At 43.5% G+C, this 144,179-nt stretch overlaps 3 protein-coding genes and 3 long non-coding RNA genes across 22 annotated transcripts; 2 read left to right on the top strand and 4 right to left on the bottom strand.

The window, feature by feature from the left end:
• Positions 1–3,973: 3,973 nt before the first annotated feature.
• PUM2 (pumilio RNA binding family member 2) lies at positions 3,974–66,706 on the bottom strand. 17 transcript variants are annotated; one of them, XM_081856805.1, is made up of 23 exons: positions 66,478–66,607; positions 56,721–57,083; positions 51,198–51,266; positions 49,229–49,334; positions 48,848–49,035; positions 47,140–47,315; positions 45,100–45,373; positions 44,536–44,629; positions 43,929–44,051; positions 41,188–41,330; positions 37,981–38,119; positions 33,625–33,702; positions 31,969–32,112; positions 29,529–29,813; positions 26,882–27,118; positions 17,463–17,730; positions 15,621–15,750; positions 15,234–15,368; positions 14,872–15,009; positions 12,418–12,543; positions 11,981–12,102; positions 11,186–11,378; positions 3,974–6,779 (listed from the first exon to the last, which is right to left on the bottom strand). In XM_081856805.1, exons 2-23 carry the CDS (start codon positions 57,042–57,044, stop codon positions 6,648–6,650), a joined length of 3,624 nt encoding a protein of 1,207 aa, XP_081712931.1. In that variant the 5' UTR covers positions 57,045–57,083; positions 66,478–66,607; the 3' UTR covers positions 3,974–6,647. The 17 variants fall into 17 exon arrangements, with proteins under 17 accessions (XP_081712931.1, XP_081712935.1, XP_081712936.1 ...); XM_081856809.1 differs by lacking the exons at positions 56,721–57,083; positions 66,478–66,607 and adding an exon at positions 66,688–66,706; XM_081856810.1 differs by lacking the exon at positions 56,721–57,083 and having other exon boundaries at positions 66,478–66,635.
• On the bottom strand, positions 38,126–41,181 carry LOC309339452. Its single transcript, XR_014155366.1, has 3 exons — positions 40,405–41,181; positions 39,732–40,100; positions 38,126–39,591 (listed from the first exon to the last, which is right to left on the bottom strand). It is a non-coding gene; the product is annotated as an uncharacterized lncRNA (long non-coding RNA).
• A 7,917-nt stretch (positions 66,707–74,623) lies between the features above and the next one.
• LOC309339515 lies at positions 74,624–75,537 on the bottom strand. Its single transcript, XR_014155433.1, has 2 exons — positions 75,422–75,537; positions 74,624–74,834 (listed from the first exon to the last, which is right to left on the bottom strand). It is a non-coding gene; the product is annotated as an uncharacterized lncRNA (long non-coding RNA).
• Positions 74,866–85,639, top strand: LOC309339176 (b(0,+)-type amino acid transporter 1-like). The gene is made up of 6 exons (XM_081857204.1): positions 74,866–75,824; positions 79,862–79,995; positions 82,314–82,443; positions 84,237–84,361; positions 84,994–85,081; positions 85,256–85,639. Exons 1-6 carry the CDS (start codon positions 75,081–75,083, stop codon positions 85,487–85,489), a joined length of 1,455 nt encoding a protein of 484 aa, XP_081713330.1. The 5' UTR covers positions 74,866–75,080; the 3' UTR covers positions 85,490–85,639.
• Positions 85,640–86,368: 729 nt separating this feature from the next.
• Positions 86,369–89,863, bottom strand: LOC309339393. The gene is made up of 2 exons (XR_014155292.1): positions 88,430–89,863; positions 86,369–88,399 (listed from the first exon to the last, which is right to left on the bottom strand). It is a non-coding gene; the product is annotated as an uncharacterized lncRNA (long non-coding RNA).
• Positions 89,864–95,012: 5,149 nt separating this feature from the next.
• On the top strand, positions 95,013–96,737 carry RHOB (ras homolog family member B). Its single transcript, XM_081857486.1, has one exon. It carries the CDS (start codon positions 95,521–95,523, stop codon positions 96,109–96,111), a length of 591 nt encoding a protein of 196 aa, XP_081713612.1. The 5' UTR covers positions 95,013–95,520; the 3' UTR covers positions 96,112–96,737.
• Positions 96,738–144,179: the final 47,442 nt, after the last annotated feature.

The raw sequence follows: 144,179 nt of genomic DNA on the forward strand, positions 1-144,179 counted from the left end.
TAAATACTTTTATCCAAGAGAGGATTCTGCATCTTTAAATAAGATATTCAAGAAAGTGCTTTGGCAGCAGTAGTGACTGGACCATATCACATTCTGGCATGAGAGGTAACTGTTCTTAGAAGAGTTTGGATTTGATATCCCGCTTTATCACTACCCAAAGGAATCTCAAAGCGGCTAATGTTCTTCTTTCCCTTCCTCCCCCACAACAAACACTCTGTGAGGTGAGTGGGGCTGAGACTTCAAAGAAGTGTGACTGGCCCAAGGTCACCCAGCAGCTGCATGTGAAGGAGCGGAGACGCGAACCCGGTTCCCCAGATTACGAGTCTACCACGCTTAACCACTACACCACACTGGCTCTCCCCACTTCTGAGCAGAAGATGTTCTGGAGTCAGTTGTACTGAGTCTAGTGTCATTTGGATGTACTGGAGACTTCTAGTGTATTTGCAGGCTTTGATCTATGTACAAATATACCCACAAAGTGCACACTGGAAGCAAATATACACTGCTTCATAAGGCAGCCAATTTTGGGAGAGCAACACACATCTGTTGTGCTTATATATATCTGAATGAGTGTTCTACCTCCATCATTCTACCCGGACACTGAGATCCAGCACCGAGGGCCTTCTGGCGGTTCCCTCACTGCGAGAAGCCAAGTTACAGGGAACCAGGCAGAGGGCCTTCTTGGTAGTGACACCTGCCCTGTGGAACGCCCTCCCACCAGATGTCATAGAGAAAAACAACTACCAGACTTTTAGAAGACATCTGAAGGCAGCCTTCAGGGAAGATTTTAATGTTTGATGCATCATTGTATTTTAATATTTTGTTGGAAGCCGCCCAGAGTGGCTGGGGAAGCCCAGCCAGATGGGTGGGGTATAAATATCATCATCATCATCTTCTTCTTCATCATCATCATCTCCCTCTACTGTAAATTCATTGAAAGGGAATTTTGTTCCCATTGTTGTATCTTCTGCTCCTCCACTCAGCTGGAGGTGTGTCATCTCTGATAGGAATCCTATTCCAAAATATGAAGGGAAATAACAACAGCAGCAACAAAAATTGTATACTGCTCTTCATCTGAAAATCTCAGGGCGGTTCACAGCATACAAATACAAGATACATAATATAAACAACAAAACAGTAACACCCTTCACCCCTTCCTACAAACACATTTAAAAGTACAGTATATATAGGATCCTCAAAAAGCACCTGCCGCAATAGCTCCAGCACTGATGAAACATCAGCAAATTGCCACGGGGTATCAGGCAGCTGAATGAAGGAATGAGCAGCCACAGCGCAAAATTCACAATTTAAGCAAAGCAATCAAGCAGGGGCATTTACCACTCAATCCTACCCACATTCAGAAATCGGTCCCACTGACTTCAGTTGGTCTTTTCCCACAGATGACATGCTTTGGATTGCATCTTTAAGCATTTGTTTCATTTAATCCATCTTTCTAACTGATGAGTCTGGTATTCTGCATCTGTATCACCCCACTCCCACCTTCAAAACTATCTGGTTAGAGCTCCCCTCCCTACAAAATATATCTTCCGGTACAGATCAGATTTAGAGCACCTGCTGCCTGCTGGCATCCCCAGGTAAGGCTATTAGGACGCATTTGCCAGTTCACCTTGCGTTCAGTTCTCAAGATGTACTTTCGAATTTTAAAAAATTACAGCAGACACTACAACACATTCCATTGTTCAGCCGCCACAAATCTTAAGCAACGTAGCCACTCTGCTGGAATCTGAACAGCAGAAATCATCACTGAATTATGAAGAAGAGTTTGGATTTGATATCCCGCTTTATCACTACCCTAAGGAGTCTCAAAGCTTCTTGTCCTGTCTGTTAACAATCTCCTTTCCCTTCCTCCCCCACAACAAACACTCTGTGAGGTAAGTGGGGCTGAGAGACTTCAGAGAAGTGTGACTAGCCCAAGGTCACCCAGCAGCTGCATGTGGAGGAGCGGGGAAGCGAACCCAGTTCACCAGATTACGAGTCCACTGCTCTTAACCACTACACCACACTATGACTATGCATGAAGAGTCCACAGTCTTAATAGAAACCACAGAGCCAGCATAAAATCACTAGCAAAGTCTCTGGGAAAAGGGATGGCCCATGGGATAGCTGTAGGATGTTTGGCTATGAAAAACCTTGTTCATTAGGTTTCCCTGTTCCCTTGCAGGAGCGGTAATGGAAAGAAACAAGAGTGTTCTGAATAAATGCAGAGACCTTAAAAGAAAACAAAATAGGTGTGGCTCTGGAGGTGTAACCTGTGACTCAACATTGCAGTCCAGAAAAAGGTGGAAAGCCTTGCAGCAAAATGCAAGCAAGAAACTTGCCAGCACACTGTATATGGTCATAAGGAAGTGTGTTGGTGGTTTTCCCATTACTGAGTTAAAGCAACTACTATAAGGTCACAGTTAGGAAATCAGAAGGTGGACCTGCTTATCTTATGTCTGCTAAAACTCTGAGCTCCACTACACTTTGCTGAAGAGAGAGAATAGTGTCATCTAAATAAACAAGTCAGCCAACCAACCCACCAGCCTGGGATGCAGTATGACCACCTAGGCCTGGATCCAAAGGACTAGTTCCACAGGGAGCCCATTTCTCAATCTGCAGCCATCTGGTGAACTTTGTTTCAATAGCAGCTTGATGCAAAATCGGGCCAATGCTTCTCAAATGGGAAAACTCCACTGGGGGTCATCAAGTTGATGTATGTTTAACAGTCTGGCTGAAGATTCTGCTTCTATAAAGGCTGGCTGACCAGTAGCCTCCTACAACTTGCTTAAGTACCGTTCCCATACGTTTGGCCATTAGCTATTCTAGTTGAGTCCAACAGCAACTGCAGTTCAACGTTTTGAGGTCCACAGGTTAGTTGCCCGATTCTTATATATTACTGTAACATATTTGACCATTTCTGCCAAGTCTTATGTGATAGGGTAGCGACCTAGGGATGTATCTCTGCTCTGGCTTGCAACTAAGGCTCCATTGCTAGTTACTGTTTGACACTACCAAGATAAAATACCTGAAACATCGGAGTCTCTGGAAATGCTGTGGTGTGGATTTAATGGTGAAAATGCTGACAGACACTTCAGGGAAGGGGAACCTGTAGCCCTTGAGATGTGGTTGGCCTCCAACTCCCATTAGAGCCAGCCAGGTAGTTGGAATATGGGTCACAGGTTCATTGGTATTTATCTAGAGCAGCCTTACATAACATGGTGCCTCTCTGGTGTCTGGGACTAAAATCCCAGCAACTCTAACCATTAGCCACACTGGGTGAGGCTGATGGGATTCTAACCATGTCTGAAGGGCCAAAGGCTGAGAAGACCCAGAAGTTCCTGTGAGCAGGACTGCACACATGCAACGCTCTCACTGAAAAGCGGGCTGGGGAAGACAGTATTTTTTGGCACTTACCACCTTGCTCCTCTGCTGAAAAGCTGCTCTGGGATTTCAAAGGTGGTAGTACTGAGCATTATAGGAGAAAGGGGAAATTGACAAAAAATCACTTTCCGCACTCTTCCTCTCAGGGGTGCCAACTTGAAGAAAATATTGGAGGGACCCAGATAATCCCTGCCCCACATAATCAATCACATGACACGGCATACACACACCATTGGAATGGCAATGCCCATCAACTTTGGGGGCCCCCAGCCCCCTCAAATCTAGATGAAGCCTCTAATGGACACACAAAGGCCCACTTTTACTGTGACTTCTACAAAGATTTGCTCAGTTTCACCAAGTTATTAGGGTCCAAAGTCAGACAGTTAAAATACTGTTAAGTGGCTCTTCTAGCAAATGGAAAACTGTAGAGGTGATTAAAAATTCCACAATTTTAACTGATTAAACCCAGGAAGAAAATACTGATAGAAACTTCCTTTGGAGATCTGCTAAACCCAGAAATGAAAGTAGCAATTTTAGTCGAGTGTTTAACCCAAGGCTTTTTGATAAGAATCAAAACATAAGACCAAGCATATTGCATAAAGTTATTCACACATTTTCATTTTGTTGTTTTCTTTACAGCATATTACAAGTGAACATTACATTATTCAATATGAACTAAGAGCAGCCTAGAGGCAGAACAGACCTAAACAGACTAGGAAAAAATGTTCCATAACCAAATCTACATTGGGAAGAGACTGTAGGGGGAAGAACATCCTCAAACCAAGAAAGCTTATTATGTGGCAAAGTATGCTTGGTTTCCTACACTACTTCTACAGAAATATACAACTGATTAGAGAAAGTATTGGTCAGATTAACAGAAGATAAAATATTATTAGAGTATAACTATGCCACTTAGGCCAGCCAACAGGTTACAGAACAGACTTGAAATGTACCAAAGAATACTGAATTATTGTTTGAAGACTGTTTAAGACAAATGGAAGAAATTTTAACTTGGTAGACTAGAGGTATTACACACTTCCCCTCTCATGAACCACCATATCCAACGGCAAACTCCCTGGAAAGATTAGTAGTTTCCTGTATCTACTGGGAAAATGTGCTATAACTGTCATTAAACTTAACTTCAAAAGTTAAATATAGGGAAAGGAGGAAACTACTATATAAATTCAAATTGTGAAAGATACTTGAGTTATTTTAAGGTGTAAGTAACTGTTGAGCAGTTGTGTTAAATTATCAACATACTAAATTTTGTTGTAAGCAAATGTCTGTATGCTGTGATTGTATTTTTAATAAAAATGAGCGTTTTGTAAATGAGATGACATGTTGCTCTCCTATCTTCTCTCTAGGCCTCTCCACAAAAGGTTTCAATGCAATCTATAGTCAAATCACTACTTCCAGCAGCTTTGAGACAAAGCACCTATGTTATGACATCAAAATGAAGTGTTTACACAAAATACTGACTTGAACAAAATACAAAGCACTTTATCTTTCCGAAACTGAATATACAAAGTAAGCTTCTTTCCAAAATATTTTCATAGGCAAAGGATTAAAAAGGATTTTAATTATACACATATGGTCACAATTCTGCCTTAAAAAGGAAACTGGGAAATGTACATAAGGCCGCTTGTAAATGTACAGCTTTTATCTTACTGTTACAGTGTCTTGTTCAGAGAAAAATTGACAGTATCATACATATTTGCTTTAGGATGAAGTAAGCTGTCCAAAAATACAGTACTCTTCTGTACAAAAACAAATCGTGCCACATTTAAGATGGAAGAAGCACTGGTTTGTGTGGTCAGTATTTCAGTCCATTAATTTGCCTTTATTCTCATTAATGTTTAAACTGATTAAGTTCCCCAAATATCCATATTAACAGAACAACTATGTTAAACAAAAACATTTCCTCATAATAGATAAAAGAAAGCTGGTTCGTAGTTCTGAAACCATATAAAGATAGAATCTTTTTAAAAATCAGTCTTGATTTGCTGAAATAAATTTACATTATACAACACTATGTCAGGGCAAAAAAGGGACAGGGGTATGAATATACACTAAAATGCAAATTTTCTTCCCAAAAGGGGTAAAACAAATTACATTTACAGCATGGAGGTTTACAAATGTACATCTGTACAACCAAAGTAAGCGTCACTACTCAATTAGCAAGGCTTGTAAAACATTGAAAACAAGAAATCTGCTTACAAACGGTAAACTTACATCTATTAACTATACTTATATAATGCTTATATTTATAAGGAAGCAAAAAGTTATTTGAATATTTAATCATGCTTTAGATGTTGAGCTATCAAAGTCTCAGTAGGCCTTTCCTCCACCATTAACTGCCTACTGTTTGCAGCTACCTGTGAGAACACAAAGCCTATCAACACTTTCAAATCCTGTATATGCAAAACAAAGCACACACCTTATGCCCACTGACTGCCTATTATTTTAATGTAGGTTTACTCTTTTCCCAGACAGTACGTTGCTGGACCAAAGTACCACCTTGATTTTTATTCCCCTATCTTGCACATCAATTAAATATCTAAGTATATACATGGCTTTTATACACTGCTAGAGAAAAGGGCACATTACATTAAAAGAAAAAGAAAAAATGTTTCCAAAGTAAAAAGGTAGAAACTATTCCTCAATGTTCACATTTTATCATTCCTTACTGGTATTCTTCAGTGCCCTGATTGCTATTTGGATTATAAAATTGTGAACCACCAAAATACAGAACTTAACTTTCTGTAATATGTTAAATAATAATTATGCAATCATCTATTTTCATCTGTTATAAAAAAAGGATTCCGCACAAAGGGGTGGGGGGAGAAATTAAACTAATTTCTATATACAACTATATAAACATGTGCTGTGATGTTGGGGAGACCTACCAGATTGTGAGCCAGTATATTAAAAGAATACTGTACTTTTTTCCCTTTAAAAACTATTTTATTCAATGACTTTACAAGGTAAAAATTTACAAAATGTGAGAGCTATTCGGATAGTTACATCATTTACAGGCATTCTGTGCTTTGTGAGCCACACAATCTGATGGGTCTCTGATAAGAAATGGCAATATGTTGCAATTCATTCCCCAAAAATATACACATGAATAAAATTTTTTACAAATGCATGAAGAGTCAATAAATAGGGTTTTTTTTTATATAAAAAAAATCACAACGTTTTGAGTTAAGTTGTATGTTTTGATAATTCACAATAAAATTCATCTTCAAGATTTTCTGAATGTGTCCTTAAAGCATTCCATTAGGTGGCCCTCCAACTGGGCCCAGGTCAGCACTGTTCTTCAGGTAATACTTTTCCAGCTTGGCAAGGATATGTTTGCCGTAGGTGTATTTGCGCAGGGTGGTAATATGGGGGCGAATCTGCAATAAAAAAATCCAGGTTTTAGTCAAAACATTCCTACCGCGAAGAGAGCAGATGATAAACTGAAGCAGAATATTCAAGACATCTTTATTAGTTTTACGTTAATGTCTGTGAACTCCGAGATCAATGATAAAATGTTCAGAGACAAATAATATTTAAGATGAACCCAACTGACGACCAGGCGTAAGAAAAATTATAGTGGTACCTTGGTTACCAAACGGCTTATTTGTCAAACAAATCGGCTCCTGAATGCCGCAAACCCAGAAGTAAGTGTTCCGGTTTGCGAATGTTTTTCAGAAGCCAAACGTCTGCTGCAGGAAGCTCCTGCAGACAATCGGAAGCCGCGCCTTGGTTGTCGAATGGACTCCCAGAATGGATTAAGTTTGAGAACCAAGGTACCACTGTACCGCATTTTGATCCACTGCTTCCTAGCAAGGAACTCTTCTACTGGGGCAGATATGTCTTCCTTTAAGCCTTCCCTTCACAAGAGTTCACAGACAATGATGTTCACATCCAAGCTAGTGGTTTGTTTCTCCGAAGAAACAAGAGGTAAGCCAAGAACAAAATTTGGCTTCTGAACATGGCTTGTTTAGAGAGGAGGAATGAACCCAGGTTCAGGCATCACAACAAGCCACATTGTGGAATGTTTCTGGGCAGTGCAAGAGCAGCACCTTGGAGACCAGGATTCAAATCCCCACTCAGCACTGAAGCTCAATGGTTTGGGTCAGCCACTCACTCTCTGCCTAACCGACCTCACTGTGAGGCTAAAATGGGAGAATCATGTATTACATATACCGTATTTTTCGCTTTATGGGGCGCACCAGACCATAGGGCGCATCTAGGGGTTTTTTTTTGGGGGGGGAATTATTCCCCCCCCCCACCGGCCCCAAAGAGCGAAGAAGCCAAGATCCATCCCGATGGCTGTCTTGGCTTCCCTCTTTAGCCACGCACAACCTCTCCAGCCGGGAGAGGCTGCGCGTGGCTTTGGCAGAAGCCAAGACAGCTAGCGGGATGTATCCCGCTAGCTGTCTTGGCTTCCTTTTTAGCCGTGGGGCTGGGGCGGAGGAAGCCCAAGCTTCCCCCGACCCCAGCCCCCAGAACGGGTCCGGGAGCGAAGGCGAGGTTGCGTGCAACCTTGCTTTCGCTGCCAAGACCTTGCTGCTATCTGCAAGCCTTCTGGGCCTGGCGGGAACTCCTGCTGGGCTCCGAAGGGTTGCGGATAGCTGCCCGAAGCTCGGGGTGCGCAACGCTGCGCTCCCCAGGTTTCGGGCTGCAGGCTGCTATCCGCAAGCCTTGGGAGCCCGGCGGGAACTCTTGCTGGGCTCCGAAGGCTTGTGGATAGCTTCCTGAAGCCTGGAGAGTGAGAGGGGTCGGTGCTCACGGACCCCTCTTGCTCTCCTTTTTTTTTTTTTTTTTTTAAAAAATAATTTTTATTGGGTTTTTACATTTTTATAACAACAGACACACACACAAAGACAAAGACAAACAAACACACCAATACAATTACATACCCTAAATTTCTTTACCCACTTTCATTGACTTCCCCCCACCCCCTCCTCTTACATCCCAATTCCAAAATTAATTCAGCAAGTTCTTACCTAACCTCTTAAAGATATTCACATTGCTTTTAAAAATTAAATTCTTTTGTTTATCTATATTCAACTATCCAATTCTCTTATAATCATTAATTTCTTTTTTTTTTAAGGTCGATCTAACTTCCCCTTCACAAATTTTCCCTTTATTATATTAATTATAGGTCACATTGACCAAGTAAAACAAAACATATCATTTTATAGTTCTATTCTCTCCCCCCCCTGCCCCGGTTTCTGTCCCTTCCTAGACAAATGTCCAGAAAACAAACAAAAAATAGTTCTAGCCCGGATTCCTCACGTCCGAGGCGTCTGATTCTCTGTCAGTCCCTCTCTGCCAACTATATTGGTAGTCCTCTTTGATGGTCCTAAGACCCCGAAGGAGTTCAGTCAGAGTCACATCATATTTTCTTTCGTCCAGAATGTTGAAGAGTGTTTGCTGCGAAAGACCATCTAGTTTTCCATACTCAAGAGAAAAGTCCCAATCATGTTGCTTTGTTCTTTCTAGTTTTAATATTCCAAGTACTCCAGGGGCTTCTCTCTTCTTCTTTCTCATCTTTCGCAGGTCTGTAATCCAGAGGTCTTCTTGCTCATACTCTAACACTGCAGATTCCTGGTTGATATTTTCCACTTGTAGTGTCTGAACTCCTTCTTTTTTCTCTGTCAATTCCAAAGGCATCTCTTCCTGCTCAGCTGCAGAATTTTTATCATGCGTCTCCTTTGTGCATTCAGCAGAGTTGTTTGTTTCAGGATTCAAGGTCATAAAAACTTTACTCAGAGCCATACTCTGCTCCTGCAGGATTCCCACGAGAAAAAACATTTTTTCTATCTCCGCCAGTAATTTTCCCTCTGCAGCCATTGTAATGTCACTAATTCCCCCTAGGGGGCTTTCAGTTATTTAGTAGTCCTTTTCCAATAATCTGTTACTTTGTTATTATCAATACTTTGTTTCCAATCGCCTCAGTCCAAATGTATCAGCTTTAATTCCAAGAGTTGTTAAATAGCAAAATTCTTTACTTTGTCCGCCCGTTTGACAGCTTCTTTGACAGCTGTCAAACTCCTTTCACTTCTTCCTCCGGCACCCAAATAGGACACTCCCGGGTTTTTTTGGGGGGGATACACACAAAATTCCAAATTCCCTTTCTCTCCAGCACAAAAATCTTGTTCTATCAAATTTGTGAGAAACTTTTAAATCATCAAAACAGTATTCATTCCGCCTTAATTCTCCGTTCCTTGCTTTGAAACGTCTATAAGTAGAGGGGGTGCGGACTTCCCTTTAACACATCCCCCGATCGTGCCGAATTCACAGGATAAAATTTTTAAAGTCCAAATTCCACTACTCACGGGTCCTTTGTTATCCAGTCCAAATTTTGGGAAGAAAGTCAGCGCTCTCTGGCCATGGCTTGCGGCTTCGCTCTACTGAGGTAGCGGTCTACTCTCAGCACCACGCCACTCTCCGTACCCTCTCCGCAGCCTTTAAAAAGGCTCTTCGTGGGTCGGGGAGGGCGCTTAAGGTGCCCACCGAGTCACCAAGTCCGCAGGCTTCCGCGCCTGCGGTTTCTGAGGGTCCCCGTGTCGCCGGCACGGCAAGACCCGTCCTCAGTAGAGCCGATTCCCTCCGGAGCTCGGAGGGAATCCGCCATTAGCCGTTCGCGCTAACCCGGAAGTCCCCCTCTTGCTCTCCAGGCTTCAGCGAAAGCCTGCATTCGCTCCATAGGACGCACACACATTTCCCCTTCATTTTTGGAGGAGGAAAAGTGCGTCCTATAGAGCGAAAAATACGGTAACCAGTGGTTTATTTCTTTAAAAAATGTTTAGGGGTACTCTCATTTTCCTACTCATATTGAAATAATGCCCCTCAATGAGGCCAAACTTAAGATTCACAAAAAAAAGCACTGCATATAAGTAATAAATAAAGCATGGAAAGAGTGAAGCAGGCATTACACACAAGCATGCTGCTTGTTCACATTTAGCTATCGTTTATTTTTAACTATAGTTCAACATTATTTGCAACCAGGTGTGTATCTACAGTCTAGTAAAAAAGCATGGTTATGGTTGAATCATAAGAGATGGATGAACGCCTGAGGATCTTCTAGTCCCTGCAATGAAGGAATATGCAGCTGCCCCATATGGGGATCAAACCTGCAATCTTGGTATTATCAGCACCACGTTCCAACCAACAGAGCTATCCAGGTGGATAAATTATCATTTCCATCCATATGTATATGAACCTGAGCCTCTTCGGCTTGCTGATCAGAAGGGTGGTGGTTCGAAACCGCATGACGGGGAGAGCTCCCGCTGCCCTGTCCCAGCTCCTGCCAGCCTAGCAGTTCAAAATCATACCAGTGCGAATAGATAAATAGGTACTGCTGTAGCAGGAAGGTAAACAGCATTTCCGTGCACTCTGGTTTCCATCATGGCATCCCGTCGCACCAGAAGTGGTTTAGTCCTGCTGGCCACATGACCCGGAAAGCTGTCCGCAAACAAATGCTGACTGTCTCAGCCTGAAGTGAGATGATAGTTATGTTTGACTGGATTTAACCATCCAGGGGTCCTTAACCTTTACCTTTTTCATATGAACAACACAGAATTTTTAAAATAACCTATTTGAAATCAGTATCATTAACTTTCATCCTATTTTCAATTATGCTACTTACAAAATGATGAATTAAAACATGGAGTTACTAGGTTGTGGGGGAGAGAGAGAAACTGTCAGACACAAAAGCATGCAAGAGTCATCCAAAGTTTGCAAAAGCTGGGAAATGATTTTTAAATTAAGAGTTCTTTCAAAGTCTGGAGCAGATAGGCACAATTACCTTGTGCATTATAATCTTTCGCTGAGCAGGTTCAGCCATGTCAATCATCTTCTGAACAACGTAGTTTGCATATTGGTCCTTCATCATGGTGTATAAGGCACTGTGAGGACCGTCATTCTGGCAACACACCTCATCAATAAGTAAAGCTCTTTCCGCACGAGATGCGTGAGTGACACATTTTTCTACCACATTGCTGAAAAAGATTACAGAATACAGGAAAGATTACTGAATGGAATGGAATAAAGAATAGATAAAGAGACAAATTAGATCCAGCTAAATACATTACTAAGCAGATTAAATGCAACACATTGAAATGAAATACATGGCACTTAAAACTATGAGACAACACAACATTACTGTATCGTGCTAATCTATCCCTGTGGCCTCTCCTGTACATTAACCTCTGAGGTGCAGATTCTGCTGAAATGACTCCTTCTTGTGTCAGAAGAAGTAACATCACATGCTCATATCCATCAGAGAGAAGTACAACCGCTCCCCATGGCAGCGTTGCCCACTTCTTAGGAAAGGCAATGCTTGCAAAGGGAGGAAGCCCAGCTTGGGTTCCTATCACGTGGCCCAAGTTTTTTGAGTTATCCCGTGGAGCGCTTAGGAGTAGCAATGGCTAAACTCACCCTATTATATTTCAGGTTTGGGTTTGGTCGGTGCCTTAAAGGGGTGACTGCCTTGGGTTCCAAGATGAAAGAAAGGCAGATATAAAGGCACAGAAAGGAATAATAAAGCAGTCATTCACTGCCCAATATTAAACAGCAATTAGTAATTTACTGTTAACTATACCTGGCAAATTTATGCTGACTCAGAGTTAGAACCTTCCCTCTGATTTCAGACACAATTTTACTCTTGTCTTCAGGACGTCCATGTTCCAGCACATGTTGAATAACATAGTTCCCATATTGATCCTGAAAGTAACACACTTAAGTTGTCTCAAGCATATACATTACTTTAGCATTTTTTAAAGCACCCAAAAAACCTAAGTTGAAGAGGAGACCACTGTTACGTATGCATGTTTTGGAATTGTAGCATTTAAAGTTATATAGGGAAACTGATAATGCCCAACAGATACTACACCAAAAATCTAATAAATGAAAAGGTTGACATGATTTTTTTTAAAGAATTTACTTCCAATATACCCAAACTCTGATTAATATCTGCTAATAAAAACACAGCTACACAATATATTTTGTGCTCCCCAGAATATTTCAGTGTACACCAACCTGCACAAGCTGTTCTGTGTGCTGATGCAGTTCTTCTAAAATGGGAAGTGTCTGTTCAGCGGTGCAGTGCTCCAGAATACGTTGAATTACTCTGCAGCCATAAGGATGAGTTGAAAGCACAAACACCTTAAAACGACAGGATTATAATTATTAACACATACTGCATTAAATTTGCTCTATTCCAGATGAAGATGCCTCAGGTGTTCAAAAGGAGATTTTCCCATCTTTAATTACACCACATTATTGAAAAACATTCGATGTAAACATGGTTTTTGGAAGGAGGGAAAACAAGTGACTTTTACTTTTTAATATATTGTGTAACACTGAACACAGATATTTGTGCATTTTCCCTTTGGCAAGAAATTACACCGCACCTATAGGAAAATTCTGATCCCCTGTTGCACAAGACAGGAACTTTTTCTTCACGTCCCATTACAGAGTTTAATATGTCAAGGGGTCTGTATTCTGAAGACCACTGCAGTGGGGAACCAATGTGCCCTTTGGTTTCAGGTAGTACAAGGGTAGACGAGTCTAAAAAGCCAGGGACACAAATTTTCATGGCCCTCTAGCAGCTATGGTGGCTCATTTACCAGAAGTAATGTATTTAGTGTTAACTCTGGAAGTGTAATAGTAGGAGGAGGAGGAGGAGGAGGAGTAGGAGTAGTAGTAGTAATAAAAATTAGTAGTAGTATTCATTCATTCATTCATTCATTCATTCATTCATTCCCCAGCCACTCTGGGCAGCTCCCAACAGATAATAATAATAATAATAATAATAATAATAATAATAATAATAATAAATGTGTACACTCAGTTCTGACCAAACTAAGCCTCCTGGTGTATGTTGTGCTCTAGGAGGCTTAGTTTGGTTAGAATCGAGTGTACACTTCCCGAGTTAATGCCAAATACATTACTTCTGTATTTAGGCTAGGCTAAATACTTCTGTATTTAGGCTAGAGGGTTGTGTCCCAGGCTTTTTATACTTCTCTACCCATGTACCATCGGAAACCAAAGGGGTGCATTGGTTGCCAAATATATTGGCATTATTTAAAGCTCTCCGACCCCACTACTGAAAAATAACCAAGAGTCTTCATGAAGCAAAGCCACTTATCTAAACTGAGATTCTGTATGACAGGGAAGCTCTTCCCTGTTCAGAACCAACCTGGCAGGGCAGAGCAATGCATGCAGACTCCAAAGCACATGCCACTCTCATCATACATAGGTAAGCAAACTTTTCTTTCTTTGGTGACTTGCTACAGAGGAAAAAAAGGGGGGAGGCGACTAGCAAGCTTTTCTTATGGAGAACAGTATACTGCAATCCCAAGAAGCAGCATACACCCCAGGCTGTGTGTACCTCCTGATGGCAGTAACAGCCAGACCCAAAAGCAGCAAGGGACATAGTGAGCTTCTCGCCCTCATCTGCCTGCCACCCTGCTCATTTGCACTGCCGTGGTAAGCACAGAGCCTGCCAGTGGATGCATGCAACCATATCCCTGTAGCTGATGAAGTTGGTGACCAACCAGAACTTCTGGATATAGGTGGGCCATGCTCCCTCTGAGCAGAGAGGCCTGTGCAGGGCTGGCCCACCAATGAGGCCAGGTAAAGCAACTGCCTCAGGCAGCACGATCCACAGGGCAACAGATCACAATATAGATCTTTATCCCCCCTTTATTCCTGACATCAATCTTCACTCCCCGTCTCTTCCCTGTCAGAGAGGGGGAAGCCATTTTGCGGTTCACCTCAGGAGGAAAAATGTCTTGGCTTGGCCCTGTGTGGCAAATTAAGGGTTGTATCCGACCCGGTGTGCACACAGTTCTGCTCACACGGTGGAGCTTCCCTTCCTTGGCCTGCTGCAGAGGGTCTTCCAACCCCCTGGATCAGATTTTGAGGGTTCGGGGGGGGGGGGTTCAGGGGAAATAATGTTCCATTGCACCAGCAGAACAACAGCACTGGATAGGACCCTAAACAAATGAGACACACTTAGGAAGACTATATTTGCAACAGTGTGCTAACCAATATTATCTGAAAAGTTGTGATTATGGATAGCAAGGGTAAAGGGACCCCTGACCATTAGGTCCAGTCGTGACCGACTCTGGGGTTGCGGCGCTCATCTCGCTTTATTGGCCGAGGGAGCCGGCGCACAGCTTCCAGGTCATGTGGCCAGCATGACTAAGCCGCTTCTGGCGAACCAGAGCAGCGCACAGAAACGCCGCTTACCTTCCTGCCGGAGTGGTACCTATTTATCTACTTGCACTTTGACATGCTTTCGAACTGCTAGGTTGGCAGGAGCAGGGACCGAGCAACGGGAGTTCACCCCATCACGGGGATTCGAACCTTCGACCTTCTGATCAGCAAGACCCAGGCTCTGTGGTTTAACCCATAGCGCCACCCACATCCCGACTATGGATAGTAACCACTCAGTTAAAGAAAGTAAATATTAAAAAACCTAATTACCTGTCCTTTGAAAGCATCAATAATAAATTGGAGTGACTGGGGCTGGACACATTCTATACATTTTTGTACCACGTGGTTTCCATTTTGATCCTTCACGCATTTCAGGACATGCCCATCGAGCTCCTTCACCATTTCATTCTACAGAGGAATAATTTGGCATTACCAGGTTACACAGGTCCGTAACAGGTTACTTTCCCCGCAAGTGTGCATTTCCCAATTATGATTCAACAAGAACAGTGCCTCCTATAAAGAATCAGACTACTATATTGTTACAAGCACGTTTCCCAGCAAAGCAAAACAGGAAACATTTTACATTTGTGGGTTTTTTTGTAATGGAATACAAAAATATTGTTCTAACTTACAATTACCTGCTGGTCTGGTGAGATAGACTCGAGGGCTTTCTGAATTACACGGCAACCGTACATCTGCAGAGCTAATGGGAGAACATGCCCACGAATGCGCGTAGCAAGGGCTAACTTCTGGTCTATGCTTCCAAACTACGAGAGAAGGGAAGGCACTGTTAACAAAAACCAAGCACACCTCTCTGTGTGTTACTATGAAAGTCATCTCACGCCACTATAAGAAATTTAAATCGCCTATCAGTAGATTACCTGTGAAAAGCTGGAAAGAAAAGCATTTGAGCAGCCTTCAACACCACAAACATGGAAGTTGTAATATAGTCTAGGTTTCCCCCATCAGAACAAACTCAGAGGTTAAAAACCTTTGAACAGCTTCCTTTACGCACTTACCTCAAAGAATTTCTGTATGACATAGTTGCCAAACACATCCGTCATCAGCTGATATGCTGCTTGCAGAATCTCACTAAATACCATTTGACGTTCAGCTGGAGTGGCTCTTTCTAATTTCTGCTGTATAAATCTGTAAGCACCAGAATTGTACATAAATAAAAACCTCAAGTTGAATAGAAGTCGAATAACTAGAGCAAAGTAGTTAAAAAAAAAAAAGCTGAAAATAACGTAAGAATTGGGCAGCTCCCAATCGAGTGTTAAAAACAATACAGCATTAAATATTAAAAACTTCCCTAAACAGGGCTGCCTTCAGATGTCTTTTAAAAATAGGATAGCTGCTTATTTCCTTGACATCTGATGGGAGGGCGTTCCACAGGGCGGGCGCCGCTACCGAGAAGGGTTCTGTCTGGTTCCCTGTAACCTCACTTCTCGCAATGAGGGAACCGCCAGAAGGCCCTCGGCGTTGGATCTCAGTGTCCGGGCTGAATGATGGGGGTGGAAAAGCTCCTTCAGGTATACAGGACAGAGGCCATTTAGGGCTTTAAAGGTCAGCACCAACACTTTGAATTGTGCTCGGAAACATACTGGGAGCCAGTGTAGATCTCTCAGGACCGGTGTTATATGGTACCGGCAGCCACCTCCAGTCACCAGTCTAGCTGCTGCATTCTGGATTAATCGCAGTTTCCGGGTCACCTTCAAAGGTAGCCCCATGTAGAGCACATTGCAGTATTCCAAGTGGGAGATAACTAGAGCATGCACCACTCTGGCGAAACAGTCTGTGGGCTAGTAGGGTCTCAGCCTGCATACCAGATGGAGCTGGTAGACAGCCGCCCTGGACACAGAATTAACCTTCATCTCCATGGACAGCTGTGAGTACAAAATGACTCTCAGGCTGCGCATCTGGCCTTTCAGGAGCACAGTTACCCCATTCAGGACTAGCATTCACCGCTTTCACTGGTTCTGATTTAAAAGAGAGGTAGAGCTGGATGTCATCTGCATACTGATGAACACCCAGCCCAAACCCCCTGATGATCTCTCCCAGCGGCTTCATATAGATATTAAAAAGCATGGGGGAGAGGATGGAACCCTGAAGGACCACACAAGTGAGAGCCCAGGGGTCTGAAAACTCATCCCCCAACACCACTTTCTGGACACGGCCCAGGAGAAAGGAGTGGAACCACTGTATAGCAGTGCCCCCAGCTCCCAGTGCCTCTAGACGTCCCAGAAGGATGTTATGGTCAATGGTGTCAAAGGCCACTGAGAGATCTAGCAGAACTAGGAAACGGCTCTCACCTTTGTCCCTAGCCCGCCAGAGATCATCAACCAGCGCAACCAAGGCAGTTTCAAGGCCATGGCGAGGACTGAATACTGATTGGAACGGATCCAAATGGTCCGCATCTTCCAGGATATTTGGTTTCTTTACAAGTTTATGAAATTTTAGTTAAATAGTAACTGGTAAGCTACTCTGGCATAGTCCTAGAAGAGATTACTGTAAATTAATATCTCCATTATTTATTATGACTACACTAGGATGAAATCATCAACTTCAGTGGAATGAAATCCATGTAAATTGCTTGTGATTCGTTACTGAGAATGAAGATTTCTCTCATGTTAGCCTTTTTTAAGAAGACGGGCTTGAAAGCCAGATGGCCACGCCTGCTTACTCCTAAAGTAACAATGCACTGTCTGAACAGGCCCATTAAGAAGGAAGCTCCAGCTCTTTTCACGTTGAGAATTAAAATGACAAAAATTCCATGTGTTTCCCCGCAAGACCCAATTAAAGGGAATGTTTATCATTGTAAATGTTCTCCAAACTCATCAGCATAAGTTACAAATACTAACCTAGAGCCATGCTGGTCCCGTGAAAACTCAACTATGTGTCCAACTAGGTCTCTTAGTTGAAGATTAGGGAAGCGATTGTTTCGGAAATCTTCCAGTAACCTACTACGTCCAGAAGGCATAATGTCAGACCGACTGTAACGGAGGCGTGAAGGAGGAAACAACTGGCTGCTGGAGCTAAAAAGACTGGAGGTGTTTGCTGCACTGCGATACTTTGCTTCTGCTCCAGGGGCTGCAGAGATATAGCGACCACTACCGTTGGTCAGTCCTCCTACAATGAAGCAGCCGTGTTAGTAAGAAGTCTTAATTATGCCGTAAATACTAAGAATATAAATTGTACAAGAAATCAGGAAGACTAGAATAATGAGTGTCTTCTTGCACTTCATTTTCATTAAATTTCGAGTAAAGTAGTTTCTACCACTAGAAAGAACGAGCAAATCTTTTTTAAAAAAGAAATATAGTAATAATAATAAAGGTGAAGCAGCAATAAAATTGAGACAGCTCCAACATAAAACAAGAACCCCACAACTAGCTTTCGGACACCAGTGCACTTTGCACAAAAGAAAACTTGAACTTTCAACAATGGGCAACTAGTATACACGCTATGCCAACCACAGGAACTAAAGCGAATCATCAGCTACTCTTTCCGGACTCTCACACTTGGCACGCTAAGTTGTATCAATTGAAATCATACTGATTTAAATCATACACTGATTGAAATGAGTATGACTAATCTAACTTCAGTAATTTCAGTGGGTCTGTTCTATGATATAAATCGAAGCAACCCGCTATGTAAATAGTGGAAGACCTTCACACTTCCTCTCTTAAGGAATTAACGTGAAAGTTCAGTAGGCCAGCTTCTTAATATGCCATCAATATTTGTATAGAAAAAGAATCTAGAAGTCTGGTTTTCAGAGGTTTGTTATCGCTTCTCCCAAAACAGCCACATCGCTCCCGCCTCTACAAAGCACAAGATCAACTGCTACTAAGACAACACCAAAATTGGAAGCTTTTGCAAAGACATCTTAAGCCACATTGATTAGCCAGCACTCACCATGCCAATTTGGTTCATGTTATTTAAGCACTAGTCTAGAGACTTACAGATAGTCTACAGCAAACATTTGCTGATGGTACTAGCATGGAACCAGGCCTGTGAGGTAACAGAGGGGAGGCCAATCCAGCATTCACTGTGTGGGATGTGAAAGTAAAGTATGGCAACTTGTCATCCACACGTAAATTATATTGGTTTAGAATCTTTGATACAAATATGGGGAAATGGGGGGGTGAGTAATTAATTTAAATAAAATACGGATCATATTAAACATACAAGTCTAACCAGCACAGCTTAATTTGGCTGATCACTTAGGAAAGGTGATAGAACATTTCCAAGCTGACACTGGGATAGAGCCACAGTCTGTATATGAGTTGAAGACCACTCATGCAACTGGTATTTCCTCTTAGCCTGTGTCTCCACAAAGTCTCTCTGGAGGGCTGGGAGTCCTCCTGAACAGCATGAGCTGCGGCTACAATAAAAAGATTGGTTGCATGAGCTGTCTTCTGCTTGTGCAACCTTTGGATTCAATCAACTGCTTTTTTAAAAAAACCAAACCTATAGCTACATTATCAATACATCAAACTTACTGCACGCTTACTAGACCCAAGTAATGGCAGTGATTTAGCAAAAGACCCCCCCCCAATTGATCAGTTTAAGAAATTAGCTCATGCTGATTTATTTCCCCCCAGGAATAGGAGTCAGGAACCTGGATGCGGTCTCCCAGACCTCTACTTGACACTCAGAACTTTCTTCAGACCATTTTTCGTCAATGGCCCCTGATTCACACCCTCCTTGGGAGTTTTTGCCTGTCCGGAACGTGCCCTGGACAACACCTCTGGCTTGCCCAGGTGGAGGTCAATGGTTGGTGCTAGGGCTGGGCGATATATATCAATATATCATCCAAAACTGGTTTAAAGTCCATAGCATGATATCGGTTTTTAGCAAATCTGAAGAAAGCCAGTGAGATAGTGATACACACAACAGCTTAGAATGTACATATTGAACAAGTACTGCTCACCGCGAAAGGCCAGCACTAAGATTTAGTAGCTTGACTACTATGTTAGTTACAAGATGGGGGTAGGGTCCAGAGAGCCCATTGTGGAAAGAGATTGCCCCTTTTTGCTACGTCCCATGTTACTGCAGAGGGGCCAGCAAATTCCCTGGCACAGTTCATAGGAAGAAACACAGGCTGCAGTAGCAAAGAGGCAGTGGGGGAAAGTCTCTTCTGTAAGCAACAGTTTCTTGGATCCCACTCATTGGACTTCACTTATATGAGCTACTCAAATGACCAGATCTCTTTAACCATTGCTTTTATAGAGATTTTACAAACAGCCCCTGTTTTCAGAGATATAGTGACAGGTAAGTTATGCACAGGTAAAACACAGACACATCAGTTTTGCATTTCTTAAACATCCACAGAAGAGGAAAGGACAGAATAGTAGTGAAGCAGCTTGATGTGTTAAGAATAGAACCTGACGTTTCCTTCTGCCCTCTTTTCTGAAGGTACAGAGAAATAAAAATGACCAGTCCTTGTCCTGGAAGTCAGCCTGCATGAAGAGGAAACTTACTTTGCAGTGTTATTAATATGGACACCTGAAGACTAAATGTTGATTTAAATCTGGGAATACAGGCACTAGGTTCAATGCAGTAACAAGGTGAAAGCCACCAGGTGGCAGCAAAGTTAGCTTAATAATCAAGTGAAAAGAATTAGGTACCATTTCCTGTAATTTAAGTGCACAGACTCCAAAGTCTGTATTATTGATCTGCATAAAAATTCTTATTCATAAGAAGAATTTAGTTTGCACCCACTTTGTGGTGTTATTAGCGCACACAATCAAGGCATAACAAATGAGGAATATCTTGCACACAATTCGTTTTTGTTTGTTTTTTAAACAAAAGCCCATGAATTTAAATCATAACATTTTTCCATTTTAATTTACTTGATAGCCAAAGTTACTAAATATAAATGTGTGATCAGATTTGCATTTAGCATGTGATCCTTCAGGCTATGAACAAGTTGACTTACTAATCTTATTTGGAAAATAGTCCCTGGAAACAATTTTTTCTTTTAGTTATTTAGCAGGTAGTGGCAAATACAAAAGGGGAATAATCTTGTTTTGTTCTCCATTTTCTACAGAAAATCTTGCCCCAGTCATTTTATAAAATGTGACATGAAATAATCTGTTGATGTTTTTACCACCAACGCTGTAAGAAATCAAACTAGCTAGATCAAGACTTCTGTATATATTCAGGTATGTGGAAGGAAAACAGTGACAGAACGATGGCAGAAATAATAAACACAGCAGAGGTGAAAACAGCATCTCTATATCATGGTGAAGATGAGGGCAGGTAAAGTAAAGAAATAGAGCAAACACACTGGGAAAAACAATTCATAAAAAGGGGTCGAGAAAGGAGCAATGCACAAAAGATAAAATGAGATTTCTATTCTGAGAGAAACTATTCTCACTAGTTTGGGCCTCTGAATTTTCTCTAAGACAGAAAATAATACAATATAAACAGGCTAAGAAATCCTTTTTGTGATATTGAAAAAAGGAGATACCCAATGTTCCACCATCTTAAGAGACTTCTGCTTGTAGAACAGAACTTTTCCTTTCTATCGCCTTTCCTGAAGCCATCCTTTAAAATCAGATCCACAGATCCCACCCCAGCAGATTTTTGAGGCATTCAGGGGAGAGGAAGGGAAAGCCTTGTTGCATGAGTGGAGTTCTGCTCACAAAGCACTGAGTACAACCCAGACACATTCTGATATTCTTCTTTGTAGAGCTAACAAAGAACTAGAGAGGTGACAGTCCTGATCCATAAGCAATTCAAATCTGAATTTTTTTATGTTTGAATGTCTGAAAGCTGGAATAATAAGTACAAATACAGATTCTCATGCAGCATAAATTTTGCAAAGATGAAATAATGAAGCCTATTCTCTCTCTCTCTCTCTCTCTGACTAACCCATTTCTGTACAACTCCAAAAGCTAGCACTTATTCTCGAGAGAGAAACTCTCCATAAATCTTGATGGTGTATACCATTTTAGGTGCTGAGAATTTTGGGGTGAGAAACCCTCATCTACTTTAACTGCAGGTTTGGCTTTTAATCTGAAGCGTGACATTACAGCCTCTATTAGTGGGATGCAATCCCTAAGCCTGCATCTTTTATCTGTATAACTGTGCTTTTAGATGTTTACAGGACATTTTCAATTGCTTTTATTATAGCTATCTTCAAATATCTTAAGGGCTGTCACATCAAAGAGGGAAGTAGCTTGTTCTTTCCTGCTTTCCTCCTCCGGATGGTAGGACTCGGAACCAATGGCTTCAAGTTACAAGAAAGGAGATTCCTACTAAACATTCGAAAAAACTTTCTGACCGGACCGTCAGAGCTGTTCGGCAGTGGAACAGACTCTCACGAGAGGTGGTGGACTCCTCTTCCTTGGAGGTTTTTAAACAGAGATTGGATGGCCAACTGTCATGGATGCTTTCGCTGAGATTCCTGCATTTGCAAGGGGTTGGACTAGATGAATTCTTGGGTCCCTTCCAACTCTACAACTCTATGATTCTATTGTAAGTTACTTTGAGCCACTATGGGAAAAGTGACTCATATACTGTATATAACAAAGAAAGAAAACAATCTGCAGATAATTCAACACATTAGTAGAACTACCAGCTACTTTTTCATCCATTTGCAAGGAATTCTCAGTTTGAAACCTTATTAGCCCAATATGATAACAGGGCATATTAATTCTACACCTCCTGTCAGTGTGCAGAGGTTCCCTAACCAAAGCATTTTTTGTCTATCCGGATACTATGGATGAAATTCAACACTATGGGTTATTTCCGTTCATAAAACAGGGCATCCCCTTTCTCTCCTCTGCTTTGCAATCCCAAATCTGCTCCGTGGGGTGTCCCGCAATCTCCCCCTCCCACAGCAAATTGAGGGGGTACATGTCAGGAAAAAGAGGAAGAGGAAGTTCTGCTGCATGAGCAGGTGTCTGTTCTGCAAAGGTATGAACAGCCCTGGGTACAAGGCACTATTCTGCATCAAAAACCTGTAAAAATTGTTTAACTATTTAGAAGCAAAATGTGCACGCTTCAATTTGTCACTGAAATTCTGCGCAAAGTTATGCTTTAGGAAATTCTCACATCATCATCTGAAAAGCTAACATTTTAATTTCCTAGATGTTTTAAAATTTAATTTTTAATGTAAAAAGCGTCCACACAAAAGCATCCTTCAGAGCTCATGGCTAGACAGTCATAAAAGCATATTAAGAGGTTTTTGTTACTGTACAAAAGGACACAGTGTAATTTGGAAGTTGAAATTATTATAATTAAAAAGGCAGCAGCTTTTACAGCCTGCTTAGATTGAGGGCCTCTATATTAGATTGCCTCCATTTTGAGTCTTTTTGTGTCTGTGCTTTATGTAGCCCACACTGTACCATCAATGCACAAGATGGAAGTCTCGGCAGGCTTGAGACTAACCTCAAGGTGTACAAAAGCATTAAAAAATCCAACGGAAAACTCTCCTTAAAACCTCAATACAGCACTATAACTCCTCAGTGGAACTGACAAGTGGGTGGGAGGGGGGAATTGACTGAACATGAGAACAGAGAAACAGACGTCTCTAGTATTTTTGGGAAAGCTGTTTGTTTGCCACACATTTGAACACCTTTTAAGAGATAACCAAATTTTGAATGATCATTACATGTTTTTAGGTGCCAGGCAAGAACATTCCTCTTTACCCAGGCCTTTCACAATTAAATAATATATGGCTTGTTAAAACTTTGAGGCGGGGAGGGAGAGACACTATGATTATTTTATTATCCTGCCTTTTATCGTTTTATTTTTTTATGCTCCATAAAATGTGTTCTTAATGTTGTACACCAACCTGAGATCTTTTGATAAAGGGTGGTATATAGTTCCCATTATTATTATTATTATTATTATTATTATTATTATTATTATTATTTCCTGAGAAGAAGCAGGTTGCTTTCTATGTTTGGATATACAGTGGTACCTCTGGTTACGTACTTAATACGTTCCGGAGGTCCGTTCTTAACCTGAAACTGTTCTTAACCTGAAGCACCACTTTAGCTAATGGGGCCTCCTGCTGCCGCTGCGCTGCCACGGCACGATTTCTGTTCTCATCCTGAAGCAACGTTCTCAACCCAAGGTACTATTTCTGGGTTAGCAGAGTCTGTAACCTGAAGCATATGTAACCCAAGGTACCACTGTAACTGGCTGTTGTTTGGAATCCAGATGGCGGATTGGACCTTTCAAAACTACTGATTTTAGCCACTGATGTCAAACTTCATTACAGCGAGGTATGAAGTTGCAGGTATATGTAAAAAGGGTAGAAAGAGCCTTCTTACTGGCTGGATAGATCACTTACTGGTTCACACTGAGAAGCTATTTCTCAATATCCTCAAAGGCTGGAAGACAGAGCTGCCCATAGACAACAATGGAGAAAATAATAATTTAACATATCTGGGATTGGACATGAGCATCCAGATGACTCCATCTCTTCCCTCCCCACTACATATATCTATATCTATCTATCTATCTATCTATCTATCTATCTATCTATCTATCTATCTATGGAGGGGAAACTCCAAGAAGCAGCCCACCAAGGGCTTTGTAGGCTCAGTGAGCATGGAATGCTGCCTACCTGGATGAGGTTGGATATGGACCTTCAGGACAGGGAGGAATGGCATTGAACATCTAATCCTAAACAACAGTACTCCACACTGTGACATTTGGGTACAGGTTTGAACAAGTGGTCATGTTCATAGCACAGTGTGTGCCTGCTTTATTTCTGATCAAGCAGAAAAAGCCACAGAAGATGTACTGGGTGCAGATTTCAAAGTGGTATGAATCTCACCTTTCATTTTTATACATTTCAGAATTAAATGAAGTGTCTAATGTATGGTAAAATATCAAAAGCCTGTGTAGTTGCTAAGTTCCAGGCTTCCAGCAGGCAGGGCTTAATAATAATAATAATAATAATAATAATAATAATAATAATAATAAATGGATACATCTTTTGTCTCTTCCATGAATATTCAGAAGCAGAATAAAACAATGCAGCACAAACTATGCAAATTAAGAACCACTTAATTCATAACTTGCACAGCTTTAGGACAGCTTTTGTTGTAGAATTTGGGATTATCCCAATGCAGAATTTTAAAGTTTTTGCCAGAGTACAGCCGGCCTAATCATATGTCATTTACAGGAGAGTAATGTCAAACCAAGAAGCGCCTCAGGTCACTTTTGCTCTCGACTACAGAGAACAAATAAGGTCTGATTCTGGATGGAATCTAAAGAGCGGTGTGCTATTAAGGCAAGTGCTTCTTTTGAAAAAAAAAAAAATACCACACTGAATTCCACTCAGGAATACAGTCGTACCTTGGTTTTCGAACAGCTTAGTTTTCAAATGTTTTGGTTCCGGATGCCGCAAACCCATAACTGTCCCGGTCGGCGAACTATTTTTGGAAGCCGAACGTCCGGCGGGGCTTCCGATTGGCTGCAGGATCTTCCTGCAGCCAATCAGAAGCCGCACTTTGGTTTCCAAACGTTTGGAAGTTGAACAGACTTCCGGAATGGATTCTATTCGACTTCCGAGGTATGACTGTGTATTTAGTTACAGCTTTTCTGGGTGTGCCAAGCATTTTGGTAGGAAATGGGCTTGGAAAAGCCTGGGTATATGCACATAAGTCTCTTGTCAACCACTGTGCTTACAGGAAGCTGGTGTTTTTCCTTGCATTGTGACGGAAAACCTCAGTTCTTCCTGGGGACAGATCAAGAGGCAAGATGCAAACCTTACTCAAATGCAGAGGTGCAAGAGAACCTGAAACACATTCCAAGTAAAAATGTCTCCAAGTAGAGACAATATTCCAGTACTAGGCTAGACAACCTTATGACTTACACTTGAAACCATCTTAAAACTTAGTTTTACATCTGGTAGTATTTGTTTCAATGCAGTTAGAACCAACTTAACTTCATGAGAATGGGTTAAGTGCTACCTTCATCTTCCAGCTAACTTATTTTAGGAAAAAATAAACAAGGAAAAAAAATAGTTTGGATAATAGAATCTATCTTTTTATTTGGGGCCTATTAGTCCAGCCTCCTGTGCTCACAATGGCTGCCTACTGTAAGCTTACAATCAGGACCTGCTTTATAATATAATTTATTATAAATATTTTAGACCGAAGCCTCATTTTAATAAGGATACTTTGCACTTTATAATCTACACTTCTAACATAGGTTTGTTTAGTACTACTTCTAAATGCAGCACTTTTTTAGTACTTTATTCTCTAAATACAGTTAGGCACTCAATATAAAACAGGGCCATTAAATATATGCCCAAACTACCTGTTTTTACAAGTCAATGGGAAAGAGCATTTATTTAGGTACTGTGCCATTATAGCACAAGTAGATTTATAATATGTATGACATTTTAAAACATGTCTGGTAGTCATGTTTTTGGATCTGTGTGGTGGAGAAACCCTTCTCTAGCAAAATTCCCAGTGCCTCTACAGTTCACAAGCGTAAAGCATACCACCTTAAATTACACAGCTTATACTAACCTGAAGATACGTGGCTCACAGCATTACTAACAGGAAAGTACAGAATTGCAAATTGCACAAAAAGCCCCCCCCAAATGTATGTAATTCAATCTTTTAAAAATAAGCCTAATACCATGCTAAAGAAAACATTTATCAGCATAAACAAAATTTGATGAAAATATTACTAATGCAGTAGGTGTGATGGAGAGGATGTATTATAGACTACATATCACTGCTGTTCCCCCTCCAGCTGTTTTGAAGGCAAGTTTCTAAAAGACTTCCTGCAAAATCATTCTAACCTGTTGGTTCAAAAAGCAGGATTTTTCAGTACTGCAAACTTAGCATGTGCTTTTCTTTAACAAAGATATAATAATTCATGTCACTACCACGCACCAAACATTAGCCTAAAGCCGACTCCATAAATAGCAGACATATGTTTAACACAGAAACAAGAGGAATATATATACACCTTTTCCTGTCGTACAACAACAACAACAAAACAACCCAATCTTGGTTTGTTTTTTCTCTCTAGAAATCGGGCTTTCGTTTTGATGCGGCAAGGGTGGTTATGGAAAAACATGTTGCTCCAGGGGGCTGATTTAACTTTCGGTAACTGCTTCCATTAAAAGATTTGACTGTGCTGAGCAACACACTGGGACCCGGCCCGTTATGCAACATTTGTTTCCTTTACTGAAGAGGCAAATTGACATTTAACCCAACATAAAAATATTTAATATACATAGAAAAATACATATACACACATACATACACAAACAAAAAAGGGCTTTTGTTTTTTTTACCTAAATGCAAACTGGATGAGGATCCATGTGATGAAAGTGAAGGCGGAGGCGTAAGTGAATGTCCAGGAGTTTGGCTTGGCAGAGGCATGCCTATTGGGCTTGGAGAGGAGGAAAATCCCAGACTATTGTAAAATGGCTGCCCTATGGGTGCTAGGCTGCTACTAGATCTTTTGTACAAGTCAGAGCTAGTAGATAGAGACTCTCTCCTTGTGGCACTACTACTTGCAGAACTGCCAACTGAAGGAAGAAATAAAAAGACCCTATTACATACAGCGTCAACCAAGGAAAACCTAGCCCCAACCTACAGCTGGGTCATAACAGATGTGATCACAATCATTATAACAATCAAAATTATTCCAAAGACAAATTAACTGTGATAACCACACATGATTTAATATAAATCACAAAATGAGCACAAGCATCATCCCTCAAATCAGGAAGGATTTTTATGCAATCGCCAAGTCTTGACACACTCAAGACTTAGTAACATTTCTGAGGTTATTTTGATACACTGGAGTCGGGCTTTGGGACCAATAGTCAGGTATGTCGTACTGTGTTAAAATGAACCAATGAAGCGGAGTATTAATTTGAAATAATTTCCGTAAATGGTGTCCCCTCCCCCCTCCAGCTGAATTACTATATTGACAGGAGCTCCCCCCGCAACAACCCCCAGCTCAGTAGTGCTACGGGATTTGGTTCTACAGGAGAATCCCTAAGAGACATTTTGTTCCATGCTACTTCACAATTGCTACTATTTTTTTTCCCCTGAGATTCCACACTTCTCAGAAGCATTCAAATTGATCACACTCTCTAAGTAAGCACTCTTTTAAAAAAGAAAAAGTCCAATGACATTTTGAAGGCAGATCATAAAAGGGATTTGAACTGCAATAGCCAAATATATGTGGTCACGTTTAAACAAGGAACTGGGATATGTACTTAAAAAGTATGGACTAATAGTTCAATGACGTACTTGAATTTTGTAGGATAAATGTCATACCATTTTAAAAAATCTTAATCTGTAACTTTATGTGAAAGTAAAGGCAATGGGCAGATGTTGAGATTACCTAAACATATTTGAAGACACTAGGTAAAACTTTGCTTTCCTGTTTAGCAAATGCGAGCAAATATATTGAACTGCTTCACCTGTTTGTTAAGAAGCAGTCAAAATTATTCTGCTTTTAATTCAGAAATGCAGTGTATGTCCAGATTAACTGCCACTCATCATTATGTCAAATTAAATACAGAAGCAGACTGGTGTCTATCAATCATCTAGGACTCAAGCAACATATAACATTTGCCTGAGAGGATTAATATACTACCCACCCACAACCTGGAGATGTGTGACACACATTTTTGCTATATCCCTACTCTGCTTTGTAGAACCTGATTTTAGCACACTACAAAGGACTAGTCAAGTAACAATAAATAAGTTGCAGCTAATATTTTAATTCTAATTTAGGATAGCATTATTAACAAAAATAACTGGGGAAACGATTTATCAATATGAAGAGCTCTTTTAAAAATAGTATATGCATAGCACTTTCAAACGTAATTAGGGACTTGAATGGACTTATGTATTTATAATCAAACCAAGATTACAGGATTAAACTTGGAAATGACAAATGGCTGCAATTAACTAGTTACAAGGTACAAGGAGCACAAGACTACAATAAGGTTGTTTTTATAAATGGGCACATCTGTATCATACTCAGCTAAGGGAGTGAAAAACAAAACAAAACAAAACTTTGGAAGTCTTAAGGGTACTCTATGTAAAAATCACATGGACATAATTCTCCATTTTGCCATTCATAGCTTTCTGATGAAAGCATTTTAAGATTTGTACAAAGGGCACATTTTTTTTACACTATATTATATCTCCTCATTTAAAAAATGGAATTTACTGGCTAAGATAAAAACAATCCTACAAGACTAAAAAGGGAAACTGCTTATAACGGTCAAAACTGAAGAGTTTTATTAAATTCTCCAATACATTAAAAAAATTGTTTCACATGGGACATTTTCCACTGTCAGGGTGTGCAAGCGCACTTCTATTTTGTAACGTGCGCAGAATTGTGTGTGCTTCACACATACCTTCTTCTATGCAATGCAAACAACAAACTACTCATGTGTGCTTCACCATACATTCAACACTTCCTTCAATAATAAACCAATTTCCACAATCTTAACAGCCTAACAAATTCTAGAAAGGTGTTGAAGTACTTGTGTTACCAAAGCTGTGAATAAAACAGTAAAGATCATTGTCCAATGAAAATAAAAAATGGCTATTCCTAAACATTTATAAACTAAAGCAGGTCCAATAGGAATGGGAGGGCGGGAATTTCGCTTGCCCACTGCTCAGCCATAGTTGCATTTAAGGGACATAAACTTTGAAAAGCACAAGACAAATCAACCACAATAGAGAATTGGTTTGAAAAGCTCCAAATGTGAGCTATCTGTTAAAGGCATCAACACGCTCAACCCTGTTTCTCATGTACAAGACCTAGCAGGCTAAACTGCCTTCCGTTGAAACTCCAGATGTACCATTTTTGATGCATGTAGGAAATAAATATGCAAAAACAGTATTTTCTTTCATCCACAGCAATTCATACAACCTGTTCAGTTTTCCTTCTTTAAAAATGTAACTTACTAGATGCGCCAAATCCACCGAGTGCAGAGCCAATGGCAGCTCCTAAGGAGCTGCTGCTTCCAAAGCCAAGGGATGTGCTTCCTGGTTGGCCAGGACCATGCGAAAAGAGTGAACTGCTCTGGGAGTTAGTGGTCAAAGTACTGTTGCCATAAAATGAATTGGACTGTAGGCTACTGTTTGTTTGCTGCTGCGGCTGCGGCTGCGGCTGGGCACCGAGGGGCCGGAAAAGCCCGTTTGTGGCTGCTGTGAGGTTGTTTGCTGTTCCTCCAGCTGAAGCTGCTGCTGCTGCTGTAAAGAGACATGGTTTTCAGTCATCAGATTCTAGAACATTACGACTTTAGAAAAAATGAGACTACTATTTTCATTACTCTCTCCCATAAAGGCAAATCATCAGTGAACAAAAGAAATCTCCAACATAAAAACGATCCCAGTTGCATAAGGTGTTAAGTAGATGAAATGAATTTTCAATGAAAATACAGTGGTGCCTCGCAAGACGAAATTAATTCATTCCGCGAGTTGCTTCATCTTGCGATTTTTTTGTCTTGCGGAGCGTGGATTGCCCGGGTATTAACGGTTTTACGAAAAAGGAAGCAAATCCGCAAGACGTTTTCGTCTTGAGAAGCAAGCCCATAGGGAAATTCGTCTTGCGAAGCACCTCGAAAAACGGAAAACCCTTTCGTCTAGCGAGTTTTTCGTCTTGCGAGGCATTCGTCTTGCGGGGCACCACTGTACAAGAGAAAATTGTTGGGAAAACGAAAAGGGGTCTACAAATTCAACAGCCCTTCCCACTGTGGAAAGCTGTCCTGCCTTGGATGCTATCTTCACAAACTGTAAAGAGCTTGGAGGAGCGGCATCTCCCACTTGTATGCTGGTCTTTCACAGAAAGCTGAAGGATTAAGAGTAGCTATTGCTTTCTGCAAAAGACAAGCAGCAATTAAAAGACAAGCAGGAATTTAAAAGACCTTTCCTCCTTTCCAAGTCTTCCACTGCACATGCAGCAAAGGGGTCTTCTCTCTTTGCCTCAGGTGCTGTCATCTTTCTCACTGCTTTCACCCTTTCAATGTTTGCTGTTAGGGTGAATCTGATGGGCCGTCACTTCACTTCCCTGCTCACTGTTGAGGGAAGGTCATATCTGAAACCCAGGCAATATCATATACTCTTTTCCCAGTATGGCTATTCAATTTCCCCCACTTACAAAAAGAATCAAATCATCAAGCCACTCATTTTAGCTCCTTTCTTATTTTTCACTCTATAGGTACACCAAGCTTACCTGCAAGGCTTTGAAGCAACCCCCACATTTAGGAGAGCAGAACAAAGCAAAACGCTCCTTTAACATTCAGCGATTACCCTTCCTCTCCCCATACTGCTTCCTATAACATAGGGCATGGCTTCCTATGTTATGGTAAAATGTCTGTATTAGACTGAGCATAGAATCGTATCAAGGTGGAAGGGACCACAAGGGTCATCTAGTCCAACCCCCTGCAATGCAGGAATCTTTTTTGCCTAACGTGGGTGTATCTACAACATAGCAATGGCAGGAGGTCCCTTCTGTAATTGCAGCATGCTGCCATCACAGAAATTACTACCAACGTGTATAGCAGCTGGGGTGGGGGGTGGTAATAAAAACATGCTAGGTTGCCTTATACAGAGCCAAACTATTGCTACATCTAGCTCATTACTATTCACACAGATAGAAAGCAGTTCCTCAGGGTTTTAAATCAGAAGGCCTTCGCATCCCTACCTAGAGATGCCAGGGAATGAGCCTTGGAACTTATGCATGCAAAGCATGCAAGTTACAGCACTGAAGTATGGGCAGATTTACTTTTGAGGTTTCTACTTGGGTTTTTAAATACAGCCAAGGAAAAAACCAAGGTACCTCTGAGCACATTCTGAGCCTCAGAATTTAATTCCCGTATCAGAATTGAACAGGGCTAAGCTCCCAGACCATTCACGCAATGGCTTTCTTTATTTCAGCAGCTTAATTTAAGGTGAGAAAGTCATTTTGTGGTTGATATTTTTTTAAGAACTGAGATTCAAAAACCATTGCAGGTCTACTGCAGATCTCCCAGAGCATTATCAGATGATCTCAATCTACTTCTGTTCACCTGTGTACAACCTGGTTCATACAATCATTTCTCCACATGTCCAATATCTAAAGAGGGCTGCATCTGGTGGTGGGGATAAAAGGGAATTTCTGGAACAATCCAGGAAATAGTCCTTCAGTAATTTAGCTTTTTATGCTTGGGAAGGGACAGGAGATGCAAATCTTGAAAGAAACAACCCGAACACAAACTTTCTTGCATATATGTGGGAGCTACGAGCAAATAATGCTAGCTATAAAGCAACACTATTTGAAAGAATGCAAGCAGGGGGAGAGATCTGATTACTGTTAGAATGTTTCCCCATTAAATTGTGAAAGTGCTGTGAAAAATCTACCTACCTGCTTGTGCAGCTGCAGAACTGATGATGACAGGTGTTGAAGCCACCAATCTGACAGGACCTCCAAGTCCAGTTCTGGCCCCAGGACCCACTACCAATGCACCAGTCTGATCGTAATAGGCAGTAGGGGCTAAGACTTGATAGCCTAATCAATACAAAACAAACACTAGTAAATTTTATTTATTTTGGGATAAGCGTTTTATTTTGCATCTATATGACGGATCGCTTTTTAAACAATGAGCAAACTGACAGCTTTTTATCTCCTAGAAAAGATGAACCAATTCTATTCCGAATCTAGTGGCAAAGGTTTGGCTCGGAGGTACAGTTTGCCACGCACCTGCTTGTCTAAAGACTAGACAGAGCAACTGTCTCTGAGCCACTCCCCCATCTGCCTTCATCTATTTGCTCTCCTAACTGTCTGCCCCAACCTTTCCAAGCAAGGAAAAGAAATGCAAAAAAACTGCTTTTCTGAGACAGTGGGAATGGATGTAACAAATGCTGCACGAGCCGCCTAACATGACCTGAAAGAGTGCTGCTTGTATACAGCCAAGGCAGAGGCATCTGTTTTTAGAGAACTGGTGACACACCCCCACCCCAAGCAGCAACACTACAGAACCACCGTGGAGGACACTTCAGCATAACAGGTTTTTTTTAAATTAAAAAAGCTATTAAAAAGCACTTTTTTGGAAGGGGGAACAAAAAACAACAACAAGTTAGGGGAGTGGGGCTGATTCATCCTGCAAATCTGTCACATCTACAGACATGTAAAAGCCAATGCACTGCTGTATATTTGTCACAACGTGTGTGGAAACCCAGGGCCAATCAAGGAGATGGGGGAAAAGGTCAATGGTTTCTTCTGAAGTCCCCCTTCCATGCATGGAAGGGCTGCATGCAAGTGGCAGATTATGCCCAGGAGGCTCTGTGTTTCGTTTTGTTGTAAATGCAAGCAAATAGTGCACATTAAATGGGGAGAAAGGGATACTGGAGATCACATGCATGTTCATAGGCATGTGACACTATACCATTTGAAATCAACAAAGAACTATATATAGTTACAGGGATACTGAAACCTTCTGAGGAACAGGAGAATTGTAGTTTCATATTACAAATGCATATTCAGAACTAGACTGTGCTGTTCTTTTCTACTACCTTCACTACCATTTTCACATGCTAGCAAATGGGTCAGGCTTTCACTGCACTCTGCTTTACTGCTCCTCTGTAAAGAATGCAGAATAGGCCGTTAGAGAATAAATGTTACAAGTAATATAACAAAAACTCTTTCACAGATAAAAACTGTTCTTTATCAAACAGATGGCCCTTCTCTAGAACAAACAGAGCCAAGAACTGGTTTATTTTTTGTTTTGTTTTTTGCATAAAGAACACTCCTCGGGAAATGTACCTGCTTTTTGAGGTCAAGCATATCACACAATAGTGCAATATATCACTATAAATATGCATGATACTGGAGGCTCAAATTTTTAAATGTATGAGTGCCTATATAAAGGTTGAGAGCAATGTAGGTGTGGTGCAAGTTCCTTTGTACGGTACAAAATAGAATTTGCATTTTGTTTTGTGAAATTTTAATTACTGTACTGCAGCCTGCCAAAAACATAGGTCATTTTGCCTAGTGAAATACTTATTGAAAATACAGTGGTACCTCGGTTTTCGAACGCAATCCGTTCTGGAAGATCGTTCGGCTTCCGAAATGTTCTAAAACTGAGGCGCAAAGGGCAACCTGCAATTTCAATGGAGAAAATTTTTTTGGGGGGGGGAGACTCAGCGGAAGCCGTTCAACTTCCGAGGTACGTTCGAAATCGGAAGCATTTACTTCCAGGTTTTTGGCGTTCAGCTTCCAAGACACTCAAAAACCGAGGTACCACTATAGTTAAAAGATTTAACTTAGGTAATAGAGAAGCTACTAAACTCGAACAGTGTTGGGCTTGAACAGTCTTGGGCTCCCATCTGTTTTCGGACTCCAACTCCCATCATTCCCAGCCAGTTAGACACTGATCTGGGATCCTATGAGTTGTAGTCTTGCAACATCCAAGGACCCAAGTTTGAAGGCGGCCACTCTAGAAGACCCCAGGAGTTTTATAGAACACTGTGTATGATCATACAGCAGCCTACCCTCCTCACAGCAACTACAATAGATGCTTTAACACCTGTGCTCTGTGCCCTCTCTGATGATGGATGTATTGGTTTTCTCCATGTTTCTTGTAAACTGCGATTCTGATCAAAGCAGCAACCAATTACAGCATACAGCCAATAAAAGCTATGATGTGTGGGTCGAGAGGGAAGTGGCTACTCCCAGATAATGGGTGTGCAGAAGTGCAATCCTGATTCCTCTAATTGCTGCCATTTTAAAAAAAGAAAAAGAAAGTGTACTGACAGAGTCAAGAAGGGAATTCTTGACTTCAGAGAATTATTTGTTTAGTCAACTGACTGGCTTTCCGGCCCTAACAAAAAGGTGACCTAATAATCATTTACATCATTATAGTACGACTTTAATACCAATCATTGCTACATTAATGACAGCAAATTCAAAGGCACACTTGTGCTATGGGTTAAAAATGTTACTTTGTTTAAAAACTTTATAAATCATGACAGCAGAACAGGCACTGTAGTGATCTTGCACAAAACAGAAATGTTATTTTCATTGATCTGATCTATCACCTCCAATCTTCTGAGCTAAAGGACCTTGATCCTTTACCTTTCCATGTGTCAGAGGTTCTCAAACTCTGGTCTGCAGAAAGCTGGTGGTATGTAAGTTTCATTCAAGAAAGGTTACGGAACTATCAAGACTATCTGGCCTTGATTTTCTTCTTCTTCTGACAAATAAGAGGCCATTTTAACCCAACCCAGAATTAACAAACAGGCTAATGAGGCCCTGACCTAGGGCCTGTGATTTTCATGCTATGGCACTTGTGTAGCCTAATTTATTTTAAACATCTACCAGTTAGTTGAAGGTCCCTAGCTGGCCAGGGCTCTGTGATTTTCATATCACAGCACTGATTTTTGACAAAGCTGGTACTGAAGGAAATAGAAGTTTATTGTGGTCCACCAAGACCTCCAGTAATGTTTAAGTGGAAATTTCCTTGGAAAAAAGGTGTGAGAATTGCTGCTTTATATGAAACAGAGAAGTTGTTACTATTTCTGTACCATTTATTCTTTTAAGGTATTTACAAACTGCCCTTCCAGAAACTTTCCAAGGCAGCCTTTGAATCCGTCTTAAATAATTTGGTATATTTTGCTAATATTAATTCATTAGTTAATTACTGTGTCAGTGTTCATTTCATTTACCAAGGGAGTAATTCAACAAAGCGCAATGGCAACTGTTCCATCAGCACAAATATTTCAGCTTACCAGACAAGATAATCCCCCTTCCCAACCGCTACGTGCTATTTAGGGGGTTCTCCCGATCCCCCGAACCAATTTTGGGGGACACAAAAGTGGAAAGCCCCAGTGTGCCAGCAGAGGTCCTTATGTGGGCTTCTGGTAGCGGGACTCATAAGCTGACTCCTGCCCCATATCCTGAGTTAGGTACAACACACTTATACAGTAAATACTAAGCTAGTTTCTGTGATCCTTTCCTACAGCATTGTCATTCGTTGTATTGGTTTCTGCTTTTCCCTAGTACAAAACCTAAGCATTGCCTCCCTAAGACAAATCAGCAACCTCACACCAATCAATTTTATTAGTCTGGCCTCAGAAGATACATTGATTCTTGTCCCTGCCCACCATGTTGAGCGGAAATCTGTTCCACTTCTGCAGGAACACCATTGAACAGAACCCTACACAAATTAGATGTTACATATGTAGATAACAAATGGAACAAAAAACAAACCACCTCTACTCTCCAGCTACAGGTGTTTAGTGATTAAGGCTGCAGTCCTATACCCAAATACACAGAAGTAAGTCCCATTGAGAACAGTAGGACATAGAACTGTGCTAAGCCGGAGCTTTCCCAACTGTGTGTCACGATATGTTAGTGTGTCAGCTGCACTGTGCAGGTGTGTCACACAAACGCTCCCTGCACTCCTCCTGGGGCTACAAAGGGTTAGTTTAACCTCAGGTTTGCTAGTAAAATTGAATTACTGTCTCAAAATGCAAAACTGAGTTACTGTGTTGTGAAACGATGCATGTCCTAAGAGTGTGTCACCAACACGAAAAGCTTGGAAAGCTCTGTGCTAAGCAGTGCAATCCTATTCCTCTTTACTTGAATTGTCCAATGGGGGCTACTCCCAAACTACCTTCATGTATGCCAAAAAATGAAGTTGACAACAGAACCAGAGTGTTCCCATCTTTGAATGCCAATCAGTTCTTTAGATGTTCAATAATTATATAGAATACAGTGGTGCCCCGCAAGACGAATGCCTCGCAAGACGAAAAATTCGCTAGACGAAAGAGTTTTCCGTCTTTTGAGGTGCTTCGCAAGACGAATTTCCCTATGGGCTTGCTTCGCAAGACGAAACGTCTTCCGAGTTTTTTCCCTTTCCCCCCCTTTTTCTAAGCCGCTAATAGCCGCTAAACCACTAATAGCACTAATAGCCGTGCTTCGCAAGACGAAAAAACCGCAAGACGAAGAGACTCGCGGAACAGATTAATTTTGTCTTGCGAGGCACCACTGTAGAGTCAAAGAAACACTCCAGAGCAAATGATACCAAAACTGTGTTATAATTACACAGTGGCTTAAGTTCAAAGGACTTCCCAGCAAACTTATGCCAGAAAAAAAATAGTTAAGCCTGATACTTCAATCCAACTTGTAGTGGCCACTTTTTTTCTTCGGTCTTTGAAAGATCATCTACCACATTCACTACCAGCACAAGGTGCCATTTTCACATGACACTAAACCCATAAGAAGGTAAGTAAGGTGAAACAAATATCCAAGTTACAGCTTCAACTGGACTAATTCAGATGACCCATTGACCAGAGAGCCAAAATGTTTAGAAGATGCTTTGTATACATAGTCAAAGCAGCAGCAGCAAAGCTCTAGAAGCATCTGTATATACTTAGCCCTTCTGAGCTGTCTTATAAATATTATTGTTGTGCTATTAACCAATCTATAAGTATTAGATATTCTGGACTGCTTGATGACCAATGACACTTTGTAGCTTGCATAAAAGCAGACAATAGAGAAAAATCAGTGTAGCTATCCTTAAATGTCATGCATGCAAGTCTAAGCTCTTAATGTAAAAATGCACGTGACAAATTTAAGACATCCATTCGCCAAAGGTGAAGCTCTTCAAAGTGCATATTCTAATGTGGAAATATATTATGCACCAATGTTAGGAATGTGGTTTAAAATCTGTTTTTCTGAAATTCAAACTTTCCAGAATCAACACCGAAAAGCTGCTGACAAAGGACTAAGCTGTGTGTTGCATGTTGTCACAAATAGTAAATATTACATAGTAAGATACACACAAACATTACAGTGCTTTGGATCCAAACAGCTCATTGCACAAAAGGAAAGCATTTCTGTTTGTACAAGGAGATTTTCTCTAACAGCTGGCTTTCCTTCCCAGCTGCAGCTCCCTCACCTCAGCAGATCCCATCCCATAACTCTCTCATAACTCTCAGCAGTAAATTTTTGGCAGCTGTAAGGGGCTGAAGAACGAAGGAGGGATGGGAAAGTGCCACTGCACAACTGGAATGCCACTCATGTTTCTTAAAATACAAGTCATTATTACTCCTGATAATCTGAAGGTGTGATAATTAAGAGATTAACACTGGGCAGTTGATTTAATTCTCCCATGGAGAGGGCACAGACAGACCACTTCATCATGTTAAGGGGGCTGGAAGCAGCCTACATTATTCTCCCCCATCTTGTACACACATTTCTTCTGCCAGCCATAAACATGGTTAATGAAAGTCACATTTCAAATTTTTACCGAAGCTTTAAAAAACACGTTACAAAGAAATTGCATCTCATCAGTCTACTACTGTGAACCCAGCAGGATTTTTAGGATATTTAGCTTGAACTCATTCTTAGTTTCCTTAACTCATCATTAGATACCTGGCATGCCTGTGGCAAGACCCTGACCAAAAGCCAAAGTTGGATTTGCTGCCGCAGCTGCTGCAAGTGACTCTGCCTGCTGCCCTTGCTGACCCTGATTGGGAGTTAGAGGACGTTGATTTCCTCCAGTACGAAGAACCTACAAAAGACCAATGGCGACACTAATTGCTTAAAATGTGAAGTATAAAAAGGTAATATAGTATAAAAATGCTGGAACATGTTGTGCGTACTTTGGGGTTGTGATTTTTTAAAAAAACAACACACACACCCAACAACAGTGTATAAATAAGGTAAAGTAAGCAGGCAGAGACTACTTCAATGGAAGCATTATGACACAAGAAAACACAAGTTTAAGGTGCTAGGCCTTCTGTAATTCAGTAACACTGAAAAGTAGTTTAAAAATAGCAAGGAACCCAAAGTGGAGACATTTAGTAGGTTAAGCGTGGTGAGCAGGTTATAGTTTTAACAGTCTTTCTACCCCTTTCAACCTGCAAATTTTAAATACTGAACATTTTAAAATGCAATTACTGTTAAACTGTAATTATGGAGTTTAGTGATATATTTAGAATCCAAACCTTTGCAGACAGCACTTGCCGGCCCTAAAATGTATTTAAGGGATTGTTAGCCGACCGTGCAATGACACACTCCATTCACCAGTGCCTCTCCGCTTATGAAAATTCTTACTACCGCCTTTCACCGTGGCTCCTTACTGTATTACCAGTATCAAACATACTCAATATGAACCAGGCTGTGCTCCTAACCTTCAATTTGAACCTTGTAGTGAGCAAGGTACAGTGGAACCTCAGTTTTTGAATGTAATCCGTTCCAGAAGACCGTTCAACTTCTGAAACGTTCGAAAACCAAAAGCGGAAGCCTCAATACAATAGGGAAACTCAAAATGGAAGCCGCGTGGGACATTCGGCTTCCGAAATTCATTCAAAACCCGAAGCAGTTACTTCCGGGTTTTCGGCGTTTGAAAGCCAAAGCGTTTGACTTCTGAGACGCTCGTAAACAGAGGTTCCACATTCTGGTACTGATTTTGCATAAGTCATCACAGCTATCGGAAGAACATGCCCTGCAATTGCCAGTGTTTTGTTCTAAATATCCAAGTCAAACGCAAATTTCACTGGAATGTATAACTAAGGGGGATTTTTTATTTCATTTCAAATATCCTTAATGAATTTAAATAAGGACAATTTTGCTCGTAAGCAAAGCATAGCACTAGTCTCACTATGTTGCAAGTTGAGATAATTTTACTATTATACTATTACTGAACATATTGCAACTCATTGTCCAGAAAGTCATCCAACTCTTATCTCTGCTCACTGAAGCTTCATATGTGCTTCATGAGATATGGGATGGTATGCAATTGAAGTAACCACTGAACTTAATAAACATGACTAAGTTGGGTCCATTAATTTTACTGGGTTAGCTCTTAGCTAAGTAAAACGTAGCCAAATACTGCCCAAGAATGCTTTTAGCTAGAAATCCACTGTTATTCAATATGGCAGCTTTCCCACAATCTGGATGGCCCTGCCAAAATAAATACTTGTTATATTGTGTTCTGAAGTTCCTAAACATGGTGCCCCTTCTCAAGGCGTACATGGTTGGCTTAACAAAGCCTTTCTCAACATGTGGGTCTCCAGATGTTGTTGAACTACAACTCCCATCACCCCTAGGTAGCAAGGTCAGATCTCAGGGATGATGGGAGTTGTAGTCCAACAACATCTGGGGACCCACAAGTTGAGAACCACTGGCTTAACAGATTCTTTTTAGCGTAGTGGCTCTTGCAACTACTCCATATCACACCTTTCTTGTTACCCAAGGAACCAGGCAACACTGTATATTACTCAAAACTAGGAGACAAGCTAGACTCCTTGCCACCTTTTAAAGATAGGCCTGTTTTCATGTTCCAGCCACCCCGATTGCACCTAGCAACTGCATACTCTGGGAATGTAGTTTTTAAAGAGATAAAGGAAATGGTCTTTCCCCTATGCAGCTTGTGGATGGAGAAGTGTATTTCTTCACAGGAAATTAATAGTGGCGGCCATTTTGGGTTCCAGATGTGCCTCCCTCTAGGGAACCCAAGCTTTGTCCTCAGAATTCCTTGAAGATGTTACCTACACTGAGATCCAGTGCCGAGGGTCTTCTGGTGGTTCCCTCATTGCGAGAAGTGAGGTTACAGGGAACCAGACAGAGGGCCTTCTCGGTAGTGGCGCCCACCCTGTGGAACACCCTCCCATCAGATGTGAAGGAAATAAGTAGCTATCCTATCTTTAAAAGACATTTGAAGGCTGTCAAGGAAGTTTTTAATATTTTATGCTGTACTGTTTTTAACATTTGATTGGGAGCCACTCAGAGTGGCTGGGGAAACTCAACCAGATGGGCGGGGTATAAATAATAAATCATTATCATTATCATTACCTAGGATGTCTGCATGCATTATGCCACTGCATTGCTGACACAGACTGCTTTGTGGTCCTTGCTAGGTGGAGAAGTGAGAGTTGCAGTGGCAGAGCACACACAGTTTCTGGTCCACGCAGGACATGAAAAAGAGGTGGTGGTACTCAGCTGTCCTGAGGGCAATGCTCCTCAACTACATTTCCTTCTGACATATGTGGGTAGAGGCAAAGTGGGGATGGGGGTCAACAGGAGGAGGCTTTCCCCTTCAGAGCCAGCACTAACGTTTTAAGCAGGTGGGAGGTTTAAGTAGGAGACATCCTGACAGCTTGTTTCATACTGGCCTCTCTGTTCCCTTCTCAATTTGGGCTTTGCTGATTTGTTGCTGTTATTTTGGCAGGCAAACTCGCAACACTTAACTCAGCTGAAGCCTGCCTACCCCAATAACAAAGCCAACTAAAAAGCAAAAGGAGAGGCCTGTCTTTCTAGTTATAAACTTTAAACTGACCTTTGTAGTTCAGAAGGCAAACTAAAATTTTAACCTGAATAGAGGCTTTCCCCCATCTCTGAGGGATGAGCTGCCCTCATCCCTCAGCGGAGAGAACTGATATCTGCTGATTTGATAATGAAATACACTGACAAAATTTAGCTTATGGACTGAATAGACTGCTGTCCAGCATGGCAAATGCATAAACTGTGCACTGTTAGATATACCATTATTTTTTATTCAACAATACGCATTGCATTCAATGAAACTGCATGAGCAGACAGATATATTAACTCCTCAGGTGTGTCCACCCAGCTTACCTGTTGCTGGCCTTGTTGTGCCTGTGACGCAGCCTGTTGATTGGCTGTGTTGTTTGCTGCAGCTGCTGCTTGCTGCTGAAACAAGTTGGCTGGATACACTCCCCAAGGAACTCCATAATACTGAGGAGGGACCACTGCTGGCCCTAACAAAATGAAAAAAATGGCTTTACACGCAAATATTTACAGTCTCTCCTCAAAAACCTTGAGATCAGTGCTAACTCTGTTGTGTGAAAACCACACATATAAACAAACCCAGTATCCTATGCCAAAAAGAGAATCTTTGCACACATACCTGAAAGCAGCGGCGTAGCGTGGGTTATCAGCACCCGGGGCAAGGCAAGTAATTTGCGCCCCCCAACCCGGGGCAAGGCAAATAATTTGCGCCCCCTAACCCGGGGCAAGGCAAGTACAGTAATTTACTCTCCCAAGCAGCAGCAGCAGCGAGGCTTCTCTCCTTAATTGATTCCCCCTCCACACCGCGTCGTTTCCTGGCTGCTCCCCCCCCTTCCCCTCTCTCTCCTCCTCGCTCTGCTTGCCTTGCCCTGCCCTGCCTGAGGGCACCCTGAGGAGACTCCGCTCTCCTTTTTGACCAGGCGAGGTGGGAAAAAGGGGGGAAAGTCTCTTCCCGCCCCCTCGCCAGACTCCCTGCTCCGCTCGGCTCACTACCCAGGCGGCCAGTGGAAAGAGAGACGCAATTACCTCTCCCTCCGCTTCGCCAAGCTGTCAAAGCCCGGCAGCAGCGGCAACGGCAGCAGCAGGCGCAGCCAGACCCCCGCGAGCCAGCCAGCCCGCCCGCCCGCCCGCCCGGCTTCCTCTCCTTTTTTTGCCAGCGGCAGAAGGCTTTGCTCTCCCCCTTCTGCGACCTCCTCGCCAAGCCGAGCGAGCGCGGGCTCCCTAACCAGTGGATTTTAGTAGGGGCAGAGAGCTGCTAGTGCGAGTGCGCCCCTGCCCAAGTTGCGCCCGGTGCGGCCGGCACCCCTGGCACCCCCCACGCTACGCCACTGCCTGAAAGCAGAACTCCTCCCCCAGGACAGATTTTCCCCCTTCCTCCCTGTAAATATTCCAAGAGGACCATTCTCACCCTCCGATCAGAAGAGGGAGGAAAAGAATTACCCTCCCGCAGAGAGATAAGCAAGCACAGCAAAGAGACAAATAAGAAGGGGTATACCAAGAGTAGAAGAGCTACCATTTAGCCAACACCTTTCTTCCTATATATAAAAAACAGCCTACACCACTTATATATTGGAAACAATTCTCTTCTGCACAGGGGCAGGAGCCCTAAAGAGCCATCCCTGTAAGAACTAACGAACATGTTACTTCACTCATCTTCAGTACAGTGGTACCTCCAGTTGCGGATGGAATCCGTTCCAGAGCTCTGATCAGATCCAGGTTTCCGCAACCGGAGGGACAGCTTCTGCGTATGCATGCAGCATGGTAGAGTGCTTCTGAGCATGCATGCGCGGTGAAACACTTCTGTTGTTGCCGCTTTCACAACCCAAAATTTACGTTACCTGAGAGTAACGTAAGCCAAGGTGCTACTGTATATCTGAATTGGAAGTGCAACACAGAACCCCAACAATTCAGATAGCGGCAAGCGTCCCATGATCCTCTCCTCTCAGAGTTACACAAGCTCCAGAACTCATGTAACGTGAGTGAGGAAAGAACTGGAGAACTGGATGTGGGATATAGCAGACATGCAAAAACCGTTAACAGAACAACCTGTGGTCCAAAGACGGTGGTAGTGTACGAACAGAGCTCTACTAAATCCTACAGAACCTCTCATATCATTTGATTATCATCACAATTTTTTAAAAAATCACTCCTAAACAAGAGCATTTTAAAAATGTTCATGCTCTCTCATGGCTGTGGTACTATGAAAATTAGCTATTTGATATATCTTCTAAACCATTTGGATCATGCATGCATGGACTCAAAGTGCTAGGAAGTACAATCAGCCTTGCAATCTGCCACAATGCTTTATTCGCACCCAGCATACCAGTTCCCCCAGGAAGCAAAACCATGCCTTAAGGTAGCTATTTAAGCTTCTAAGAAGGGGCAGATTTGCACATCCATGAGAGACTGTTGCCATCACAGTTTGCCATCTCCTCATCCTTTAAGGGCTACTAGCTATTCAAGCCAGAATAAAGTCAGAGTCAAGTGTATAGTATACAGTGGTACCTTGGTTCTCGAACTGAATCCATTCCAGGAGTCTGTTCAACTCCCAAAACAGTTCAAAAACCAAGGCACAGCTACAAGAGCTTCCTGCACTCAATTGGAAGCCACATCGGACGTTCAGCTTCCGAAAAACACTCACAAACCAGAAAACTTACTTCCGGGTTTGCGGCATTTAGGAGCCAATTTGTTTGACAACTCAGCTGTTTGACAACCAAGGCACCACTGTATATCTACTCCCACTTCTCAGTCGTACCTCAGAAGTTGAACAGAATCCGTTCCAGAAGTCTGTTCGCCTTCTGAAACATTTGAAAACCAAAACGCGGCTTCTGACTGGCTGCAGGAAGCTCCTGCAGCCAATCGGAAGCCACAGAAGCCCAGTCGGATGTTCAGCTTCCAAAAGAACGTTCAAAAATTGGAACGGCTCCAAAGGCATTCAGGAGCCGAGGTATGACTGTATTTCAACCTTCTTGTGCGTTTTTGATGGTTTGTGCCCAAACACTAAAGTTTTCAAATTTCTAGGAAAAAAGAGATTGTTGTAATTAACTTGAGCAATGGTAGTTTCTTACCTGCTAATGTAGCTGCTGCAGCTAAGCCTGCTGCCGTGTATGGGTCAGCACCCGGTGGAGCAGCACTGATAATGTATGGGTTTGGCACAAAAGCAGCTGGAGCCAAGCCTGCCGAAAATACACCTGTTACAGTAACAAAAAGTTCAATTTCACCAAAAACAAGACACCACACAAACACCCACCCACACCATTACATCATTCAAATTGTAAACGCATTAGCTTTAGAAATTTATGCCACCTGTTCTTGAAGAGGCTTCAAAAGGTAATTTAGACTAAAGTATCTCTCACTTCTCTCATGAACTGTCAGGTTCATGCTCTACTTTAAGGAACGTTCATACCATAGTCCCAAGTTACTGCTGCCATTTCTATAAAACTAAATTTATAAAACCAAATACATTTTTAAAATGTATCACACTGCCAGAACAGCAGCTTTTTAAATTATTATTACTATACCTTTAGAACTTCACTTTTAAGCAATGAAAATTCCAAGTTTGTCAAAAGGTCTGCCCAAATTAGCAAGCTTTTAATTAAAAGAAAAGCAGCAATCATACATTGCCAGTTTTTTAAGCTTGAAATTTAAGTAAATAAACTTGGGAAAATGTCTCACCTATGTGTGGTTGCTGTGCCGCTGCCAATGCGTATTGTTGCTGCTGAGCTGCTGTTAACTGCTGGACAGTGAGAGGGTTAGTCCTCTGAAAAAGCTAAGAACAACAATTTAAACCTTTTAATTTTAGCAACAATCCCACATCAGAATTTAAAAACCAACTGTGTGTAGATGCATTCACAGGATTGTCCAAGATCCATAGTACTATGTATGAAGTTTAAATTCAGGTGTAATTCATTCTTAAGCAATATCACGGCAGAATTACACATTATAATAAGCATGGGACTACAGTAAAAAAAAGAAGAAAAATAGGCAGCTCTGTGTTGCAAGCTTCTGATCTTTTACTGTTAACATGCAGTCAAATATAGCCATGTCCTAAGGTTATCACATTTTTAGCTTCCCTACCAGCCAATGATGCAGAACTGATGTTGGGAACTAACCATGACTCCAGGACATAGGTAAGAACGTGGGAATAAATCTCTACGAAGCTGCAATTTTCAGTGGCAGCCTGTGATTGCCAAAATGTTGTAGTTCCACTTTTTAATGTGGCTGTATAAAAACACTAACCTGCTGCTGTGAATTGTAATCAAAGAGTCCCACAGTAGCTCCTGAAGAGTCCATTTGTACCTGATTTCCAGGATAATCAAACTGCAGAGAATCAAGACCCACTTGTTCCATAGCATCCAAATTCTGAGATTCAGAGTTTGAAAATTCTTCCACCAGTGGCTTGTGGGTTGCAGGATTAGGAAGGGAAGCCAATCCTTCAGCAGCGCTTGGGTTCGGCCCCAGACGCTCAGTTACTTCAGTTGGGGAGGCTTGCCGACTTCCAGGAGTACGACTGCTTAGGAAAAGAATGCAAAATAGATGTCAGCTTCATTGCTTAAACAACAGCATTTGTCAAAATGCTTCTTTAATTAGTATCAGCTGTAGTTGCCTGATGTAGGGGAAACAGCATACAGCTGGGCTGAATGGCGTTAACAGAACAGTTTGAAATGCTGGGATTATGTTTGGAAACGAAAAGAATTAGTCTCTATAACAGCAAGCTCAGGTGGTTAACTACAGAAACAGCCCAATGAGGACTGATGGCCTTCAGGAGCCAGAGAATGTTAAAAGTCAACCAGAAAAGAAAGCTGGGAATAGGAGAGAAAGAGTGAATTGAGCCCATATTGTAGCACTCCTGTCAGAAAGGATACTCTGCAACATTTTGTTGCAGGATGCTCTTATCACTATTGTATCTGAAGTGAATGGACAAATCTTGTGGACAGAACAGAGTGGTCTAATGGGGGGGGGGCTCCATTTAACACGGAAAGCAACAAGTGCAGATGGTAGAGAGAACGTAGAGGGGGAGATTAAGAAGAGCTATTCTATCAGCTCTGCTGAGAAGTCAACTCCACCCTATTTTTCTTGCTCTTCAACTGTCATCCAGCAACAGCCACTCCACCAGACTGCAGTATAGAGAGAGAGACTGTAATCAAGGCCTCTTCATCTGTTCACCTGGAAGACCACTGGCAGCCCTGTTTAGGGAAGTTTTTAATGTTTGATGTTTTATCATGTTTTTAATATTCTGCAGGGAGCAGCCTAGAGTGGCTGGGGAAACCCAGCCAGATGGGCGGGGTATTATTATTATTATTATTCTAGTTGTCATCAGCCACCCACCCAAAAGAGCTTCCTGCATAACCCCTTCTTGCCCTTTTCAACATACAGAGGCCAAGTAGACCCTGGCAAAAGCTGTCCCTGCTCCAATAGGTCTCTAGCTTAAAGGAAAAGAACTCAAATCTCCTCTATGTCGCTCCAGATGTGCCTAAACCTCTTACTCATTTCCCCACTGGAGATCAAGAACGTGCTCACCTTGGAGCTAGGGTTCTTTTAGATCCTTACATTGCCCCAGATATATTGCAAAGTTTTTGACACTGCTGGTAAAGCTGCCTCACCCACCTAGAAATTTCCTTCAGCCAGTGCACACACATCAGAAGGCAACTGAGGCTCTTGGGACATGGTAAAGAATCCTGCCAATTACATACGAGTGAAGATCTAAACACATCAAATGCGTGAAGAGGGGGAAAGAGAGGCAGGCCAGCAGCAAGAGTGATCGTGGCTGGGGAGCATTAAATAGAAAGATCTGGATAGACAACTTGTGTGCACAAACCAAAGCAAAGCAGAACAGGGGATCAGTCAAGAATATTGCCACAGAGTAGACATGCTGGTGGCCCACGTAGAAGGATTGTTGAACAGGGAGCGGCCAAAATCATACCCACAAACTTCTAATACAGTAGTCAAACAAGCCAAAGTGAAATATGGAGACAGACTCTCCTATGTCCCCCAGCCATTTATTTGGCTCGCCAAGCATCTATGATGGCTTTAAGACAACCTTAGAACAGCAAAGCCTTTCGACTTGTTTTGTAGCCTACACAAATAGAACTTTAAACTATTTAAAGATGACCTGTCTATTTAAGGTGAATTCAGAGAGAGAGAGAGGGTGCATGCAAGAGGCTGAGTATTATGCAAAATAGGAAGGTAGGACTTGAATCATCCATATGAAAATGAAACTCAGAATTTTTATTGCTTAAAAAATATACTTTGTATCTTTAGAAAAATGTAAATGCCTACTTAAAATCTTTGCAGTCAGCATCCATTCCATTTGGCAAACCTCTGCCATTTATTTTAGTAACATCATCATCATCATCTCCTTGTTTAAGATCTCTGTTTTTGTCCTCCTCAAATGGAGAAGCCTTGCCTTTCTGGTCTCCTTTCTCAGGTCCATCTGTTTCAGCTTCTCTAGTGCCCTGAAGAAAAGAATGTTTGATTCTGAATTTGACAAAATGCAAGAGCACCACCACAAAACAATCTAATTCTATGTTATACTGCACACTGATTCATATAACACTCAGTAATATACCTTGATTGAGGAAGTTTCAGTCTTATACAAAACAAGCTGATGCATGAAAGCAAACTGCTGGGATAAACAGAAAGAACTGCTGGGCTTACCTGCAAAAAGTATTTTCCTTTCAATGAATTTTTTTATATATATCTCAGGTGGGATGTGAGCTCCCTCTAGCATCTGAGGACAGGATTACAGTTGAATCAGAGTTTTGCTCCCAATTGGCTAGGCCCCACAAGTTTACACAACTGTCCAAGTTGCATCCACCCAACATAAGAAACAAGTAACACCACAAAGAAACAAACTATTTTTCTCTGGTTGTATTAGGAAATATTTTCAACTATTGCCTAATGATCCCTGGGATGGAACTTGCCTCTTTCAAGCTGCCACATAATGGGTCAACTCAAGCTATCCACACATTCCTGGTCAGTTACTGCCAGTATAGAGTCCAGACCCCATGAGTGTATAGGTGAGATTCTTTGCTCTGGCAAAATGTTCTATTCAGCTGCAATCCTGCCTCCAAGCATTAGAGGAAGCTCAAATCCAACCTGAGAGCATCTTCACTCAAAGGAAAAAGTCCAACTTTTGCTAAAGCAGTGTAGCCCTTTTCATCCGTGGAAGAGCTGGTGATCTAAGAGAATCCCGTACACACAGAGGCAAGGAAATTTTTGCTGATAACCTTCTGCCTTCTCCCACCTGTAGCCTCCTCCCACAAGGTTCAATAAGGTCTTCTGCCAACCTTTCAAAACTGATTTGGGAGAGGGGGACAAGCAGGAGAAAATTGGTAAAAATCAACTCCCCTCATGGAATCTCTGTATCTAACCCACTGTCATGAAGCTGTGGGATGAAACTTATTTTCATACCTATTATTTTTTCATTACTGACTGTTCTCCGTAAATATGGAAGTGTTAAATAAAATACAACTTTCAGCTGAATACGAATAAAAATGTCAAATAGTTTATACCCTGGTGAACACATAGAATCTTAGGAGTTCATCTAGTCCAACCCCCTGCAATGCAGGAATCTCAGCTAAACATCCATAACAGATGGCCATCCAACCTCTGCTTAAAAACCTCCAAGGAAGGAGAGTCCACCACCTCCCAAGGGAGCCTGCTCCATATGTGTAAAGTGTCCCATATGGAGTTTCTAAACACAGCTATTATTTGGAAGTAAATCATAAAGATTTCAATGAAACTGAATTTCATACAAGCAGAGACTCATGCGGTTATGCATACACAATTCTTGTCTACATATATGCTCAAATGCCCTACAGGAAATAATCATGTTAACACAAAACACTGCTTCCCACAGGTCAGAATGGGAACCAAAGTTTGCTAGTCCAACTTCTTATTAATACTGATTTGGAACCAGTGCGGTCTAATGGGGGATCCAGCTTAGGATGGTCTAATATTTTGTTGATGTAACCAAGTTACTTACAAAAGCTCCTTTTCTAAATCGGGAGTCCAATTTATCCGCTGGAGAAGAACTTAACACATATTCTACCATGCTCACGCCAAGGCCACCACTCTCTGATCGAGGAGATAAGACAGCATTCACTTCACTGTTTCCATGAAAAACATGTCCAGGCTTTCTCTGAACCATAATAGGCTGAGACATAGAGTGGTCTGTTTTAAAAAAACAAAAACAAAAATGTTACTTGCATGAATATATATAAAGTTTTTTAATACTTAAGTTAATGACACTTTGTCCAGTGAGCTTGTTTAGATCACTAAAGCATAATGACTGTGATTCCTTCCCCCAGTAATTTCTTTCCCAAGTGATTTCTGACCATAAGTTCCTTAAATGCACATCACTTACGAGGTGCTCCCCAGGCAGTTTCTCTCCATTCATCACCAAGGAATATGCCTTTTTGTCCATCCTTTGCTGGATCATCTGGTTCCCAAAATTTTTTGGCAGGTAGCAGCTATTTAAAAAGGATATACCACAGTTAAAACTGGTTAATTTACAGTTTATTTGTAAACTGGTGCTGACACAAACCTGTGGAACAGGCATGCTTTGCTTAACAGGAGGTGTTTAGGAGAGTGAAGCAGTGGTATAGCCCATTATAAGTGAACCTTGCTAAATTTAGTACTAGCATGCATTAGTACATAAAACTTTAGAAAAAGGATGGGAAACCTGCGGTCCTCCAGATGTAGTTCAGCTACAACTCCCCTTATCTCTGACCTAGTGGCCTAGTCTGATGAGAGTCAAACAGGGTCATAGATTTCCACTTTACATAGTTTGTAATTAAGACTTCAACCCTATCTCCAGGTACCTGATTTAATAACATCCAAATTAAACAGGACAAAATGCACAGAACTGCAGCATTACAGGTTAGTTCCTTACCTATCCAAACTGAAATACATTTTAATGAAAATCAAACCAGAAACATGTCTAATACGTATTACACTTCAGCACCAGTATACATGCCTGATACCTGCTACTTTAGGGCCATGGAGAATGTAACACCTATAAAAAGCTCCAAAAAAATAAAGATGCACTGGTCCCTTCAGCCAAGGCTGCTTCCGAAGGATTATTTTCCATTCAGACATAAAACTTGTTTGTACAAAGTGATCTATGCTACTCTTTGTCAGGTGCAATTCTTATAAAAATCTTGCTACTCTCAGTCTTAAAAAGTGTTATACACAAATGGCTGCAATTCTCAGCATTCACTCATTAAAAGTATGTAAACTGATCTGGCTTTCAGGCAATATTTGAAATTCAGTTAGCATCTTTTTCTATATAGACCTGGGGTTTCCAAGTAACTAATTCAAAAAGGGTGGGGTGGGATGATTTGATCACCCTGGATGAATCTAAACTGCTAGCACTCAACATGCAGCCCTTTCCAAGCAAGTCTCTAAAATCAAAAGTCAGAGATATGGGGCAGCAGTAAACTTATGAGTCCTGTCAGCAGAAGCTGTGCGACAGGACTACGTTTGCACAATAGGGTTTTCTCCCCTCCTTCCCCAAACGTGACTGGGGGGGGGGTGTCAAAACAATCACTTTAGCACAACACTGAATTCCTTACACTGAGCTTTATTTAGCATTATCATTCTGTATAGACATGAGGTTTCCAAGTTACTAATTCTAAATCCAGGAAAATATGTCAGCTATTTCAATACATTAAAATGTTCCGGTTTAAAGAAAAAATACTTGCTGGAACCCTGTGCATGTGTCCAACTGAAACAGATGCCATTCTGCATAATATAAGCAATGTTTGCTTTCTCTGAGTGCTTGCCAATATTAACAGTACCTCATTTAAAACTGATATACCTCTACCCAGTAATTTTCACGTAAGCATTCCAATGAACTGAGGAAGAGCTCTAGGTTCGATTAAAAGGGTAGAACAGGAAGCAAAAGGTGAAGATATTAGTACACTTTAGTATTTCACCTTTGCCACAAGCACCAGAATATTTGGAGACATGGTACTATGATTTCGGATCTTGAAAACTGTGGCTTGAAGAACTCAAGTTACTGATAGCTTTGAACACTAGCTTGACACACAGAATCAATCCTTCATCAGATGATGAACTTTATAGAAAAACTCAGTCTTGCCAACGCATTCTCTCCCACAATGTATGTGCTATTTTTGTTAAGGCTTTCGTGCCGAAAGTACAATGCAAGACTCAAAGTGTACTTGCATAAAAGGTGACTTGAAAATTCCTCCAACAACAGAAGATACATATCCTAAATTGTGGTTCTTTTAAGTGATGCCAAGATTAACAGAGCGGTGATTTATAAATTCTTGTGACAATCCATTCTATACATTTCAATTAAAGTTATTTACCTCTCCCATTCCCCGAGATTCTAGTGCAAGAGCTTGAAACTCATGATTCATTTCATCCACAGAGCGAACCTGGAGAAAATAAAAATAAAAATTAGATTTCACTTGAAAGCTATGTGCTATATTTTTAAAATTCAGAAGTAGTTTCCAAATTGTTATGCCCCTGTTCACTATGCCCCATATCTTATTAATTGAACTTCCTTGGTTGAAGAGAAACAGACAATTCTCTTGAATATTCACTTGGTGAATGAAAAGAACTATGAAAAATATTTGAAAGTACATTATTTAGTCACCATGAACTGCTGGTATAATACCCAAATAAGTAAAACTGATGTGATAAACTTCCTAAGTAATTTATTTCAGGCAGTTACTAAGCACTCTTAAAAAGGAAAAGCTTACAAGAACAAATAAGATGAACCTTACAACAATAAGAAATGCCTTGATAAAAACAAAAAGCACTGAAAACATGATTTATCATCTCTCCCACAACCCAAGCATGCCTTAAATATATTAATTAATATAAATCATCATAGTACATTTTAAATCCCTTGTTTGCATCCATTTGTATCCTTCTACAACCAAAAATAGCCATTCAATTTTCAGAAGTGTCTTTGAAACCATACCTAGCTTTGCAAATATGCTAGCAGTTTTACTACTGCACCACTAGAGTGCAAGAGGAGGGGCAGCAAATTTGCCTGTCCTCCTATTTCCAGCAGCCTTTCTCAACCTGTGGGTCCCCAGATGTTGTTGAACTACAACTCCCATCACCCCTAGCTAGCAAGGCCAGAGCTCAGGGATGATGGGAGTTGTAGTCCAACAACATCTGGGGACCCACAGGTTGAGAACCGCTGCTTACAGCCTTCCCCAATCCCCAGCACAACCTTCCAGGCTGTTCTGAACAGTTCTCCCAACACACTGACACCCTGCAGCAGATTTTCAGAGGGAAAGTAGGGAAAGCTGCTGTAAATTGCCTCCTTCCTATTCCATTAGTACAGGTGTCCAATGGATCAAAAGCTCTTCCACTAAACAAACAGCACAACTGGATTCAACTTACTGGCTACCTCTGTGACATTCAAATGTTAAGGAACATCAGTGAGCAGATATATATTATTTTAAAAGCAAGGACCGAAGACTCAAAGCTCTGCTGCTTAAGTAAATTTACTACTGGGTTTAAATGTTACACAAATCAAATCAATGTTTTATAATCAAATTGTTGCATTATTAGTGTATTTTCAAAACACCAAATTAAATTCGGAGTTAACAGTAATCAACAACAAAAAAGTCTAAAACCAGAATGCCTACAATTGCCTGTATAATGAAAATTAAAACTTGAATACACTGATTCTCATTAAAAAGCATTTTAGTAAAGTAGTCATCTTCTATTCTATCATTATAGCAAACCTGCTGCCCAGTCATGCAAAAAATACTGGTTATTGTTGCTGTTGCTATTATAACACAACATAGAGTTAATGTTATCATTTTGAACTTTGAGCTCCAGGTGAAAATGCTGACAGTGCCCCCACTACTAGCTTGGAGAACAATGGGCACAGAGAACTTGAATCAAAATCTGAAGGAGACATGGGCTCTATTGTCCATTTCCAGAGCAGAAACTCCACCTCTTGAGATAAGGAACTGGATCTCTAGTTGATGTCTCTGGTTGAGCCCCAAAATATGGTGAAGAAGGATGCTGATTTATATTGCTCGACCGGCAAACACCAAGACATGTAAAGGATTTGCTACAATGATGAAGGAATCAGAACTGAGCTAAAGAAAGGAAAGCATGTGTTCAAAGGACAACCCTATATGAGGTACGAGAGAACAGATCATAAAGTTAGCTCCTGAAACAAAGAAGCTAGAAGGAGGATGACATGACATGAGTAACATTAGGAGAAGTCTTAAAAAGATAATCAACACAAAGTGCTGCCTTTTCTCTTCATAAAGAGCAAATCTGAACTGCTAAGATCCACTAGCTGTTTGATCTACCCATCTCTAAACAAGTGCAGGTTGCTGGTTGTGGTTTGTTGATGAATACCATAACACCCTGTATGCAAGGCAGTGAAAGCACCCTTTTCAATATTTACAATTGGAAAATGTAATTTACACGTTGACCTAACACTAGCTGCACAGCAGTATGCTCTTGTTCAACGTTCCAGGCAGCCAGCCATGCCTTTCCCGAGATACTCCATTCCACTCTCCCTCCTCCATTGTTTTTCCCTTCTCAGGCAGAAAGATTTAGCATTCTGTGCCAGACACGCATGCTCCATCCCACTGTGTTAAGGCTTTTTGTACTTCTGCAAAGTTCAGAGTTCGCCTGAGCATGCCAATACCTCTCTTAGTCACTACTGGTGCTGTCTTGGCTACATAGGCAACAGAACTTGATGAATGAGTTCGCTATTAGTATACAGAAACAGGGTTACATACAAAAATATTGCAGTGCAACTGCTGGAACCCACCTCATGGTCAAGCGTGGATATCTAATCATCATCATCATCTACTGGAAGAAACAATTACAGCACCCTAGTTTGTAACTAAGTAACTTTACACTAATGAGGAACATAATCCAAACTTTCTAGCTGTGCAACCCACATGATTTCCCTAGAGTTTGCATAGGTTTAGACACTTGGGAGCAAATTTTGAGATTCAGGATTACTGTTTAGAGCCATGCATGGACACTTCATTTGAAGACTTTACAGAAGCACTGGCTATATTACTGGGCAGAATTTTTGATTATTATTTTTTAACTTGTGAAGCGTGGTCAACACTGTCCATACATTCTAATTTTTACTTGATGATGTGTCATTAACACAACTTTCAAAATCAGATTTTTTATCCTGGTTTTACATAAAAGCATATTTTAACATAGGGGTTAGATAGAGGTTCATAATTTGCTTTATGGGTGACAGCCAACATTATTCACCCTCACAGAAGCCCCACTTAAATCACAAAACTAATGTTGACTTATCATTCTACATCCAAGACAGACATGAACTCTGAAAACTAACTACAGTGGTACCTTGGTTTGCAACCGCTTTGGATTACAACCGTTTTGGATTACAGCCACGTCAAACCCAGAAGTGTGTGTCCCTTTTTTTTGGATTACAACCCATTTTTTTATTATTACATTGGTACCTCGGGTTAAGTACTTAATTCGTTCCGGAGGTCCATTCTTAACCTGAAACTGTTCTTAACCTGAAGCACCACTTTAGCTAATGGGGCCTCCCGCTGCTGCCACACCGCCAGAGCACAATTTCTGTTGTCATCCTGAAGCAAAGTTCTTAACCCGAGGTACTATTTCTGGGTTAGCGGAGTCTGTAACCTGAAGCGTATGTAACCTGAAGCATATGTAACCTGAGGTACCACCGTACAACCAATGGGGGGGGGGGAGGCCCCATTGGCGAAAGCACACCTTAGGTTACAACCTGCTTTGGCTTACAACCGGACCTTCGGAATGGATTATGGATGTAAACCAAGGTACCACTGTACAATGCTAGGACCTAGCTCAATAAAAAAAAATAAGAGCACTAAACAGATCCATGTAAGAAAGTAAGTTTTACCCCAGACTTACAATCACCTTTATATAGTAAAAACAACAAATATTAAAAATAATGAACTTTTCTTAACTTTGTTAGGAAAAATCAGAGCAAGACAAAACCTTTTAAAATCAAGGATTCTTAGAAAGACTGCATTCCAAAGGTATGCATCAGTATGCAGAAAAAAAATATTTGACAAGTCAATTATTTCATTCTTTGTCTTCTCTTGAAACACTAAATTCAGAATCAACTTTGTGTCCTTGGTTACCATGTCATGTTCCAGAAAGCATGGTGCCTTTTGCACTCTCTTTATTCTAAATATTTCCAGCACTCTGCAAGATACAAACAATTTGCATACCAAAGGAAAAGCCAAAAGCATGCTACAGTAATGAGAATAAATAGGAAGTGTGATCTGCAGGACTATAGAACAGTAATTCATTCTATCTGCTAAGCTTACTTAAGCAACCAGAGAGCTGGTGAGGAACCTTAGAGCCAAGGCTGGAATGTGGCCCCTCTACTTGACTCTTAGAGATCTCCCCAGGAAACCTCACCAGTTCCACTTCACACCAAACATTTCTGCCTAGCTGGAATGTGTCCCTGAACTCCAATACTGCCTTTTGCTTCTCTGGATGGAGGCCAGAGCACTGTGTGAAGCACCTTGCCTCCTGTGCAAGGGCAAAATGTACATTTATTGCTCTACATACTTTTGCCTCAAGACACACCCACCACTGAAAAATGGCCCTCGGAATTTTGTCTAGAAGGGAATATGATCCTAGAGAACAATCAATTCTGATCTCTATAAAGCTCTTCATAGGAAATAATTTATACACGATGTCCTATTCAGAAATGTAGTTGTTCATGCGGCCATAGATGTTTCTGCAGGAACCACACAATTACAATGGAAAAAACAATTTCCTCTACAGCAAGAAACTTGAAGGTGAGTACCCCTGAGTTATCGAGCCATTACAGACCTATCAGGTATAAGCAAAGAAACTCTTTTAGGAGTATAATCCTGAATTTAAAGAAAAAAATATTCACATCTTGAGTAGGTAAACTCAAAGCAGCAGCAGCAAGCTGTACTTGAATTGTTCCAGAGACTAAAGGAATCTCTCTAAAATGCCAACTACAATAAGCAAGGCATGCTGAAACAAAGTACGAGAAAGGGTGGCATTCAACTAAGTTTTATGCAGGTACAGCCACTGAATTTAATGAACATGACTAAAGGTAAATCCAGAGTTCAGTGTACTGATCATGTGGCTGTAGTCTACATGTTATGCTGTACCACAGGGGTGGCAGGTCTGTGGCTCTCCAGACTACATTTCCAACAGCCTCAGTCAGTATAGCCAATGGTCAGGGATGATGGGAGTAGGCCCAACAATATGTGGAGGGTTCCCTACCCCTACTGTACACATAAAACTCTAAATAAAAACGTCAGTCCAACTTACAGACATCAGGGTAGGCAGATGCAACCCCAGATGTGGCATCACGAGTCTCCAAAGCATTAGAAAAATAACATTCAACAGGATGCAATATTGTGTACAATAAGCTTATAATGTAGGTGTTATTACTGAGATTCAGTGAATCAGCAACAGTTAGCCATGGCTAAGTAACATGCAATGGAAATTAATCATGATCAATTTATTCTGTACTGAATGTAGGATATAAGTGTAACAGGCAAGATTACATGCAAAATTCATTTTTAATTTCATCCTGTCACTTTTCTTTGATTTGTCAAGATGAACCACTTGGTACCACCTATCCACCTGCCATGAAATCAAATACATTAAAAACTACTAAAAGTATCCCGGAGGGGGAAAATACTAGGTATTTTCATATTAATGTGTATCACGCCTTAAGCCAGTTACACGGAGAAGTTTAACTTCCAACAGCCATGATTAAATGCTGTGCTTATGATAAATTAACCTATACATATCTTTCTGAAAGATATGAGTTAAAGGGGGGGAAACTATAAGCAAAACACAAACAAGCTACCTACCGAATGATCTACATGAATGCTATCTCCTGTGGGCCGACGGTGCTTACTGAAGTAGCCACTCAGTTGCTCACCAGCCTGCCTCTGGAAGACATATCCAACTGTGGCATCATCCTGAGACCATCCACTGAAGGGTACCTGGACACTGGAAGCACCTGACACTGCAGATGTAGGGATGGAGTGAGGATTGGTTCCACCTGAATTGGGCCCTGAAGTTGTTCCACCTACTGTTCCAGCTGAGGTAACCCCTTGTTCAACCCCTCTGGTTTCCTGACCAATGTTCACATGCATCATTCCTCTGGTCTCCTGCCAGGACACTTCATTCATACCTAGGAGGACACATGTAATTTCATACCATGTAGATACCTAAAAAGAAAAAGGATTGATAACGTAAAAGGCTTTCCACAGAAGGAATGTAAAATATGCAGTTCTTATAATTAGGATTTCAAAGCTAAAAATCCAAACTATAAGGAACAGGGAGTTTGCTCTGAAACACTGGCTTCTCTTTGGAAGCCCAACACAAAGGTCTGACGTTACCCTAGAAACAGGTATAGGCAAACTCGGCCCGCCATATGTTTTGGGACTACAACTCCCATCATCCCTAGCTAACAGGACCAGTGGTCAGGAATGATGGGAACTGTAGTCTCAAAAACATTGTAGTCTCAAAAACTTTGCCTATGCCTGCCCTAAAATATGTAAGGTAATATATTAAAAATGTTCTAATCCAGCTGCCTGTCAATCTTCTAACCAATGCTTTTTGGTGGGGGTACTTAAGGGTATGTAGTACCAACCATTTTTTCCTAGAAGAAAAGCACTAATTAAAAGTGCGGCACTTACTGTAACAACTTCGTGGTGAGTACCGGTACCTTTTTTCTAGAAGAAAAGCACTGCTTTTAACTATTCTTCCAACAAGCCATACCTTTCAAATCAGGAACTCAAAGTAGTTACTCATTCACCATGTATCAATAAATGAAAATTAAACCTCGCTCTCCTCTCTGCATAGGAGCCTAAGAGCACTAAAGGATTGGCATGCCAGTCAACTACAGTGGTACCTCAGGTTAAGAACTTAATTCGTTCCGGAGGTCCGTTCTTAACCTGAAACTGTTCTTAACCTGAAGGACCATTTTAGCTAATGGGGCCTCCCGCTGCTGCTGCGCCACCGCCGTGCAATTTCTGTTCTTATCCTGAAGCAAAGTTCTTAACCCGAGGTACTATTTCTGGGTTAGCGGAGTCTGTAACCTGAAGCGTATGTAACCTGAAGAACCACTGTACTGATCTTGGTTACATAGTTCATAAAGCCGTAACACTGATGAATTGGTTTGCTGCCTACTTAGTGCAACAACAAACAGGCTTCTGCAACAGATGCCGTTGCTTTATTTGTTTCGAATTATTTTCTTTTTAATTTTGTAACTATAGTCTGTTCAAAGATAAAAGTCAAGAAGTGGGCTGTATTCAAAGCAGCAGAGTTTCATTGATGCAGCGGCACTTCTATTTCCACTCCCCACACCACGCTACAAAAAAACTACTTTGAAGAGTCCCCAAATCCCCCTAAGCCAATTCTGAGTGTGGGGCGGGGGGGGGGGGGTCTGCAGAGGAGATGTGTATGTGCAATGGGAGCCTTGGATACCGCCCATTGTTCAGTAAAGCACTCACCTTTATACAAATCTTTATTTCAAAGGGTCTAAAATTTTCAGAAATTACTGAAATTTTTTAAAGGAGTAATAAAATTAGCTTTTTTATTGTATTTTATCTCACACAAAACAAATGTGAGAGTAAGAGCATAGGGAACATGTAAATCTCTTCTTTCTGGAATTACTAAAAGGGAACCACGATAAACCAGAATTAATAAAAAGGCACCTATAGAACAATCCTAGAAATCCATGCTTAGTGATTTAGACCGAGGGTAGGCAACTATCAGCCTGCAGGTCAAATCTGACCTATGGTATACAGTGGAACCTCGGAAGCCGAACACCTGTAAACTCAAATGTTTCGGCTCCCGAACGATCAAAAAACCGGAAGTGATTGTTCCATTTTTCGAATGATTTTAGGAAGCCGAAAGTCTGGTGTGGCTTCCGATTGGCTGCAGGATGCTCCTTCAGCCAATTGGAAGGCACACCTTGGAAGTCAAAACATTTTGGAAGTCGAATGGACTTCCGGAACAGATTCCATTTGACTTCCAAGGTACGTCTGTCTATGGATCTTGCCCACAGTCTTTTCTATCAAGTAACCATTAGGATTAACAAAAGCTGTGGAAACTACCAATTTATGACTAATCTCATTGCATGCAAATTATTTCACCACTAAAAGTTCCATCCTATTTTGGCAGACCTCTTGCCGAGTTGTTCCTACCATCAAGAAATTTCCACTCATGTTAAACTGAAATCTACCCTCCTGTAACTTAAGTCCATTATAGTTAGTTCTGTACTATAGGACAGCAGAAAACAAATAAACATACCCTGTTATTTCAACTTTTCTTCAAAGGACATTTTCTTATCTTCCTAACCACCTCTAAGCCCATTACAGTTTGTTTACATCCATCTTCAAATGCAGTGCCCAAGACTGGAGGATTACAAATGAGGTCAGAATAAAGTGCAGCCACTTCAAGACTTGGAAATTATAGTTCTATTAAAACAACCTAAAAATAGCATCAGCCTTTTTTGCATCCCCACATGTTGACTTGTGTTTAGCTTGTGATCAAATACAATCCTGAAATCCATTTCACATGCATTATCCTCAAGTCTGGGACTAAATATTCTGCACTTGTTTATTTGATCTTTTGTGTAATAGCAAAATTTTGCATTGGTTTCTGTTGATTTTCCTGGAAAGTCTCAGTCCAGATTCACATTTATTCTGAATTTTATTCCTTTTACTCTGTGGTGTCACCTATCCCTACGAGTAGGGTCACCTACTGCAAATATGATCAGGATCCTTCTACCTGTTCATCTAAGTCACCGCTGTTTAAGTTTCATAAAATGTTGACGAGTTTCGATTTCATAAAATGTTTAGGTTTCATTAAAATGTAGACGAGTACCAGGACCGAGCTCTCACTCAAAATTCTCTCTCCAGTTTTTTCTGGCACGGAGTACTCAAGAGACTAGTTTTCCAACAATATCATTATCTAACTCACATTTACCCAGTTTCCTAACTAAAATGTAATGAGAAAAATATACATTATATCCAGTTTTCCAACACCCTTTAAGCTAATAAAGAGAAAAATGCAGTTTGTGTGGCAGAATTTATTGTGAAACCTATGCCACCTTCTACAAACCACTACATTATTAACAAGGCACTTACTAGTTAATGGCTTTATAATTTACTCTAATATCTTCCCTGATATCAAATTCAGACTGGTTTGTGGTTTCCTAGATTCTCTTCTCCAACCACCCCTTTCTTAAACTGTCTAAATCTCCAGGATTTTGGCAACTCACGTTATTAGAATTTATCAAATATGGCAGAAAGAAGTTCTAAGAGTGCATCAACAAATTATTTTATTAGTCCACGATGCAATTATCTTACCCAGATCACGGGTTCAAGTGGCCCAACATTTTGTCCCCAACAGTGGCCATCACATGCTCCTGGAAAACCCACAAGCTGGGCATGACAACAAGCAGCTCCTACAAGCTCAACCCAGCCACTAGCCCCTATTGTTTGTCACCTAGAACCTAGAACTTAAATGTTGGTAGTTATTTTGGGCTAAACCATGTCTTTTCATGCTACATTAAAAAACCTACCCTCCTTCCACTTCCCCATCCTCCTAACGCAAAGCCAAGAGGCGTTGGGAAGCTTTTGCTTCCATTTTTAGCTCATTTCAACTGTCAACTACAGTGTCATTCTAACTAGGAACTGTAGTTAACATTATCTATTGTCGTAGTTTAAACAATTCAGCTTCACAAACTACAGTGTAAAGTTGGCTTATTTTAACCTAACTCCACATTGTTAAGAGTTTGAAGAAAGGAAGAGGAAATGCACACATGTGGAAGGGAGCTCAGCTTGTTCACATAGCACTAAACAAGGGCTAGTGCTAAATCCATTACTAGGATCAGCTTACCTGTTGAGTTTTTATCACAACTATTGTACTTTCCATTCAAGTGTTGAAGACTACTTGTTTCTGTTTGCATTGTCTCAAGTTCTTTCCCAGAAGGGAGCAGTGTCACCTACTCAAGGAAAACACTCATTCCCAAATGCAGGCAAGCCTCTCCACTGGCAAAGCCCAGGCACTAGAATCCAACCACTCTTACTGCCGGCCAAACACTCAAGCACTTTTGCCTTATCAGATCACAGCACAGATATATGAAGCTGACTGAACTGTCATTGCACACAAGAGTTCCACTACACTCCAAATGGGTTTATTGCCAGAGTCACTGAAATCTCTCACCTCCACAGAGAGTTGGAAGGCCAGGAAAGAGTACTGGCAGAACACTGAACTGGCACCGCTCAGCTTTCTTGTTTCCTCAAAACACCTACTTGTGTGCCCAGGTCAGGGTGTTCCAGCTACAGGCTGCTTGCCTATTATTATCTCCACAGGTCCTCTCCCAATGGAACAAGACCTACCAACACACAGTACCACAAAGGAGATCCATGTCATTATGGTCAACCGTAAGCAGGATGCTCCCAGCTGTTCCTCTATGGTATGTTTTCCAAGCAGGCTCCTCACAGGTTATGTGCGAAAGTTATGTCAAAAGTGAATATATTCCTAAATGGGAGTGTCTTAAAGGTGCTAGTGCTATGACTTTCCCATGTGCATTGTTCCTTTCTTATTCGGGATTGGTAGCTAGGGACACCTTTTCCATCCCCAGATGCAATCTAGCTTCAGCTGGACTCAGGGTGGGACACGTAGCTTGTTACTACCAGTGGCCAGAGCCAGAGACCCTCTACTCTCTGATCAATCAGGTTCCCAGGACTGCAAGAGGACATGCCACTCAGGGTGCACTGTGAAGTAAGTGCTGATACAAGGATGTATAGAAGCACCCAGTTTAGAGGGTGAAAGCATCAGTCAAAAGGTGTACGGGACTATTCGGTGCTCATGCATATTGGTTCAGATGTTCCTGAATGTCAAAGTCCCTTTCCTTTTCTAGTGATACCTGGATTTGAACACAATATCTCCTGCATGTGAAATTTCAGCTGCTTTTCCAGGGCTCCTCTTACAACCGAAAGGAACCTGGTGTTCATAACTGGGTCTTGACATTGGCAGCCCAATGATATCTGTTTCCTGCCTGCTGGCTGACCAGGCAGGCACTGTTCTGTAATTTTTGAAGAACTGCCTCAATTTGAAGGAGATTCCTCTTGTGTCTGTATCATGACTGTTGCTAGACAAAGCATGTGAACAGTGAGGGAGCCATTTTCTCCCCTATCCCCACCTGGAGCTACTGCTCCAATCTCCTGTTTCCCAACCCCATGTGACAGGAGTGAAAAACCTGTGGCCTTCAAGATGATGTTGGACTGCAACTCCAAATAATCCCTGACCACTGGTTGCACTGACTGGGTCCGATGGAAGTTGCAGTCCAAGAACATCTGGAAAGCCAAATTTCCCACCACTGCCCAATGCAGTGAATTGCTGCAGATGTCTGCTATCAGTGTGTGGTTGTGGCATACCATGGTTTCTGTCTTGGTTCCTCCTATTCTTCCTTTGGCAAATATTTATTTTCTCCCACAGTGTGTCTTGAATCCTGGGAGCGAGGAGGGACATGAGTCCTCTCTGCAGATCTCCTGCCAATGGGACAATGCAGGTACTATACTCAGCAGCCTGTCCTTCATTCCCCTTGTGTGTGGTTAAATGCAATTATTTTGAGCAGTATGCAACATAATGAGACCCAAACACCTGCCTGAGGAGGAATGGCGACATCAGTGTGTATGGATTGGTAGAAGACTGTCCTGAGACATGTATCACCATCAATGCACTGACTCCCTCAATCATAAGAGTGGTATGGGGGTCAATACTACAACAACCCATGATTAGTGGATACTGGCAATATTGCCATAGACAAAATATTGCTCAATTGTATGTTATTCCATGGTGCATTTTCCAGAGCAGTTTTTTCCTCTCTCATGTATGGGGCTGACCCCATGTAAGATGCAACGGTAGCTGCACCAACATAGCAATGACTGCTCACTCTCACTCCCCAGCATGAGAGGCATATAGGATCACACCCTGAAAATAGTGTTTCAATGTGGACTAGAGAATATGCCATGTTTCCTATAAAGCTTAATCCAGAAAACAGCAAGCATGAGGATGTTTCCACAAGAGGCCTTTCCCACTCTATTCCAAAAAAGCCATTTCCCAGACTGAGAACAGTATGCAACAATACAAGTGAACACTGGTACAATGTGGCAATTCCATGCTATTGTGGATGGTTCCTAATGAGGCTTTCTGAGGGGCTCATGAGATTTCAAAGGAAGATGGAAGGGAAGTCCTTTTGCTTGAGCATCCTTATACTTAAGCTTCTCCACATATATTGGTGTTAAGTTTAGGAAACATCTACAAAGACATTAAGTGCCACCCATCTAGTTCAGATGTTTATGGAACAAAGTAGAGAACCTTTGGACTATGGGCCAATCTTGGCCAGTGAGGCCATTTTGCCCAAACCAAACCTACCAATTTACATTATTTATGACATTACATAATGGGCAGAGATAATTTCTAAATCAAGAAGGCGTTTGTTAAAACAAAGAAAACAAACATCCGTTTTAGCAGAGGATTTCACTGCAAACACGTTCCCTGCTAAAACAAAGGCTCCTCCACTCTCCATTTTTGCAGGAAATTCCTCCCCCACTGAGAGGGGAGAAAACAGTCCATTGTAGGCATGGCCTGCCCATTTCAAAGTTGCTGCAGCAACAGTAAAATTTTAGGCTCTTGGTGCTGTTTGCTTTGCCCCTGGACAGACAGGCTGCTCAAGTGTGTAGTATCAACTGTTCCCTTTCTTGCTGCTCATTTCTGAATAGTTGCTTTTGCCTTCTGCATACTGTGCATTCCTTGGGGCAGCCAGTCAGTTGGCACTCTCACTCTCGCCTCTCGGTGTGCACCAGAAGCAGGAAGGACTCAAAAAGTATGCATATGTATTTGGGAAGGAAATTAGAAAAGCACTCAGGTAAGCTCCTTTCAGTCTCTTCCATTGTTTTCTGTGGCAAAGTAGTGGGCGGAAGGCACAGAGGTTCCTTCATTCCAGGAGCTGAAATGTTAGAGGCCTTCTGAGAAAGCCGCCTCACTGTCTCCAGAAGAATTTTTTATTTTTATTTTTGCATATAGGTCATAAATCCCTTTCTGATTCAGCAGCACCTTGCAAGTTGTTTTGAAGTCTGTACTTCAAAGCACCTTGAACATGACCTCATCATGACATTTGATTGAGAGGTGGGTGGCCCCACCCACCTGTCAAATTTGTCCCACAGGGTTGATTCTGATAAGGATCTGTCCCATGGAGCCAAAAAGATTCACCACCTGCCAGAGAATCAAAGCTATTTATTTATTTTAAAATATTTCTTTTAAACTCTGGAATTTTACCTTCCTATAGAGTATCACTGATCTAGAATTGGGAGGAAAAGTATTCTCAAAACTCATTACAGTGTTAAACACACTAGAACATATGCTTGTTTATCATGCTTAATAAAAATGAACAGGCTGTCAATTAGCCCTCCTCAATATACAACAGAAATATATAATGCACTGATAGGTCTGAAAAGTTGCATGCTCCAATATAATTTGCTGCAGAGGAAGTCAACACTTAAACTCACATACCCTACCTAAAAAAACTGTTTCCTTAAAGACTAAAAGGGGGGAAACGCTGTATGTGAAACCACATTTACCAGAATGTATAATCAAATGTCAGTTACTCATTTCATGCAAACTGCTTCCTCATACAGATACTATATTTACATTTTTTCCTAAGGCACATTATTCAAACCTTCTACTGAACAAGAGAAAATCTGCCTGTATGACCACCACGTGTCTTGCATATCCGACTCTTTCCCTTTTTTCTACTCAGCATCCTACCATACCTCCAATAACCAAACTTGTTCACAGATCCCCCACACTAGTTCCTGTTTTGCTGACTTCTCTTGCGGCCTTCACCACACTTCTTGCTGATCCTCCCACAGAGACGTGCTAAGTTTTTCTTCCCCAGACACCAAAATAAGTTCACCTCACAAATTCTTCCTAACTAGACTAATTTCCAAGTCACCATGTTCCAGATTCCCTGTGGCATCTCTTTGGCTGGCCTTTCAACAAATCCCAAGGACTCACACTTTAAGCCACATGGATGCTTCCAGCAGACCCAAACACCTTCTCAAGTGTCTTCCAATCAAGAGAATCCCATCAATTTGTAACCTATTTCCTCACCTGGAATCATGTGTACACTATACAAGGGGCATCCAGACTCTTTCTTCTACAGGGGGAACTGACAATAGGCATCGAACCAACAACCCACAGAACCAGGATTACTATGTCAATGAATGTTTTAAGACATACTGTGCAATACGTCTACAATAAGACTTTGCACACCCTCCCCTAGAGCCAGTGTAACAGAAGAATGTTCCTGTTTACCATCTCCACCTCTTTAGTTGCCATTTCCCTTCTGTGCACCCTTTTGTTACATCTCTCTCCTTTCTCAGGTTACCAATCCATCAAATATACAGTCCCCTGGCTGGAAGGGACCAACACCACAACAAGCACCCATCCACAATACCCACTTTCCGTAAAACACCCCACGGTTCAGAGCCTCCTCGCTACTACCTTAGTCCCACAGCAGAAGGCTCACCAAATTAGGCTGAGCGTGTCAGACCAGTTTCTGCAGGCAAAGATTTAACCTTTTTGCTTCGTGCTCTTTGCTGTGGTTAACAGTCCTTTGGCTGGCACCTCCAAAAAAAACCCTCTCGCCTCCTTGCAGCCCCACAATAGCAGGCCTTCAAACACGATTGGGGGGGGGGCAAAGCTACACCAACCCTATTCATTCCCCTAACCCTCTCTGTTAAAGAGGAGAAACTGAAATCCTTCTCCCCCACCCCCCAATACCCAAAACAGGGGGGGAGGGAAATCCCTCTAACAACCCCCCCTCTTTCACAACACACTGCCCCACCCACTTCCAAAATTATCTTTCTCGCCTGTCCCGCGCTCCCCGCTTGGCAGAGACGAAGCAAAACGAGACGTTTTAAAACGGAGAGGGCGAAACAAAACAAGCAGGGGACGCGGCTGCCCGGATCAGGACACGGCAGCCCGCCCGCCGTGCAGACGTCGTCCTCAGCACCATATTGACTCCTTCCTCTCTTTGCTTCCAAGCAAGCAAGCAAGGAAGCACCACACCCACACAGGCGCCCTCCTTTCTTCTTCTCCTCCTCCTCCTCTCTCCCCACCCCGCTTTTCCCTATGGCTTCCCCGCCGCCTCCAGCAGCGAGGGGCCTGCCCGACGGGCCTAGTGCTCGCCAACACAAAGGGAGGGCCGGAGAAAGAGGTTGGTGTGGGGGGGGGGTGGAGACAGAGGGCACCGAAGACGTGCGCTCAGGCCCGGAGCAGCTGCAGCAGCAGCAGCAGCAGCAGCGGCCTCTTCTCCTGGTCTGTCTGTTTTCTCCTCCCCCCCCCCAAAAGAAAATAGTCCAATCCCCGGGTCTGAAACAATAGGACGTGGGTGAGCGACCGTGCGGCGGGCGAGGATAATAATGGACTCGCCCTCCTGCTCCTCCCTCAATCGCGCTCCCCCTCCCCCGCCGTTCCATGGGCCGTTCCATCCCCTCCCCCACCCACCTCATCCCATCGCCTCAGCAGCCGAATACTCACGGGCTAGTGTGCCTGTAACGGACACACGGGGGGGGGGCGGGCTCCCTCCTCCTCCTCTTCCTCCTCCTCCTCCTTCCTCCGGGTACACCTTCACCTATAATTACCCAACCACCCCGTCGCCTTCCCGCCTCCCCCTCCTCCTCCTCCCCCCGCCGCCGCCGTCGTGGTCCCTCCCCCTCCTCCACCCTCGCCGCCGTGAGGGAGACTCACAACAACATGGCGAGCGACTGAGAGAAAGAGAGGGACGGGCATAGACAGCGGCAACGGCGGCGGCAACGGCAACGCGCTACGGCGCATGCGCGCCGCCGGCCCGTCCGTCCGTCGACGCCGGGAGGGAGGGAGGGAAGGAAGGAGGAAAGGGAGCGTCTCGGGAGCCGCGTGCGTCGCCGCCCAACGTGCGCGGCGCGGCGCGCGCTTTGCGCCTGCGCACAAGGCGCGAGAGAGGAGGAGGAACGGCTTCCCAAGCACAAAGGCATTGTAAAACCAAAGAGGTGGTGAAAACGAGGCGGTGCTCAATACTTCCGGTTCTCTGTGGGCACGTCCAGCGGGCATTCGCGTTCCCAGGACCCGTTGCAAATCCTAGAGTTGGGAGGAACTCCCCCTAGGGTCATCTAGTCCAGCCCCCTGAAATGCAGGAATCTCTGCTAAAGCACCCATGACAGGTGGCCATCCACCCTCTGCTTAAAAGCCTCCAAGGAAGGAGAGTCCGCCCGAGGGCGACCGTTCAAATGCATGGGAACGGTTTGGGGGGCGGGGAGGCGGGGACTCCAGTAAATGCAATGCACTTTCTCAGTTGCGGTTCTTTGAAACCGTCATGCTCAAAACCAACACCGAAACTGCTCATGGGGACTGGCCCACTCATCAGGCAAGGTGAGGCGACTGCCTCGGGCGGCAGCGTCCCTAGAGACGGCAGATCCAATGCTGCCTCTACAGCGGCCCCATGGCGAATAGGAGGCGCAGCTGGTCTCCTCCGTCAGTTGTTCCCATTGTGCAGCAAGCCCACAACTGGTGTTCAGAGATACTGTATACTTCCTCTGAAAATTTAACTCTCATGGCTCTTAGGAGAAGTTTCCATTGATGGAGCTGATGTAGACAGAATGACTTTAGCAGGGCAGGGGTGTGTGGCCTGAAGTACACACACACTTTCCAGAGGCAACAGACACCACTGTTTCCATATAGCTATGATATATAGGTCACAGTCAAGGTCACAACCCACCTCTGTTTCCTTGATGATGAGATCTGAAATATACTCGGAGTCGAGAGTGGATTTCATGCTCTTTATTTGCAACTCAGTACATAACAAGATCTGTACGGCCGCTTCCGTTTCATTAACTAATAAAGTCAGGGTTTGTGGTTGGTGCAAATCGTAAACTGCTGGCAATATATGAGTGTACTACAAACATCGTAGGGACGCGGGTGGCGCTGTGGGTAAAACCTCAGCGCCTAGGACTTGCCGATCGCATGGTCGGCGGTTCGAATCCCCGCAGCGGGGTGCGCTCCCATCGCTCGGTCCCAGCGCCTGCCAACCTAGCAGTTCGAAAGCACCCCTGGGTGCAAGTAGATAAATAGGGACCGCTTACCAGCGGGAAGGTAAACAGCGTTCCGTGTGCTGCGCTGGCTTGCCAGATGCAGCTTGTCATGCTGGCCACGTGACCCGGAAGTGTCTGCAGACAGCGCTGGCTCCCGACCTATAGAGTGAGATGAGCGCACAACCCTAGAGTCTGGCAAGACTGGCCCGTACGGGCAGGGGTACCTTTACCTTTACCTTTTTACAAACATCGTAGCAAATGGATTCTTTCTCATACGGTTGTCTTCAGCAAGTGACAAAATTTGTGATCATATTGGTCTGGCTGGCCCATCCTCTCTAGACTGAATGAGCCAACGCTGTTCCAATCCCATTAAAAAAATCATTGCATATTACAGCCAGCTCTTTACCAGATGGATAGCGCAACAGCTTATGGGGTCTGTAATAAATGCTTAAAGAGAGCTCAGGTGCCTTTTCTAGAGAAGTTCTTCAGTGCTGCTTCAAGCAAGCAAGAGGGATTGTTGGTAAGTTAGGCAAAAAATTGCTGCAATGGTTGCTGCAGCAACTCCACAGAGATTTTACTCTGAGGTGTGATCTTAGGCACAGGAACTACGTACTGTACCTTAATTCATAGGATCATAGAGTTGGAAGGGACCCTGTGGATCATCTAGCCCAACCCTGTGCAATATAGGAATATGCAGCTGTCCGATACGGGGATCAAACCTGCAACCTTGGCGTTATCAGCATGTAACCAACTGAGCTTGCTTTTATTTTGTACATCACAGGGTGTAAACCATGTACCTCTGCTGTATATTCCCAGAATGTCATTTCTGGTAGGAAAAAAAGAGCATTTATTCAACCCCTGGAATTGCCAGGTAGGGATGGCAAAAGATTCTATGTCTGAAACTCAAGAGAGCTGCTACCAATGAATACTGAGCTAGACAAACTGTTCCTTGGTGACCCTCCAGCATTGCTTTACTCCAGGGGTCAGCAACCTAAAGCCTATGGACCAGAAGCAGCCCGCGGAGGTTGTTTGACCGGCCCACGAGCCACCCCCGAACTGAGCTGCCTGCTAAACCACTGCGCTAAACCAGCACAGCGCAGTGCGGGGACTTGCTTCCGCAGTGCCGGAAATCGCGTCTGCGCAGACGCCGAAAATCATGGGCAAGCACGATCCAGCCACAAAGGGATCTCCGCGGGACCAATCCGGCCCAGGCAAGATAAACCTTGCCAACCCCTGCATTACTCAAACATCTGCTTTGTTTAAAACAGACATTTCCCCCACTTTCAGTGTCTTCTTTTCTTACTTTACTCAAAGTTCTCCATCTTCCATTTCTCAGCTGCATCATGTGAGAGAGATAAAGGATGCTGAGCACTCTTATATTCCATAGTGCTTTACTCAAACCTCTGCCATTGTTTAAAACTGTCATTTACGTCCCTCCCTGCAGATATTTTAAAACATGTCTTTCCCCCTCTTAGTATCCCACCCTCCTCACTCCCATGTCATTGTGCAACTTGCCTTCTCTTTTCCTCCCCTCTCTCCAGCCCCGACTGGGGAGAGTTGTGATGCAGCGCTATAGAACTTCCAAGGGGAGCTGCGTGGCGACAGCCTTGCATTTTTATGTATGTAGGAAAATAAGTCATATCATTATACATGAAATAGTGAGTCAGCATTTCACAGGACAAATTGTCAGATGTGGTGTTGTTGATTAAATGGTGGAAGAGTTCCTAACGTGGCTGCCGTTATCTTTCAGCAGCTGTCTTTATCTTGGTCACAGCGAGAACAAACGTGCATTCCTATTCCAGGACTCTACAGAAGAAACGCAAGAGGACAAAATTTAAAAATGTGAAACCACACCTTATGTCATATGATGTTGTAAACAAAATCTGCCCTTCTTCCCTTATAGGGTATCCAAGAGCCCCTATAGAGTCCTTAAGTGGGTTCGCTTTCGGTAGGAGAAAATAACAGAGGCCAACCAGAGAATATTGAGAAGCAAAGCAGCTAGCAAGCCTGATCTTTATTAAAGCTGTTGCAAGAGGGTGCTCCCCTCACACGCAGGAGAAAGGAGGAGGACCCAGAACAAAGGTGTGCCTGCTCTTATATAGACATTTTAAATTCCCTGCCCTGGAGCTCAAGACCACCCCTCCATACATCATACATACATCACAGAAGGGGTGTAACCCAAGACCACCCCCCACAAACATCATACCTACATCGGAAAAGGCGGTCTACAACAGAAAATTGAATGTTGTTGTTTTTCCTGTCTGCCAGGTTATCTGACAATGCCTTATCTGATTGCCTTTCCTGGTAGTCTGGCCATTCCTTTGAGATGGTGATTACCCAATTCCTGAGACAATGGGAAGGTGCCCTCACCCCCTCCCTCCTTTCAGAGCAAACATTTGGTCAGTTGGGGAGTCAAAATGGTTTCAGGATAGTCTTCCAGACATGTGGTCCACATATCTATGTACGTGCTTGGTTGGTACATTTATGAACATTTATTATATATATAAGACCTTAATTTTTTTTTTATTACAATGAGAATAGAAGGAAAGGCATAGAGCTGCAGGAGAACAAGGGCTGACAGCAGATGAACTTGTGCACAATAGGCATGGTGGAATGAACAAAGAAAGTTAGAAAGCCTTAAATGTAAGGGGAAAGCATTGGAGCCAATACAGAAGCCAACATTGGGCCAATAAAAAGTTATAAATAAAAGCAGACCTATATCCCCACTCAGGTATGAAACTTACTGGGTGAAGGGGGAATCCCTTTTTCAGACTAACCTACCTTGCAGGCTGTTCCAAATATAAAAATCATGTATTATACACTATTTATTTATTTATTATTACCTTTATATTCCACCTTACCTCCAAGGAGCTCAAAGAAGTGCAAATGGTTCTCCACCAAATATATCCTTACAACAACCCTGTGAAAGACTGTAACTGGCCTAGTAAACTTCAGGGCTGACTGGGAATTTGAACCCTGGTCTCTTACCACTACACCACAGTGGCTCTTTTGGAAAATACTTTTTGGTGAGAAAATACTGCTGAGCAACAGGCCAAACAGGCCCAGAGGAGGTTGTCTCCCTCTTACCGGAGTCTACGGCTGCTTGGGAGGTGTCCAGAAGGAGAGGGCTTCAGAGGGATAGAGGGGCCAGCTGCTACTCCCAGCAACATCTAGGGCAGATTAGCCTAGATGAACTCTGTTGTGTTTTGACTTTTGTGAGTAAAAGCTGATTGCACTTCACACCTCAAGTCCGTTTCCTGACCTATGGGTGAAACTGCATTCCTGACAGCCCCTTGAGATAGCTGAGATAGCACATAAGCAACACGGCTAGGAGTCATTGATAGCCTTATCCTCCAGGAACTTGTCTAATCCTCTTTGGACGCCTTCCAAGCTGGTGGCCATCATTACTTATTGTAGAAGCCATCCAAGTTGGTGACCATCATCCCTGAACTCTGGCTAGGGCTGATGGGCGTTGGGAGTCCAGTAACGTCTGAAAGGCCATGAGTTCTGTTTTAACTAAATAGGCATGCCTATACACCTTTAATTTGAAGGTATATATGACACACGCGGGTGGCACTGTGGGTTAAACCACAGAGCCTAGGACTTGCTAATCAGAAGGTTGGCAGTTCGAATCCCCGCGACGGGGTGAGCTCCCGTTGTTCGGTCCCTGCTCCTGCCAACCTAGCAGTTCGAAAGCACGTCAAACTGCAAGTAGATAAATAGGTACAGCTCCGGCGGGAAGGTAAACGGCGTTTCTGTGTGCTGCTCTGGTTCACCAGAAGCGGCTTAGTCATGCTGGCTACATGACCCGGAAGCTGTCATGTCACAAACGCTGGCTGCCTCGGCCTATAGAGCGAGATGAGCGTGCAACCCCAGAGTTGGTCACGACTGAAACTAATGGTCAGGGGTCCCTTTACCTTTATGACACACACATAGTACAGTGGTACCTCGGGTTACATACACTTCAGGTTACATACGCATCAGGTAACAGACTCCGCTAACCCAGCAGCCGCTGGGAGAGATCATCAGGAGGTTTGGGCTGGGTGTTCATCAGTATGCGGATGATACCCAGCTCTACCTCTCTTTTAAATCAGAACCAGTGGGGGCGGTGACGTCCTGTGTGAGTGTCTGGAGGCGGTTGGAAGGATGGATGGCGGCTAACAGATTGAGGTTGAATCCTGACAAGACAGAAGTACTGTTTTTGGGGGACAGGAGGCGGGCAGGTGTGGAGGATTCCCTGGTCCTGAATGGGGTAACTGTGCCCCTGAAGGACCAGGTGCGCAGCCTGGGAGTCATTTTGGACTCACAGCTGTCCATGGAAGCACAGGTCAAATCTGTGTCCAGGGCAGCTGTTTACCAGCTCCATCTGGTACGTAGGCTGAGACCCTATCTGCCTGCGGACTGTCTTGCCAGAGTGGTGCATGCTCTGATTATCTCCCGCTTCGACTACTGCAATGCACTCTACGTGGGGCTACCTTTGAAGGTGACTCGGAAACTACAACTAATCCAGAATACGGCAGCTAGACTGGTGACTGGGAGCGGCCGCCGAGACCATATAACACCGGTCTTGAAAGACCTACATTGGCTCCCAGTATGTTTCCGAGCACAATTCAAAGTGTTGGTGCTGACCTTTAAAGCCCTAAACGGCCTCAGTCCAGTATACCTGAAGGAGCGTCTCCACCCCCATCATTCTGCCCGGACGCTAAGGTCCAGCGCCGAGGGCCTTCTGGCGGTTCCCTCATTGCGAGAAGCAAAGCTACAGGGAACCAGGCAGAGGGCCTTCTCGGTAGTGGCGCCCGCCCTGTGGAACGCCCTTCCAGCAGATGTCAAAGTGATAAACAACTACCTGACATTCAGAAGACATCTTAAGGCAGCCCTGTTCAGGGAAGTTTTTAACATGTGATATTTTACTGTATTTTTGGTTTTTATATAAGCCGCCCAGAGTGGCTGGGGAGGCCCAGCCAGATGGGCGGGGTATAAATAATAAATTATTATTATTATTATTATTATTATTATTATTATTATACCTCGGGTTAAGAACTTTGCTTCAGGATGAGAACAGAAATCGTGCTCTGGCAGCACAGCGGCAGCAGGAGGCCCCATTAGCTAAAGTGGTGCTTCAGGTTAAGAACAGTTTCAGGTTAAGAACGGACCTCCAGAATGAATTAAGTACTTAACCCGAGGTACCACTATAGTCATGTTTTGTAAATTCTGGTTGCTTTACTGGTTAAAGACCAGTAGATGGCAACAGGTGGCTGGTACAAAGGAAGTTTAGCTGCAACCACAGAATCTCTATGGGATGTACGGATGCTTTTTTAAAAACAACAAAACCAGAAATAGCTCTTTTTAAAATGCGGGATGCCCAACCTTTTAGGTTTTGGCCATGCCTTCATTAAAAGGTGCAAAAGGTCATAAACAGATAAAGATCACATGCAAGTCACTGAGTTCATTCAGAGCCATCATGACGTTCAAATAATCCCCATGCAAAATGATAAACTCACATTCTTCCCATGGTACAGCCACTCTCCAGAAACATGAAAATAGGATAGGTCAGAGATGTCCAACCGGTTGACCGCGATCGACAGATAGATCCCTGTGAGATGGTGGTTGATCGTGGTTGATTGCGGGATCATTATCAATCGCTGGGTAAAATAGCTGTGGAATAAATCTCTCTCCCCCCCGCCCCTCCGTTACGTAAAGTGGATGGTCATTTGCCGTCTGCTGCTGGCAGCTGGTGAGACGATAGTTTGCTTTAGTGCTGGATGTGTTTTTTAGCGGCAGATTTATATGTCATTCCCAGCGAATTATGTCATTCCCCCTAAGAAAAGCAGGGTAGTAACAACAACAACAACAACAACAACAACAAGGTATGAGGTTACACAACTCTGTTCTACATAAATAAACAAACTTCTTGAATGTGTTGTGCTCGTTTTTTGGTTGCTTCTTATTTGTCCAGTTGACAAACTTGTTTCATTCATGTGTTCAGACATAAAATGGTGTTCAAACAAAAATGTTCTTTTATTTTAATGTTATTTATTTTATGAAATATTTTAGATTTTTTAATGTATGCTTTTCTAACTGAAAGTTTCTTTGAGACATTTTTATAGTAAGTGACAAATAAAGGTAATTAATACTAACAGAATAACAATAATCTATATCTGTGGTCACATCCACGCAGCACATTTAAAGCATTTTGAAAGCACAAAGTTTTCCTCAAAGCAGGGGTAGGCAACCTAAGACCTGTGGGCTGGATCTGGCCCAATCGCTTTCTCAATCCGGCCATGGATGGTCCGGGAATCAGTGTGTTTTTACGTGAGTAGAATGTGTCCTTTTATTTAAGATGCATCTCTGGGTTATTTGTGGGGCATAGGAATTCATTCATCCCCCCCCCCAAAAAAAATATAGTTCAGCCCACCACATGGTCTGAGGGATGGTGGACCGGCCCACTGCTGAAAAAGGTTGCTGACCCCTGCCTCAAAGCCACCTGAGAACTGCCATTTCTTAAGGGTGCTGGGAACTCTAGCACTGCAAGGGATAAACTCCCCTTCCCAGAATTCTTTGCAGGAAGCAATGTGCTTTGATGTATGGTGTGTAGTGAACACAACCAACGACAGAGCTGGCTGTGAACTATCCTCAAATGGCTTTTATTAATCAGTCACAAAGAATAAAGTACAGGGAAGGTGGCAGCTTATCTGTCGCCAATCTCACCAGAAGCAGGAAGCACAAAACTCACCAGCCTGTGAGACCCAAAAGAGAGAGAGAGAAATCCTCTTGCTTTTTTTTTTTTTGCTTGCACGATAGGTCTCAAGATGAAGACATCAGCAGGGCCTGTGTCAAAACGAAACAAACGCTCTTGTCTCCCGCCTCCTTGTAATTCTCAGCAATTCTTAAAACAAGCCAATACGAGGAAATACTTCAAGGAACTCAATTGCCAGAGTCACACATGGCAGGACACTTTCTTTCTTTCTTTTGCTGGCTGCATATAATCATTAACTTAGAAGGGAAAGCTCTCTTTTTATTATTTCACTGCTGTCACATGCTGATTCTCAAGAAGCAAATTCTACTAGTTCCATCATGGGAAAGGGAAGACCAAGCCGACCAGGTCCAGCCAGCGCTCAGCCGAGCACAGCCACGGAGATGTTGAAACTGAAGCGAGAGATTGGGCTGGCCAGCGCAGTGTCATTAATTGCTGGCACTATGATCGGTTCGGGGATTTTCATGTCCCCAGAGTGGGTGCTGCGTAACATAGGCAGCCTGGCCGGCAGCCTCATCATCTGGGCATCCTGTGGCATATTGTCCACTTTTGGGGCCCTGTCCTATGCTGAACTGGGAACTTTAATTAAAGAGTCGGGAGGCGAATATATCTACATCTTGCGGACCTTTGGCTCCCTCCCCGCTTTCCTCTTTGCCTTTACCTCTGTCATTGTCGTGAGACCCGCCGGCGTGGCGGCCATCTCCCTGAGCTTTGCTGAATACACTGTGGCCGCCTTTCATCCTGGGTGCCCTTCGCCCCAGGTAGCGGTCAAATGCGCAGCTGTGGCCTGCATCCTGCTTTTAACTCTCATCAACTGCCTCAGCGTCAGGCTGGCCACCTCTGTCATGAACGTCTTCACGGTGGCCAAGCTGTTGGCGTTGCTGGTCATCGTGGTGGGAGGCGTGGTGCTGCTCGTTCAGGGGGAAACACATCGTTTCCAGAATGCCTTTCAAAACACAAGGTTGGAAGCCGGGGTTATCGGGATTGCGTTCTATCAAGGGCTTTGGTCTTTCGATGGATGGAACAACCTGAATTATGTGACTGAGGAGATTAAGAAGCCGGAGGTGAGTGGAGAATAGATAATTGATGATAGATAGATAGATAGATAGATAGATAGATAGATAGATAGATAGACAGATAGATAGACAGATGATTGATTGATTGATTGATGACAGTTGATGGATGGATGGATGGATGGATAGATAGACAGATAGATAGATAATAGATAGATAGATAGAGAGAGAGATAGATAGATAGATAGACAGATGATTGATTGATTGATTGATTGATAGATGATGATGGATGGATAGATAGATAGATAGATAGATAGATAGATAGATAGATAGATAGGTGATAGATAGATAGACATAGAACACTGAATTGTTTATATTTTATATTGTGTGTATGTGTGTATTTGTACAGTGGACACTCAGGTTGCGAGTGTGATCCATGCAGGAGGCACGTTCGCAACCTGCAGCCGTCGCAACCCGCAGCGCCACGCCGTGTCTGTGCATGCGTGGGTTGCGATTCGGCGCTTCTGCGCATGTGTGACCACCGAAACCCGGAAGTAACCAGTTCTGGTACTTCCGGGTTCTGGCGGGTCCGTAACCCAAAAAACCGCAACCTGAAGCGTCTGAAACCCGAGGTATGACTGTACTTAGATTGGCAGATTTCACACCTAGAGTTGCCATATAGCCCACGTGTCTGAGTTTTGCTTGCATTCTGGACATGCCAGTCGATAGCTGGTTGGCCTATTTGTGGGCCTGGCTTCATTTTTAAAACAAAACAAAACAGCAAGTAACTAGCCCTTATGAAGCCAGATCAAGGAGCAGGCATGTCCCTTTGCATCTCCAACTTATCTAGAAACCCTTTACTATCTAAGCATGTATTTCCTGTAATAAACTTAGCCTTCTTATTTTTTATATCAAGAGATTGGGTGTGATTGCTTTAGAGTTGCATCCCAACACAACACAACAATGAGAGAAAGAGAGCCATTAAAAAAATTTCTCTATAATCTTGAAGACAAGGGGGAGGAATGGTGCTTCATTTTTCCAAATCAGGATTCAGACACAGACCAGACACAAAATGGACAACCTTCTGACTGAATCAGGCTGCTTCCAGAGTGCCAGATTGGGATCTGGACCACGGAAGGTGCACAGTTCTAGTATATATACCGATTGTTGTGAAATTATGCATATATAAGAGCCATGCATACCTAGGCTAGAAAAGCATCTTAGGCAGTGGGTTTCTACACATACACATAGCAAAATGCTCACCAGTAATCTTGCATTAAACCACAGAGCCTAGGACTTGCCGATCAGAAGGTCGGTGGTTCGAATCTCCGCGACGGGGTGAGCTCCTGTTGCTCAGTCCCTGCTCCTGCCAACCTAGCAGTTGGAAAGCACGTCAAAGTGCAAGTAGATAAATAGGTACCACTCCAGCGGGAAGGTAAATGCTGTTTCTGTGTGCTGCTCTGGTTCGCCAGAAGCAGCTTAGTCATGCTGGCCACATGACCCGGAAGCTGTACGCCAGCTCCCTCAACCAATAAAGCGAGATGAGCGCCACAACCCCAGAGTCGGCCACGATTCGACTTAATGGTCAGGGGTCCCTTTACCTTTTTAATCTTGCATAATGTTGTACTCTGGCATACTGTATTTGAAATTTCACTGACACCCAATGTGCCTGTAGAAATAAAGTGTGACGTTACTCTAGCTAAAACTCTTTTATCCATTCAATTCAGTCGGAATTCTCACTTACCTGGGTGGATTCTCTGAGTTATAGATTACTATACTTGTTTTCAGACAAGTGTGGTAGCATTTGATTCAGTTATGTTACCTTGATGGCTTTAATTTGTAATGCATCACTTGCGTATCTCTGTGCTGAGCACATTCTCATGAGTGGTTATTTCTGGGTTGTATTATTCGACATGCGCAGCAGACTTCCGCTTTTGCCGGGCAACTTTCCACTCCTCTCTTTTTCCCTACAGTTCCATGTACCCACAAAAATCAGCTCCAGAGGGTTGGGGAAGATGAGCAAATATTGGAGTCATGTAGGGAGAAGACAGCGAATCTGCAGGAGTGGAATTCTGTTCACACAGAGCTGACTACAGCTCTAATTTGTTTTACATGCCATCATTTTCAAACATTGCAAATTGTTTACTTTCAGCCCTGGGCTGATAACTTTGCTCCCTTGTTATCTTGTTTTTGCTGTTTAGAGAGATGCGATGGGAGCCTCCTTAAATGAGAAAAATGGTTGGCAAACTATGGGGTTCCTGAAATTTTGCATTTATGACATGAGATGGCAGCACTCAGTCGCAAGGCATACAAATATCGGAACAAAAATTCTCAGTTCACAAATCGTGAATCTATGCATTGCGGCTTTCCAAATGGTGTACAATAGCAGGGGTCAACAATCCAAGGTCTCAGCTGAGATTTGAAGTTCAAACTTGTAAAGTGCACCTTACAGCTCTGATACGTGTGCAAACTGAACATTGATACTTTTTACCACTTATAGCTTAAATAGCAAGCAAAGTCTAAGGTTATAGAATGCCTAGTTTTTAGTCAATCAGTGTCAGCTTTCACTATTCATTTTCTAAAGATGTGCAGATTATACCATCAGCTAAGTAAGTGATGATGCAGATGCATTTGCACTAAAGGAGAGAGTGGAGGAGTGAGGAAATAACTATGATCCGTTCAGGAAAACAGATACTAGTCCTACAAATCCAAAATTGGACAATACAATAAAAATGTCCCAAAACAGTGAGCAAGCTTTTGAATTATCCTGAGCTCTTAACTGGTTTAGATTTTAAGCCAAGTGGGTGCATCTGCACTGTACCTTTAAACCAGTATGATACTACTTCAAACAGTTGTGCTTTCCCCAGATAATCATGGGAACTGTGGCTTGAGAAGGGTGCTGAGAGTTCCTGGGAGATCCCTATTCCCTTCACAGACCTACAGTTCCCAGAATTGACTGCTAGAAGTAAGTCCTCCTGTCGTCAATGAGATTTACATAAATGTAAGTGTGCCTATCAGCTGCAGTGCTAGCTCAGTTGGTAGAGCATGAGACTCTTAATCTCAGAGTCGTGGGTTTGAGCCCCACATTGGGTGAAAGATTCTTGCATTGCAGGGGGCTGGCCTAGACCAAGGGTAGGCAAACTAAGGCCCAAGGGCTGGATCTGGCCCAATCGCCTTCTAAATCTGGCCTGCGGACAATCCAGGAATCAGTGTGTTTTAGGGACGCGGGTGGCGCTGTGGGTTAAACCACAGAGCCTAGGACTTGCCGATCAGAAGGTCGGCGGTTTGAATCCCCGTGACAGGGTGAGCTCCTGTTGCTCGGTCCGTGCTCCTGTCAACCTAGCAGTTCGAAAGCACGTCAAAGTGCAAGTAGACAAATAGGTACCGCTCTGGCAGGAAGGTAAATGGCATTTCCGTGCGCTGCTCTGGTTCACCAGAAGCAGCTTAGTCATGCTGGCCACATGACCCGGAAGCTGTCTGCAGACAAACGTCGGCTCCCTCGGCCTATAGAGCGAAATGAGCGCGTAACCCCAGAGTCGGACCTAATGGTCAGGGGTCCCTTTACCCTTTACCTTTAAGTGTGCTTAGGCATGTCTGCTCAAAAGTAAGTCCAACTGAATGCATTAAGACTTACTCCCAGGTAAGTGTATATGGGACTGCAGCCTTAATTATGCAGTCTACCTATCTCTCTCTAACATTATAAAAGTATGACCTCCAACTAGTGAAAATGAGCAGTTTAGAAAGGACTGAACTGTTGGAAGCTTTCTATCATCAGTAGTTTGTATATGCTTCTTAGTTCCCTGGATCCCGCAATCTCCTGGCTTGTATCAAATGCCTACCAAGCTCAGAGTGGACCCATTTAAATTAACACAACTTACTGATGCTCCCTAATTTCAGTGGGTTTACTCTGAGTTTAAAACTTGTTGGATACAGCTCTTTGTTTGGGGGCCTTTGGGGGAAACAACTCTAACACTCTCACTCTCTCTCTCTCTCTCTCTCTCTCTCTGTGTGTGTGTGTGTTCAGTAAAAAAGATCAAATATAGAGGCGCATATCAGTCCTTGTTTGCTTTTCTTTACTCTTTCTCCAGGTGAACCTTCCAAGGGCCATGATGATTGCTATTCCTCTAGTTACCTGCTTCTATTTGCTGGTAAATGTGAGCTATTTTGCAGCCATGACTCCTGCCAAACTTCTGTCTTCAGGTGCTGTGGCCATTACGTGGGGGTGAGTGACGCTCCAGAGCTCTGAAGACTTACCTACATGTTCACCCAAAGCAACCCAATGTTATTCATTCTGCAGTTCCTGCAAATCGACGTTCAGCTGCAGGCTGAATGAAAGTGGCTTTTCTGTTACCACTGCACATCACCCCACATTGTTGCAACTAATCAGGAAATAGTATTTTTCCCAAGTGTGTCAAGTATCTACTCTCTAGTATAGAATCCTGGAAGAAATGCAGACATGGGTGCAAGAGTCATCCCTTTACTGCAAGGAATTACACCTGTGAAATAGAATTCCCTCTCCTTGTTCTCCCCCATTTCCCTCTGCTTCCCCTAAAGCTTCTCCAGAAGATGGGGGGAGACACAGAACAGATTTTTTTGGGGGGGTGTCACAATACTTAGGGGTGAGAGGGAGAGGAAGTCCTGTTCCACAGGCAGAAGTCCTTGTGCTAACAGGATGACTTGGTTGGATACAAGCAATAGTTAAGGCTATTTCAGGCTTTCAGGTTTCCCTGAACTTTCAGTCAGTCGAAATAAAATAAGTTTGCACAACCAAGTTGCATCAGTTATTACATGCCTGTGTTAGTATGCATGTGTACACACACACACACACACACACACACACACACACACCTTTAGCTGCTGCTGTCTGGAAAAAAGCAGCAAAGCATCCTGCGTCACCCTGAAGATGATCTTTTGTGTGTGTTTTACGAGTTTTCCTGGAGATGATCCCTGCTGCACAAAGTGGGCAGTGAAGGTGTTGGGTTTTTACATAAGCCTGAGGTCTGAGTGTGCATGAGACGCTATTGTTCTGCAAAGACAAAAGAAGTGAAATAGTCAATTGCAAAGCATCAGTTTGCCTATATATAGGGATCATCTCAGAAATGTTCAAGCCTGAACTGGTGTTCAGTCTGCGCATTATCAAACTTGCCCCGCATAATGCTTATGATGCATCTTTTTATAGAGTTTATGTTAATACCCATTCACATGATGAATATATACTGAGACAAGTGACAAAGCTCATTTCACTGTGTCAAGACAACTTTTCCATGCACCGCCTTCCCTATTACTCCAGATTAACAAGTTATTTGTTACCGTTCTTCTCTGTTACAGTTCTCTGCCCCACCCCTTTAAAGTCTTACAGCCTCTTCTGCCTGATTAACCTTGTCATTCCAGGGAGAAGGCAACAAGGGGGTAGAAGAACTAAATGGTGCATTCAACAGAACTGGGTATCTCCTAGATCAGATTAGGGTGACCACTTAAAGGTAAAGGGACCATTAGGTCCAGTCGCGGCCGACTCTGGGGTTGCAGTGTTCATCTCGCTTTATTGGCCGAGGGAGCCGGCGTACAGCTTCCGGGTCATCTGGCCAGCATGACTTAGCCGCTTCTGGCGAACCAGAGCAGCGTACGGAAACGCCGTTTACCTTCCCGCTGGAGCGGTACCCATTTATCTACTTGCACTTTGACGTGCTTTCGAACTGCTAGGTTGGCAGGAGCAGGGACCAATCAATGGGAGCTCAGCCCGTCATGGGGATTCGAACTGCCTACCTTCTGATCAGCAAGTCCTAGGCTCTGTGGTTTAACCCACAGCGCCACCTGTGTCCCTCTTGTGACCGTTTACACATTATCAAAAAGAGAGGAAACTTGTCACCCAAAGAGAAAACAAAAGAGGACGCAAGATTTGCACATAATTTGTCTTTGCTAATTTATAGGCGTAGATGAAAACTCATAACCATAATTTCAGCAGAATAAAATGCATCTAACTTCATCAAGGGAGACAGATCAGGTGAGTTATGTGCCTGAGTTAGTTTTATGATGTTAGCCACCCTGAGCCCGGCTACAGCCGGGGAGAACAGGGTACAAATAAAAATTTATTATTATTATTTGAAGGCTGTCATCTTGGTGCTGCTAATGACAGACAACCTCCAAGGCCTCTGTCTTCCTCCTTAAGGTTCTTAATTGGAGCTGGACCAGACAGGTCTCCAAAGAGAAGACTCATTATTTATGAATTTTGCACTAATATGTGCATTTTCATTCTCATCATATCCTAATATATGCATTTTGTACACATTATTTGTTTGCAAAATTGCATTGTGAAATGCAAGGATGTGCAGATCTTGAAGGCTATCTGTGTTTTTATTTGCTGATTCTTCCAGGAAGTGCAAACTAGGAAGCTTTACATTAAAATTGCCTCCACTCCTACTGACTTGCCTTTCCAGTAATACCTACTGCCACATTAGTTGAGTGTGTCGTTTAACAAAATAAGGCTGCTGCTTTCCCTTCTTAGTCATACTGTCATAATCCCTTCTCCATCCCCCTTTTTAGGAACAAGGTCCTCGGTAGCTGGGTCTGGCTGATGTCATTGTCCGTTGCAATGTCTTCGTTTGGATCAGCGAACGGAACGTTCTTCAGCGGAGGCCGCATGTGTTATATTGCAGCAAGAGAAGGCCACATGGTAAGAGCTGTGAACCCACTGATATTCCTGTGTGTGTGTGAAACAATGGTTTAGTCTCTTACATCCATTGCAACGCAAGCCAAGCGAAACCCATCTCTTACTATTACATGTATGTTTGACTCTTCTGTGTAATGTTGTGGTCTGATGCCAGACCCTACAGAGAAGGCAGGTCAGGAGTAGCAGCACCATGGAGAGCTCAGAGTGAACAGACGTGAGCCCTTTTAAACGTCTGCCTCCAGGCTTTGCCCTCTTGTGACTAATTTTATATTCTTAAAGGGGCAACCGTCTGGCCTAAAGATGGGCACTCCTCTTCCATTCTCTAGCCTCCTGTGTGGTGTACTTTCTGTTTCGCTGGACTGGTGAGATTCTGTGGGGAGGCATTATGGTCCATAGGCTCAGGCAAAGGTGCCTGTAAGGATCCAGGCTCTGCCCTGCAAAAATAGGAGGTTCTTCTGATTGCTCATGTTTGTCAGCCTCGGGCTCAGGCAGGTTCAAAGCCCTGCACCTGGTCTTACTACAGTGGTACCTTGGGTTACAAATGCTTTGGGTTACAAACGCTTCAGGTTACAGACTCCGCTAACCCAGAAGTAGTACCTTCTGTAGAGCCAGTGTGGTGTAGTGGTTAAGAGCGGTAGTCTCGTAATCTGGGGAACCGGGTTCGCGTCTCCGCTCCTCCACATGCAGCTGCCGGGTGACCTTGGGCCAGTCACACTTCTTTGAAGTCTCTCAGCCCCACTCACCTCACAGAGTGTTTGTTGTGGGGGAGGAAGGGAAAGGAGAATGTTAGCCACTTTGAGACTCCTGAAAGGGGAGTGAAAGGCGGGATATCAAATCCAAACTCTTCCTCTTCTTCTTGGGTTAAGAACTTTACTTCAGGCTGAGAACAGAAATCGCACAATGGCGGCGCGGCAGCAGCAGGAGGCCCCATTAGCTAAAGTGGTGCCTCAGGTTAAGAACAGGTTAAGAGCGGACCTCCGGAACGAAGTAAGATCTTAACCAGAGGTACCACTGTATTTAGCTGGAGCCTCTGCCTTGATAGTCGCTGGACTCCTGGGTCATGACAATATTCTGTGGACTAATGTGGCTGCCTATAACCAGCTAGGGCAGCAGTTGCAATTCTTTTTTGCGGGGAAGGGACCTATATAAAAGGCTAAAAATACGAGACATTTATGAGGTGAGGAACATACTCTGATTTTCCTTCCCTTTTTATGTGATTGCTCACATATTTTCTCTTTTGTAAGAGAATTATCACTGTGGTAGACAACCTGTGCCAATAGTCTAGTAGTAGTAGTAGCAGCAGCAGTAATACCCCCCATCTGACTGAATGCACCAGCCACTCTAGGAGATTTCCAATAAATACTAAAGCAAAATAAAATATAACATTGTGGTTTTCTTGTGCACGCATATGACATCCCTGGTGCCTTGATGTGGTTTCTCTTCTGATCTGACTAGATGGCCTTTGGGATCTCTTCCAACTCTATGATTCTATGATTCAATGGGCTCCCATTCAAGTTAAGTTTCCGGAGAACCAGGATTTTTTTATATTAGGCCTGACTTTACAGGCTGTTGGGTAAAACAGTGACATTCAAAATGAAACAAACGTATAGCAACAGAAATCATCTGGTGGCAATTTCTGTTTATTTCTCTAAGTTCAACAGCCACGTTTACTGCTCTTTTCCTAATCAGAGTTTTGTGTTTGATCTTTGGAGAAAGCTCCGCTGAAGTGAAGGAGAAAAAAAATGACATTTCCAACGTGTTGATGATTGTCTTGTACTTTGTGCCTTCATTTTCAGCCAGACATTCTATCCATGGCTCATGTAAGTTACCTTACACCTTCTCCTGCTCTAATATTCACTTCTGCTGTGTCGATAATTATGGTTATAGCCGGAAGCTTCAGTCAGATTGTGAATCTTTTCAGGTATGTATGTTTAGTATTCTCATCACTCCATGGGTTTCTCAGTATCATATTAATTCTATTTTTGCTTCCACAGCCTTCTCTCCCCCCCTTTTGTTTTAAAAGCAATGAAAGAATGGATAGCAACTTTTTAGCCATTCATTAATTTCATTAAGCATGCCAATGCAGTACAACCATAAAAGCAACACCAGTAAAAAGAAGAAAAGTGAAAGTGAAAACAATTTCAAAAAATCTCCTCTGAAAAGCCTTGTGGGAAAAGGACGGTCTTCAAAGGATAGCAAAAAAGATAGCAGAGGCAGGGCCTGTCAGAGATATAATGTGAGCATGTTCCAAAGACTCAATTCCTACATTACATGGAACAGACTGCCTGATGAGATCTTTGAAAGATGTAGAAAGCAATGATTGACTGGTTAGATCACTCTCACCCATTTAAGCCGTGTGCATGAGAGAAGGAAATAAAAGTGTGTGTGTGTGTGTGTGTGTGTGTGTGTGTGTGTGTGTTAGTGTTACTGGACTACAACCTCACTTGACTCTGACTGTTGGCCATACGGACTGGGGCTAAACTGCATTGGAGCCCTACAATGCCAGAAAGGCTCAAGTCTAGAGTAAATGCTACTAACATTATTTCTGCACAGTTTTACAGCTTGGCTTTTTTACGGGATAACTGTCGCTGGTCTCCTGTACTTAAAGATTAAGAAACCAGAATTGCCAAGATCTTACAAGGTGAGACTTTAAAAAGAAGACGGCTTAAACACACTATGTTCTTGATTAAAGAGAAAAATGGCCCTCCAGATTTTGTTGGACTACAACCTGCGATTAAAAAAAAAATGTGTTACCTGAGGGGGTCCTTCTAAAAGATATGACTATAATTTTTTTATTAAAAATCTTTTTACACAGGTACCAATCATCATACCAGTAGTTTTTCTGATGGCGTCTATATACCTTGTGTTGGCACCCATCATTGACCAGCCCCAAATGGAGTTCCTTTACGTCATCCTATTCATTTTCAGTGGGGTCATCTTTTATTTTCCCCTGATTCACTACAAGTACCATCCCACCTTCTTAAGAAAATTTACTATGCATTTTCAGCTGTTTCTGGAGGTTGCCCCAACTGAAAAGAATGTGGACTGATTCAATAGTCACATGCCTGCTTTGAGAGACTCATGGCAAAGTCTGTATATCTGGTCTGAACTGTCGGTCTGAACATTTGGGAAACCACCACAAGCTACCACTGTTTCCAAAACTGGAGAGTGACCTGGATGGTTCTGAAACAAGCTTTGTAAATTGTGGTGTGTGTTTTTGGGTGTGCGTATGCATACATGCATACACACACACACACACACACACACACATTTTCCCCCATCCACTATAGTCACTGATATTTAATACAGTGGTTAGGGACGCAGGTGGCGCTGTGGGTTAAACCACAGAGCCTAGGACTTGCCGATCAGAAGGTCAGCGGTTCGAATCCCCGCAACGGGATGAGCTCCCATTGCTCGGTCCCTGCTCCTGCCAACCTAGCAGTTCAAAAGCACGTCAAAGTGCAAGTAGATAAATAGGTACCGCTCCAGCGGGAAGGTAAATGGCGTTTCCGTGCACTGCTCTGGTTCACCAGAAGTGGCTTCATCATGCTGGCCACATGACCCGGAAGCTGTACGCCGGCTCCCTCGGCCAATAAAGCGAGATGAGCGCCGCAACCCCAGAGTCGGTCACGACTGGACCTAATGGTCAGGGGTCCCTTTACCTTTACCTTGAGTTAAGAACTTAATTCGTTCCGGAAGTCCGTTCTTAACCTGAAACTGTTCTTAACCTGAGGTACCACTTTAGCTAATGGGGCATGCTGCTGCCGCCGCGCCGCCACCACACAATTTCTGTTCTCATCCTGAAGCAAAGTTCTTAACCCGAGGTACTACTTCTGAGTTAGCGGAGTCTGTAACCTGAAATGTCTGTAACCTGAAGCGTCTGTAACCCGAGGTACAACTGTACAGTACAGTTAAAAGCACATAGAAATCAAGAGGAGGTTTCGTATTTAACGGCATGATAGTTTTCTGCTGGGGAAGATGCAGATCTTAACATAGAAACGTACCATTTGTAAATAATAGAAAAGAAACTTTCTAAGCATATGCCGGCTGTTCTTGAATCTGTAAACGGGAATTGATGAGGTTGACGTCCATAGAGGGTGTTCGTAACAGCTCCCATTTCACACTTTTGTACAAATTTTGGCCTAACTCCTGCCACTACCTACACACATGCATCTGTCACTCTGAAAAGCTTCTTCGTGTGAGTCTTCTTCTGCAAACTGGCATGACACGAGTGCCTGTGGGTAGCTTAGGCTTATGCCAAGGCTATGGTGGCAGCATTTCTGCTCTTTGCTAAACATATGGTCCCAGGAGAACAGCCGGGAGACGCATTAGCTACAGCAGAGAAGGTAGGCAGGTGTGTAGGAGGGTGAAGTTGCAGAGTGTTGGGAAATGTCCTGGGAACTTCAAAACATCAGAAATGAGCAAATGAGGGCTGAGGAGCAAGCCAAGAAGACGTAAGCTGGTGGCGGAGAAGAACAAAGGCATAAGATTAATTGTGTAGCCATGTTTGGGGTTTTGCAAAGGCACGGAGGAACACATTGGGACAAAGAGGATTAAAGTGGTACCTCAGGTTACATACACATCAGGTTACATACGCTTCAGGTTACAGACTCCGCTAACCCAGAAATATTGCTTCAGGTTAAGAACTTTGCTTCAGGATAAGAACAGAAATTGTGCTCTGGTGGCACGGCAGCAGCAGGAGGCCCCATTAGCTAAAGTGGTGCCTCAGGTTAAGAACAGTTTCAGGTTAAGAGCGGACCTCTGGAACGAATTAAGTACTTAACCTGAGGTACCACTGTAGAGATGCCAAGATGGTTACAGTCAAATAAAAACAACAAAATGAATTTGGGAAGGGAACTAATGTAACTGAGTCCTCTGTGAGGAGACCGTAACATGATTTGAAGTCACTGATATATTCCTTTCAGTCACCTGAATTAATGACAAAGCTCTAGTGGTTCTTTAACTGAGTCAATATACTTTCTGGGTAGAATACAACTCAAGAATCTTGCCTCCCTTTATGGGGGCCAAAGAGGCTGGTTGCATAGATTTTCTGCTGTGACAGTCTTATAACCCTTTGGCTGATATATCAAAACACACTGCTGGGAAGAATTTTGACCAGACCTACTAATCCTTGTCTTTGAAGTCAGAAGTCATGTGCTGAAGGGACTGCTGGAACAGTGAAAAGTACAGAAAAAAACTGAATTGATGAAAGCATTGTTTCTGCATGACAGTGCTCAATTGCCTGGAGGAATATTATATATTTTCCTATTATACCTAGAGTGGTTTTTTAAAAAATAAATAAATAAAAACTTTTTAAAAAAACAACCCTAGTATTTTCCTAGTTTAGGCCATGAATTTAGCATTACATTATGTAAATTAAATATTGATTCGCCTAGCTTAATAAATGGGAACAGACTCAAATCTTTTTGCTATGCTGGTAAATAGGAGTTGATCTACACATTAACCAGAAAGGGGTAGATACAAAAACTTACGGAATATGCATACCGGAAGAATAAGAAATCAAGATAACAATTTTTATATATATAAAAGAATGGAAATGGTTTATTGAATATTTACAGATATATTATAAACAGATAAAAACATTGGCAGGGTTATTGTAATAATCTGCAGTTTCATAAGAGTATATATTTAAAGATAAATAAATGAGCAAATTAAGTTAATTTGGATATGCAGAAGATACTAAAAACAAATTTAAGGAACCAGAGAAAGAGGGGGAAGGAAGTCAAGTTTTGAAATGTCCAAATGATTGTAAAATTCGTGAAATGTATAAAATTCGTGAAATGTATAAACTTGAAAAGTACAAAATAAAAATACATTTAAAAAAACAAGAAAAGGGTGCTAGATTGAAAAAGGAAGAACTTTTACCTTTGCCACTCTATAAATGCTCATTGTCTAAAAAATATTCATCTTTAGGAAGGTTCATCTTTAGGAATGTTTCCTTAGCAAACTGCTCCCAGCTACTCAAAACCTTTCTCTCTGCGCTCTTAACATGAGGCAGCATTCAAAGATATGACTCACCCTGCTACAAATCTGCAGGCTGAAGCAGTGCAATCCAGAATTCTATCGCCATGCTCTGAATAATGTGCAAATGAGGGGTTGCCAAGTGGATCTTTTATTTTTATAAAATCAAGAGGTGATGCCAGGAAAGCACTTTATAGAGTTCTCTGCCTTTATTGTATTGCATTGTTTGAAGCTGTGCTTCATATGCTGTTTCACACTGTGTTTCTTATTGGATTTGTGTTTTGTCCATTATATGTTTGTAAGCTACTAACAAAGGATATTGTCCTATCAGGTGACCTAAACAATAAATAAAATAATAGAGCATCAACTAGACAGAGCCTGGCAGTTTTTCCTCTGTGTGTGTGTGTGTGTGTGTGTCTGTGTGTATTTGTTGATATGTAAAGTAACAGAGTAGCTTACAGCTAGGAAGCTAAATAGCTCTTCTAAGTGATTGATAACTTCTTTCTAAAGACTATACAGTGGTACCTCGGGTTAAGAACTTAATTCGTTCTGGAGGTCTGTTCTTAACTGGAAACTGTTCTTAACCTGAAGCACCACTTTAGCTAATGGGGCCTCCTGCTGCCGCTACGCCGCTGCTGCACGATTTCTGTTCTCATCCTGAAGCAAAGTTCTTAACCCGAGGTCATATTTCTGGGTTAGTGGAGTCTGTAACCTGAAGCATATGTAACCTGAAGCGTATGCAACCCGAGGTACCACTGTACAATGTCCAGACTCTCTATATTCAAAAAGAACTTTCATAAACATATAACTGAAAAGAACATATTTGCAATCTTGTGCTTATTCACTTTGTTCCTTGCAGAGAGCTCCTGCACAGGTTTCTCCCTATTAACTTTTATTTTATTTATTTATTGATATTGAGGGATCTTCCTCTTTCTCTTTCACTTCAGACAGATCACATTAGCACAAACTGTCCTCAGCAGTATCCCGAGAAGTTTGCCTCAGCAGCCATTCTCCCTCACACACAGAGAGAGAAGCAGAAAGACAGGTAAAAACGACAGCTACTAGAATAACAGTCACAACAGAATGGAATGCCTCTGTCATGTAACTCAAAGTCAGCCAATCACATGAGAGCTACTGCCAGAGAAAAAAAACCCATGATAAAAGTACACAGTAATTTAACCTGAGTAAACATCCCCATTTCAGAAAATTAAACCATTATCCTAAACGTGCGCACAGTAACCTATTGAGTTTTCACACACCAAGAGGAGAAGCTTAGTGGTTCTAGGTGTAGGGTAAGGTAAAGGTAAAGGATCCCTGGATGGTTAAGTACAGTTGAATTCAACTATGGGGTGCGGTGCTCATCTCTGTTCTCAGGCCGAGGGTACCGGCATTTGTCCGCAGACAGCTTTTCCAGGTCATGTGGCCAGCATGACTAAACCGCTTCTGGCGAATGGAGGACTGTGATAAGCAGTGCTTTTTTCCTGGGGGGACGCAGGGGTATGCAAAACATTTTGTGAATCTAAGTTTGGCCTCATTGAGTGGCAATATTTCAATATGAATAGGAAAATGAGAGTACCCCTAAACACTTTTTTTATAGGAAAAAAAGGACTGGGTAAGAGATTCCTGTTTTCTGGCCAGGATAGGATTTTGAGGGAAGAGCTTCATTCTTATGAAGGCAGAGATCTGAGATCCCTGACTTTCTGTAGCATCAGAAGCACTGAGTTTGGAATAGGGGAAATTTCAGACCCCACAAGTGCCCCTATTTCCCAGGGACAGTCCCAGATTTACCGAGCTGTCCCAGTTTCTAATGCGATCCCGGAATGTCCTGCTTTTCCTTAGGACCTCCCTATTTTAAATGTTCCCTAAGACTCTCATGGAGCGTTACCAGCACAGAATGCAGATGATGATGAGAAAGTCTATTTACATTTCCATCCACTTTCTCTCTCACTCACAGAACGGATTCTTTTCGTCTTGCGAGGCACCACTGTACTATGTTTCCTTATATGGCTTTTAATCTGTGTTCAGCCCCAACACATTTTAAAAGGGCATTGGATGTCAATCAAATTGACGAAAGGCCTGGTTAAAAAGGAACGTTTTTGCCTGGTGCCTAAAGGTGTATAATGAAGGTGCCAGGCAAACTTCCCTGGGGAGAGCATTCCATAGATGGGGAGCCCGTTCTTGTGTTGCCTGAGATCATCAGAAGATGATCTCAGGGTCCAGGTAGGTTCATCATGCGTTGAACAATTATTTCCCTTTAGAAAGTATATGAATCAAACACAAAGTTTTTTCCGTTGCAGATTGAAGGGAAGTGTGTGATATATACCGTCCTATACCCACAGATGTCAGGGCAGTTCACAGGATAAAATCACAATATTAAAATACAAAATGCATAATAAAAACAAAAACAGCCCAATAACCCCCCCCCCAACACAAAAGGGCATTGGGTGGCAACAGGGTGAGTCTTGAAAATACAACTCTCTGGTGTCAAAGGCCAGATAGCAGACCCCCTAAGTGTCTCTATTTCCCAGGGACAGTCCCAGATTTACAGAAGCTGTCCCAGTTTCTAATTTGATTTTCCTTAGGACCTCCCTATTTTAAATGTTCCCTAAGACTATCATGGAGCATTACCAGCACAGAATGCAGATGCTGACGAGAAAGTCTACTTACATCTCCATCCACTTCTCTCTCAATCGCTGAATGATCAAACCAAAGGCGATCGCTATGCCTCTAGAGCCCTAGCGACCAAGGAACCAGCAGAGGGAGGTGTCACAATGAAGGGCGTTTCACAAGGACCTCCGCAACCTAGAAACCACCAGCACTCAACTGACACTACTAAATTTGCTTATATGGCTTTTAATCCATGTTCAGCTTTTTACAAATATATAAAATGAAATTTATTGCTTTATATTCAAGCTTCCGTTGTTCCTGCACCTGCTAAGCATTAGCTAGCTAATCTACCTCTCTGCCTCTTTGGTCCTATATTACTGAATGGTGGAAAACCAGAAATCACCCCTTGTGTATTTATTCATTTTATTACCGTTCTTCCAGGGCTTTTTTTCAGGGGGGACACAGGGATACACATACCCCTAAACATTTTGTGACTCTAAGTTTGACATCATTGAGGGGCAGTATTTCAATATGAGTAGGAAAATGAGAGTACCCCTAAATATATATATATTTTTAGGGGAAAAAAGCACTGGTGACGAGACCCAGAGCGCACGGAAATGCCATTTCCCTTCCCACCACAGCGATACCTATTTATCTACTCATGCTGATATGCTTTTGAATTGCTAGGTTGGCAGGAGCTGGGACTGAGCAACGGGAGCTCACCCCATCACGGGGATTTGAACCAGCAACCTTCTCATCAGAAAGCCCAAGAGTGGTTTAAACCACAGCGCCACCTGCATGCCTGCTGGTATAGACAAAATTGAGTTAGATGCCTGCTGCACTGATTCAATTATAAGGCAGCTTCCAATGTTCCTGTGATTTCTCACATCAGGCCAGACATTATCATCATCATCAAACTTGTACCCAGCTTCTCCGACTGGGTTGCCCCAGCAACTCTGGGCGGTTTCCAACATATACTGTATATAAAATCATAAGACCACAAGATGGCAGTAAACTCCAACAAAAATCAACAGTATTAACTCCTCTTGTATATTTCTAGCTTAAGTAAGACTACATGAAAACATGCTGGATCACAGAATCTCAGACTAATGGAATTGCAGATTTGCAAGGAATCTCAAGGATCATCTAGTCCAACCCCCTGGAATGCAGGAATCTTCTGCCCAATGTGAGATTAAGAGTCTCATCGTGCTGTCCCAACTGAGCTACGGTTCATGGTTTCCCATAAGCAGGCAAAATTATCTTTGAAAATGAGGCATGATCTGTGATGGTCTTAATAATAACAACACCTGCACAGTAAACATTCTACAGATCAGCTGGCTGATTTCTTAGGAACAGAATAATCTTTACAGGTAGGTTTGCTGATTCCCCCCCCCCACCTGCCATGCCTCTGTGTCTTTATCTGCAGACTGACACGCAGAAATTCAGCAAGGGACCCTTTATATTTTTTTGCTGCAGAGAGAAAGTGGAAGGGAAGGCTTTACCTGAGTTGCAGTTGCTGGCAAGAGGGCAGCTAAAGGCAGGAGACAGCCAGGCCCTTTATTGCTTTGTTGTTGTAGTAGTAGTAGTAGTAGTAGTAATAATAATAATAATAATAATAATAATAATAATAATAATAATAATTTATTTATACCCCGCCCATCTGGCTGAGTTTCCCCAGCCACTCTGGGCGGCTTCCAATCGAGTGTTAAAAACAATCCAGCATTAAATATTAAAAACTTCCCTAAACAAGGCTGCCTTCAGATGTCTTTTAAAGCTACTTATTTCCTTCACATCTGAAGGGAGGGCATTCCACAGGGTGGGTGCCACTACTGAGAAGGCCCTCTGTCTGGTTCCCTGTAACCTCACTTCTCGCAATGAGGGAACCACCCTCGATGCTGGATCTCAGTGTCTGGGCAGAACGATGGGGGTGGAGACGCTCCTTCAGGTATACAGGACCGAGGCCGTTTAGGGCTTTAAAGGTCAGCACCAACACTTGAATTGTGCTCGGAAATGTACTGGGAGCCAATCCAGCAACATCTAGAGGTCTCCCCCACCCCCCACTCTGTTGTACAGCAGATATACCTGGGAGAAAGTCCCACTTATTCCAACTTTATAATGTCAGAACACATTTGAGGACTAGAAACTTTACAGTGACGCCTTTGGGGCTAGTAAATGAGCTCCAAAATGTGGTCCAGGAGTCTACTTTCTTCTTTGCCATTAGAAAGAGATGGACGACTGATCTGTTTCAATGGAGCTTTGGACAGTATCTTTTGATTTTTAAAATTAATTTTTATTTTATGCTTAGTGTATTATATGAGATAAATAACTTTTAACACACTGTGGCTTTATGTTTCAGTTAGGGTTTTTTGTGATTTGCAAACCTGTAAGCTGCTTGAAAGCTTATGGAGACAACATACACCCCCCCAAAAACCCCAAACACTGAATCACACACTTTCACCAATTGTTTAATAGAACCGTCCTGAGATCTACAAGTATAAGGCGGTATAAAAAAAACCCAACCAACAAACTAAATATTAATTTCCTGCTAAATAAATAAATAAATAGTAATGCCGACTAACTGTAAAATAGTGGGGGTGGAGATTTTCAGATTGTTTGTTTGTTTTAAGGCTTAGTCATTCTTCAAGAAACATATTCTTTTCTGGCACTGTAAAAAATAAAAATAAAATTTGGAAACTCCTTTCCTCAGCCTGACCTCTCTGGAAATAATAAGCAAACAGCTGAGTTTCATTTTGTCACATCTTTCATGGTTATCACTGCTCTGTGGTTTTCAGTGATGATATCTGGTGACAGGGGTGTGTGCCCCTGCCCCAGGTTTTGCTGCTCATGAGGGCAGAAGAATGGGGGGGGGTGTTTCATTGCAATTCCGTGTTCTAAATGAAGCCACATGGGCTGCAAATTGATGGACTTAATCCTATTGTGTGTGTGTGGGGGGGGGTATTTTTGTTGCTCTTGTAGGTTTAGGTTCTTATTGGGACACAATCGATTTCCTGGAAATGTTGCTTCTCTCCCACCCCCTTGCCATCAGCTCTGACACTTGCAGAACAAAAGAAAATGACAGGACATGATGATGATGAAGTTGTGTGTTTGGCAGAGAGCAGAACCTATGAGCGATTCACCAACCTGTCAAACGGCTCAATAAATCCCAGTTGCCAACGAACCGCTTACGCCACAGCAGTTTCATTCCCTTCCACTGGGCAGTTTCAGGACCACCTCCTTGACTTCGGCGATGTTGTGCCCGGCAACAAGTGACCAGCTGCAGCTTGTGTACAAATACACACACACACAGCGAGAGCGAGAGGTGTTTGGAAAACAGCTTATGGAGAACTGAGCAACATTTCACGACCCTTTTTCTGAATGATGGAGCAACAGCTGCCGCGCACCTCTCAAGCAAAGAAGAATATAATTGGAAGGGACCCCAACCCCCTGCAATGTCAGAATCTAAACATAGAGTCCCTCCCCATCCAATTTGAAACCACACCTTACCCTACTTTAGCTTTGCAAATGCTAAAGTTTCATTGCTAGCAGTTGAAATGCTAACAGTTTCATTTAGCAGTTTCATTGCTGCATCAGAGGGGCAAAAATGTCTTTACCGTGGAGGAAAGTTGGAAGAAAACTCTCCAGCCCTGCGGAGAGCTCGTCGGAACTGGGGGCGCTTCCTAAGGGACGGGGGAGGTTAGAAACACAAAGGTGGAAGCCGTCTCCGCTTCTAGCTCTGCCGGATCCCTCCCCATCCTGCAAAAACCCCTCCTTGCAAATCTCAGCGCCTCACTCCGGAGCAGAAAGGGCTCCGCCCTCTTCCCATTGTTGGCTGTCAGTCACTCGGCACTTGGCCCCGCCCAAGCGCCTGCAGTCCCCGCCGCCAATCGCGGGCTTCCCGGGAAAGGATGAGCTCACCCTCTCCGTCGCCATTGGCCAGCTATATTAAGAAAGTAGCCGGCGCCTTTAAATACCGCAGCCCGAGTTGCCGCGGCGCCATGGAATAAAGTCGACGGGAGCAGCCGCTTGTTGGAAGGCGCGGAGGGCGAGGCGCGCGTCGTTGTTGCAGAACAGATCGCGGCCCGGAGGCTCGGCCAAGCAAAGCTGCGTCGGATTCCTTCCTGCGAGGGCTCGCCTGCCTCCACTGATCCCTTTCTCCGGAGCCGTCGGGCAACAGGCGGCGACGAAAAGGGCCGCCGGTCCAGATTTGGAGCGGAAAAGAGCACCTCGACGGCGCGTCGGAAGAAGAAGCCGGTGGAGGAGAGCCGCCGATAGACCTGCCCCGCCTGGACGTGGCGAAGTGGGCGGTTCCCGCGGCAAGGCCGGAGCCCGCAGGCGAGATCCTCCCGGCCCCGTCGGCCTCTCTCCCGGCGTCGGTTCGCGACGGTGCCCTGCAGAAGGCGCGAGCAGACGGCTGCTGCCGATCGCGGGGAAGGGGTCGCCGCGGTTTCCCTGCTGGAGCAGTATAACCGCGCGGGCTTGGCGCAGCTAGCCATGGCGGCGATCCGCAAGAAGCTGGTGGTGGTGGGCGACGGGGCGTGCGGCAAGACGTGCCTGCTGATCGTCTTCAGCAAGGACGAGTTCCCCGAGGTGTACGTGCCCACCGTCTTCGAGAACTACGTGGCCGACATCGAGGTGGACGGCAAGCAGGTGGAGCTGGCGCTGTGGGACACGGCCGGCCAGGAAGACTACGACCGCCTGCGCCCGCTCTCCTACCCGGACACGGACGTTATCCTCATGTGCTTCTCGGTTGACAGCCCCGACTCCCTGGAGAACATCCCGGAGAAGTGGGTGCCCGAGGTGAAGCACTTCTGCCCCAACGTGCCCATCATCCTGGTGGCCAACAAGAAGGACCTGCGCAACGACGAGCACGTGCGCAACGAGCTGGCGCGCATGAAGCAGGAGCCGGTGCGCACCGACGACGGCCGCGCCATGGCCATCCGCATCCAAGCTTACGATTACCTCGAGTGCTCAGCCAAGACCAAGGAAGGCGTGCGGGAGGTTTTCGAGACGGCCACGCGAGCCGCCTTGCAGAAGCGCTACGGCACCCAGAACGGCTGCATCAATTGCTGCAAGGTGCTATAATGGCGCGTGCAAAAAGGCGCAAAGAAGGGGCAGTTTTCTGGAGGGGCGCGCTGGAAAGCCGAGAGCCGCGCGCAGGACAAACCCGGGGGGAGAGATGGGTGGGTGCCGTCGGAATGCATGCTTCTAGAAGGGGGCGCGGGAGCATGTGTGAACCCCCCGCGGGACACGGGGAGGCCTTGATCATCTTCGCAGAGGGCGGACCCCTTGCCAAGGCATCGCCCTGTTTGCTGACACTGAGAGGCCACGACTCTCCCCGCCTTCCAAAAGGGCTACTGTGAGACTTGAATGTACCGGGCTCCTTCCATCCTTTCTTTCTTTCCTTGCTGGGGAGGACTGCAAACCCATCGCCAAGCCAAATATGGGAATCCATTTCTCGAGCCATTGTGATGGAGGCTATAGTAAGACTATTGAGGTGTCTCCCCACCCAGGACTGAACGGATAGTAACTCTACAAAGAGACATTGTGCTGGACAGATTCGTGCTCTCCCCGCTCTCCCACGCCCAAATCTCCTGCTGTGAATTCATATTTTCCTTGAGGCTTTGAAAAGGGGAGGAGGGTGGTGGTTTTCCGAGGGGAGGGATCTCTGCTGTGTGTACATATAAAATATTCTCTCGTTTAAACCGGAATACTGAAATAGTGTGACTTATTTAACACTGGACTGGGCCGCAGTCTCTCTTGAGACTTGTTATACAGTATTTCAGTTTGGGGAAATTGTGGCCTATTCTCTCGCCTGCCTCTGTTCCCTCAGTGTTTGTTCTTGTGATGGTTTTTTAAGAAAGGAGTTTGGAGGTATGGAGAGGCAGCAGAATGAGTTTTGGGGGTGGAGCAGGGGAAGAGGGACATGGGTTGACAATTTTCATAAGCCTGGTGCCTGCTTCCCCTCCCCTCCCCTTACTTTTTGAGTCAGCAAATGCTTCCCTGTGGTTTATTTAAATAAATTATCTTCCTTTGCAAAAAAAGAAAAAAGAGCCTACTTTGCACAAACCAGGATGTTTTTTTATTTTTTTTTTATTTTAATTTTGAACACTTGCTGATCTTCCATCTGAACACTGTAGCATTGCAAAACGCCCTCTTGGAACCTCAAACCTCATTCTGAGCACAAATCAACTAAGCACTTTCCAGCAAAACACTTCGAAAACACCCCTGGTGATGTCATGATTTAAGCACCTAAATCACTTTCACTAGTTGGTGATCAAGAGGAGGCTTGAAAATGTTTAATTTTGACTCGATTGTGCCAACTTTGTATTCTGTGTTACTGATTTACAAAGAAGTAAAACCACTGTAACTTCCTTTTGGTTACCTTGAAAAAACAAGTAGGAACAACGTCTTGTGACATTTACTTGTCTTTTTAAAAGTTTTTTTAAAAAATATAGTACTAAGTGCACTCTTTTGGGCTCATTTAAAATAGCAGTACACTTATTTTCACAGGGCAACTTGTAGGCCTGTGTAAGAATAATCTGTACTTCTGTTTCGGAGAACACCTTTAGTTTTCCCTTACCCTTTACAATTATTATTTTTTTTTACAGTGGTACTAAAGACTCTTAAAAACACACACACACACACACACTACTAAATCAACCTGGTTAAAAAGAGAAGACCTGTGTAGTTTACATTAAAATTATATAAGCTGTGTATGCAGGTGGTTTTTTTTAATGTAAAGTATTAAAAAAATTCTATGACTACACTCACAAATGCTCTTTGCACTTTTTTGAGGTGTAATGAATCCTGGTCATTAAAAGGCTTAAAAAGTGAAGCTGATGATGATTCTTGAGACAATATATTTATAATTCTGGCTGCAGAACTCTGTCCCAACTGTAATAGTGGGGCACCCTTAGAAGAAGCATTTATTCTTTAGGATAGATTGAAATGCTGTGCAGTGAATTGTTTTAAATCCCATTGACTTTGTGGATTTAAACAGCCTAAATGCATGCAGAGTTGCAGTTTTGTGGGCTGCGCTAAGCTTATGAGTATCTTGTACTAAAGGAGAGTTTTCTTTCTTTTATGGGGGAGGGGAAAGCTGCTTTAAAAAAGAGAGAGAGTATTTGAGGCTGATCTCTAGTTCAATAACAAGCAGCTGAAAAGCATAAAAAGCCTTTGTCCTGCTGGGGTGAAGTCAGTGCCTCTTCCGGGTCCTAAAGCCCGCTGACTTTTGTTTACATGCCGTAAATGGCAAAGTGCTATGAGAGCTGCAGACATTGATGAGATCAGGACTGATATGGCGCTGTTGCCAAGCAGGCAGAATTCTTGTTCCAACAAAGATTTACGAGTTTTGACATGACCCGCTTTGCTGTTGTGCATATGTTCCTGGCGACATGAGCTTAACTGAAAGTAGTGTGTGAATGTGAGCTTCACTGGCGTGGGCTTTTGCTACACTTTACCCTCCCTGTCGAGAAAACATAAATCCCAGGCGACACTGGCATAAGCTGCTGATCTATCTTGATTTACAATACTAGTGGGAAGAAGCAAATCAAGAAGATGCCATCTCACTAGAGCAAACCTCTGGAAATGGTTTTCCAAATTGTTGCTGCTTTTAAACAAATTGAACCCAAATGATTTCATCTGAATTCATCCCACTTGTTTCAATGCAAGTCACTTACAAATTGCTCCTGTAGGTTGCAGGTGGCTAACCCTAGTTTGGGAGCCTGGTCTGGCCCCATGAGCATTTTTTTTCTGACCTCCGATGCCCCACCAATTTCGATGGTGGGGCAGGGGAAAAATTGACCCAGCAGTGAGTGGCAGAACCCAACACCCTAATGAGGATGCAAATTGCCCTGTCCCTAGTCATCACATCGTCGTTCTTTTCATGACCCCCCTGGACCAGAGCACTCCAGGCACTCCTGTCTTCCACTGCCTCCCGCAGTTTGGTCAAACTCATGCTGGTAGCTTCGAGAACACTGTCCAACCATCTCATCCTCTGTCGACCCCTTCCCCTTGTGCCCTCCATCTTTCCCAGCATCAGGGTCTTCTCCAGGGAGTCTTCTCTTCTCATGAGGAGGAGCCTCAGCTTCAGGATCTGTCCTTCCAGTGAGCACTCAGGGCTGATTTCCTTCAGAATGGAGAGGTTTGATCTTCTTGCAGTCCATGGGACTCTCCTCAAGTAGCCCACATCAACTGGGGGAAGGGTCATAACCTCAGCTGATCTGCATGGTGGGGGGCTATGTTATTGCAAGAGAGTGTGGGGTAGTTGCATCCAAGAGGCATGTGGGTCCCTGAAGGTTGGTCAAGGCTGCCTGAAGTTCTCAGATCCTACTCTCTCCCCCCCCCCCGCTTTCAAAAAAGGTTAACTACCCTTTGTTTTAGGTACAGAACCATCTTGCAATATTGATAATGTACATGGAAGTTTGATTTTACAGAGCTGCTAAAACAAGGTCCATTCCGTGTGATCACACAAGCAACTGGAAGCTTTTATTTGGGGGGGGGGGAGAATGGGTGGAGCAGATACTTCCCCTAACCCGGCACCTTCTGAATGTTCAATTCCCTTCAGCTCCATCCGGAATGGCCAGTGTTTAGGGCTGATGGGAGTTGTAGTCCGGCAACACCAGCAGGTTGGTGAAGAAACTCAAGAGAAGTTGACATTAACTGTTTTTAATTTTGGCAGGAATTTGGAAACCTCCCAGCCAATCACATGCATCTCTTGATATGAGTTAATTATACAACTTACAGAGGTTTTTTTCCCCCTTCTTTCTGTGAAGGGCAAGGGGGATTTTGTCATTTGGAAGGCAAAGGCGTTGGCAGATGGTTCTATAAAAGGGCATTGCTGCTGATGTGATACAAAGGAAGCCTTTAGCACTGCAAACATAAGCTCAGATGACATTAGCCTACAACCTAAATGAATACATATAACTCTTCAGAGTGGTACTCTGAATTTAACATTCATGTATCTCTGGGTATTAATCGGGTCATGTTGGGATACCAAATCCTGCTAGATATGCAGGATCTGGACAAGAAAGCACAGAAGACCAAGAGAATTTGGGAGGTGTTGCCAGAATAGGTTTCTAATGGGCAGCTTGTGTTGTTAATTTAAGATAGGATCTGTTTTTCTGTTGCCTTTAGCCTCTGCCCATAATGAACCCTTGAAGCTGATATGTTGGATTTTTGCTGTGCTCGCTTCATGATCTCAGTGAAAATTCAACTGAATGGAATCCTTGAGTGGTCTGATGAAACCAGCATGCTCCCCCACAATAATCTGCCCAGGGTCCATGGTGAAAAACTACAGGTGGTGTTTTGTTGGTGACAAGGGCTGCAGACCTTATCAGCTGCTTGATTTTACCCTTATACCCTGTATGGGCTCCCCTCAACTGCCATGAAATTAGCTGGGCAAGCCCATAAGCTACTATTTAGGTATGCAAACAATGCAGGCTATAAACTGAATAAATAGCAATAAGTAACTCCCACTCCACAACAACAACAACAACAAGGAAGATTTGTATGCAGCAGTGCTGTGTATCTGGATGATTTTTCTGCAGGACTCATTGGGACCCCAATGACCTAGCTGTGTGTATTTGCCATTCAGGGTCAATACTTCCTTTGCAAGATTAGAACTGAGTTGGGACAATTGTTATTAATCCTGGCCTGGCCACTTAATACACATTGCCCACAGAGAAAAGGAGCTTCTCTCACCCCTCCCACACCCTCCTGCCAACACATGTGTTAGTCGTGTGTGTGTGTGTGTGTGTGTACACACACACACACACACACACACACACACACACACACAAAACCCAGATTATCAATCAATATACCTATTTACATTTCCCCCCTTTTTATCCCCCCCCCCAGGACTTCCCTCAGCTCCTTTCTCCGGTTTCTTTGCACATATAATCCTCTGCATATTGTAAAATTGTACATATCATTGCCTTATCTATCATATATTCAACAAATAAGTTTGTGGGTGTTTATTCCGAACCTACCAAGGAGTCCAAATCATTTTGTTGTCTGTGTTAGTCTAGTTTAAATGAAGAAGACTGTCGTAATATTCATCACTCCATGAAGCAATGGGGGATTGGGGCACATTATGGTTGAGTGTGTTGCGGCGGATAGATTTCTTCAGCTTTGGAGAAGGTCCAAGTCCAGGTCTTTTCTTGGCCTTTGGAAGGGTTTCAGAGAGCCTTGGGCAATGCTCACACCCCTTCAGTTGAACCTGCTTTGCAAGGTTGCTTCAGTGACATGAAATAAGAATTGTGAAATGCTTTTTGTACCGTGCAAAAAGTGGCATTGCTCCTCCCTCTGTGTAAATTTAGATGTGCAGTATTTTAAGATACAATGCTAATACAGTGGCAATGGATTAGCAGTTGAAAGCTAAAAACTGTGCGTGTTTATTCTTTGCAGCTCTCCCATAAGTCTTGCTGTCTATATTGTGAGGAGCAAGCAAAGGCATTTCTGGATATGTTGATGTAGAAACCCCCTCAAAACCCTGTGCATACTCTGAAAATTCAAACTACAGTGGTGCCTCGCAAGACGAAATTAATTCGTTCCGCAAGTTTTTTCTTCTTGCGAGTTTTTCGTCTTGCGAAGCACGGTTTCCCATAGGAATGCATTGAAAATCAATTAATGCGTTCCTAGGGAGACCGCCTTCAGACCAGGTCCGGGGACAGTCTTTCCCCGGACCTCTTCTGAAGGCTGGTGGGGGGGGAGGACTTTTCTCCCCACCGCCAGGCTTCAGAACAGCCTTCTGAAGGCTGGCGGTGGGAAGAAAAGCCCTTCTCCCGCCGCCAGCCTTCAGAAGAGTTCCTGCAGGGCTGCCTAGGCTGCGAATAGCAGCCTGCTGCCGGGTGCGAGGGACGCTCTGAAGCAGAGCGCCCCTCGCCCGGGGCAGACATCTGCAGCTTGGGGAGCCCTGCCGGACTTCCCCACAGGGCTCTCCAAGCTGTGGATAGCAGCCTGCTGCCCCGCACGAGGGGCGCTCTTAAGCAGAGCGCCCCTCGGGTGGGGCAGACATCTGCAGCTTGGGGAGCCCTGCCGGACTTCCCCACAGGGCTCTCCAAGCTGCGGATAGCAGCCTGCTGCCCCGCCCGAGGGGCGCTCTTAAGCAGAGCGCCCCTCGGGCGGGGCAGACATCTGCAGCTTGGGGAGCCCTGCCGGACTTCCCCACAGGGCTCTCCAAGCTGCGGATAGCAGCCTGCTGCCCCGCCCGAGGGGCGCTCTTAAGCAGAGCGCCCCTCGGGCGGGGCAGACATCTGCAGCTTGGGGAGCCCTGCGGGGAACTCTTCTGAAGGCTGGAGGCGGGAGAAGGGCTTTTCTTCCCACCGCCAGCCTTCAGAACAGCCTTCTGAATGTTGGCGGTGGGGAGGAAAAACCCTCCTCCCACCGCAAGCCCCTGTACGTATTGGCCTTCACGGTTTCCATGAGTAAAGTTTCCCTTCAAATGCAACTGTGCTGATCTAGGAAAGTAATTAGGCCTCTGATTTGACAAATTTACATTTAACACACTACAGTGGTACCTCGGGTTACATACGCTTCAGGTTACAGACTCCGCTAACCCAGAAATAGTGCTTCAGGTTAAGAACTTTGCTTCAGGATGAGAACAGAAATCGTGCTCCGGTGGCGCGGCAGCAGCGGGAGGCCCCATTAGCTAGAGTGGTGCTTCAGGTTAAGAACAGTTTCAGGTTAAGAACGGACCTCCGGAACAAATTAAGTACAGTACTTAACCTGAGGTACCACTGTATTTCTTCCAAACACAGTGTTTTTTCCTCATGTTACTTTTTCAGTGGCTCTGGCTAACAAAGGTTATGTAACTGAACTGATACATGAATCATCTTATACCAAACTCGATATTCTGTTTCCACGCAAAATTCTCTCAGGCAAGTTTTATGACCCTTGCACTCCAGTTATTTGAAGTTGTTGAGTAGCTTAAAGAAGAGTCACTGTTTGCCCGCTGCTGGGAGTGGGGGAAGAGGAAGAGATATGCTTAACCTTCATTGCCAGAGGCATTGTGCCTCTGAATTCAGCTGCTGAGAACTGCAGTTGGGCAGAGGCTTCCCAAGGCATCCAGTTTGGCCACTGTGAAGACAGGATGGCCATTGGCTGGATCCAGCAGGCTTGCCTTATGTTCTTATGAGCATGGCTGGATGGCTTCTGCCTCAGATGGTGCAATCTCTTGTAGTCATCCTCCCAGAAACATCTGGATGTGATGTGGAAGCAGGCAGGTGTACTGGAACATCTGGGAGAAGGTCTTCGTTGCCAGTGCTTGGACCAGAACAAATAAAGGAAGGGTCTATGGTTTCAGAAGCCAAGTAGACCATGCCAATGGCCACATGCTGAAGCCTTGTGTGTCCCTGAAAATTTCATGGAGAGCAGACTTGGGTCTTCAAGGGACATAGTAAAACACTTGTCCTCATCTCTTACTAATTCCTTCAAGGAATAGCCACATTCCAGTACAGGGACAGTCCTCTGTATATTCCTGGGTGGATGACACTGGGATCTTGGTCAGCACATGGCAGTGTCTCTAACCCGATTCAGAGCCACATGTGGAACTTAAGGGGCAGAGGGGTGGAGCTCAAATAGTGACTACAGAGCAGTTTGCTTACCACCTGGAATAATAGGTGTGTAACCTCCAGGTGTAACCTCTATAGGTGTAACCTCCAGAATGAGCATCAAGATGCTAGTACATTTTGGTGTATTTTAAACAGGATTCTTTTAAATGAGGCGTTTTTTAAAAAAACAAGAAGCTTTAAAATGCTGGTGAGCTCAAACAGGCACATCACACTCCCTGAACAAAACCTGCAGTTTTCCCCCAAAGCAGTAGCTCTTTGCATTTGGCAGCCTTAAACAATCTAGACATTTGGCTTTACAGTGGTACCTCGGGTTACATACACTTCAGGTTACAGTCTCCACTAACCCAGAAATAGTACCTCGGGTTAAGAACTTTGCTTCAGGATGAGGACAGAAATCCTGCTCTGGCGGCACGGCAGCAGCAGGAGGCCCCATTAGCTAAAGTGGTGCTTCAGGTTAAGAACAGACCTCCAGAACGAATTAAGTTCTTAACCCGAGGTACCACTGTATAGAACTCATGCAACTTTAGTGTTGTTAAGTTTGATGTAGCCACAAAATCCATTTTTCCAGTAGCTGGCAAGCAAACTACTTCAGATCTGCCCACGTAGCCTGATATTACTCGACATCTTCTAGTCACCAGGAAGGTAAGAGCCAACAGAGGCTTTTCTAATGTCGGAGCACTACTGTTCTTCTTGTAATAACTCTTTATAAAGTTAAGTGTAAGCAGAACACGAACTGTAGTTTAACAATTTCTTCCTCATCAATGAAAGAGGCTTCTATTTTCCTGCGTCTTTTGAAGGGCACTTTAGAATTTCATTATTCCTTTGCTGGGAGCAAGATTGAGCTTTCTTTAGCATTGCAAAGGGCCAGAGGCTCGTGCGAGTGGTTTCTCTTCCCGCTAAGCATTTTCCAATACTGTGTAGCCTCTGCATCTGCTTGCACTTCCTGACTTCAATGAATTCCCATGGGAGGAGTTAACTCACACAGTCTTTCTCCAGGGTTTAACTGAAGCATGAGAATCCGGGGCACGCAGCTGCCAAGCACTTGAGATCAGTGCACTCAGTGATACTGGTTTTTTAAGGAATGTCATTCCGTTAAAAAAAAAAAGAAGCACTGATTTGTTTAAAAGTAAAGATATTTCACTTAAAAAGGAGATATGCATATGCAGGGTGCACACCAGTGGAGATATGATTTGTAGAATGAAAGAATGGACATCGGCACACCACCTCTTGGCTTCTAATCTAAAAATTTCTTTTTTTCCCAAAAAATGTTATTAGTTTTCACAATATTATAAACAAACACATAAGACAAACAAACATAAATCATAGCCTTATTGAAAATTACACTTATTAACTTTGTTAAGTGACTTCCCCACTTCCCATTGGTTGAATTTCATTGCATATCCTTTTAACGGTTTCCCAAATCACAATTCTTATAAAATTTAACTTAGACATTAACATCCTTAAATCTTCACTTTATGAAATTAAACATATTAATTCATCACTTAACATAAATAAAATCCTAAGCCAGTTAAGTATCTGCAAGCTGTTTTCAGTTAATTTAACTTAACGTATTTAACTAAATAATCATTAAATTTAATCCACTCTTCCTGATACTCCTCCTCCTTCTGGTCGCGGACTCTTCCGGTTAGGTTGGCTAAAAACTTCTTAAAAGGTATTTAACTGTTACCAAAAGGACAATAAGTTGTCTTCCAGGTGTATGTTCTCTGGGCACAGCATTCCCACAAGTGGAATGCCACCATCATCACAAAGACCCTGCTCTCTGGTAGTCCCACCTCCTTACCACAGATGACAGAGCCATCCATAAGGTAAAAAAGGTAAAGGACCCCTGGACAGTTAAGTCCAGTCAAAGATGACTATGGGGTTGCGGTGCTCATCTTGTTTTCAGGCCGAGGGAGCCAGCGTTTGTCCACAGACAGATTTCCAGGCCATGTGGCCAGCATGACTAAACCACTTCTGGCACAACGGGACACTGTGACAGAAACCAGAGCGCATGGAAACACAGTTTACCTTCCCGCTGCAGCAGTACCTATTTGTCTACTTGCACTGGTGTGCTTTCAAACTGCTAGGTTGGCTTTAGCTGGGACAGAGCAACGGGAGCTCATCCCATCGCGGGGATTCGAACTGCCAACCTTCTGATTGGCAAGCCCAAGAGGCTCAGACCACAGCACCACCTGCATCCCCTTACCTTTCAGGGCCACCCATAGGAGACCCTCCACTGAAGAGCTTACTGTATTCGTAGGGACATATGGAGGCATTGTGCTGCGGTCCTGAGCTATGATGAGCGTGAAAGACCAAAACCAAAACTTTAATTTGTGAGCAGAAACCATGCACAGATATAATGAGATCATGATGCTCAATCCCAGTGCTAGCAGCTATATTCTGCATTGTCTGGACCTTTAAGTCTCTGAGAAGTCTTCAAAGGCTGTCCCAGACATAGAGCACTAACAGGGCAGGAATATAAACTGGAGTTAACCAAGCCCAGACTACTAAGCTTTGCCCTCTCTCTTCCTCATTTCCCCTTCCAGGAAAGAAGCGGTGATTCTTAATGCAAGCACTAGCTCTCTGCCTGCCAAACTAGATGTGGTGGTAAAATCTCCCTGCTGCTAATCTAGAGACCCTCCCTGGCTAAGTAAATAATTATTTTGCTCTTTGTGAATTCCTCTAGTTCAGGGTTTTTGGACTACAGTTCCCATCATCCCTGACCGCTGGTCCTGCTGGCTAGGGATGGTGGGGTCTGTAGTACAAAAACAGCTGGGAAACTCTAGTTTTAAGCGTTGTGTCTGAAACAAGGGCAAGGATTGGAACCTGTAGCCAAGATGTTGTGGGACTTCAACTCTCATCAGCCCCAAGAAGCATAATCAGTAGTCAAGGATGATGAGAGTCATAGCTCAACATCTGGAGGGCCACAAACATCCCCACGCTTGGTCACACCCTTGGAGTGTGGTCACCCAATGAGTAAATGTACTAGATCCCAACTCACCCTTTCCACGGTATTACTAGCCATGCATTCTGGTTTTCAGCCAGAAAGGTTTAGCGAAACAACCGGGACATTTCCCCCCACTACTGGTCTCCCCAGCGATCAGACAATGTCTGGCAGAATTTCAATTCCCATAACTGAAGCCTTATTTTTTCCTTTTACACAATGGATTTTATTGTCTTCTAAACAGGTTTGTCAAAACACAATGGCTGAATTCCCCACAGAATTTTGTTTATCAGAGCATTTAAGCAGTTCCTCATTTTTATTATGGAGAAGCCCTGGTCATAGAGTTGATTCCCCTGCCCCCGCTGAAAACCACTGGTTTCTCAAATTTATTAATTAATTTGTTTGTTTTGGGGAATCTAGGTTGCTCTTTGGCTAATCTTTATTAATGTTTGGATTTTTAAAGGTTTTTTTTAATGAATGAATTGATTTATTTTTTCAAATTTTGAAATTTACAGACAATTGTCAAACAACCAAAATAAAAAGAGAATTCTGTAGATTCCCCCAGACTTCCCTCCTCCCCTTTGTGGGTCCTTAGGTAATTTTTTCCCCTCCTGCATCTTCTCTATTAACCCAAATCTATTAAATCTCCATTACAGCCATTATTTAACATTAAACTACAAGTATTATTCCAGTCCTACTAATAATTTAAATTGTTTACAGTGATTTTTAAGGTAAATTATACATTTTCCCCTAGATTCCTTTACATTTGAATCAATTTTTCAAGAATATCCTGCTGTTCTTATAATATCTTGGCAGGAGAAGACTTGCTCTGTCTCGCTAAGCTTTTCCTTTCTCTTTTAATATAATTGTTATTACGGTAGTTTTTTAACACAAAATTTGATACTCAATTCACTTTCAATGTAATAATTTCTTACAATTTGGCTTCCCAAAACATTTGTGATGTTCCTGTTGAATTCCTTTATCTGCTGCCATAACTGCCATTGTTTTTCTATTCTTCACTTTTTAAAACTGCACACTGTGTTGAATTTCATGACAGAAAGGTGGGCTTTAGGTGCAGCACACAACTAAACAGGCTCATTGCATTGTTGCAATGTTCTTCTGCTGGAATCCCTAGAAGGGATTTATTTGATCCATCGTGTGATTGTTTTCTCAGAAAGTAAATGCCACTGAGTTTCATGGAGGCTTATTCCTGGGCAGGGATGTGCAAGATTGCTGCCTAAACCTGGGAAATTGATGGTTGAGAGGTAGAGAAGAGAAGATGGCAGGAACTCTGGGACTTGGGTTTAAAACAGCTTGCTTTGTGTGTGGAGGAAGTGAGAGCTAGACCATAAAGAAAGCTGATCGCCGAAGAATTGATGCTTTTGAATTATGGTGCTGGAGGGGACTCTTGAGAGTCCCATAGACTGCAAGAAGATCAAACCTCTCCATTCTTAAGGAAATCAGCCCTGAGTGCTCACTGGAAGGACAGATCCTGAAGCTGAAGCTCCAATACTTTGGCCACCTCATGAGAAGAGAAGACTCCCTGGAGAAGACCCTGATGTTGGGAAAGATGGAGGGCACAAGGAGAAGGGGACGACAGAGGACAAGATGATTGGATAGTGTTCTCGAAGCTACTAGCATGAGTTTGACCAAACTGCGGGAGGCAGTGGAAGCCAGGAGTGCATGGCGTGCTCTGGTCCATGGGGTCATGAAGAGTCGGACATGACTAAACGACCAAACAACATAAGTGTGTGGAGCACTGTAGAACAATAATCCAAAATGATACAAAAGTGTTTCAAACCAGAACAGGATCCTGGTCAGCTGTTGATAGATTTTTGGAAGTGATGCTGCCGTTGGGAGTTTGGCAGAGGAACAATCAGCTAAGAAACAGACTTGAGATGTGGGCGTTGGAAACAAAAACCTCCCTGCACTATGAAACAAACTTATCGCTGGCTATTTTTCTGTTTAGTTGTGTACTTATCCCTGCCATGGGGATGACACAACAGCCCCGGAGTGGCTTTGTAAACAGCTCCATTCTCACTGAAAATCACAAGGAAAGGGTATAAGTTTGGCTTCTGCCATACTGTTTTGAAATCCCATCCTGAAAGTCACCTGAAGTCATAACTACTTTCCGGGAGGGAAAACTCAACATCCTGTCACTGTGGGTGACCTCCGTGTGTTTTCATTTAGTGCATATAAACTAAGTAAGCATCTTGTCTACAAAAGTGAAGGTGTTCATTATTGTAAATTGCTAATATTGTATGTGTGTGTATATACACACATATACATATACAGTCATACCTCGGCTTACAGATGCTTCAGGTTGCGTTTTTCGGGTTACGGACCCGCTGAAACCCAGAAGTACTTCCGGGTTTTGCACATGCATAGAAGCACCGGATTGCAACCCGCGCATGAACTTGGGGTGCGGGGCACCCCCCCCACAGACAAAGCCACAGCTGTCTGAACATCATGCCCTCTGTCTAACCTTTTGCGGTCTTAGTAGTCTGCCCTGCCCTGTGGCCCCTGTCTCCTTCGAGTAAAAACATTGTGCAAGGGGAAAGTGACACGGTGGAAACAGGTGCCAAATAACCTGTACCACCCCTCGATCTCGGGATTGGAAGATGTGTAAAGGTCACAGTCCAAAAGTATCTGCCTGGTTTTGCATATTGCGTCAATAAAAGGAGCCTCTGCGGGCTTTAGCGAGCAGCTTGCTTCTGCATAGCTCACCTGATGATCAACACCTGTCTTCTGTCTTCACTTCAGACCACAGTGCCAGCCTCTGAGCAATACTACCCTGCTTCTGTGTCTCCTCATTGACCAGTACTGCAAGACGACCATTGTGAACTCGTTACCTTCCGCTGTGCCGTTTAACAGTATAGGAGGCTGATTTAGCTTGATTGTTGGTGGTAACAGAAGCCAAGACAGTGGTACCTCGGGTTACAAACGCTTTGGGTTACAAACTCTGCTAACCTGGAAGTAGTACCTTGGGTTACAAACTTTGCCCCAGGATGAGAACGGAAATTGTGTGCCGCCGGCGGGAAGCCCCATTAGCGAAAGCATGCCTCAGGTTAAGAACGGTTTCGGGTTAAGAACGGACCTCCGGAACGAATTAAGTTCGTAACCCGAGGTACCACTGTATATCTTTCCTTTATACCTAAAGTGGAGCTAGAAGCCCTCTGGAGTCAAGTCTCGTTTCCAGCTCATTTCGCCTACTTGTTTATCAGCAGCCATGATTCAGCATTTCTCTCTTTTTGTTTAGATTATTTTCCTGCTACCCCACCCAAGCCTTCTCCTTTGGTAATCTTGGCACATGCTCTGAAATTTATTTCAGGCTCATTTCACTTCTGCACTTCCTGCCGCAAACCCTTTTGTGCTGTATCTACGGATAATCAGTTTTTGAGGATGTCTGGTCATGTAAAATGGTGTGTGTGTGTGTGTGTGTGTGTGTGTGTGTGTGTGTGAACTATCTTTGTAGGTTGCTTGTGGGGCTTCCTGGAAGCACCTGGAAATGGAAAACAGGATGCTGAACTAAATGAACCCTCATTGAAATCCAGTGGGTTTGTTTCCACTTCATTCTACAGCCTTTCTGACTAGAAGACAGAAGATGGCCTTCCTCACAAATGACCACTTAGCTTAACACCTGAATATAACTGAAATATACTGGGAGTTGAGAGTGGATTTCATGCTCTTTATTCAGCTCATAGTGGTGAGGAGGAATGGAAGTTTCCCCAGAATGTCTGCTTTATATACATTATTTACACAATGGGCCCCACGTGATTGGCTAATTCTGGGATTCTCCTGTAGGCCAATCAGGTTGCGGATTCACTTCCACCTGGAGCTGGATTGGGTAGCTCCTGTGGACCAATCAGACTGCTGCATTCTGAATTCTATTGTTCTAGGACTAATCAGACAGCTGGATTTGGGATCCTATTCAACTCAGTACATAACAATAACTCTATGGAGGAAGGGATGGGTAAGGAGAGTGACATCACATGATATCGTATTATACTGGGCAGCTAGGAATATATCAGTGGCACCAGATCTCAACAGTACATCTATAGAGGGAATAAAAACATTCCCCTCTAACATGCCACTGCCGAAAACTGGGATGCACAACTTTCGGGGCCACGATCCTGAGCAAGTTGTGTGACTCGTGTGAGATCACGTCCCCAAAAGATGTGCATGAGGATGAGGGCTGTGATCTCATACGAGTCACACAACTTGCTCAGGATTGTGGCCCCGAAAGTTGTGCATCCCAGTTTTCGGCAGTGACTCATGTGAGAGCATGGCTCACCAAAATGCAAGAGCTCAAACAGTTCATCCTGGGAGCCAATCAGAAGCCAGGATGGCTTTTGCGATTCTGGGATGCCCCACTTAAAGCTGGACAGTTTAGGGGTATGCAACAGATTGACCCATTTGCCCGACTATCACTCTAGCCATGGGCTCACAGTGGTGCCTGGGACAAGTTGCTTCTCTCAAGCTCTGTTTCCCCATCTGTGACACAGGATTTCCAGCAACTGACCTCACAAAATTGTTCTGAGGATGAGGACCATCTAACACTTTGAAGACTAACAAGTTTCTCAGCCAGGTCTTCCGGTCTTCTTCAGCACAGTAAGGATAGTTTTATCTTTAGAGGTTCTCTTTTTTAAGTGGGTTGTTTTTAAGTTTGTTTTAAATACTTCATTTGTCTCTCCAGACATAAGCAGCCATTTTCTTTTCCCACATAATACAATCAAATTTGCATAAAACAAACTCATAGGAAGGAGTCTTATTATATTTCGTGCTGGAAAGATCTATGTATGATGAGCACATATACTAAAAACTGGAACGATACGGAGATTACCCCATGGTATCAAAACACTTCAGCCATCCCAATTTGTGGGTATTGCTGTACAATTATTGGAAAAAGTCACCATGCGATTGAAGGAGTCAAGTAAGGTCAATGTAGATGACCCTTTAAAAGTTAGCTTTAGTCCATTGTGCATGTAACCACTCAGCAGAATTATGAAGGAAGGACATTTCTGTGCATGTTCAGTAGACAGTAGAGAGTTGAAGCATGGAGTAGCCACTTTTATGGCAGTGAGTCTATAGTGAAAAAAATGAGATTTTTGTTCTCTCAGCACAATTAGGAACTGGTTGTTAAGCAAGAGAGATGCCTGCTTATGTTCTCTCTGAAAAGCCCTGAACCCATAGGAAAAGCTTGCTACCGAGGTTTTCTTTACAGGCTTTCAAAATAGTTGTGAAATACCCCAACAACATTGCAAGTTCCTTGCCTGCCTATGTTCCTTTGTGTTATAAGGGGCTTGTAAGTTTCCTTTTCTTCCTGAATCTGTTGGCAACTGGCAGCCATTTTAAGGAGACTGCTTTGTAACTGCAGCGAGTGAAATTGAGCCAATTTCCCCTCTTTGTTACCAGCAAAGACCAAGCTTCAAAAGAGAACTTCTGGTACTGTGGGGGGGGGGTGAACCAATTAAAAACATGATGTGGTAACAGTCTGAAGAAAGAACTTTAAAAGGACAGCACTCCATTTTCCTTTTTGTTTTATTAAGGCGTTTATGTGAAATCCGTATTTACACCTACATACGATTAAGGCTGCCCACACGTTATGCCTTGAGAGCACATTCAAAGCACATCTTTTCCCTCAAAGAATTCTGGGCACTGTAATTAACTCCTCACACAGTTACAATTCCCCAAAATCCTTAATAATTCTGATGACCAGTTTACCAAGTGGCTATATGCATTCTGTTCTATGTTACTACTTGGTAATCGACTGTCATGTAATTCATCTTATATATCTGAACCTCCTCAATGTCTAGATTAGTCATATGAATCTATGCTTTCTGCCTCCCACTGAGACAAATTCTCTGCTTGCTTATGTTTTTGAGGTTACTGCACCAGTTGCTAGCTGGAATTTATTTTTCTATAGTAACATTAACGGACATTCCAGTTGCTTTATTTTGATTTTATTGTATTGTTAGCCACTTTGAAATTTCTTAAGGATATAAAGCAGTGCATGCATTTGATAAAGAAATAAATGAAATCTCCGTTCAAAAATGGTACATTTTCAGATCATCCAGCTAGCGCCTCTCCATCTCTGCAAGATCAGGGCTGCTTGATTTCCTCAAAGTTCCTTGAACTCACGTGTGTAGTCTGAGACTCTGGACTCGGCTACACTGGCAAAGAAAAAGCGCTTTATATGCATTGTTTATGCAATAAATATTACAACAACAACAATAATAAATTTTATTTGTACCCCGCCCTCCATAGCCGAAGCCAGGCTCAGAGTGGCTAACATCATACAAATGACACAGTAAACATAAAAACAGGCATCAATTAATTAAAATACATCTTAAAATTAATTCAGGCAAATTAAAATCTGGACAAATGGCAGTTATCAGTTAAGATTGAGAGCGGTTAATACTTGCCAGGACCAACTGTTTTCACTGATCATATAAGGACCTGTGAACAGGCTGGGAGGCCTCCTTCATTCTTGTTCTTATACACAGGAAAATAGGTCAGACTGCCCCCTGGGCAAAGGCCTGGCGGAAAAGCTCCGTCTTGCAGGCCCTGCAGAAAGATGTCAAATCCCGCAGGGTCCTAGTCTCTTGTGGGAGAGCATTCCACCAGGCCGGGGCCACGGCCAAAAAGGCCCTGGTTCTGGTACAAATTTTGCAATGCATTTAACAGAAACGCTTCTTTGATGTGTCTAGATCCAGCCTAAGTAGCTTTGATTTCCAAAGATCTATTAGTCCCTGGTCTCCAGTGTTCCGCCTGTTGCTCTTAAAGAGTTCCACAAGCTCACATGTCTTGCTGGTGTATTGGGGTAGGGTTGCTTTCTTGGGGAAACATCTGGATTTCTAATGCATTTTTGCAGCCTGATTCCCAGACGTATGGGGGCCTCGGCTCTCTCACTTATGTATTTAATAAAGTCAAAGGACATAAAAAGAGACTTTTTCTTACTTTCTTTTACATCCTTGTTTGTAAACAAGCTTTTTGCTTTCGTTGTCTGGTTTCTGGCCATGTCAGGAAATCTCTGATGAAGGAAAGGATAATGCCAGTCTACAGTGCGGACTGTGCAGCTGCATTTATGCCTTTTCTACTGTGCAGTGAATCCACAAAATGATGAACCTAAGAGGAGCCCTGCAGATCAGAAGTCAATCTAGTCCCACATCCTGTTTCCTACAACAACTACAGTGGTTACAGACGCTTCAGGTTAAAGACTCCGCTAACCCAGAAATATTACCTTGGGTTAAGAACTTTGCTTCAGGATGAGAACAGAAATCGTGCTCTGGCAGCACAGCGGCAGCAGCAGGAGGCCCCATTAGCTAAAGTGGTGCTTCAGGTTTAGAACAGTTTCAGGTTAAGAACGGACCTCCAGAACGAATTAAGTACTTAGCCCGAGGTACCACTGTAATCAAACACCTCCAGGAAGCCTACAGTAGCCCTCTCCTGTTGTTGCTCTTCAGCGACTGATACCCTGTCTCTGGTGCAGATCATACAAATCAATTCTACAGTGGCATGTAACCAATTAGAAAACCAGCCGATGGATGTGTGATCAGCCTTGAAAGCTTCTCATCTTAGGCCCTATAAGGCAGCCTTTAAAAAAAAAACACAATAAAAAATAAGGTCATATATATATATATATATATATATATATATATATATATATATTCATAGTTGCATATATAAACCACATGTCTGAAGCAGCACAGGAAAACAGCCCTGCAACCATTTTGACTCTCAAACTGACCAAATGCTTTCTCTGCAAGGTCGAAGGAAAATAGAAAAGCCTCCCCAGTGTCTTTGCATTCACAAATCCTGTCTTAAGGGTATGTCTGTGTATGAATAGGGTGAGCTGTGACCTGGCTCAGGAACTAAGTATTTATCATTACAAAAGACTGGCCAGGCTCCCCAGGGTATCCAATCAAGTGACCATTAAACAGGTAACCTGCCAGACAGGAGATAAACAGCATACTCAGATTTCTGTTGTAGACCGCCTCTTCTGTGATTCAGGTATGATGTATCTGGGGGGTGGTCTTGGGCTACACCCCTTCTGTGATGTAGGTATAATGTTTCTGGGGGTGGTTTTGGACTCCAGAGCAGGCAATTAAAAATGTCTATATAAGGGCAGGCACACCTTTGTTCTGGATCCTCCTCCTTTCTCCTGCATGTGAGGGGAGCACCCTCTTGCAAGAGTTCAGTAAAGATCAGGCTTACTAGCTGCTTTGCTTCTCAATATTCTCTGGTTGGCCTCTGTTATTTTCTCTGACAGTTGGATAGCCTACAAAGGACTCTATAAGAGCTCTTGTGTCCCCCATAAGGGAATAAGGACAGATTTTTGTTTATTACACCAATAATATTAGGCAAACTATTTTCCTAACTCTTCCTCGCATCTCCTCTTAAGTCAAAGCTCAGTTACCGTTCTCCCACTTTATCTGAAGAAGCTTATTTTTAAAATCTCAGCCTAGCAACAGATATCCAAGTCGGCATTGGAGAACAAATGAGCAGTCAGCCTAGTTTTTTGCAAGAGACTTTTTTTTAGTTAGCAATAAGCAATAAGCTCCTCACTTAGCAATAATCACATATTGGGTGAACTTCAGAGGCTGTGGTATTTCCACCATACCTTAACAAAGGAAAGATTGGGGGGGGGTAACCTTGATCTATATCGGTTTTTGGCGGGTGGGGGCAGAATACTGTCTCTATAATGACCATTGTTTGTTCATGCTGTTGCAACTTTGATAATGACCAGTTTATACATTTTTCCTCCGTCTGAGGCACTTTGTTGGACAGATCTCAAATGAGAGGCTGGAGTGTTTTATAGAAGACAGATGCCTTGCTTTTTCTCCTGGGAAATCACATCCCTATAAGTCTTCATTTCTGCTGACATTCCAATTTGCAGCTTCGGTGATGCCACAAGAAAGGCTTTGAATTTTAGCTCCTGTTAATAAAAGCCAGGATGGGAAGGAAAGAAAGAAAAAGAATTGGAGAAGGTTTCTCTTCTTCTTTGCTTAGCTACAACACCAATATGCAAATCAAGGACCTGATCCAAGCCAATATTGCCTCTGAACCAAGGCAAAAACACAATGGGGAAATATGGCAATCAAAAACACATACTGAGTGCCTTAAAAAATATATTATGGAGTCTTGAAAAAACATTGCATCCAGTCTTCTGCTGAGCATTATAGTAGTTCTAACACTATACATGCAAGCAGCTATCTACTTTCATTGGAAAGGTTTCCCAGGTTTCCTGTAGACTGGGAAGGGGGATGCATAAGCTTTCTCCTGATTCAGATGTATATCCCACCTTTTCTCAAAGGAGCACACGCCAGCATGCATGGCCTCCCCTCCCCCATTTTATATTCACAACAACCCTGTGCAGTAGGTGATTTTTACTCAACCAGTGAGCTTAATGGCTAAGCAGGGGTTTGAACCTTAGTTTCCATGCACCAGAGCGCAGGGAAACGCCGTTTACCTTCCCACCGCAGTGGTACCTATTTATCTACTCGCTCTAGTATGCTTTCGGACTGCTAGGTTGGCAGGAGCTGGGACAGAGTGACGGGAGCTCACCCCACTGCCTGGATTTGAACCACCGACCTTCCAATTGGCAACCCCAAGAGGCTCAGTGGTTTAGACCACAGCGTCACCTGTGTCCCTTACTCTCCACTTCTAGAGATTGTCATCTCACTAGGTGGGCTGGGTGGTGAGATCTTCAGATTGCTGGGTTTGTCTGTCTCTCCCCTCCTCTTCTTGAGTCCCACCAGCAAAAATAGCTTGTGGGGCATAAGCCTCCTTGCCTTCTGAAAGGCAAAAGAGAAAAAGATACACATGCCCCAAAGCTGAAACGGGACAAAACAGGAAAAACATTCAGCTCACGCATATTTGTCTATCCCTGTCTGCTTCCTGAACTTCACAGCCAGGTCTGAGCCCCCGAAGCACAACTAACTCTGAAACATTCTTTTTGGCAACTGTGAGAAATGATAGCAATGCACAGTTTTGTCATAGTTTCTTTAAAAATGTGGCACACGGAAAATACCACATCCCCCGGGGGCTTTCAGTTCATTTCTCAGTGGAATAATTCTGTATCATTTTGCAAGGAGAAAGACCTTACTGGGAACAGGGTATAAATGTGTGCATCCTGTTTTGTGTCGGGGGAGGACATTGTCCCTAAAGGCTTTTCTGTTCTTTTCCAGCTATTTTTATGGTGGGCAGTTTCGCTTCCATTGACGTTTTGCTGGACGTGTGACAAAAAAGTGCATGCGGATTATTTTAGGCACTCTGATATTTGTGCAACGCTTCCTGCCATCCCTTATTTACTATCCACAAATACATACAGGATATTGCAGTGTCTTTGGAGTTTGGGGACAATTTCTAGCATACTGTTCAAATACATACAATATCCGAGGAAGTTCTTAGGAACACGACAGAAGTACAGTTAGAAACCAAAGCCCAGTGCAACAGCCGCAAGGAGGTTTTCTGGATGTATGGGGAAATGAGAGATTTTACATTCCAAAGCATAAAGTGAGAGAGGAATTATGAGGCAGGTGTTTTGTGGGAATCACTCTCAGAGCTGAAATCTTTGTTGCTCTTTAGCAGCAAGATGAGAGTGGGAATAATGGCTGTGGGTGGGCAGCTGATGATGCCAAACTCCTTCCCCTCGGGACCAACACCTGGGCTAGACGGTCAGCTGTTGGGAAATTCCCAGGCCTGCCACTGGAGATTGCTGGGCTTTCCTGTCCCCTGTTGATCGGAATTCTGCCCAATCCAGCTGGACCAGGTGGGCAGTGCTTGGGCCCAATATAAAGGCCAGCTGTCCTCAACCTCTGGGGCAGCAGTTTGCTGAAGAACAACCTTTCCTACCCCCATACGGAAACCTTTTCCTTCTAGGGACTGCGTTCAGTGACAGGAAGCGTTTTCTGTGGTTCAGTAATGGTTGCCATTTTCAGAGCCGGGAAGGAATTTTCCTCCGAGCAGATTGGCCCGGTTTGGAGGTTTTGCCTTCCCCATAGCAATACAGTGGTACCTCGGGTTACATACGCTTCGGGTTACATACGCTTCAGGTTACAGACTCCACTAACCCAGAAATAGTACCTCGGGTTAAGAACTTTGCTTCAGGATGAGAACAGAAATTGTGCTCTGGCGGCGCGGCGGCAGCAGGAGGCCCCATTAGCTAAAGTGGTGCTTCAGGTTAAGAACAGTTTCAGATTAAGAACGGACCTCCGTACTTAACCTGAGGTACCACTGTAGTCACAACTTTGGTGGATAAGGAATTGGGTGGAATCCTTCTCATCTAACAACATTCGGGTGAAATTATGCACCATCCCCACCTCAGTAAGGTAAAGGGCCCCTGGAGGGTTAAGTCCTGTCAAAGGCAACTATGGGGGTTGTGGCGCTCATTTTGCTTTTCAGGCCGAGAGAGCCGGTGTTTGTCCACAGACGGCTTTCCACGTCATGTGACCAGCATGACTAAACTGCTGGTGCATCTGTGACAGAAGTCAGAGCACATGGAAACGCCGTTTACTTTCTCGTCACAGTGGTACCTATTTATCTACTTGCACTGGTGTGCTTTCAGACTGCTAGGTTGGCAGGAGCTGGGACAGAGCAATGTGATCTCACCCCTTTGCGGGGATTGGACCTGCCAGCCTTCTGATTTCCAAGCCCAAGAGGCTCAGTGGTTTAGACCAGAGCACCACCCGCGTCCCTCAGTACTATGCGATAACTGGGTACCCTATTAGAGGGGTCTAGTAGGAAGTTTCTGTCCCAAAGCCAAGGAGTGCGGCAGAAGGGTCATACAGCTTTTTTCAGAAGCTTGGGCGGGTCCTATGTGCACGGGCACAACCCCCTCTCAGGGGTTGACCAAACCATTGAGTCCCTGGATTCCTTTAACAGAATGCCCTTCACGTAGGGATGGCGAGACTGTTCTCCCTTCCCTATCACCTGAAACAGAGCCCAGCCGCAACCTTACAAGTTGTGATGATTTGCTACGCGGCAGGTGGAACCCAAATGGCAAGAGCCAATCAGCCAAGTGGGGGAACTTCCTGACGTGCCCCTGTTCCAATGACAGATGAAACACAATGGCATAGCAAGGCCAAGTGCAAAGCCCTAAAAGTAGGGAGAGGTGGGCGGGTGTTCCGAATGCACGCACCAAAAGAGGAAGCTCTGGGCCATGTGCATGGGTATAAATAGGTCCCTCGAGCCATTTGGACTGCGTCCCATTGGCCAGATTGCACCCAGCTATGAGGGACCTACCAATGGGGTGTTGTGGCTGACCAATCGGACCCACCCACAACACAGGGTGTTGGTTTCCAGGTCTCACTGCAATACGTGCCCTCTTTAAGGGAGGACCCGCTATATCAAATATGCCGCCACTCTTACATTATTACAATCTCTACCAGCCTTTCTTTCTGTAGCTTAGCTGTTTTGTTCAATTTGACTACATTTGCAAAGTTATGAAATGATAATATTTTTAGTCCTCTGCATGCATAGAGCCTACGCAGAGACAAATTGTACCCTCACAGCCTCTGTTCACAGAGGACTTATCAGTGTGTGTAGGTTGCAAGGAGGTGGAGACAGCAGGTGTGATCCTGCTCCCCTACTATGTGCACCAATTTGCAAAGATCTGAAATGGAACTCTTGCCATTAAACTGAATATGTGGGAGGAACTCAGTTGACAAGCTCTTTGGCTACCTAGGATAATACTAGCAGGAAGAATTTCAAACAACCAGACAGGGCTTTATTATATCTCAGTTGAGCCGGAAACTGCACATTCTCAGAGAGACTCATATTACATATGGTTTCCTATAGAGCAGGGGTCAGCAAACTTTTTCAGCAGGGGACTGGTCCACTGTCCCTCAGACCTTGGGGGGGGGGAGGGAATGAACAAATTCCTATGCCCCTAAATAACCCAGAGATGCATTTTAAATAAAAGGACACATTCTACTCCTGTAAAAACACGCTGATTCCTGAACCATCCGCAGGCTGGATTGAGAAGGTGATCGGGCCGGATCCAGCCCCCGGCCTTAGTTTGCCTACCCATGCTATGCTAGGTTTAGACAGTCCCTGAGGTACCCTGGACCTAATTTGGTTACGGACCTGAGTTGGTAATAACTTAGGTACCATTGACCTAAGTGCTCTCTGTGGTGGTCCAACAAGTTTGGAATTCCCTTCCATTGTGCCTGAGTCAAAATTCTACATTCTTACTTTTCTTGCCCAATCGGCCTTCCAGGCATTAGTTTTATTAGACGGATGATTGAATTATGGTTGAATTATGTTCTTTCTGGCTCTGTTAATTCTTGGCTTTAGTGGTAGTTTTAAATTTTAAAAATTGTAATTCTTGTTGTTTTATCTTTTGTTGTTTTTGGATGGGCCTTTGCCCAGAAAAGCAGCCTAATTTTTAAATAAGCAAATATCGGAAAAGCTTTGTCTCATGTTTGCACATCTACAATACTGCTATCTGACTGTATATTGTCAACCAGCCAGCAACAGCAAACATTAAACAGGACAGGGAGCATTTCTGAGACTGATCTCAAAGAGCCATTGCATCATAGGTTAGGTCAGGTTAGCAAGATTGACTTCTTGGTTGGAAAATATTGCCTGGAATAAGAACACAAAATCAAGTCCTCAAAACATGTTGACAGCTGGAGATAAGTTTTGAAAATGGCTGTTTTAAAGCTGTAGTCCTACATTCACTCCCCTGGAACTTCCTTTTGGGCAGACATGCATGCGATTACGCACTGTAAAGCTGGAATCCTAAGTGTATATATACAGTATATATATTCACAGATGTAAATGCCACAGAAACCAATGGGACTTACTTCCAAGTAAAGAATGGAAAGAAAGCTCATGTTGTAATTCACTTTTTCCAGATGTAAATGTGGAACAGGGTACAGGTAGCCAGAGTCTTGCACACTTCAGAACCTTATTTTAGTTCTATGAGAGACGGTTAGGTACTTACAACTCAGAAATTTGCAGTTTAATCGTGTAATTGTCAGCTTAGCAGAAAGCCTCATTGAATTTGAAGGAACTTACTACCATTTGGTGTGTATAGAACTGCAGCCTTAAATCCTTCAAACACAGCCTTCAAACACAGTAAACCTATGTCTGCTAGCACCCAACATGAGATAAAACCTTTAAAAAATTCCATTCCTATAATTCTCTGGAAGATTTCAAGCAAGCATCTCTGGGTGGGTAGCCTAAGGTGAGTGATTATAGCAGAATTATGTGTCACATTTCAGAGACCCAGAGATCATGCTTATGGCACGTTAAAGATGTTGTTGGAGTGCTATTACCATCATCTCTGACCATTTAGTCATGTTTGTTGGGACTGATGGGAGTTGGAGTCCAGCAACCCTGAGGGGCACCATGTTGACTACCCATTCAGTATCATGCATGATACTAAAAAAAAAAGCTAATTTTTTACATGGTAAAATCATCACGATATGATTTATAAAATTCTACATGGCGAGTAATTGCATTGTTATTTGACGAGATATCATATTCTGCAGGCACACTGAAAGCCAGTGTTCTCAAGGACGTGGTAAATCTCGCATTTCACCAGATGGGATATATTCATGAGAAGCATGTGTGAAAAGCAGGAAATGAAAGTTATTTTGGTGATGACTTCTGCCATGGCAAAAAATATATGGGAGAATGAGATTGTGGGTCTTGCGAAAACATAAAGCATTGCTATTGGTGTACAGTGGTACCCTGGCTTACAAACATTTCGGGTTACAGACTCCGCTAACCCGGAAGTAGTACCTCGGATTAAGAACTTTACCTCAGGATGAGAACAGAAAAAATGCACCGGCGGCGCGGTGGCACAGCAGCAGGCCCCATTAACTAAAGTGGTACCTCAGGTTAATAACGGCTTCAGGTTAAGAACGGACCTCCGGAATGAATTAAGTTTGTAACCAGAGGTACCTATTTGTACTCAATTACAAAATAACTCCTGCAAAAAGTAACATTATTTGGTGATTGTTGGGATACAGTTTAGAGATGCTATCTATCTATCTATCATCTATCTATCTATCTATCATCTATCTATCTATCTATCTATCTATCTATCTATCTATCTATCTATCATCTATCTATATCTCTATCTATCTATCTATCTATCTCTCTATCTATCTATCTATCTATCTATCTCTATCATCTATCTATCTATCTATCTATCTATCTATCTATCTATCTATCTATCTATCTATCTATCTATCATTATCTATCTATCTATCTATCTATCTATCTATCTATCTATCTATCATTTATCTATCTATCTATCTATCTATCTATCATTATCTATCTATCTATCTATCTATCTATCTATCTATCTATCATTTATCTATCTATCTATCTATCTATCTATCTATCTATCTATCTATCTATCTCTATCATCTATCTATCTATCTATCTATCTATCTATCTATCTATCTATCTCTCTCTCTCTATCTCTATCTATCTATCTATCTATCTATCTATCATCTATCTATCTATCATCTATCATCTAACTATCTGAGAGTTGTTAGGAAACCCTTAACTAGCAACAATTCCCAAGATTCTTTGGGGAAAGCCATGGTATATGGGTGCTTTAAATGGATGGTGTGGGTGAGCCCTTTGCTTTCATCTCAGGCCACAAAATATCTTGAGCTGACCCTGATAATCATGTAGAGCAAGTCAGTATTCCTATACCCATTTGCCAATGGAGGAAGGTTTGATCTGAGAGGTTGATGCCTTGCCTTCCATTCATATTTGAAAGGAAGGGTCTTTGCCTGCACATGTATGTCTGTAACTGAGTGCATACATATATTTGTGTAGTAGTGTAGCATGGGTTGCCTGCGTCCGGGACAAGCACGCTCATGTATGGGGGCAGGGCACAGAGCCTGAACAGAGCCTGTTGCAGCAGCCCACCCTTTACTGCTGATGCCGCTGGAGTGACCGAGCTGTGGCGGTCTGACAGGTTACACATCACCAAGAATGCCAGTTTTGACTGTGACCGTGTGCCTTTATTTTAAGGCAAGCGAAAGTAAACATGGGCAGTAAGGAGGGCGCCAAAACCCGGCCGCAGGAAAATATCAGCTCAGCCTGTGCACCTTCATATTCTTACGCTTTGAGATTGCTTTCCCAAATCTGTGTCTCAGGCAGAAATAGGGACAACACTCATCAGACATCCCTGCTTGTCTCGCTGCCAGAGCCGTCTTTCCCATAGGGCTTAGTGGTGCGTTGCGCCAGGGCGCTGGCCTTTCAGGGGCGCCCCAGCAAGTGGGGGAGCTGCACAACTTTGCCAGCGGCCTCCCCTTTCCCTGCATGCCCGCCAGCTGTGCCCTGCCAACCATAAGGCGGGCAGGCATGTAGCTTCCCTCCCAAGCCTCTGAGGGGATCGCTCTCCTCCCGAGGAGACCTGGGAGGGGTGCAACTTCACTCCCAAGCCTCTGCGGGGATTGGTCTCAGCATGGGGGAGAGTTGCCCCCCCCCCCGATGGCTGGCAGTGAACAGATATGGCCACCTCAACACTATCCATGGTAATTTGGGGGCGCTGGGCAGATATTTTCACCCCGGCACCGCACCTGCTTGCTGCATAGCTCGCTGACCCCTTCTCTCACTTGCCCTTTGCTCGCCTCCCTTGCCCTCCTGCATGGGGGTGCCTGGTTGCGCCCCCTCAAAATTGTACACCCAGGGCCAACCCCCACTACGCCCCTGTGGTTGTGTGAAGGACTTTCCATCTGATACCCTTAGCTACTACAAACCAGCCTGCTCTCTCCCATCGCCCTCCCATAATGCAACAAAGAAATGGAACGTAATGGCGCAGACTTTAATGAAGAGAAAAACAGGATGCCAGTAAAGCAAAGGAAAGGTGCCAGACATAAGTCTTTCGCCATATCTTTTATTTTGCAGGAAGCGATATGTTGTGCTACTCAGTTTAGCTGGAGACACGACCTCCTTGCCTCTTGTTTGTGGGCTAACAGCTCAAGGCAGAGTGTCTGAATTGATAATATGGGCAAGCATTCAGTAAGCATAACTGTGTCGAGTTACTGGAAGAGAGAACAAATCAAGCTGTTCTTTCAGTGCTGGTCAATACCAGACTCCCTGCAACATGGGTTTCTCCCTGTCTCCTCACAAATGCCCATTCTGCTGCGTCTTGTGCCAGACGAAAGCATGTGCCCAAAGAATGTACATTGTTCACATAAAGTACATTAAAAACAAAGCAAGGAAGTTGGCGATATAACATAATGGGAGCCACCACAGAGTCCAGATGATTTGTTCAAATCTTTAAATTGGTCCAAGAGACTCTGATCTGTTAGAGGGAAAAGGTCTCTGAAGCTATTTTGAGCAATTACCAGCCAACCTGATAATGAAAACACACATTCAGAAAAAATGAGAAATGGTTGCAAAGCAGCAAATTTATCTTAAAACAATATAGCTATTTTTAAAGAAGTTTTGCCTTGGCTTTACTTTCCACAACATGATTTTTATTTTTTATTTTTTTGATAATTCAGCTATTTCTAGAACATTTTTGAGCAAACATCAAATCTGAACATAATTTTGCAGAGGTGCACTTCAAACAAAGGGCTGATTTATGAAGATTTTTAAACTCCTGATAGCTTTTTTTGAAAAAAATATATTCATCATGAAGAACATACGGAAGCTTTCTCTTTGTTCTGAATTCAGGAAAAGACTTGTCTTTTTTGCTGCTTTGAATAAACTGATAGCTCTGCAAAAGACAGACAGAGAGAGAGAGAGAGAGAGAGAGAGAGAGAGAGAGAGAATGGATTAAAAGGTAAAAATGTAGGTAAGAAGTTCAGAATAAAATCCATTTTGAGTAATATTTATTGTTAACTACTAATAGCTGCAGAGCCAGAGCACACCTTACAGCTTCTACATGTGATGGTGACTAAAATGTCCTTCTGCTTGGCAAGCGGAACTAATCCTAGCTATAATAACTAGGGCTGTGTGTAGACTCCTCAATCCACCCTGTGGCCCCTATCTGTGGTCCCCAAATAAGGGTGATTCTTCTGGTGCAACACTAGGGGTACCCACTCCACCCCCTGGATCCATCCCCCAAACAATTCAGGGATAAGACTAATGGGTTATTTAAAAATGGATTTTTAAAATAGGGTTTTAAAACAGGGGTAGGCTACATTTAACTGGCCCATGAGCTGCCCCCAAACAGAGTCTCCCACTTGGTGAGGCCCCACACGCTGAGCAACTGGCGCAGCATGGGGACTCATTTCTGCGGTGCCAGAAATCGCGTCTGCGCATGCTCAGACACCGAAAGTTGTGTCTGCACAGATGCAGATGCCGGAAATTGTGGCTGCATGCACTCACACACGTGTGTGATCCACCCCACAGAGGGATCTCTGCTGGAGTAAACCAGCCCAGGTGAGGTAAACCTTGCCGACCTCTGTTTTAAGAGGTTTGGGGAATGTGCAGGAGGAGCTCATTCTGCATGGAACTGCTTCCAAAGCAGCATCTGCAACCCACAGGAAAAATGGCTGCACTCAACAGCGGTTGTACTTCATGCCGTGTAGATAAAAAATGGGTTACAGCACTATTTTGAGGTCCCTCTTCCCCACCCGCTTTTAAGACTGCAACCTGACAAAGGGATAGGCCTCATTTGGTGGTACAGTGCTACATCGGGCTAAGAACTTAATTCATTCTGTGGCTGAGGCAGAATCCGAGACCAAGGAGAAGAGTTGGTGGAAGAAGATTGGAAAAAATGTAAAGTTTATCTTCAGAAATATTGCAAAATTAAGGAATGTTAGAAAGAGGTTGGAATAAAAGTAGGTGGTTTTAGCAGAAAAGATATAAAGGATTAAGTAAAAATGAATTGGTGAAAGAAGAGAATGCAAAATTATAATATATTAAGATAAATTACTAAGATAAAAACAAAGTTGGGAAGGATTTGCTGAAATATCTAATTGAACTAGAATACAAAAATGGGAGGTGTGAGGAGGTCAAGGAAGTAACCGAATGAAAATAAGTGATGTAAAGGTTTGATTTGGGTTTTTTTCTGTTTTCTTTTCTGTTTTTGGATGATGTTTGTTTTATATGTATTGTTCTCTCTTTTCCTTTTTTGATTGTTACTTATATTTTTTCTTTTTTTCTGTAACCTTAAAAAAAAAAAAACCTAATAAAATTATATATATATATATATATAGAGAGAGAGAGAGAGAGAGAGAGAACTTAATTCATTCTGGAGGTCCGTTCTTAACCTGAAACTGTTTTTAACCTGAAGCACCACTTTAGCTAATGGGGACACGATTTCTGTTCTCATCCTGAAGCAAACTTCTCAACCCGAGGTACTATTTCTGGGTTAGCAGAGTCTGTAACCTGAAGCGTCTGTAACCTGAGGTACCACTGTACCTGTTTCCTGAGCCAAAGAATTCCTCTCAGCCTCTCAGCCTTAAATTGAATGGAATAACTGAGAAGCAGGGTAAAGATTCCTCAGAGACCGCGAAATGGCAAGCATGTGAGCTGAGCCATTAGCTTTAGCCATTAATCCAAACAGTTATTAATTAAATGTCCAAATGATGTAGTTCTTCCATAGATGACTTGGCCAGGATTTATACTTGTAATAATACATTGGATGGGGGAAGTGGAGCAAGATACAAGTCTAGCCTTTCAAGCTGGTGGAATGTGGCCTTGCTTTATAAATGAGCGCATTAGAAGTCAGAGCACCAAGATAGGAAACTGACATTTTCATGGCACAACAGGGCTTAGCGTTTTGTGAACAATAACAACAAAAAAGAGGACTGAAAGAAAGAAAGCCAGCAGTTTATGCATTTGAAATATTACAGAAAGAGGAAAATGTGAATCATTGTCTATGTTTATATTTTGGAAAGCAGATTGTCTGCCTGTATGTCTGCCACCTCTTGAGATATCATTGCCAAATTTGCCACAATGGTTCCCGAGAAGGAGGTAGAAATGGCTGATGATGTTTGGACACCATCCGCCATTTTGAATCAAGATAGTAGACCAACACACCACCCTGGCATTACTTTGTCTACCTTTTTGGCATAGGTTCAGTTTCCTCTTGAGATATTTTCACCAAACTTCATCCCAACAAATTGGTCATGTCTGGACCAAAGGAAGTAAAGAATGACCCTACTTGCTGCCCAACATGCTAACTATTGGGGAACCAGTTTTTGAGGACATCTTACCTGATCTGCTCCAGGATGAGCAATCTGGATATACCGTAGATTACAGTTTCTTCACAGAACTGAAATTCAAATGAAAGTCATGATCATTTTGGTGTATACTCTTGTTTCTTTTTTTCCACCACTGCAGTGCTTTAAAATCCAGCAAAACTTTTTGAACAGAGGCAATAATGGTATAAAAGCAATTTAGATGTTTACTTCAGGGAACAATGGCATCATCAAACTATCTTCAACTCTTGGGTTGGTGGTGTGGAGGGAGATCAACTGTCTCTTCTCAAAGTTTCCTTTTATACATGCACCCAGCCTATATTTATTTTAGCAACACCCACAGAGGCATAAATTAAATCAAAACAGGGAACATCCATAAAAGAACAGATTGTTAGTGGGTGTTACAGTGTTTTCTTTTTTTTAGGATGGTTGTGAACTATTTGGAAATTAAATAGAAGATTGTGTAGGTGAAAGATAAATACTAAAAATGTCGACTGACCACAAGATTTGTTTCAGACCCCTGATTAAGTGCTTCAGAAAATAGCCCACCTTGGTTCTTGATTTGACTCAGACTCTATCCAAGTTTGCTTTGTTATTCTCCTCCCACCCCCATTTACTATCAGGACATCAAATGCAGCTGTTTTTTTTTTTTTACAGAAGTGGATGAAATTTGCAAGCAGATTAGTCCCTCAGAGTGGATAAAGCTTGCCAAATCATGCACAAATGGATCCAGGAGCTTTCGGGCTCAATATCTTTAAAGTGTGATTATTATTCCCCCCCCCAAAAAAGGGAATGTCTCTAATCTGTTGTATTTTGTGGCACCTACCCCGTAGGTTGCCAAGTGATGTGTACCAAACCCCATTACTGTACTGTTTTGGGTGGGTAACAAAAACCTCGGCTGTTAAAATGCTTTTGGTTGATTATTCTCCTTTCTGTGGTTTATCTTTGATGTTAGTTTCAATAGCTGTTTTGGATTTTGTTGCAAACACTTGGCTTTTATCCAACTGTTGTAATTTTAATGAGGATTGTTATATAATTTGTTGCTGTTTTTGTGTTCTGAATTGTAAGTCACCTTATGTTTCTTTGACTTTTAAATAAATAAATATTAAATGTCTTTCATTTTTATTTTCTTGCATTCTAGCTGGAAGGCCTCATACAAACCATAGTCTGCCAGTTTGGTTGTAATGGCTAACTATGGTTTGATTGTACCAAGAAGTTTTTCCATTAAACTTAGTGTGAGAGCGGAAGAAGCAATATATGAGCACAGAACATATTCCCAATTCTCCAAACTATGGTTTGCAGGATCAGCAACATTACATCTGAACCAAATAAGCTGCAGTACTACGACTAGCCAATTTTGCTCCATTGACTTAAATCCAAGGACATAAACTTAACAATATGTGGACGAGATACTATATTTGGCCATTTAGAACGGCTCGGAGTTTAAACAACCACTGTTGAAATAAGAAGCTTTAAACAAAGAATTACTCATAAAAAAGACAGCTTATTTTTCAAATGATATGTGTGGAAAAGAACATCTACTTGTGAGTGATTCATCGAGGAGGGTGTTCTGACATTTTGACTCGTTAGTCATTTACCTTGCTCCAGTCTGTCAATACATCCAGTCACTTGCACTGTCTCCGGTACTTTCTGTGTTTATAACACTCTAGAGGTAACCGAACAAGCTGTACGAGCTGAAATTAAACCACACAGGGAGCTGAACGTTCTTTGTGCTGAGCACAGCAGGGTGGTTCCAAGGAGGCTCACATCTAGGCCTCTTGGAAGTGCTTACAAACTACCAGATCTACCGTATTTTTTGCTCTATAAGACTCACTTTTTCCCTCCTAAAAAGTAAGGGGAAATGTGTGTTCGTCTTATGGAGCAAATTCAGGCTGTGCAGCTATCCCAGAAGCCAAAGGGATCGCTGCTTTTGCTGCGCAGCGATCCCTCTTGCTGTTCTGGCTTCTGGGATTCAGAATATTTTTTTTCTTGTTTTCCTTCTCCAAAAACTAGGTGCGTCTTATGGTCTGCTGCGTCTTATAGAGCGAAAAATACAGTAATTCTGATCTGGGCAAGGATTGCATAGAAAGCCTACTCTGCTTTATCCAGTTCTGGGTATCATACTTTAGAAAAGCAAACAGGCTCCAAGGAGATGGTGGTATGAAATATGAGTCATATCAGGGAAGCAGTGGGGCACATGGCACGGGGAAAGGAAAAATATAAAGGAAAATTCTTCTCCACTGGAGCAGCAATTTTGCCTAACATGTAGCAGCTGAGTCACAAGACTTACAGATGTGTGTACAGTCATACCTCGGGTTACAGACGCTTCAGGTTGCGCACCACGCCGAACCCGAAGTACCGGAACGGGTTACTTCCAAGTTTCAGTGCTCGCGCATGCGCAGAAGCGCTAAATCTCACTTTGCGCATGCGCAGAAGGGGCGAATCACAACCTGTGTGTGTGCAGGCATGGCGCTGTGGTTTGCGAACATGCCTCCCGCATGGATCACGTTTGCAACCTGAGCGTCCACTGTACTTCACCTGAGGATAGCTCAGCTATGGGACTCCTTGACACAAGGGAAATGCTGTGGCAAAGGGTTTAGCCATTTCCAAGGAGGGTTAGATATCTGTATAACGTGACAGCAGTGATTGTGCCAATCTCTGCCTCTGTCTGCCACCATCATGTGACTGGCTCTAGCACTGCACCACCATTTTGTGACCGTTGGGCCTCAGTAATTTTCAACAGGAAGTTCAAGAACCCAGCCCTACAACACTCTCCTCATTGCCACAGCCTCACCTCTTAAATCCTAACCCATTTTCACCTTCCCTGTTGTGTATTTCATTTCTTGGTGTTATGTACTGAGTTGAATAGGATTCAGAATGCAGCAGTCTGATTGGTCCTAGGATTCAGAATGCAGCAGTCTGATTGGTCCTAGAACAATAGGATTCAGAATGCAGCAGTCTGATTGGTCCTAGAACAATAGGATTCAGAATGCAGCAGTCTGCTTAGTCCGCAGGAGCCACCCAATCCAACTCTAGGTGGAAGTGAATCCGCAACCTGATTGGCCTACAGGAGAATCCCGGAATTAGCCAATCACGTGGGGCCCATTGTATAAATAATGTATATAAAGCAGACATTTTGGGGGAACTTCCATTCCTCACTACTATGAGCTGAATAAAGAGCATGAAATCCACACTCGACTCCGAGTATATTTCACTTTGCCACTAAGCATACCTGTCTGACTTTGGAATCACTCAAGAGTAGTGGATGGGGACTAAGAGTGGAAGAGATTATTTTAGGTGCTAAGGGCAAATGGAGGCAGACCTAAAGATTTCAATTAACCTTTGATAACCTCCTTGGGGAAAGGAATTTTACTCAGGAAAATATATCCTTTTCCTGGAAGCAAGTGTCTGGAAACAAGTTGCAGCTTTCCTCTTTCTTATCTATATGAATCACCATCGTTCCAGAGGTCAGAGTTATGCCAAGTGAGACATGGCCTCTGTCTTCCGAGGTTGTTTATATATGAGACTTAAGGCAGCTCTTGCCTCAGCTAAGCTTATAATGCAGAATGTAATGCTAAAGTGGCTGTTCCAAATGCCTCTTCTGATTTCTCTTCCACATCATCAGCAATCAGATGTTAACATACACGGTGTGAGATTCAGGCACAACTGCTTTGCTCCTCTCTTCATGCAAGCGATGACACAAACCAGGAAGCTGCAGTAAACCATAACTTCCTGCATGTCCAAACTTGGAACTGTGGCTACTGGTTTCTCAGCAACCCATGATACAGATGTTAGCTTTAAATCATGATTTCATATTATGGCTTGTCTGAAAGCCATAAACCAGAGTTTCCCGGTTGACACTTAACGGGACAAGTTATTATTTCTGACTTCCTGGCTTGTTCACTCATTTGCATGGAAAGAGGAACGTAGTCGCTGCATGTGGGTGCCTAAAACTAACGCATATTTCAATTAAGCCACTATTGGATGTCTGAATCAAAGCCTCTGCAATGGATGGGTGCTGCACCAGCAGAGTTGGAGAGTACAGATTGTATACGAAGCATATTGCATTTGAAGTACATCCACACCTTGAAAAATGCTGGCGGGCCCTTATTGTTCAGTAGAAATCTAGTTTCGGGCAGCAAATCAAAATCAACAGGTGCGACAAATTCTTGCAGTTGGACAAAAATCCCATGGAAAATTCCAGAATTCCCTGCTTGTTTGATTGTACTTCTTAAAGGAAATGGCTCATTAAAGTAATTTTGGCCACTAGTGTAAATGGCAGTTAGGTTTCTCTTTTGGTCAATTCAGATTGAAGCTGGTTTGGCGGGAAATGCATTAAAACACACTGTTTACGCAGTGTCCAGTGTGCTCCCACCTCTGGTTTGGGAAGTGGCGTACACACAATGTCCACCACAATCCTATTCTGTAATTTCCTATGAATTTTGATGCATTCTCTCCCAAACCAGTTTTTTTTATTATTAATTTCAATTCATTATACAACACCAAACATGAAAACAACAAAAAAGACTACATAACATAAAACACCAACAAATTAAACTTAGAATAACTAAATAACACAACAATAATTGACTTCCCTTCAACTCAGTTTCGGAATATGTTACAAAAGGTTTTCTATCTGCAGTTTCGTTTTCTTAAGTCTCTTTACATCGCAGGCGTTATATCGAGCCTACTGTGATTTTTAAATTTTTTACATCTGTTTTTCAATATATGTCATAAATTTATTCCATTCATTATTAAACTTTGTACCTTTTTGGTTTCTTATTTTCTGTGTCATTTTTGCCAATTCTATATATTCAAATAATTTAGATTGCCAATCATTTATGGTTGGGATTTTTGATGTCTTCCAGTTTTGTGCTATTAATGTTCTAGCAGCCACTGTTGCATATTGGAAAAGTTTTTGATCTTCGTTTTTAATTTCTTCTCCAATTATCCCCAGAAGGAAGGCCTCGGGTTTTTTTGTGAAGGTATATTTAAATTTTTTTTTTTAGTTCATTGTAAATACTTTCCCAAAACTTTTTTATTACCTCACAGGACCACCACATGTGATAAAAATTGCCTTCCTTAATCTTACATTTCCAGCATGATTTGTCTCCGGTTTTGTACATTTTTTTCTAATTTTACAGGCGTAATGTACCACCTGTACATCATTTTTTCCATGTTCTCTCTGAGTGTTGTACAAGCCAAGAATTTCATGCCTTTATTCCAAAGTTTCTTCCACTTATCAAACTCTATGTTGTATCCAAAGTCCATCGCCCATTTCACCATTACCTCCTTTATTTCTTCATCTTTGGTGTCCCATTCTAGCAACTGGCTGTACATTTTTGATAGGAGTTTTGATTTGCTTTCCAATATTTCTACCTGGAATCTAGATTTTTTTTTGTTCATCCCAACCTTTTTGTCTTCAGTCCACAAAGCGTTGATTTGATGAAATTGGATCCAGCCTGTTAGTTTATTCTTTATCTCTTCATATGACCTAATCTTCCATCCATTTTCTGTTTTTACTAACAGATCTTCATATGTCCATCTTTCTCCTTCAGTATTTATTTTTTTTACTGTTAAGATGTCAATTGGTGATAACCACCAAGGGGTATTTCTTTCCAGTAATTTTTTGTTTCTCTCCCATACTTCCAACAGTGGTCCTCTAATAATATGGTTAGAAAAGCCTTTATGGACCTTTTCTTTATTACGCCACAAATATGTGTGCCAACCGAATCTTATGTTGAAACCTTCTAAATCCAAAAGGTCTGTGTTTTTTATAACAACCCACTCTTTAACCCAGCAGAGGCATGAGGCTTCATAATATAGCTTCAAATTTCAAACCAGTTTCAATCTGAATTGACCAAAAGAGCAACTGAGCCACATTTTAAGCTGGTAATGTGTACGCAGCCACAGTATTTCATAAGAAACAACTGGATAGATATGGATTGTAACGAACGTTGCATTTAAACTGTTTCCCAAGCAAGCAGTGGAGACACACTGGATGTGGAGTAAACAGAAGTACCCAACCTTATTTTACAAATAAACCGGATGTGGTCAACCAACACCTTGCAAAATTGTAGTAACTAGCATGCAATACAGGCGTGTCTGTAAGGGCGGAGGAAAACAGAACTTTTTTACTTTTGTGTTGCTGGAGGTTCATAACAGTGCAATCTGTTGAATTAAGCCGTTCCTGCTAAACTTTCTGACAAAGGAGCACAGAGATCTAGTCCATAACATAACTGTCTGTGGTTTATAAAGTGAAGCTGAACTTTTTCTGTCCTTTCCAATAGGTAGAGTTGGATTTGTATGGTGACTGCTCAGAGTCCTCAGTGACAGAAAGCAGAACTGATGATTATCTCAATACTGACTACAGTACACACAAAATTTGTTAGCCTTGTTTGGATTTCACAATATTGACATCACTTGTTTCCTGCTCAGAAAGGTCACATGAAGTTCACCTCTGAAGTTTAAAAGTGAACCCGGCATGATTTGTTTTGTTTTACAAAATGCAATGACCACCCACCCACAAAAAACCCTATCCTAAAACGATAACTATAGGACTAGTTGTTACAAGTCCTGATTTTTACATTTTTTAAAAACACACGAGTTTCATCACTTTTCTGTTCCCCTCCCTTGCCTTCATCTGAAGATGACAAATGGCACTTCTCTGATTGGTGAACCAATTAGATTGTATTTCCAAGATTGTTGAAAGAACCTATTGGTTAATTGTCAGGGAAGCAGACATTAAAAATAACTGTTTGTGAAAGTTATTGTGCCGTTTCAATTTTTCAGTCAAGCAATACATCTTTAAAAAAACAAACTATAATTCAAACAAATAGACAGAATTTGTTTCCATGTAAACATACATACTATTAGGTTGTAATCCTGCATGCATTTACCAGAGAGTAAACACCACAGAACTCAATGAGATCTACTATTGAGCAGATATGCATAAGATTGCACTGTTAGGTTGCTTCCACGAGAGACATTGCACAATCCCATACATGTCTACTCAGAAGTAAGTCCCAATGAATTCAGTGGGCCTTACTCTCAGGTAAGTGGGTATGGGTAGTTTCTCTCCATGGCAGTATCAGATTAACCTGCCTTATATTTTCCTCAAGAATGTATATTTTTCTATGTGCTGAAAGCAAAGCACCCATGAAGTGTTTTCAGGGCCAATTTGCAACCGACACACAAACAATAACAAGAGCTTCTTACCTCTTCTTGCTAAGCCCTTCAGTTTATTTATTTCCTTACTTGAATTTCTATCCTGCAGTCTGCCCCAAATGAGTAACCGCATGTTGTAAAGAGCAAAATAAAACAAGGCCAATTGAAATAACCAGCTACAACAAAGACTGCATCTCATCATAAATAACTGGGGGCCCGAGGGGAATTAAGGAGCAGACTCATTGTTTATGGTATCGAAATGCCTGATCAGATGCACAGCCACACTCCTCTTCTTTCATCTTGCACACAGTCCCAGAAGTAGGGAGAATCTGCTTATTTCTTCTTCTTTCAGTTGTGAATTCTCCTTGCTTCAGAGAGCAGTCATTCACTTTGAAAGGAGCACCCACTAGCAAACATAAGCCAAGAGGAATGAAAAATACTTGGGATGCTATCAGGGGCATGGCTGGCGTGAAAGCGGGCAATAGGAAGGTGGTGCTTTTAACCTTCTGCACTGAACAAAGGAGAAAAGTTGTCTGAGGTTAGACGAGAAGTAAGTGGAAAACACACCAGAAAGCATGTTGCCAAAATTAGATACAAGGAAAGGGCTGTTATTATCTGTGTAGTGATGGATAACGCTTTTCTGCCTGCTCTCATTTGTCTTACTGTAGTCATCCCTACTCCCATCCCAGTCATTCACTGCTCTTTATCTTAATGGGCTGGAGATGGGCAAGTAATAGATTTTGCAAATGGGTGCTGCCAATCCTAAACTTCATTTTTTATTAGTTGACAGGCAGTATTCAGGTTTAAGCAGGGCTCTCTCTCCTCTCCTCCTTGCATTAAGTAGCAATCACCCTGCTCTGGCATCTGTCAACTCCCCTTAACTGGATTGCTGAGGTTTGTAACTCAGGTCCTTCCAGCGTGCATAGATTCTGTGGTCTGTTCACACCACCCTGTTAGGGCAACAACATTAAATTATCACCTCTACTGATTGGGAGGAAGATGAATAGAAAGCAATAACCTGGAGAATATTAGAGACACTTGCAGTGACATGCAAAGGAGCAAATGGAAATTGAAAGCCATTGGACTCAGTTATACACCCACAAATAAAATGTTGCAAAGTGCAGTATAAAAATGTGGCACTAGGTGGCGATGGTGAGCTATGGTAAATTCAATATATTTTTCAAAATGTTTTTTGAAAAAAGCTTTTTCCACCGTGTTTTTTTATATGTGTGTAGATTCCACCATTGTTTCCTAGCCTTCTGTATGGCAACACATATATGGGCCCTTAGCATCACGGCTGTTTCTTGGCATACCTATCTTCCCCCTTCCAGCTGACAACTATTCACCTGCCACCTCTCCCTGCCTTCATCAAAGGCTGTGAAGAGCTGTAAATTAAGGGGCAAAAGCCAAGAGGCTCATTGTGTCATGTTCCAACAACTCATTCATTGAGAATTCATTGAGAAAAGGCAGGACCTGCAGCAGTCACTCATTCATGGCATCCTATCATATACTCTTTTATTTGAAGTGGCATCATAGAATCTTTGAGTTGAAAGGGACCCAAGCGTTATCTAGTCCAACCCCCTGTAATGCAGGAATCTCAGCTAAAGCATCCTTCATCTCATAGGTCCATGACCTGGAATATCATGACACCTTTTATAAGACCCCCCAAAGAGATGAAGTTCACAGATCCAAAGTATTCTGTGCTCAGCTCACGCCAATTCCTGAGATTTTAAGCATGCTACAACATTTCCTCTTCGCATTTAATGCATCTATAGAGGAATGTAATCTCCATTTCCCATGATGTGTTTGGCCTAACCCTTAATCCACCACCACAATTGAAACAAAGCTCAGATTCAACCCATTCTTCTGTCCCTTGTCTCCCGCCAACCCACCTGTGAAATTTAGGTTGTAAGCTTTTCTTTGTTTCTTATTGCAGTGCAGAGATCAAAGCCACAAGGAATTCCTGAAAAATGCACTTCCAATGGGCGGGGGGATGGAATAAAGCATATACAAAGAAATGCCTAACACTGTCAACCTGCTGAATAGCTACCTAGCTAATTGCAAAGCACATTTGGAGGTTTTCTTGGGCACAGAGCTGAACTGAGACACACACACACACACACACACACACACACACACACAAATGCCTTTTGGCTTCCTGCTCCTGCAGAGTGAATGATGGAGCCCTCTCATCTCCTTAGGAACTCAAAGGTGCAAGGTTGTGGCAGGTGGATGCTCCTGCCGCAGGGTTCGCTGCTGGTTTGGCTTTGATCGGAAGTTGGCCCTTGTTGTTGAAAGGAGACATTTCCCCTTGCCAGCTTCTCTAGACTGCCTGCTCGTGTCCACTGCCACAGGCCTTGTCAGACAGGAGAAAAAGCAATCACTCCCTCCTTCTCCCCCAACACAAACACACATCGCCCCGCCTTCCCGTTCCCAAACAACCACTGAACAAAAGCACACGAGCTGCCAAATTATAGTTCATTTCTATCAGGCACAAACTGTCTGAGGGTGACTCACGTGTTCATTATATTCCTGTGTTCTGAGAGACATTATGCAGGTGTTTCTGATTGTTACGGAGTGTTTTCTTTTGACAGGGAATACCAAAGCTGGCTTTCAATGATCACGCATGTCCTCATAGCTCTGTGTTTGGCATCGTGCATCTCATTGTTCCTTCAGCCAAGATGATAATTGGAGTCAGGTTACCCAGTGTGTTAAGTGCAAAGCACTCCTCTACCCCTGCTTCATATTAATCAGACTGCAGTGCAGACAAGTCTTTCTGGACTTCCCGTGCTTTCTCATCTGTCACTGTCCAAAGGTTCGACAACATATTGAGCCTTGTGTGAACAGGTTTACCGTTGGTCGCTCCTCAAAACATCCTGTGGTTAAATGTGCTGCTAGAAGGGTGGAAGGAATCTGTGCAAAAATATATACCTAAGGGAGGAAGACAACATTTATTTTTATACAACCCTTAGGAGCTTAGTAACAACAACAACAACAACAACAACAACAACAACAACAACACTGGTCAACAACAAATTTGTTGTCTGCGTTTTTTCAGCTGATTTAGGATGAATCTGATGTGCGGAATCCAAAAATCACATTGGTTTTGCTCAATCAGGTCAAGTTTTTGAGCTATGGCCACATGTCTTTTTTACGTTTTTGTTCACATGTACGCTTGTGTGAAGCATTTTAGAAGAAGTTGGTGGGGGTAAAATGCCTTGTCAAATAATTGTTTTGATTGGAAATGATTATTTTAATGACAAGAAGTATTCAGGTCCGATAGTTCTGGGTGATTATGTCGAAAAGGGATCAGTTTGAAGTCATAAAACCGCGAAATCTTCCATAAATTGGTCCAACAAAGCATAAAGTTGGGGGATCAAAACTAAGTTAATGGGGCAGCCGCCCCACGAAGTATCCTGATCTTCAATCAGCACGTCGTTCTGTAGCTCATTGTGATGAAATTCCAGTGCCTATCTTCGGAGAACTTCCTGACATTAGTGACAAAGATGCCTCCAGTGTTGAAGGACATGAAGAAGAAGTGGTTCTTGAAGATGATGCTCCACATCCATTTTCCCAAAAGGAGTTGAATGATCTAGTTCGCGACCTCAGCTTGTCAAAGGACTCTGCCAAACTGTTGGCATCCAGATTGAAGGAAAAAAACCTCCTCTCTGACAGTGCTCGCATCAGTTTCTTGCGCAACAGGCATCAAGAGTACCTCCGTCGTCTGATATGTTCACCCACAACTTGACAATAATAATAATAATTTATTATTTATACCCCGCCCATCTGGCTGGGTTTCCCCAGCCACTCTGGGCGGCTTTCAACCGAATATTAAAAACAATACAGCGTCAGACATTAAAAACTTCCCTAAACAGGGCCGCCTTCAGTTGTCTTTTAAAAATAAAAAAAGTTGTTTATTGCCTTGACATCTGCTGGGAGGGCGCTTAGGACATTAAACAATGTTCTTCCTCTGTCTTCACATTTTTGTTGGGGACTGGTTGGATGTAGAAGAGTGGTGGAATCTGCCCAGCCAAGAGTCCCCCAGGGAAGGCGCAGAGGAAGATGATTTTGAACCGGGGATTGGTGGTGGGACCCTGGCCACACCTCAGAGGAGTGGACGAGCTGGGAAATTCTAGAATCAGGGCCCTTGAGGAATAGTGAAGAGACAGGACAGGTTGAGGAGGTTTCCAGTTTGGACGCAGGCAGCAATGACAGAGGGGAGGCAGGCCCTGCAGTTTTCCCTCAAAGGCACCCTATAGCTTCTCTGCTGACAGCTTGCCACTCTCCCACTCTGAGAACAAGGCATTTAAGGCATGTTGCCGTGCAGTGAGCCAGGCAGATACAGTGGTACCTCAGGTTACAGACGTTTCAGGTTACAGACTCCGCTAACCCAGAAATAGTACCTTGGTTAAGAACTTTGCTTCAGGATGAGAACAGAAATTGTGCAGTGGCGGCATGGTGGCAGCAAGAGGCCCCATTAGCTAAAGTGGTACCTCAGGTTAAGAACAGTTTCAGGTTAAGAATGGACCTCCAGAATGAATTAAGTTCTTAACCCGAGGTACCACTGTACTGAATTATCTGCCTACTGATTTTTCTTCCCAAGCAGATTTAGGGACAGTCTAAGGAAAAGTGAGACATTCCATGATCATTCCGGGGCCTGACACAGAAGGCTAGAGAGTGAAGGTGGGGCTACATGCCATTCCGAACAACTGCTTAATTAAGACTGGTTTTCCCAAGAAAAGTCTCTGTATGTTCTTGATTTGCTTTCCTTAATAAAGAAACTAACTGTAAGTTAGCCAAGCGTGTCTCTCTCTCTCTCTCTCTCTCTCTCTCTCTCTCTCTCTCTCTCTCTCTCCTGCTCTGCCTGTTGGCTCCTTGACAATTTTATCCTTAGGAGAAAATTATTATTATTATTATTATTATTATTATTATTATTATTGTCAGGGTTTCTGGGGGAAGTGAGGAGATGGCAGAGGAGACGGAAAGCGAGTGGGAGGAGGGAGAGAGAGACGAGGAAGAAGATGACGGAATTCGAAGGGAATCTATGAGCCTAAGCAGTGAGTCAGAGGATTCCCAAAAGGGAGCTAGCATGATCAGGCGAAAAGCAGGAGAAGAGAGAAGCTGTGAAAAGTCAGGGAAGGAGGGGAGAAAGCCCAGTGAAGCACAGACGCTGTCAGAGGGGTCTCAGCCGGAACGGAGTAAAGGGGGTGGAGTTGTCAGCCTCTCGGAGGGAGGAGGAACAGGAGAAAACAGAGAGAGGGGGTTGGAGCAAGGTGTTCAGCCGGAAAGGGTAGAGAGTGGAACAGGGGGCAGTATAGAGGACGAAGGAAAGGTCAAAAGCAACGTACGCGCGCCAAGTTCAAACATAGAGGCGCGCGGAAGTGGGGAAAGCTCAGAGGAGGAGCCCGGCCCCAAAGCCAGAAGGAGGGGGCAGGAGGCGGCAGAGGATTCAGCCTCAGGCGAATCCCGGAAAGAGAGAACCCAGGGGGGCAGAAAGACCCTGCGGAAAAGAAAGGAGAGGAAGAGGTGGTCTAGAGCCAGGCTATTAAGTTGGTGTGGAGGAGGGGAGGAGTCAGAGGGGGACTTCGGCGGTCTAACGTGACAGACGTACAGCCACAATGCTGAACTGTGAAAGAAGCAATTATCTTCAATAAACTTTTCCTGTAAGTAAACTACAACGGAGTAAGGTCTCTCGTGAGCTGGGACCCACCTGGGTGGCTGTGACAGAAAGTCCCCCTCCCTCTGAAAGCAAAAATTTTTTTTTGCGAAGCTCACGAACGGGGCAGCCATGAGTGCTGAGGAACAGCTGGCTGCACTCCGGGATCAGATTACCACTCTCACAACGGCAGTCATTGCTTCGCAGAAGAAGAATGCTGACTTGGAGAAAGCGTGCCAGGATTTGCAAGCAAGGTGGGAAAATGCGGACAAGGCGGGGACCCCGGGCTCCAGAGCGGAGGGCATTGCGCTTGGAAGGAGGGGGGGTGCCCTAGTTTCGCATTTTAATGGCAACTTGCAAGACTATCCCAACTTCAGGGCAGATGTCGTGTATGCACTGCATTTACTCCGTCATGATTTTAGAGATGAGGAGGAGAGAGTGGGATTTATTGTTTCGCACCTGCATGGGGAGGCCAGGGCTTGGCTACGCAATCTGTGGCGCGACGATGGACCAGCCCGTCGCAATGCAGATGCGTTTATCAAGGCAATGGATGCTTGTTTTCAATCCTCTGTGGATAAGGACATTGCGCGCCGGCAGATGCACGGGCTGAGGCAGGGGAGAGCCACTGTACGCCAATATCATTCTAAATTTTTTGCATTGCTCACCGCCTTAGATTGGCCGAAGGACAGTCTACCGGTCAGGGATCTTTTTTGGGAGGGATTGAGCCCCTCCGTCAAGGATGAGATCGCAAGGGGGGACAGACCCCAGACCCTGGAAGACGTGGTGCAACGGGCTTTGGCTATAGGAATTCGACATGAGGGACGTCCGTGGCACGAGGAGGGGGGGCCCCAAGCGCGCGCGCAAGCAAAAGCTCTCCCTTTTGTGCACAGGGATTTCAGCCGTGCGCACCCCTCACCAATGGGGAAGGAAGGCGAAGAGCCAATGGAGATTGGTGGTGCTAGGGCTCAAAAGCCATCCCAGAGCCCCATCCCTGCTGCAGCCAAAGCGAAGCCTCCTAGAGGGACCAGGAAGTGTTACATCTGCGACAGTGCACACCATATGGCGAAAGAGTGCCCCCAGAGGCTCCAGAAGCACACTGCAGCACTAGCAACTGTGACAGCAGAGGTGCAATCAGAGGAGCAGCTTCAGGGAAACTGCAGTGCCTGGCTGGAAGCAGAGCTACTGGGGCTCAGCCAGGCGGATCTGTAGAGAAGTCCCCAGCATCCTTGCAGCGCATGGACCCTTTACCTCCCAAACCAGCAGTTTTACTCACAGCAACACTCCAGCTGCCTGATGGGCGACTTCTCGAGGTTCCAACAACCATCGATTCGGGAAGCAACGCCGATTTCGTGGGATTACAGTTCGTCAAGCAGCATAACATAGCGCTCCTGCCTGCAACGACGCCTCTGAACGTGGTCACGGTAGACGGCAGGAAGTTGCTGGGGGGGCAAGTGGTGCAGCAAACCCCTCCCATGATGATGCAAATTGGAGACCATCGAGAGCTTATTAGTTTCAATGTCACCCACTTATCGGACACGCCCATCGTGTTGGGCATGAGTTGGCTGGACAGGCACAGTCCCGCGGTTGCTTGGTACCAGAGGCAGATCACCTTTTGTTCATCGTATTGCGCCCAGAATTGCATCCAAACCGATCAAGGAGGAGAAGCCGAACAGCAGCTGCATCTGAGTATGGTGCAAGCGGTTCCTCACAAGTACGCGGAGTTCTTGGAGGTTTTCTGCGAAAAGGAAGCTGACAAATTGCCGCCTCACAGACCTTACGACTGCGCGATTGACTTAGTGCCAGGCGCGCAGTTGCCAACTGCCAAGCTGTACTCCATGTCGGAAGACGAGCTGCAAGAGCTTCGGGAGTTCATAGAACACAACCTCAAGCGCGGATTCATCCAGGAATCTAAAGCAGCGGGAGGCAGTCCTGTTTTCTTTGTGAAAAAGAAAGACACGCCCCAGAAGAGGCTCATTGTGGACTACCGGTTCATAAACAGACTAACTAAGCCCAAGGCCTTCCCCATGCCCAAAATTGACGACCTTTTGGCTACAGTCAGGAGGGGGAAGATTTTTACCAAGCTGGATTTACGTGGAGCTTACAACCTCATCCGCATCAGGAAGGGCGACGAGTGGAAGACGGCCATGTTCACTCCTTTGGGCACGTACGAATACAGAGTTATGCCCTTCGGTCTACAAAATGGCAGCCATGTTTTCCAAGCATTCATGCATCACGTCCTGGCAGGTCTCCTCTACAAGAAGTGTGTCTGTTTTCTCGACGATATCCTGATTTTCTCGGAATCGCCAGAGGATCACGATAAGGACGTGAAGGAAGTTCTGCAGAGGCTGAAGGAACACAGGCTGTACGCCAAGTTGGAGAAGTGCCAGTTTGATGTGAGAGAGGTAGATTTCCTTGGCTACAAGCTGTCCGACGAGGGACTGGCCATGGACAAGACTAAAGTCCAAGCGCTGTTGGACTGGAAAAGCCCTCGAAATCGGAAGGAGGTCCAGAGGTTCATCGGCTTTGCCAATTTTTATCGCAAGTTTATTAAAGGTTTTGCAAACGCGACGGCGGCAATCACTGACACCCTCAGTTCCAAGAAGAAGAAGTTCGTCTGGACCGAACAAGCAGAGCGATCCTTTCGGAAGCTTAAAAGCCTTTTCGCCTCCGAGGAGCAGCTGCTGCACGTGAATCCTGGCAGGCCCATGCGGGTAGAGACAGATGCATCAGACAGAGCAGTTGGGGCCGTCCTCTTGCAAGAGGATTCGCAAGGCAACTGGAGACCGGGTGCATTCTACTCCCGGAAGCTCAGCAAGACGGAGCGCAACTACACCATATGGGACAGGGAGTTGTTGGCCATTCATGCAGCTTTCAAAGCGTGGCGACACTTCTTGATAGGAGCCAAGCACACGGTGCAGGTCCGCACGGATCACAAGAACTTGGAGTATTGGCGGACGGCTAAATTGCAAACCCAACGACACATGCGCTGGGCGGAATTCTTTGCGGATTTCGATTTCAAAATAGAATACATCCCTGGAGACTCCAATGTTATAGCAGACGCGCTGTCCCGAAAGCCTCAATACCTGGAGGAAGTAGCTCCAATCGCAGCGAAGTACATTTTCGCACCGCAGGCGTGGACGTGCGCTACCATCGCAGTCGACCTGGACGCGGTGCGACGCGCGCTGCAAGAGGATCAGTTTGCACAATCCAAGATGGAGGAGCTCCGCAGAGGGTCGCCTGACAACAATGAGTTTCAGTTGCAGGATGGACTTTTGACTCGCAAGGGCGCCCTTTACGTGCCCACCGACGAGCTTCGCGCCACGGTTTTGCAACAATTGCACGATGCCCCGAGTGCGGGCCATTTCGGCAAAGAGAAGACGATGGAGTTGGTGGCAAGGGACTTTTGGTGGCCCCAGATGAGAGGAGAGGTGGCGGACTACGTAGCCAGGTGCGATATCTGCCAGAGGTCCAAACCAGTGCATCAGAAGCAGGCGGGATTGTTAGAACCGCTGGAGACACCGCAGCAACCGTGGGAGAGGGTAGCGTTGGACTTTGTTACAGACCTGCCCAGCTCCAGAGGTAAGACGGCGGTGTTAGTGGTTGTGGACTTGTTCACCAAGATGGCGCACTTCATTCCTTGTGCCAAGGTGGCGACGGCAGAACAGACCGCAAAGCTCTTCATCGATCACGTCTTCAGAGTGCATGGACTACCGCAGTCCGTCTTGTCCGACAGGGGGCGCCAATTTGTTTCCACTTTCTGGCGGAAGCTTCTGGGTATCTTGCACGTCAAGATCAACCTGACGTCGGCGAGGCATCCACAGACCAACGGTCAAGCGGAGAGGGTCAACGCGATCATGCAGCAGTACCTACGGTGTTACGCCAACCAGCGACCCGCGGCGTGGGTGGACTACCTGCCGATGGCTGAGTTCGCCTACAACAACACGAAGCACGCATCCACCGGGGTGACGCCTTTCTTCGCGAACTATGGACGTCATCCCAGAACCTTCCCGAGCTTTACAGCACCTGAAGGGGGGGGACCTCAAAACGCCGACCAGTTTGCAGCAGAGTTGCAAGAGGTGCACGAGGAGCTGCGGAGACATTTGGAGCTGGCAAAGCAGGCGTATAAGGTGCAAGCCGATAAACACAGAAGGGCGGGGGAAGACATTCAGGTTGGGGACTGGGTATGGTTAGCAGCCCACGCGATGCCGGCCAGGTCGTTGGCCAAAAAGAAGTTAGAACACAGGCAGCTAGGACCATATCAAGTTGAGGCTAAGATCAATCCGGTGGCTTTTCGCCTAGCCCTTCCGGAGGGCTCCAGGGTGCACCCGGTCTTTCATAGGTCGGTGCTCACTCCCTACAAAGCCCCACACAGGTTTCAAGAGTCAGAAGCACCTCCAGAGCCACGTAGAAGGGCGCCTGAGAGAGGGGAGTCGCCAAGACCAGAACCTCTTAATGAGGTCACAGAGATACTGGATTCACGATGGGGGGAGGAGGGAGTTGAATATTTTCTCGCCAGGGAAGGCACTCCAGTCTCTGCAAATAGCTGGGTGCCGGGTTACGCTTTGGACGAACCCCTGTTGAAGGAGGAGTTTCATGCAATTTTTCCGCACAAACCCATGCCCGAGGAGTATTTTGATGATTGGCTTTTCACGCCCACTTTGTCGGGCAGCACG

This window comes from Podarcis erhardii, assembly GCF_964252035.2.
Source record: "Podarcis erhardii genome assembly, chromosome: 3".
Classification (NCBI taxonomy): Eukaryota; Metazoa; Chordata; class Lepidosauria; order Squamata; family Lacertidae; genus Podarcis; species Podarcis erhardii.

Coding starts and splice junctions, on each gene's coding strand:
- PUM2 (XM_081856805.1), bottom strand. CDS start 57,044: ATGAATGAAGTGTCCTGGCAGGAGACCAGAGGAATGATGCATGTGAAC. Junction 44,052..44,535: donor GGCACAGCAACCACACATAG/GTGAGACATTTT, acceptor TTACTGTAACAG/GTGTATTTTCGGCAGGCTTG. Junction 32,113..33,624: donor GATTGCGTTCGAAAACCGAG/GTACCACTGTAT, acceptor TGTATTGATTAG/GCTATCAAGTCTTAGCCCCT.
- RHOB (XM_081857486.1), top strand. CDS start 95,521: ATGGCGGCGATCCGCAAGAAGCTGGTGGTGGTGGGCGACGGGGCGTGC.
- LOC309339176 (XM_081857204.1), top strand. CDS start 75,081: ATGGGAAAGGGAAGACCAAGCCGACCAGGTCCAGCCAGCGCTCAGCCG. Junction 75,825..79,861: donor AGGAGATTAAGAAGCCGGAG/GTGAGTGGAGAA, acceptor CTCTTTCTCCAG/GTGAACCTTCCAAGGGCCAT. Junction 79,996..82,313: donor GCTGTGGCCATTACGTGGGG/GTGAGTGACGCT, acceptor CCCCCTTTTTAG/GAACAAGGTCCTCGGTAGCT.